The sequence below is a fragment of the Manihot esculenta genome, chromosome 13, assembly GCF_001659605.2.
Source record: "Manihot esculenta cultivar AM560-2 chromosome 13, M.esculenta_v8, whole genome shotgun sequence".
Taxonomy (NCBI): Eukaryota; Viridiplantae; Streptophyta; class Magnoliopsida; order Malpighiales; family Euphorbiaceae; genus Manihot; species Manihot esculenta.
The window spans coordinates 36,706,778-36,844,194 of record NC_035173.2 but is presented as its reverse complement, the minus strand read 5'-3'; the positions used below and the strand labels follow the sequence as shown (position 1 = coordinate 36,844,194).

Sequence of the window (137,417 nt, the reverse complement as noted above, 5' to 3'; positions counted from 1 at the left end):
AAAGTTTAGCCTGTAGGGTTTGAATGGATGTCCGCTATGCTGCGGTTGTGAATTTGTATAAGGAGATTCAGATTATATGTATATTTTTTCTCCCCCTTTTAGGAGAGTCCGACGGCAATGTCAAATGCCATGCGGGAAAAAAAATGGCGGGGAGTAGGGGGGAGGGTGGTGGGGGTGGAGAAATAGCTGTCGACGTTTTGGGGCCCCCGCAATCAGCAGCGGATAGCACAATTCATCCCTGGAAGAAAGCTGGCATGATGCAGAGGTAGATGGGTTAATTCCCTCCATCATCCATTCTTTTAGTGGGGTTGATGCGCGTAAGAGGATGTCATCCCTGAAAAAGGAGAACACAGGATTTTGGGGCATGGTTGCTACTTCTAAATTCAAACAAACGCACTGGTATTCGGTGTACGAGGAGATGGAAGGTGCTATTTCCCAAAATGAAGTGTCAGCGTTGCGAAAATTTAAAAGGGCAACGAGAGAAGTTCTTGTGCCAGCAATTGATCCTATCCTTCCCCTGTCAGCTGCACAAAAACCCACTTCCATCCGGGACGATACAAAACCTGGCAGAGGAAAAGGACAGCAAAAGAAAGCAGCAACTCTAACGGATGGCTATTAAGTTGGTTGGTTGGTTAGTTGGTTGTTGCAAAGAGACGTTGCACCTAAAGAAGAGGCGCTTTAGTAGATTTATTGGTGGGTATTAATGAATGAAATGCTGTTTTGTGAGCGTAAGCATGATGAAAGCAAAGTGCTCTTAACATTAATTGATGATTAAGATGAGGGAGTGAGTTAATTTAATTAGTCACTAATTCTTTTTTTTTTTAATAAATTTGTAACTAGTTCTATCTCACTAAAATAATCATAATACGCTATATATATAAGGCGTGTATGTAAACGTATTACACTATAGATATAATATGAAAATTTATTGATTATTTCTTAATTGCTTTAATAGTATTTCAAAGGTGGGCTAAGATTGCAAGCTTAAATAGCGTCTATTTTTGCAATGTTCTAATTATACTGTCCGACATATTATTAAGTAATTTTGAAAAATAAAATTTTTCTTTTACAATACCGTAATTCATTATTTTACGTTAAAAAATGAAAATATTTGTTTTTGTTACTTCTATAACATTTTATACATTTCATAATTCTTTCCCATATGGTCCGAAAATGAAACCATGGAACTCTTTTTTGCATTCTCTTTGGTTTTTATCTTTAAGGCACATGTCCTCTTCTTTTTGCCAAAATTTTCACCGTGGCTCTCTTCACCCTTGCTCGAAAGTGGATTTCACTTTCTCCAGAATACGGTTGTAAATATTTTTTTGATTTTTGTTTTGGCAGGTTGAGTTTTCTTGTGAGTAAGATGTATTTGGTCCTACTGTCATGTTTGTTTATGATTTTTCGTGGTTATGGTTCTTTTTCTTATGAAAGTATTTTCAGGTGGGCCAACACGGTTTTCTCAGTGAAAGGAGGGCCGCGTTCATTGCTGCCATAGAAGTGTGTTCATTTCCCTCCTTCGCTGACTTTGTTTTTTGTAGAAATTACTTTCTCCGGTTACGATGGTGGTGACAAAAAGAGATGTGGAAGTCCTCACTTCCCTTTCGCATTAGAATATGGTTTTTCATCTGTTGCAACAGAGACAATGATGCATGTCCTTTTCTCCACCGATCCCGTTCTTCTGTATTTTTAGAAGTTTCTGGTTCTCCTTGAATGGTCGATGTTTTGCTCCTTTACACCTCAGTCAGTTGGCATGACTTCTAGCTACTGTTTTGGGAGGTTTCTCTTGGTAGGTGGCTGTCAGAGATGGGCACGATTGTTAAAGATGAGGTTGACACTTCTAAAGCATTACACAGTATCTGGTGAAGTGGGTCATCATTCAAGTCTCTAGGATTGTACTCCTTTGGGCTGGTTTACTTATTGGGCCTTAGAAATTCTATTTTAGACTATGTTGGGTTTTTTTTAGGCTATGGACTTATATTTGTAGTTTGCGTTATAACGCATTTATCCCATGAATATATTATCTTTGAAAAAAAAATGAAACCATGAATCACATCACTACGAGGGGTACAATTCTTTCATTGTGGAGTCTTACTGACTATTGTTTTTCATGGTAATATAATTTCCAGGGGAAAAAGAGCCCTATTTCAACTTGCATTCTGAGTTCTCACCATCGCTTGGCATGGGAAAAATAAAAATCTCATTATTTCTTCTTTTATCTTTTTCACAAGCTACTGACGGGAGTTGTGTTGATAAAACACAACATTTAACTAGCTAGCAGGCAAATAATAATAATAATAATAATATAATTATCTCCCATACTTAAAATCTAAGAGGTTTGGACCAGTACAGTTAAAATCCATCGATCAAAAGATCTTAATATTAATTTTAATTGCATAATTATTGATAATCGTACAAACCTAGCGATGGATATGCAATCTATTTTGCCATTTCAAATTTTCAAGAGCAACCACATAAATGACTAACAACAAAATCCCTGACCTGGGAGAACAACTGAGACGACTCTGGCAATTCGGGGAAGATGTAAAAAGCATGAATCATATTTGGATATTCCACCAGAGTGGCCTCTTTTCCAGATCTTTTTAGCCATTCATAATACCTCCTTTGCCAATCCTGTAAAGGGTCCCACCCTCCTACAAACACCAACGTTCTTGGATAATCCAGACCTGAAATATCCTCTGCATTAGGTCCGCTCACGTTCACTGCATAATGGTCCCGATTCTCCCCTTTCGGCAGGAACACCTTCCAACACCAATCTGTTCGTGGAACCGAAACCAATAGCGAACCAGTAAGTCGGATCTCCGATTCAGTTCTCTCCTCTCCTCCAAAAAACGGCTGTATAGATATTAATCCAACAACCTTAGCGACCTGAAAACGTGTCCGGCATGCTTTAACCGCCACGTGATGTGCCACGTTTGCTCCAGCACTGTCTCCGGCAAGGAAACATTTGGATAAATCCGCATTGGCTGGCAACGCAGTGGCGTTTTTCTCATCGAGGAATTTGAGGACGTCAAAACCGTCATCATATTGACAAGGGAAGCAGTGTTCAGGGGTCAGACGGTAGTCGACGGAGACAACGATGGCAGGGATTCTCCGCGCGAATCTGCGGCAAACCATGTCGTATGATCTGCTTGCGGCGCTAAGAAACGAAAATCCTCCTCCGTGGAAGAAAATCATCACGGGAAGAGTATTATTGCTGGTGTTATAGTTAGGCAAGGAATCGCCGTTGAGCCCTTTCGCATAACAACCTGGTGCTGTCTCTGCTGTACTTCCGGTTGGGACGTAGAGGCGAAACCATAAGTTGCGGGTGCTGTCAACAGTGGTATCGGAGGAGATCACGGAACAGATTGGTTTGGTGGGGGAAGGAGGTGACTTGAGGTCGAAGAAGTTGAAGAGGCGGCGGTTTATGGTGCCGTCCGAACGGCGGGTGACATCCGAAATATTTGAAATGAGTGAGACGACGAGACGTGTTTTCCACGGAAGATCTGGTTTTGGTGGTGTTGTTTTGCTGGCCATTGCAGGCTCTCTCTCTCTCTCTCTCTGTCTTTCTTTCTTTCTTTCTTTCTTTCTTTCTTTCAGGTCGCTACCACCTAAAGGAGCAAGTAACTGTGAAGGATAAAAAGAAAGGGAGACTGCTCAGCGGAGACTTGTGAGTGTTTGACTAGCTTAGCTTAGCTGTTCCCCTCTCCCGTCCTACCCTTGGCTGTTTGATGTTTTTTGTTTCCATGATATAAGGTGGAGAAGTTATTGGTGACGAATATTTTATTCTTATAGCATGATATACGGTGGAGAATTCGTGGTGACGAATATCAAATATTAGGATGACATATCGACACGTGTATTAAGTGAAAGTAATAATATTTTGTTTTTTCAACTTACCATTATCTCTCTATAACTACACTTCAACCCAAAAAAGAAAAGTTTTTTACTTAATCTACCTGTTGAAATTAATATTATCATAGAATTGCTATTTCAACTAGAAAATCTAATTGATATCATGGAGTAATTAAATTATGTTGATTAAAAATTAACTTTTCAAATTAAATTTAAATGCATTGAAATGATTTTTAAAAATTTTGAGCTAAGCAACATTATATACTAGCATATGGTTTAATAATATAGTATATAAATATATACAATTAGAAAAAAATTCAAAAGATTATTTGAATATTACTATATTTTAAACTAAATGTATAGAAAATTTAAAAAAATACAAATAAAATTAGATTCAAATACAATTATAAAAATTTCTTATTATAATATTAAATAACTGCATATTAATTTGGTATTGAAATTGTTATAATATTGTATTATATATGAAAATTATATTTTAGGGCTTTCCATAGTTTTGATTTATAGTTTTATTTGTATTATATGTTATTTGCATTGGACATAAATACTATAGTAAATGCAAATGATAAAAAGATTATAAAGTAATACTTCCCATAAACAATCGGTAATACTGTTTATTTTTTTAATAGAGATTTTAAAATTAAAAAAGTAAAACTTGAAATTTTTCAGATTTATTCAAATAGACGTATGATCAAATTAAGTTTTTGAGTCCAATAATACTATTTACTTATAAATTACTTATTATTTTATATATTATATATTAAAATAAAAGTGACCATTCATTGAAAATTAATTAATTAATCTCTTAATAATTACTATTTTCTATCATTCTCACTTAAATAATGAAGTAAGAGAGTGCTATTGGGTGTAGAGTTTTTTTTTATATTATAAAAATTTATATCAGAGAGAAAACTTTGTTGAGATTACTGATTATTAAAAAATGTTTGACTTAAATTTTATATTTATACTTTTTGCATCCCTTCCTTAATACTCTGTACAACATCTCAATTTACAATTTTAAAATACTTTTATTAGAAATTGAAAATCAATTAATTTTATAAAAACTAACATTTTACTGTCTTAATGTTTATTAAATCTGAGGTGGAAATTTATTATAATGATTATGATGCAAAAGTATGCTTGGGTTTTTATACATATTATGTATAATTAATTAATAATTGAGATAATTTTAATTTTCATTAATGAGTTTATTAATTTGTATTTAATTTTTAAATTTTATATATTAATATTATAATTTTTTAATTTTAATATTTAATGAATTAATCTGTATATATATAAGTATCACGATTAGATTTGCAATTGATTAAGGTAGGTGAGAGATAGGTGAACCACTTGTCCGGCACCAACATTTCATTTATTGGGAAAGCATCTGGGCGGAACCAAGGAGGAGGGCTCAGGGTTACAGTTTTTTTTATTAATAACAAATATGTTTTTATATTTTTAAAAATCTATTGAAACGTCATTAATTTACCTTTTATTCTTTAAATATTATCATCATTAATAAATTAATTTTTATATTTTTAAAAATCTATTAAAACGTCATTAATTTTTTTTCGTCAACGAAATAATTATTCTATTATATTTTTCATTTAAAATAGATAAAAGATGAAAAAAAAAATTTTAAATTTAATTTTATTTTTAAATAAAACTCTTTATTTAGTCTTTAGATATTATTATTATTAATAAGTCAGTCTCTATATTTTTAAAAATTTATGAAAATATCGTTATTATTTTTTTTCATCAATAAAATAGTATCTTCCTTCTCTTTAGAAAAAAAAAAACAGAAGTAAAAAATGATGATGAAGAAGAATAAAAAGAAGAAAAAAAGAAAAAAAAAAAGAAGAAGGAAAAAAAGAAAGAGAAGAAAAAGAAGAGGATGATGATGAAGAAAAAACTAATTCTCCTTTCCCTTAAAGAATAAGAATAAAAAAAAAATTAAAGAAGAATAATAAAATGAATAATCAATGAAAAAAAAGCAGGAGGATGAGAAAAATAAATGGGATAATGTAGTCTTTTGTTATATTTTTTAACGGTAAAAATAAATAAAATGATTATTTTATTGACGAAAAAAAATATATAAAAATATTTTAATAAATTTTTAAAAATAAAGGGACTAATTTATTAATAATGATAATATTTAAAAATTAAATTATAAATTTTTCTATATATAAAATATAAAAAAAGTATTTATAATTTTATTTATTTACACTTTAAAATATATAATTTAATTTATATCAAAATAATATATATAATATTTTTAATTAATAGAGGTAATTTTTTAATATTGTTAAAAAAATATTAATGTGATAATTAAAATATAATTATTAATTAAAAGTAAAAATATAAGAAAATATATTATAATTTTATTTATTTTTTATTTCAAAATATATTATTTAATTTTTATTAAATTATTATATGATAATATGCTTTTTATATTAACATTTATAACTGCATTTAAAAATTAATAATTTTTATTAACAGTATAATAATATAAATATTATTTTAATATAAATTAAATTATAAACTCTAAAATAAAAAATCAGTAAAATTACACAAACATTTTTACTTTTCTTATGTAATTTCTCAAAACGATCTATAATTTTCTGTATTTATTTTTAATTTTTTTAGCAGTAACGGGTAATACCCTACTTCTATTCTCTATTTTCTATTTTTTCAATATTATTAAAATTTAAAAGTTTTAAATTATTTAATTTAGAAAAACAAAAACAATTTTTTTAAAAAAATAAGTTTCTTGGTAATGACTAGATCATTTAAAATTAGGAAAAATATGGGTGTCATGGATAATTGATAAGATTATTTAAATTTAAGAAACACAAAGTTTAAATATAGAAAAAATATAGAGTAGATTAGACTATTTAAATTTAGAAAAAAAAATAAATTTAAAATATATAAAAAATATGAGTTTTTGATAATGAATTAAAGTATTTAAATAAAAAAATAAATTATTAAAAAAAAACTTATCTTACGATTTTTTTTTATATCTATAATTTAATAGATAGTTCTTAATTATTATTATTATTATATCTATAAGTTTTTAAAAAAACTTATCTTACGATTTTTTAATATCTTATTATTTAAATATTTTATTATTTAAATGATTTAATTGCTTCCTTAATCGCACTATAAAAACGTAAATAAGTGAGTTTTTTTAATAAAATATAATTGTTTATATACAAACGTATTTTATCATATAAACATTATAACTTATTTAATTATTTGAAATATATTTATACTTATTAATTTTTATAATTATAAATAATTTATTGGTATTTAAAATTAATTTAGAAATAAAAATTTTATATTTAATTTATAATATATATAAATGTGAAAAGGAGATGGAATGACTGGGATTTTCTATATTATTTATTATTTTTATTTAATTTAATATAAAATAAAAAATAAATATTTAATATATTTAATATCCTATTTAATTTAATAAAAATAAATACTAAAAAAATTCTGTGATCCAGCATTTCCTAAATAACAAATTAACCATATCTAAAAATTACTTAAATTTTTAAATTTTAAATATATAATTTTTTTTAAAAAAAAATTCTCCTAAATTTAAACTTTATAAGAAATGTATGGATCTATTGGCCCAAAAAGATCCAACTTTATGAGTTATCATTTCTAATCTAAATTTTTAATTTTAGATTAAAAAGTCTCAATTTTTAAATGTATTATAATTATAACTTTTTAAATTAATTTTAACATCATTATTTTTATTATATAGATAATTTAATTAATTTAAATTAAACAAATTTTAGATGTCTAATTATTTGAAATTTTCAATTAATATTCTTATTTAAATATAGGAGAATTAATTATTTCAGTTATATAATTTAGAAATTTTATATAATTAAGAGTTTAGAATATTAATTAAAATTTATTTTAATTAATTAAATTACTTATATAATAAAAATAATAATATATATACAGTGTAAGTTAATTTAAATTTGATTAAAATTAAATTAAAAAATTACTATAATTATAATAAATTTAAAAATTGATATTTTTTGTTCAAAATTAAAATTTTAGACTATAAATATAAAAAAATGCAAATGAATTATCTTTTTGAACCAATTGGCCAAATATTATGATACCGATTGAACATTTTCTAAAAATTGTAAAATTTTTTCTAAATAATGGTGAAATATATTTTATGTGTGTATTTTTTTGCTATTTATTGTCTAAAATAAATATCAAAAGATATTTGTTGCCTAAAATAAATATTAAAAATATTTTATATTTATGAATTTTTCATATTTATTTTCTAAAATAAATTTATAATATATATAAATGTGGGAGGAATGGAATTCTCTATATTATTTTTTTATTTTTATATTATTTATTATTTATATTTAATTTAATATAATATAAAAAATAAATATTAAATTTATTTAAAATCCTATTTAATTTAATATAGAAAGAAAAAAAATAAATATTAAAAAAAAATTCTTAAACATGATGATAGAACATTTTCTAAATAATGAATGAATCACATTTAAAAATTTCTTATTTTAAAAAATAAAAATAAAAAATGTACAAATAAATTTTTTTTATATTTACATTTTAAGTATTAGGCAATAAATATTTAAAAAATTTACACCTAAAACGTGATTCAGTATTATTTAAAAAATTTTCACTATATCTAGAAAATGTTCAATTTGTGATAATATTTATGGTAAAGTTTAAATTTATAAAAAATTTTAAAAAGAAATATATTATATATTTAAAGTTTAAAATTTTAGAAAAATGTTCAATCGGTGTGATAATATTTATGGTAAAGTTTAAATTTATAAAAAAATTTAAAAAGAAAAATATTATATATTTAAAGTTTAAAAATTTAGATAATATTTATGGTAAAGTTTAAATTTATAAAAAAATTAAAAAGAAAAATATTATATATTTAAAGTTCAAAAATTTAGAAAAATGTTCAATCGGTGTGATAATATTTATGGTAAAGTTTAAATTTATAAAAAAAATTTAAAAAGAAAAATATTATATATTTAAAGTTTAAAACTTTAAAAAATTGTTAGATGTGGTTGATTCGTTATTTAGCAAATATTTTATCACCGTGTTTAAGAAATTTTTTTAATATTTTTTATACTAAATAAAATATTAAATAAATTTAATATTTATTTTTATTTTTTATATTAAATTAAATAAAAATTATAAATAATGTAAAAAAAATAATATAGAAAATCTCATTATTCTCCTGACCCTTCCCACATTTACATATATTACAAATTATAGAAATATTAATTTAATATTACTTTTAAAAAATATAATATAATAGTATATTCTCACATAACAAACAATAATCAGTAAATTCAATTTTATAGTCAATAAATTGATCCATTAATAAATAAAGTTTTTCAACAAATCATAATTTTAAAATATATATAATAATATAGTTATTTTTAAATTTATTTATTATTTAAAAATATTACTTTTAATAAAATAATTTAATAAAAAATATTTTATTAAATACGATAAACTAATATATAATTTTAAAATCAGCAAAATAAAAATAATATTAAAAATTAAAAATAATTTTATAATATTATAAAAATATATTAAAATTTTTAAAAATAGTACGTTATTAATAAGTTAAGATAATGTGCAACACACCTCAATTAATGCTAATAAATATTTAAAAAAAATTCATCTGATAAAAACTGTAATTTTTAAATAGTTTACTAAATAAATAAATTATTTATTTAGAAATTTATTGGTCATTGGTTGCCAATAAATCAAACACTCCTTAAATATTCTTAATTTGATTTGTTGACCACATAAATGGTTATATTTTATATTTAAGTCCAAATAAATAATAAATATCATTATTTTTAGTTACAATAATATTATTTTCTATGGACTTTAACTTTTAAGTATTAAAACTTATTTACTGTTGTTATTCTTGAATTTATGTATTTCAATTTTTCTTCCAATAATACATATAATTTTAATATAAAATTACAGAAAAAATATTGTGTTATCACTCATTAGATTTAAAATAATTTTTGCAGTTTTATTTAGCAAAAAAAAAACAAGGATCAAATTGAGCTTATTAAATACTGATAAAAAAAATTGAGGGGTTTATTTGAATTTACATTTTTTTATTATAAGTTAACTTTTTCTTATTCTATTAAATCTTTATTTTTTTTTAATCAAAACTAATTATACTAAAAAACAGTAAAGTGATTAATCGCTTCATATACCAAATTAGAATTTATAACAAACATGTCTTGCACATTAAACTCATCCAATTACTTTTATTTTTATCAAAATCATTTATACCGGTAATTTTTGGAGCACATAATAATTACTAAGAGATATTTATTATTTTTAATTTTTTAAAAAATAAAAAAACTTCATTAATTCAAAGAGATTAGAAAAACAATACAAGGAGAAGAGGCATCAATCCAATTTTCGCAGATTTATAAATAAAAATACACTTTACTTTCTCATAATTAGATAAAAACAATTTATAATTTTGAATTAAAAGGCCAAAAAACGATAAATCATCTAACAAAATATAATTAACTGACATCAAAGATATTTGAACATTCAATTCAAAAAATATTCGATTACATCCACACTTTTTAATCAAACTCAATATTTCTTGAAATGACATAATTTTAACACACTTTACATCAATCTGACTATAAAAAGAGCATATTCTAGCAGACACAAAACTCTCATCATTATTTCGGAATACACAATCAAAACCTACTAAACATCATTACAAGCTTAAAAAGGTGTCAATATTCGCCTTATCCAACCGTAATTCTGCACTTTATTTTTATTTATTATATGGTTCACTGGTTTAAAAATAGTATTTTAGTTATTTAAATCAATTACATTATCATACAATTATATAAAACTTGCCTCCATTATTTGTTTGATAAATATATATAATAAGTATTTTCAGGATAAGTAGTTAATTAAATTTAAAGAACTAATTATATAGAATTAATTAATATGTAAAAATGAAAAAAAGTAAAATATGACATAACATATTTTAGAGTTGAGTTTTAATTGTGAAAAAAAGAGAGGTTTTGATGTAAAATTAAAAGTTTTATTTATAGTTGTTACTAAAAGTAAAATTTTAGAATATTAAATAAATTATATGTAATAATTTAAAATTGAAAGTTTTGATGACGATAGTAATTAAACGTAAAATTTTATCTTTTATATCTAGTGGCTTAATATTACAAAGCGAAGGGACAGACTGTTAATAATGACAAATTTGTTGGACTAAATTGTAATTATACCTTATTTATTTATTTTTTACTATTGGATTCGCGAGAAGAAAAGAAGCCCTTCGTCTATAATTTTCTTGATGTAATGACGAGTGCTTGTCCATCTCGATATCCTTCATCTCTAATTCCTACTAGAACTTATTGAAATAATTTTATACGTAAAGATAAAGAAAAAGCAAAGAGTATGGCTTTGAGCTTTGAAGAATCGAATGTGATGCACGCATTACTAACGTCGGAGCAACGGCCAATGAATGAACTCGTGGGGGAATTCAGCTCCAAATTTGGCCGCCCTCGCTTTTTCGCTGTCTGCAATTCTCTCGTACTTCTCTTAGAGGCAAGCAACCGCTTCTCTCCATATGTGTTAGTCGACAGTAGTTTTTCTTTAATTTTGTTATCACCCAGTGAAAATGTCTGAATGTTTAGGGTTTTAGGGGTTTGGCGTTGGATGGTATTACAATCTTGATTTGGGGTTATGGTTTTTTGAAATCACCGGATAGGTTGCATATTTATTTCTATTACTTCGATTTCAACAATTTTGCACACAACATTCACTAAACCAGTTATTGACAAATATACATTTACTTGCCGGCAAAAAGGAACGTAATTCTAACTTGAAAGTTTATGATTCACCGTCTCCATCAAGGATGTCCAACTTCATGTCTGCGCAGTAACTACAAAATTGTTGTAGCTTGTTCTTTATTGTACAAAGAAAAAACGGAGCTGAAGTTGTTTGCTGGATTTGTGATCAAGAATCCGTAACTGTTTGACCAGGAGAAACTAGCATCTTGTCGGGCGCTTTAAAAAAAACAAAAAATCTTACAATTCTGAACTTCAGGAACTTCAGAGGACTCCTCTTCTCTGGCTAGTCAATCTTTTTCTTAACGTTTTCTTAAGATTGTGCTTCATATTTGCTTGTTACATTGATAGAGTTACTAGATCCCTGGGATTCGGGATAGTCTCCATTATGAAGTTGTGGGATGAGAGATGCAAATAGTAAACAACTTATTATTGTAATTGGATCAATGACTCCAGTATTTTAACAACCAAGATGACTGGTATCTCGAGTCATATTTAAGTGTACTTTAGTTTTAAGTCTTAACCTGAAATCCTCACAAGTGTAGAAGTAATAAGTCTTAGTAAGTCTATTAACCAGTAACTGAAGTTTTCAGGTTAGGATTCAGGAAAGCTTTCGAGGCATGTAGGTTTCTTTTGTAGGTTTAAATTTTGTAATGCTCATGTAATCATTCCTGTTGATTCTTTAGCATTATTTTGCTGTTGATCGAATCAAAAACAAATTTGGATTGCAAGATGGTTTTTTCCTTATACTGTATTTTTTTTTTCTTTTTCTCTTTGCTTGGTTCTGGATCATCATGAAAGTCATATGTATAGTTATTCTATTGGGATGTTAAATGACTATTTACCAGGTGATACCTCATGTTCTTTGAGTCCTTAGGCATTGTTCTTTAAGTGAAGGATCCTACATATGGTAATTCAACCATATGCCAGCAATTTATGCTTTGTATAATAGTGTATATTATCAATTACTGATGAGCTGTAGGTTATGTCATTGCAGGATAGAAGAATGCTCAAGTCTACTGAACGTTTAATTGCATTTGCTATTCTTCATCAGACTTATTCTTCCCAGCCAACTTCTGTGAACCCATTTATATCTTATATTGTTAATGTAAGCATTTAATATTTATGGAGCAGCGTATGTATGGAGTTTTGCATCATTATTTTTAACATAGAGGTCCATTTTAAATAGATTCTTATCTTTGTTTGTGTGTCACATCCAATAGGAGCTGTTTATTTGCAGAGATTTCAACTTCCTGTATATGCTAATCTCAAGAATTGATAGTTTTCCAGCATACATTGTTGATGAGTCGCACATGCTGCTGTTTTAGTGCACAGTTGACGCTTAGACATGAAATAAGCTATAAATTCATCAATTTTGGTGTTTGGTTGAAATTGGTGTCTTGGTACATTTAGTTCCCAACTTCTACCAATGTCTTCAGATTGAATATTGATTCTGGTGATCTTCTGTTTATACACATGCTTAACAACCTGGACGAATGGAACTTAGTAAACCTTTTCAAACAGATCTTGTTGTGAGTTGTTTGCAAATAGTACTAAAATTTGTTAGATTTTCTTAAATTTTATTATTTCCTTGCCACTCTATTTTTGTATGGCCAATTGCATAGTTTCATTTGACTCATGGTGCTCATATGTATGGGATTGCACTTGAGCCCCTTCTTTTAAAAAAGTAACATATCAAGATGATAGCCTGATAGGTTTGGTATACCATCCATTGTTGGCTGAACTGTTAATGCTTGTGTTTGATTATAATTGTAATAATATCATCAAGATATGAAGTATTGAAAGAAGCCCCTTTCTTTTAAGTGTAAAATTAGGCTTGATATACAAAAATCTTATTCTTACTGGTAGATTGATAGCATGTCTTGCTGTTGATCTGCATTTGAGAGGGACTGTATCACCTTTCATGTATGTGTATTCCATCTTCCTTTCCTCTGGGGTTTATATAAGTGTTTTCTTCAGTTGTATGGACAGCTCTCAGGTCCTTTATACTGCATAACGTGTACTCCATAATGGGATGGGACTCTTTGCTTGGGAGCAGGAGTCATGTTTGATGTGTAATTGGAACAGTAAATACCTATGCTTGTAATGCATTAATTTTCAGATTTAGTGTGAATAAAACCTTAGCTATTCATGCCTTATGTTTTTGAGTTCTCCTGGTAGGACTACATGCTTCTAGTAGGTTGTTCAAACTCTTGTTCAGCCCAGTTTTTGTTGGGTCATAACGTGAACCAAGTTTGAGCAATTTTAAATTTTAACACATACATTATACATCATTAAAATTATCAAATCCAGGCTGGTTTTGGTTTGCACTGAATGGGTTGTGTGAAAGATGAAGAAAAATACAAATAATTGTTTTCCTGAAAATAGCTTCCTTAAGTTCTTGTCGACCAAACAAAAGTTAATCTCTTTTCCATATTCATGAATGAAACACAAGAGTAAAAGCAAAATCATGCATGTATCTGAAATAACAGGAGAGGAAAAAAGAAATTTGTTTAAAGTTTCAAAGGGAACTGATGAGCAGAAACGCATTAATTTTTTTTTTAATAAACTCAGAAATCAGCAACCTATTATTCCATTAATCATGGCACCTGTCATCAATGGAAAATGGGGAAATATATTGATTACCCAAACTGTGGAGACAGGTGGAAATTAGAGGAGCCGTGGAGGGGAATTGGCAAAAAATGGGATGTGCTAAAGAATATTGGAGGAATGAATAAATGAATGGTGAGTGGGGGGATGGTGGCTGATGATACAAATGGCAACAGGTGAAGGGGATTCGTAGAGCTGTTGAGGAGTGATGAGATTGATGGTATCAACTGCTACCAGTGATGGAGATTGATAAAGCTGTAGAGGGGAGATCAGATGAATTTTAGGAAGGAATTAGAGAGTGGCTTGGGTTTGTATCCATCTCCTGATCTCCCATAAAATAATACATCAAAATCTGTTGGTTGGTTTTGTTAAATTCACCGAGTAACCTAATTCAAATATCCAATGGCTATTTAAATCTTAAATTGTACAGTGGTGCAGACCAATCTGACCTGACTGCAACTGCTTGAAACCGAAATTTTGGCTTGGGTTGGTCGGGAAATCTTTGAGCTTGCTTGTTCAACACCCCTACTTGTGTGTGCAAGCCTAGTAGTTTATGTAGTTTGTTTAACTGTTCTTTGTTTTCTGAAGAAATTCAGATCTTCCAGCTTAATCGGGAATTTGTTCAGCCTGCTTCTTGAACACCCCTTCATGCATGTGCCAGTCTAGTAGTTTATTTTGTTTGTTTAGCTGTTCTTTTGTTTCCTGAAGAAATTCACATCTGCCAGGTTACTCTAAAGTCCAAATTCTTGAGGTCTAGAAATCCTAAACTCTAAAAATAAAGTTGTTCATATTGTAAATCATGCAGTGTTATGCATCTTATTTTCTTGGTATAATACCTTTCCTCCGTAATGATTATGCTTTCTAAATAGTGATCTTTGTGACTTCACAAGATCCTTTTTTTTTTTCCGTCATCCAATTGCTTAAATTTCATGTTTTTAAGCTCTCTATATAAAAGTTTGAGTTGCCTATCACAGAGTAATTTGACTTTACGGTTCACCAAATCAACTATGCATTTTTCTTTCAGCTCGATAAGTGTGATAGAAATGAGAATGCGCATCTTATTGCATCCGAATTTTGAAAGCAGAATAGGTATGCATTTGAGAAGTCATCATATTTGATGTCTTGGTTGACCACATTGATTATGCTTTTTCGTTTAGCTGGAATGCTGAATGTACATGTTAGAAATTGGAATAAGCATCTGATTGCATGTGAAAGAATATAGGTATGCATAATTTAGGAGCTTGATGTCTAAAATTCTTATTTACCTTTTGATTTAATTTGGTACTTTGTGAATTAAAAGCTCTTTTCCCCTTCTTAAGCAAGTCTTCCCTTTGTATCAAATTATAATTGATCTCTTATTGGTAAAGATGACGCAATGACCTTATCATGTGTCCGATTGCTGTTCTCCTCTGCAATGTTCAGGCAGCATGTGATGATGAGGCTGAAAAATGTGAGAGGGCATTTATTCTCCAGTTGCTGGGCTCTGGAGGCTCTAATGGTGGCAAAGAGGTGTTTCTTTATTTTTTTTAAAGCCTTTTTGTATTTATATGATCTTGTTGTATTTTTCAGTTCTAAACTGCTCTGTTATATATGACAATAAAGTTTGGAAAACTCTTTTGATTTTTCAAGTATGGTTATTAAGAGTGCATGTTTATATTAATGTTTAATGATCTCTTACACTTAGTATAATTTTGTTGAGAATGTGGGTCATACTTAGAGAAGGCACTGCATGTTAAAGCATGCATGCTATGTCTCATGATTAATCTTCCTTTGTTTGCATCTGTTGCCATTCTGTTCTCTCAAACATTTTTTTGACTGTTTTTACTTTCAAATGCTTCTCATTTAAGATATAGTTTCATTTATGTTTTGCCAGTTTCTTGAACAGTCTGCTGCAAATTACATCAAAGTCTTTGATTCTTCAGCTCATGTAAGTTATATACACATATATTCTCACAATATGTTAATGCAAACGTGTTTTCAAAATGAGTCTGTTCAGTACCTATCTTCTGTTGGTGATACATCATACAACTAAATGGTATGGACTGAATGTCTCTTTATTTCCTCGTAGCTTTTCTGTATTCTTTTATGTTGACAAATTTATCTGGTTGTTGTTAGGCTTTTCCGCAGTATGAGCAGTTGCAGCAACAATACTGTGATAAGGTCCATTCCGAACAGTATAATTCCTTTTTTAAAAATGCTGCAGTGAAAAATGTAGTGCCAGATCCTGATTTACCCCAAAGCTGTGATGCAAATTCGCAAGAGTATGTCCCTTAGGGATCGATAACCATTTTGGAAGACATTTTCTTTCTTCGCTATACTTTTCACTTCAAGCTTTCTGTTAGAGTATATTATTTTGCTTCAGTTTATGTCATTGTCACAAGTGTTTGATTACAGGTTTGATTTGCAACCTGGTGCCAAACCTAAAATTGGATCTGGAGATCGAGATGAGACTCTCACCGAGTTGTTGCAGCACTTATCTCTGGAGGGATTAGGTCCTCAGTGGATCAGGCCTCGTCCGCCAATGTTGCCAATACAAGATGGTGAGGTAAGGGCAGGCATGGTGTGTGTTAATTATTTGATCAGTTTACTCTACTTGCTTACATGTCTAAAGCTTTATCCAGCTAGTATGGATCAACCCTGACAACAATCATGAGCTCTTGTGGGATCATGGTATGTGTGCGGATACTAGCAGGGGTGCAGCTGTTAGGGACTTGATTACAAAGGCTTTGAAGGGACCACTGGCTCCTGCACAGCAAGAGGTTTTACACACACACATATATATTGCATGTTAGTTATGTAGAGACTATTAATAAGACAATCACTGGATTTGTTCTTTACTAGATATTGCTCAAATATCTCTGAAAGTTTATGGAAAGGGAAAAATGGCATAGGATAATATGGTGTTTTAAAAATGTAAATATGTCATTTTGTATCAGATTCTCTACTATTTAATCTCACAGTGTTCCCACCGCTCTTGCAAAACAGCTACCTTCCTTACATACAAAGCTGTCTTTCTTCAAGCTCCTTCTCTCCTGTACATTGCTGTATCTGCAGGGTTCTATCCTGTTACATGTCGTGTAATTACCTTTTTTCTTTAATGTATGACTATTTATTGAAGACTTTATAAATTAATTTCATACATTCATTTTTGGCATGCCAAACTGCTTGTGTATATTTCATGTCATAATGTGGATTTTCATTTTCTAATCTAGTGCATTTAAATGAGATACTAAAGTTGTTTGGTTGAATTTGATATTGGATTTTTTGAGATTTACTTGCTACATCTACAATTTCTTCTCTTCTTTTGCTTGTTTTCTCTTATCTCTATATCTAGGCAGTCACTTTTGGTGGAGGAGAATGTCCATCTATCTTTTTGGGTTGTGAACGGGGGACGGGTTCTTCTATCCTTTTTTTCTGTCCATGCATCTTATTGTTAAAAAAAATTATATGTTGATATGAGGTTTGCATGAAAAATTGACATGTTAGCCATTCACATAGCTGATGCTTGCAGCTTTTGGGGGGGATGTCCATATTTTGCTAGCTATGATGACATATATGATATGGTGCTTTTTAGAAAAATCCTGATGGTTGACTTGCTTCTTACTTCTGCACTCTTTTGTACAAGAAGCCTTTATAATTTATTAATTGGAAATTTAAACACATGACTGTTAGCTTGTCCTTTTGTTCAGCAAGTCGTGGTGGAGTTGTCAAAAGACCCAAAGCTTGTGTATCACTGTGGATTGACACCAAGGAAGTTACCTGTATGTAATTTAATAATCCCAAAATTTTGTCGCTGTTAATGAGTCTTCATTGCCTTGGAATTGAAAGGGATTTTTATCTTGCTGTCAGGAACTTGTGGAGAACAATCCCTTAATTGCGGTTGAAGTTCTTACTAAGTTGATAAATTCTCCTGAAATTGCTGAGTATGTTTATGGTGAATGGATACAATTCTCCCCATCCCACTTCTCTCTCTCTCTCTCTCTCTCTCTCACCACAGCGATTGATTTTTTTTCTTTTTTGCCAAATATGCGTTCAGCTATTTTACTGTACTTGTCAATATGGAGATGAGTCTGCATTCAATGGAAGTTGTTAACAGGCTTACAACAGCAGTTGAACTTCCAAAGGAATTTGTACGCATGTACATAACAAATTGTATTTCATCCTGTGAAAATATTAAGGTATCCACTGCGCACTGTAGTTGCTTTACACCTTTTTAATTGTGTCATAATTGAAGGACTCAAGGATAGCAAAATTCTACAAAAACAGCTTACTGTGCAGGACTAGATCATCTTATGGGTATAGGATAAGAGGTAATAGGAAGAGGATTAGATTTTGAGAAAGCAAACTGTTGTGGGCTAAAGAGAGTATAGCTAGAAAGTTAGGGAAGAGGAAAGTAAGCAGAATTTGAAGGAAGATTTCCAGGATTCTTCTCTCTTTCCAAAGACGCTTCAAATTGCATATGTAGTTATGACAGGATGGTTCTTGGTTGATGGCTTCCGATTATTTCCTATAGGTTTGTGATTGTGTACCTTCTGGATAATGTTGAATTTATGATCGAGATGGGGGAGGGAATGGTCATGTAACCTAGAGTTTAACTAATTTAGTTGACTTATTTTTAGTTTAAGATTATACCTGCAAATGAAAACTCTCTCTGCAATATGAAATGCTCCCTAAAATTTTTCATTGACTTCATTCTGAAATAAGAGTTTCCTTCTATCTAGTTTTGCCTATCAATTATCAAACCATTTTGTAGTTGAGTAGAAATATTTTGGATATATGGCATTTTTAAACTTTTAATCCTACTTTGCTGTATCGACCAGAGGTCTTTTTTAATCATACATTACGGTATTGACCGGGTCTTTTTAATTCATATTAACTTAATCAATGGATTAATAGTGATAAACTCTTAGCTATTATCAACATTAGATGATAAATATTTGGCAGTAGTTTTGAAATTACATAATTTTATTTGTTGATCATAAATAGATCATGATGTAGCATCTTAACCTCTCCTCTATTTTACAGGATAAATACATGCAGAACAGGCTTGTGAGACTTGTTTGTGTTTTCCTGCAGAGTTTGATTCGGAATAGAATTATTGATGGTCAGTATATCTTTCTACTTGTGTGTAGAACTTTTATACAAGTCAGCTAAATACACTAGTCCATATTCATAAATAGGGGACATTGGTCTTTGAGTCCATGTTCACTAATGGGTAACTTTTTTTTCTTTGCATGACCTATAATAATAGTTGCAAAAGATTTAATGCCATGATAAAGTAAATAAAATTTCTTGGTAGTTTGGATTCACTAAATAAGTAAAATGAAAATGGAAAAACGGAGAGTAATAATTACTGGAATAAATGTTATGCGCCCCAGCAGGGACGGGAAAGTACAGTGTGAAATATGGATTAGAAATTCAGCCTTTGAGGCATCTTTGAAATGTGTTATTATAAGAGAGTATAATGAACCCAATGTGTAGTATTGAGGTTGTTTGTCTAGTGTTTTTTATGCTGAGAACACGTGGAAAAGAAAGCAGTATCTTGGAATTCCACAGCAATTGGTCTTGCAAATGGCTTTTCGATGATTTCTTTGGCTTTCTTTTGCTCAAACATAGAGAAATTAAAAAGAGAATGAAACTTGTTTTTGATTTAAAACATGGGGAAATCTTATTGGGAAAAGTCGAAGCAGTTTATAGAATGGGTTGGTGGCTATGGGGCATTGTGGTGATTCAATTCACCATTTCATGAATATTCAGTTAACACCCTAATGTATAGACATGCATATTTGGCACAACAAGATGGCAACAAGTTTTATATGTTATAACTTTGCCACTTGATTTGATTGAACTATGTAATTCTTTTAGGTGTTGAAAAAACTATGAATGCTACGTGAACTTGTCGTAGATTAAGTTGGAAGTTCGTTTACTAATTATTCTTGCATTATCTCTTTTTGACAGCTTATTTATTCATCTTTTGCTTTGCAGTTAAGGATCTTTTCATTGAAGTCCAAGCTTTCTGTATCGAGTTTTCCCGAATTAGGGAAGCAGCTGGCTTATTTAGGCTTCTGAAAACCTTGGAGTGAATGGTCCAAGTCCAACCTATTCTTGTTCCCCCCCACTCCTTTGGTTCCCTTGCACCAGGCAGTTGTTTTTCTTTCTTTTCATTTTAGACCACCTAATTTTCTTTTACCTTGTCAGATTATGAGTCATTTGGACCTTTTCCTGTCCCTGTTTGGAAAGAAACGGAAGGAGAAAAATATATAATAGAAAGTTGTACCTTAGCTGTCTTATTTTAATCAGTAATTATTTCTTCTTTGAAAAAATTGAGGTGGGCTTGGTAGATTTGGATAAATTGAACATTAAAGTGCTCAAGTAAATCTGAAGGGATCTGATAAAAGGCAAAGGTAGGCAACGTCCACCCAAGCCTGTGAACTGGAGGATCAATTGTGGTAGAAATTGCTGTGCGGCTTGCCAGTCGAGAGTATTGAATTGGAATTTAATCATATAATGTCCACTGATGGATTTATTATTCAGTAAATAAATGGATAGTTTAGTATATGTTGTAAGCAAATAATTAAAAGAAACTTATTTATTTGTACTTTTTTATAAAAATTATTCATAGCCCAATAAAATTAGAGAGTTGATTGTTGAGATAATTTAAATTACAGTTTAATTTTTTTAAAATTTACTTTAAAAATTATTTTATTGTACTAAGTGATCCCCTTCTAGTAACTGAGATAATTAATTCCTCTGTTTACCACTTATTTATACATCTTCTGATTACAAGAAAAATCTATAGAAAAAGACAAAAAGCGGCAGCAGAAAAAAAAAAGGGAAATGAGTAAGTTGGTCTGTTAATCTTGCTGTATATGACCATTGATACATAGAGGCAGAAAAAAGATTAATTATCTGCATTTTACAATCCAAAGGGGAGATGTAAGAGGGCTGTGGATCAAATTCCCCGTGTGTCCAAACCTTGAGCCTTTATACATTGTTTATTAAGATATTGCAAAAAGAAGAAATCTCCGCAGGATAGAGCATTGATAAACGTGGCGTACTGGAGACAACCTAAGAAAATGCAGGAGTTGGGTGCAAGACATATGGAGGATCTTTCGTATGACCACTGTTTACAAAAACTAAATCTTAGGTACATCAACCCTTTCATTTCCATGGCTGCCTTAGACATCCACTTTCACTACATTGTTTATTAGATGCACAAATTTCTGAGGCAAAGAGGTTGCCCTCATTCGCTTAATCAATCCTACACAAATTATAAAGCAGTACTCTTGAAATAAGTTGATTACTAAAAACAAAAATCTAAAATCAATTTCAAGATACCAAAACTGTTTAATTCCTGTATTAAGATTGTTTAATTAGATGCAAATCCTTTTAATTTTTCGACCAAAATATCTTAGATACATAATATTATTTTAATCCTTAAATAATGTCAAACTGAACGCTTTATGTCTATTAATTTCTTAAAAATAAATAATTTAATTAATATTTTTAACCTCCATCAAATTGAAGACTATATTTTTTATGAAAAGACTTTTAGTTTAATGGAATTAAAATATAGAGACTCAAAAAATTAAAGTTTTAAGAATATTAATTTTAATATACTTCTAGAAGATAAAAGTAATTAAAAAAAAAAAGAAAAACTCCTGGAACATCCCATCGCCTTTCGTTTATGAGTTGTAAATGAACCAAACCGTTCGTAAACTACTCGAGATTCGGTTCGATAAAAACTCAACCGAGCTTGACTCGATTTATAAATGAGTCAAGTTCAAACTTAATTTTTAGGCTCGTTTAGTAAATGAGCCAACCTTGAGTTCCATAGTATTCGACTCGTTAAGATTCGTGAATTCGGCTCGTTTCTGAGTTTATGAGCAGACTCACGAATAGATTCGTGAACAGTCTTGTTAAGTAAGTTGAAATTATTATCATAAGAGAAATAAACGCAAACCCTACATATATTTTCATAAATTTTTTAAAATTCAGCTCTATATAGTTTAGTTACTCTTAAACTTGCATATATTTAGATGATTAAAATTTAAAAGCTCATCTTTATAAATTTACGAGCTAATTTATATATATACTTATTTAAACTTATTAGTTTTAAACTAAAACTCATTATATATGTAAATAAATTGAATTAATCATAAATTATTCATAAATTATTTGAGACTAAACTTGATAAAATCTCGACACTTAACTCGATAAAAGCTAGACTCATCTAAGTTTGTTTGCCAAACAAGTCAAGTTTGAACTTCTTAATACGGCTCGAGTTCAAAACGAATAGAACTCGAATTCGGCTTGAACTCAAAAAAATTTTAACGAACCAAGCTTGAACTCTTCAAAACTCGATTCGACTCGATTCGTTTACACCCTACTCGTTTATTTTGCTGTGAAGAATTCAGTGAGGTGATGCAATGTTGGATGTAAAACGCTTGGGCTATCCTCAGAAAAATGTAATGTACAGAAGCTAGCTCCCATGATTTAAGATTTAAATAATTATATATTCAGTTATGTACTAAAAATTAGTAACTCAAAATCACAAGGTACAAATTTGAATCCAAGTGGGTCCATCTTAGTCAGTACGTGGTAATTCCATGCTAAACCACGATATACAAGACAGCTCATAATCATAATCATGGATCATACAAATTATTATGTCCATTTCCAGGGAATTCAGAGGACCATCCTTCCTTTTTCCTTTTCTTTCTCCCACGAACCATCGACCAATATCTCGATGACAGTGTCAGGATGCTTGACGCCTGCAACCACTTGTCTCACCAAATAGAGATTATTGAAGAGTATGTCAAGTCATTAAGGGTAGCGGCTCACATGCTGGAGGGCAAATTCGAGCCTAGTTCCATTGCTTTAGGTGGCGCAGGAGACGTGTTGAATGCATGTCATGAGGTTATCCAAACAAAGTACTGCAAATATGGTTCGAGCTTGAGCAAATTACTAAGCCTGAGGTTTCTAATCTATGGTGCACCCAGCTTGGGAGAGCTAGGTGAAGCCTTAAATGGGTCCAAGGTCGTGGCATTTATGGCATGTGGAGTTCTTGGAATGGCTCTGTCTTTAAAATCAAAATTCAAGTTAGCACCAGTTCAAGAAGCTGGCTGCTCCACCATGCTATTGGAGTTGGAAGAGACAATGGTGGGCAGGTGGTGGAAGAATTGAAGAGAAGTGGGAAATAGGTTTAATAGTTTTTTATTTATTAGTTTTATAAAAAAAATACAATTTATTAATTTCAAGAATAATTTAATAACAGATATTGTTTAACTTTTGACAGAGTAATATGGGTATATTAACAAAAACAAAATAAAATTTGCTAGTTCATAACAATATTAACTATATATTTTTATAATTTATATGAAAATATTACTAAAAACATATATTATTAGAGGTTATAGTAGTATTACTAGTTGCAAATGCAAAATACTTTCTGAGAGGTTTAGCAAAATGCTTTCTGAGATGTTGGACAAAAATTAAAGGTATGCCCTTATATTTGAAACTTGTAACCATTTAGATCTTCAAGAGTTAAATTAGATAAAAACCTTTAATAGTGTTCAGTAATAACCTTATTAGTTAATTTCGTAAATAATAATTTAGTATAATTAAGATTTAATAAAATAGTAATAGTGATCCTACGGCACCAATGGCTTGCATGGATGAAGAAGCTTTTCTTCGGGCTCTGGACATGATATTGGATGGACACAACAAGCTTCAGTTGGGGATACCCTCTAAGTTCTGGCTGTCGCAAGAGGAGTCGGAAGGCTACTGGTGATGCTATGCTTGAAATTGCAGCTGCTTCCAAAATGAGGGCCGCTGCAATAATGAAGATTGAGGACTGCTTTTCCATAAGCAGATGCATTAAAGTCTTGGATGAGTTGCAAGGTGTCAATCAACGGATTTACTTTTTTGCCTTAGCTTTATTTGAGAACCCCAATTCCAGGGAGACCATCATCTCTCTCAAGAAAGAGAGAAGATTACCATGGTTGCAGGGAAAGTGCAGTGCTCCCTCTAGATGAACAGTTAGTTCATATTATGGTATGCTCTGTATGGTCATAGCACACTTGAGGAATTCATAATTTTTGTAACAAGTTTTACTTTAGAAAAGGTGGCTGTTTCATCAACTGTAATTTAACAACTTGCATTTGTGTTATATATTCTGCATTTTAATTCAATTCCTACAGATAGCATGGACGACTTTGACTTGATGGAATTAGTTGCAGCAGCCGCAGGCTACTACTATTATAATAGTATAAACAGGCAGCATCCTAGCAGTTCCTCATCCAGCTGCGGTAGTGGCTTCATGATTGTAAGTGCTGGACGACCATGATGATTACGTTGGGAAATGTTTCGGATGGATAAACATGTTCTTCACAAGTTATGCAACCATCTTCAGTACGATAGAGGAACAGCTAGCAACTTTCTTAAACTTCATTGGTGTTAGGATTTCAGCTTCAGCTTGCCTTTTATTGGGCTTCCTCTTTCTTTTTTTCTTTTCTGGTTAAGCTTTCTCGCATAGACATCTTGTGTGATGCTTACTGGGATGGAGAGATGGTAGTCCATGGTGCTCTCCCGTTTTTCATACATGCTTGACCAAAGATGGTTTCCAGCGCAAGTTGGGGCGTTTTAGCGATAAAGCCTAAGCTAAGGATTTCTTGGGTTGGGGCTCTATGTTTTAAGATAAGTTTAGTCCTCTTAACCATGGGCTGTGTTGTCCTTGAATTGCTGGATCCGTCAATTTTAAGGGGTCTTACATCCTCCTGCTCTATCAATGGACCTTCATGTTTATAGACAGAGGGGGAGAACACCCACACAAAAACTGAAAGACACAAAAAAGAAAAAAAACTAGTCCTACAACATCTAATGCAATGTCTTCGTAGTCCTCTTAGGTCTTGGCTGAAAGGTATAAACTGATGTAGCATGATTGGAAATTTGAAAAGAACAATAAACTTGACAATTAAATTATTTAAACCAATTTTTTTATCCATACATTAAATCAGTACAAGTAGTTGTTACATACATAAGAAACAGGATACAGCTAATTCGGGGACAGAAAATGCACCCTTGCAAGGGTGTATTCCTTTCCAGCAATCCAAACGCCAGTTTGTGACCATTGCACATCTTCCCAGTCGAGATTTTCCTCCAGCACCTGTCCAAGCACGACAATGCGCCGGTGAGCAGAGGAAGGAGATTATTGCTTGTAATATATGACCTGTCGCTATTCCACAGTCTCAACTACCCCCTCAAAAAATAAACATGGCAATTAAGCTAATTAGAATATTAAATCCCTATCTCTACTATATGAATTCGTAGAAAACCAGTATTAACAAATTGTTAGTCTCGTATCATTTTCCGTTGACAGTGTCTCAAAGCACTTCTGGAAAGGCAGTGCAAAATCATATTTGCAATGGATAGCATAGACTAACCAAGTAAATATTGATTCTCCCACCCCATCCCACTATTGAAGTTTGCACCATCAAACTCCAATGCTCAAAAGCAACATTTTCACATAACGTCATAGTTGCAGCACTAGCAGAAAATGGCAACCCACTGAACCATGCTTCTCATGCTCAAAATGCCAAAAGGGCAATTTGAATCAGTGCTTATACAGCATACTGGATATATTATAAATTTAAGAAGTCACATAAGCTGAAGCAACCCCGAAAATTATATCAGAAAAATGGTAAGACGTGCAAGTGGAGTTCAGTATTCATCCAGACAAAGACCATAACAAACATGATGCAGTATTGGAAGAGGAATCAACTTAAGAATTGTATTAATTATGGAATTAGAAAGTGTAGAGGTCTAGGAATTCCATTATTGTCATTTAGAAATTCTAATTGGTATATTTTTTTCCTAATTGATTTGCTTTGACTATTCCTAATTAGTAGTTTGAGTTTGTATGTTTAGTATTCCTAATTAATTACTATAGGATTTAGGGTTCCTATAGCAATTACATTTTCATCTTCTCTAATGACAAATGTGACAAAGAAAAAGTTAAAAAGTTAACACTATTGATTAGACTCCTAAGTATGAAAGGAAACTACTGATAAGGGAAATTATTAATGCAAGTACCTCAACGTATTCAAGGGGCAGTGGGATCCCAACTGAATGCATGACCTTCTGCGGGAGGGGTTTCTTACACCGAGACCACCGAAATACATCAATTAAAATGTTATCAGAGTCATTTCTTTCACCGTTTGAGGAGTGTGAGTGGTGACTATGAGATTTTTCCGTCTCCTCATGTCCATAAACCGATGATGTAGCTTTTGTCATCTTCTCTCCAGTAAAACAAAGCTCATACCTACAGATGGTTGCTCAAAAAATTCGAATTAGAACATTGCCAGTAAATCTTTGCATCAATTCACATATAATAATAACAATAATAATAACAGATCTTTGTTTTCAAAAAATAAAATAAAATAAAAAGAAGAAAACATGTGAAAAACCATAACCAACAATATCCAGAAGGAAAAAAGTGCAACCAGATAAGTATTATGAGAAAGAAACAAATAAGGAACATACAAAAAATATAGAAAAAAGCTAAAAGCAAATCACTGAAGAAGAAGAAAACAAAAAAAAAAAAAAAAAGAAAGAAAGGAACGAAAGAAGAAAAATCACACTCCAATGTCCCAGATGGAGCCATTATCATGCTAGGTAAAGCACTACGCCACTAACTTGGTACCTGCATGAATGTGTCTCTAAATACAGAACTTCCCCTTTCTTCAAACGTGCAGAAGTATAAAGGGGTTTTTTCAGACCCTTGTCAGCTACAATACTAATGCTGTACTTTATCCTGAAAACATTTGCAAGCATGGAAATAGGTGAGAAAAAAAAAAGTAAACAGAAGCACTGACAAAATGACAAATTTAATGGTCTAGGTCCAGATTGGAATTCTATTTGTTAGATAAAGTAAGAATGTATGTCGTGGTGAACATGATAATCATAGTAACATCACCTCTCAGTAAAGCTGAAAACTGAAACCACATATGATATTAGTGCATGTCACTGAATCCCATATTTGATACACAAAAGAAACTACACATAAATATGGAAAGAGAAAAAATATATATACATGCAAAGAGGGGCTGATGGTTCAAATGAAATTAGCAGTAACCATCCACAAAAGATGTGAATGTCCTTGCTAGACAATTTCTTTTAAAGGGAGGAGGATTAGCAACAAGGAGAAAATTCAGGAAAATATGCAGCATATATCTATGCATTTCATCACCATCTACAACAAGGAGGTTGCAAGCTTTAATAATAATCTAAAAACTAGACATTTCAATTCAGTTAACATGGACACAAAGATCAGAATTCAGAGTTCTTATGAAGGGATAAAAATTCAAAATAATATTTTTCCTTTTTCTTTTATTTTGTTCTACAGTGAGAGAAACTGGGTCAAACTGCAAATCCTCCCCTCCCCCCCCCCCCCAAAAAAAAAAAAAAATAAAGAACCTGCACATTAATCATCCTGTGCCAAACACTTGTTTTGGCTAATGGAGAGATCTATAGGCTTCCAAGTCTCAATACATGGAATGGCATGCACATACACATGCAAGCTAAATTATGTGGATGTTAAGGTTAATTGGAAAGAAGACTTCTCCAACAGAAAATCCTCCTTCCTCCAAACCTTTTAGCACAATGAAATGAATTACCACTTCCACAAATATATTATATTCCCCAGATAACATGTAGAATACAGATCTTTAAACAACGAGCTGCAGCTATCACAAAGTATGATGTTTACCATGGCTCATTGCAAAGATTGTACTGTATTGTAACTTCACGCACAAATCTCTGTTGCCGCAATGCATTCTGGAAAAGGAAAGTTATAAGCCAATTAAATTTGAAGAAAAAGAGGAAGCATTTACAAACAACCATTTTTACTGGTAATTAGAATATATCAATCACAAACATATCCAACATTCATCATAAATTAGTGATTGCACTATTAATTACAAGGTAAAACAAATATGTCTACTTCTAGATCCTATTGCTCTCTTAATTCTTAGCTGCACCCCAATTCCACCAAGATGCTTTAGGTGTCTATTCAATAAGACACAAGCATTACATGATGAACGGTTACATCCTCTTTTGTATTTTTTTTTCTAATAATAAAAAATCTACTTTTCTTCTTACTACATTTTTAAGGTAATACATAGAATCTACAACAATTTTCCAATGCAAAATATATTTTACCACATATTTGTTTATGCCAATAGAACGCAGAAATTATTAATTGAATGGAATCACATTTTTGCACCTGAACTTTGAGCAATGTGTAATTTTGCCCAAATTTAAGTATTTGGCCAATTTCACCGAACCTTTTGATTTAAGATGAAATACTAAAAAATATTAAAATATAATGTAGTAATTAAAAAATATTTTAAAATATTATTATTAAAGTAATAATATTAAAAAATAAAATATTAATATTTTGTTTTTCATATTTTAATTATAATAATAAATTATTAACAAAAGTAAAAAATTTAATATTATTATAAAATAATTTTATAGTAAAAATATAAAATTAACATTTCATTATTAAAAATTTGATAACTATTATTATTATTATTACTATTACTATTATTGCAAAAGATGTGCCAATTTGATCCTAAATCAAAAAGCTTGGATAAATTTTCCAAAAACATAATCTTAGGTAAAATAGGATATTTGCCCAAAATCAGTAATATAGTTGAGATTTATTCCATTGCCTCCCCCATAGAGTACTTGAAACTTACAGTTAAACTTGTGAATAAGACAAACTAAGGCATTATTTTAGTGGTTTCACAAATATTTAGTTATTTACCACATTTTGTAAAGTATCAATGGGTAAACATGCGATATACAGTGAAGTCAAGTCTCACAAGCAGTACTTGAAATTCTTCAATAAAAAAAAGACAGGAATTACCGAAGCTGCAGCCCTTGTAGTCATCGTCCGCTCAACAGCCACAGGAGCAAGGGTGGGTTCTACTGCTGATGTGTGTGTAAGACAAGGCTCGAGATCAATTGTTCCACCTCCTTTCTGAAAATAACAACATATTATATCCTACTCTTTCCATACATGAAGCTGTTCAAAGCTTTCAAAAGTACTTCATAAAAAATGAATTGCAAAATTAACAAGGACTATTTTGCCACCTTGACAATGCAACAGCGCTCAACGCGGTAACTACAACCAATTCCAGCTCCCCAGGCACGGGAACGAACATTATTCCTCAGCATAGAAGTGTAACCTGATGCATATCCTAAGTGACAATGTTATAATTGCAAAAGAGCATGATTGATAGTTAAAGATCAACAAGAAAAGCAATAACAACACAAAGTTAATAACACACTGGCTACTGGGGGAACATTGTGATTTACCATCTTAAGTAATAAGATAAGAAATAAGCTAGCAATTATTTGTGATGGACAAATCTCCCTCTGTTCTCTTTAATTGTGAACTTCATGCAAGACTTTATCATTACTCTTTCATGTTTTGTTAATGTAGATTCACGTGTTAGGTTCAGGTGTCAATATTAGTGACTCTTTAGTCTGCACTTGAGAAGGGTGTTATCTCATCTGGTTTACATTTATGCATCCAAGCAAAATTTTTTTTGGGCTACATGCCATAATAGTGTCCAAAATTTCTGAAATGAAAACTAATTAACAACAATGATCAAACATTTGTAGTGTAGTATATTAAGTCCACTTTAAACATTATTAGAAATACATATGAAAACAGCAGCTGACAACAAAAAACGAAAGGTTAAAACCTCCCAACTCCAACCCTATGCTTCTAAACATTTTACACGCGTGTAGAACTATATTTACTTTAACAGCAAACCTGAGCTACAAAAAAAAAGGACACCGAGAAACAGGTTTAGTGCTTGACCCTTCTTGGTGATCTCCTCGTGTAGAAAAGGTATCACAGACTATATTGACATATGAGATCCCTTATTATGTTCTTACTCTCTCCTTTTATGTAAATGTGTTAATGTTTTAGCTCTTTATTATGCTTAATCGTCTTTATTTTCATTGTTATTCAACAATGATCTTATGATGCTTCCTATCATATGCTTGGACACAAACAATAGCACATTTCATCTTGAGATTCCATTAAATTATTAAAATATAATTTTTCTGAACAATCATCATACAGCATAAACAATGCAGCAGCTTTATCCAAAAACGACGACTCTCCAACCAGCAACCATGTCCAAAGATCAATATCTTGAAAAGCATGTTTTGATTGACTTTATATCCAAACAGATAGTTACAGCAGCATTTGCATTCAGTGGCACAAAAGGATGTAACCTTGCATGTATAGCTCAACATTCGTAATAAAGCTATTATCCATCTATTAGCACACAAAAAAACAGAAATTATAAGGGCTTACTATCTTGAGGAGGCAACACTCGGATGGTAGCACACAACTCTTGGATGGCAGGTGGAGGAGGAGAGGCCGTGGGGCGGCAGTAACCTGTATGCATGAGAACTGCAGCAAGTTGCAACATAACATCAAATATTCAGACTATAAAAACACAAGCTGCAAACACTCCACAGCATCATCACATACCTGCAACAAGATCGGAATCATCTGTGTATATATCCGTCCCCCATAGCTGGCCACCTCTTACCTGCAGAAGGTGAGATTGAAGAGCTTGGAAGGATGCATAAGCACGAGTATAAGATTTAAAAAGCAAAAAAGAAAGAGAAAGAATCAGCAACATCGAACAATGACAAACAAGTGCAACCCCAAAATCATCAATGCTACACATCAGCTGTTAGAACAAACGAACTCATAAACGTAAAGACGATGAATTGGGAGAAAATGAAACTGACAAGTTATCATCAGTCTTCTACTTGGTAAATAATATAATTGTACCTCCTTGCAAAGGAGGGTTCCTGAATACACAAGTGTAACAACCATAATGTAGCTACATAAAGACATTAATTACTAATTTTATCTTCAGCGAGCAGCCCAAGCACCTTTTTTTTTTCAATTTTCTTCTTATTCTAAGCTGAAATTCACCAGTTCATTTCTAACAGGATTTATGTAATATATGAACCAGCAACAAGACGTAAAAGCTTAGATTTAAGCTTTTAAATCTAAAACACCTCTCACACAAAAACTAAAGAATTACAACCCACTCTCTTATCCATCATTAGGATACTTGTACTTATGGATCATTGTTGTTTTTTAGGGTCAAGGGAAAAAGGCATGCTCCTAAAATAATCATAACAAAAGTTTCAACAATGCAACATACACATGAAGTGTCAGGCTCTTACTTGCCGATTTGTAGCAGTAACATGCTCTGCTGGTATCCTAATCTCAAGAGTGGGACCGTTATGAGTGCTCTCACCATTTTTTTCAGTCTGAGATGACTCATACTCCTTCCACAACTTTATCAAGTCTTGCATGCATTCACCAACTTTATAAACAACAGAAGATACCTCTGATTTTCCTGAAGTAACAACAGCTTTAGACTTTAACATGCAGAGGAAACTAAATAACTAATAGAACTGTGATGTCATTGCTGTTCTCCTTTTTCCCCATCCATCATCAAGTGCCAAATGATCAATATTTAACTATTTACCACACAGAATCGTAAAGAACAGTAAACAACATGTGTTTCAATAAAAACATCCAAGAACTAGCAAACAATGAATTATTTTGAATTAAGGAAGAAATTAGTATATGGACATGTCTAATCCTAATAAGCCATTTTGAGGACTCTGAATAAGGTCTTCTAAAACCAAAATAGAAATCAACTAAGAGAAACCACATAAGAAAAGGGCAACCACTCATGCACCTACACAAGGTAACACCTAAATTCAGCATATTCAACAAAATAGGTAAGAAGAAAAATTAAACAACTGATCAAGCGTCCACCACCTAATGGCAAATGGCCCCAAACCTTTTATTATAACATATATCCAAACAAATTCTAATGCCAATATCAGAAAGTATACTACTTCCCCTATCCCATAAATATAGGCTTGCTTTCCTTTTTCATTCATCCTACTACTTCCCCTATCCCATAAATATAGGCTTGCTTTCCTTTTTCATTCATCCCAAATGACATGCTACTTTGCTTTTTAATATGCTAATTTATTTATTAGCTTTCAAATATACCCCTATTTAATATGCACTAAAAAAGTAAAATTTATTAGTTTCAAGAATAATTTAGTGATTGAACAATATGAGTGGAGGGCATCTTAGGAAAGACAATATAGAATTTACTACTTTAACTATATTAATTACATTTTCTTAACACATGTGAAATTAACTATAGGCTTATTTTTATGGGACTGAGGGGGCATTAACACTATTGTAAAGAACTTAAGTTGCAATAGAGGCAAACTAGAGCTGTAAGAAAGAAGTAATTTATTTTGAAACCAGTGCTCGGATATCAAGTCACAAACTCCTGTTCACCATGGCATGCAAATAAAGTCTGGTCCAATAAAATGAATACCACGCTCACCTTGAGATCTGCAATAAAAAGTTGAAAAGAGTTAGAATGCATTTAACCAATTTAGAGGAAAAGAAAGGAAGAAGAAGAAGAGAGGAGGGAAAGGTTGCTTGTGGGGAGAGAGAGAGCATTCCATCAAGCTTAAAAATCTGTTTCAAGCATATGTTCCCCGATGTAAGTACATGAACTGGAATTGGTTTCAAACAGTATTCAAAAAAATAAGTACATGGTCTCAAGTACAAGTATTGGAGTTTTCGTACTTTAGTTGAATTTCCTAGCATTTCCAAACGTATTGAGCCTGAAGGCCAAAGGCTCTATTGGCAACTGGAATAGTAATTCGCCATACCTCATAAACTCCAATATTTTCTTCTTATTAAGAGCCAAATATCACCAATTACATGACTTCTAGGATTCTTTTTAACTTTAATCTTCCATCACATTTCACTGGCTCTTCTAAGTAAGACTCTGATGTAGCATTATTACCAGCTTATGCTTTTCCTATCACTACCTCATTAGTCTAAGGAAGCTAAGGCATCTGGATACATATAGAAGGGGGAAAATCAGCAAATAGAAGATCAATGCATGGTTAAATTTTTGGAATTGCCTTGCTCTTACTTTTCTCATTAATGGATGTCTCAAGACTTAAATGCAAACCACATAATAAGCACTATAGTGCCAGGCATCTTAATAACTAGAAACAAGACAAATAACCTCTTTTCCATAAGATTTTGCCAATACTAAATGGTTGGATCATTAAATGTAATATTATCTTCACTTACTAGCATGGTAGCAACATGCAAAATAAAGGTACCTGATACTGAAAAATTAGAATTGATAGTAACAGTTACTGCATGCACACCACATATTCTAAAGCATAGTTCGACTTCCACATGATATGCCATAAATAATAATAATAAAAATAATAATAAAAAATAAAGAATTAAAGATCATCCAGCTAAAAATGCTTCCAAATAAAATCAACAATCAAGAAAGCAAGACAAACCCTTCATTGTCCTGGGTACGAGACCTAAAACGGGGCTCGCGATTCGCCACTTGAGGGCTTCCCCTAGGTCGAAGCATCCTCTTACGTTGCTGAACTCCATAGTTAAAAACTTCCCTTTCCCTTTCTGCAGCTCCTTCACCATCTGCACATCCATCATCCGATTCTTTGTCATACAACCTGCTGCGCTTCTCAGGTCTATCCCCTTCCATGTCAGTGTCTCTTTCTTTCCTCCTGTCTCTAGCTTCTCTGTCAACATTTTTCCAGCTATCAAAATCTTTCTGTTTTTTTGGCTCCAAAACTGAATTTTCTTGTTCTGTCACTCTAACAGATCCATCCCCTAACTCTTTCTCACAGTGCAAACCCTCTTTCTCAACTCCATTCCACAATTCTCTCTTGGTATGATCTTTTTCTCTCTCCCTCTGCCTTTCTCTGTCCTTGGAAAGATCTTTCCTCTCCCTATCCCACCTCTCTGTTTCTCTCTCTTCCTTTGCTGATTCTTTTCCCTCACCACTGTTACTACCAACTTGAATATTGCTCCTCCGATCAATTCTTTCTCTGTCTCTGTCTCCCCCCCATTCCCGATGTTTTACATCTTTCCTTTTCCTGTCCTTATCTTTAAACCTATCCTCAGCTTTTATATCAACTCTGTTCTCACCAACAGCCTCATGTGTTTCTGCATAATCCTTTTCTTCAATGGTTGGACCTTCCTTTCCAATCTCAGCTGGACCTTGGGGGTTACCACGGGATATATGCCAAGGGTCCATATGTCCACCAGGGGAATCAGAATATCTCTTTCCCCTATGGTATTCTTTTGATTCCTTCCAATTCAACTGACTAGTTGCTACACTAAAACCATCCTTTTCCATCTTCATGTCATTCTTTGGATCATTGTAGGTGTCCTTGTCATATTTTATGTCTTTATTATCATCTGTTCTACTCTCAAACCTCGACTCCTTATCACTTTTTGTACTTAAGGAATCCCTCTTTGGCTCAATATGCATGTCTCTTGCTTCAGTTCTCAAATCTCGGGTCTCAACCCTGTAGTCTCTGCTGTCTTTTGATTCCCTTGATTCTAGCCTGATTTCAGAAGCAACAGAATGAGTATCGATATGCAAATCATTGGAGGACGATGGCACTCTATATATTGAGTGTAAAGGTGATCTTCTATCTCCATCACGAGACTCATTACGGGGAATTTTTGTAATTCGGGCATCTGGAGCAAGCTCATAGGAAGAAGGATGGTACTCGCTTGAAACCCCAGGTGCCAACTTAGGGTATGCACCCGTTTCTTCATGTGGGTATTTTGAAGAAGAAGATGAGTGACCACCCTCTTCATGGGATCTTTTAGGAGCACTACTCATTTCTATTTGTATTCTCAGAAACGGAACATTCCTAGCTGCCAATTCCATACATATACATAATATTATTATCCCCCCGAAAGGAAATTATAAATTAAGCTTTGAATATATACAAATTCACAGATCTTACCACTTTTGATAAGGAAATTAGTTTGAGAAAAATCAAATTTGGAGAAACAAATTGAAATGAAAGGAAAACATAAGTGCAAGATTAAAAAAAAAAGCTTTCATTACCTTCTCCGACGCTCTCTCCACCAAATCCTACGCCCTTTCTATTTCTCCCTCACACACAGACAGAGAGAGTTGGGGAGTGTGTGCTTTTTCCCTTGGCTCTGTGTTCTTATTATTAGGGCGATTATCAGCGTTTGCTTTTTTTTTTTAATTTGTTTTTCTTTGGGCTGTGAAGCATTCTCCGGCAGTAGGCCATTTTCGTGGGCCGTAAATAGGTTCGGGTCCACAACCCAATCGGATTAAACTCACTGAATACTCGAATTTAAAATATTAATACTGAACCATTGAAGAAATAAAAAAATCAACATATAATTCAACTGAATTTGATTTTCTTTTTTTCATATTTGAATCTACTCTTTTAAATAGTTTATAAACTAATTATTTTTCCGATTATAAAAAAAATTAACTACCAGCCATTGTAATTTCAATTTAAAACGTAATTATATTTTTTAATTTTAAATTATGAATATTGTCAGAGTATAAATTTTAAATTTGAAATCATAATTTAAAGTTGAGGTCATATAAATTTTTGTATAATGAGTAGGATTTTTATTATAAGTTTATTGATTATTAATAATAAATTTATGTAATAATTAAGTCATATAGATATATGTCATTATATTTGTCGTCTATAGTATTTTATATTAGAATTATAAAAATATATTAATTACACTTTTAAATAATTTATTTCAAAGTTTTAGATGTCTTAAATTTTTAAAAATAATATTATTATGTAAAGAACATTTTATATAAAATTTACTAGATATAAATATTTATTATAAGGGATTAAAGTGCTGAATTTAGATATTATAGTAAATTAGTATTTAATTTGTTTATTATAAGGTTTTATGTGGCAAAGATACTAAATATCATAAAAAATAATGGGTGGGTTGCAATTAAATTAGATGACAGAATTTTTTTTTTTAAAGAAAAAAAACTATGAAACTATGAAATATTTTAATACCCAAAATACTCTTGCTAGTTACAGGGTTTTGCAGTATCTTTTGGAGGCTTGTTGAAGCAAAAGTGGGAATAATGTTTAAAGTTGTATCACCCATCCAACGTTTAATTAAAAAAAAAAATCTGGTGAATCAAAATTTCCACCATTACATGATTACAATCACAACCATTTCAAGATTATACAATCGAATAATATAATCACAAATAAATCTAATAATCAAGCTAATAGCAAAAATTTGAACAAAAATCACCTAATGCCTGTTGGATTAGAAAGATTTTATCGCCTAACAACAGGTAACAACTTAATCATGGTGACTCAATTGAGAAGAGAAACATACTATTAAGATGAGAGAGAATAGATTTTTATTTTCTAAGCAGAGAACATATGATAATAACATAATATGATAATCACATTTATTTGATAATACTTATTGTTATATATGGTTCCCTTCCTCCCTATATAAGTGAGACTTTTTTTATTTGCAGGATAAATCTATTGATAAGACTGAACATTCGGTCGGTTTAGTTTTGCAAAATAAATCAAAAATTAAAATTTTATTATTTGTGAAAATTGAACCAAACTGATTTTGAACAGAAATCAATTTGAATCGAATTCGTCTGGTTTAATTGAATTTGATCGGTTACACTTTTTATTTATTTTTAATATTTTAAAATTCAATTAAAATATTTTAATCTTAATTATAGTTTAATTTCTCTATATTATCAAAAATAATATAATATTAAAAAAAATCTTAATATAAGTTGATTATTGATCAGCAATTATATAATTTTTATCGATAAAAATATCCTCCAAGTTACATCACCCAAAATTTATCAAATTGGATACTGATCCATTTGAACTTATAATTTTGAGACAACTCAAATGAGATTATTTCTCACTGTTCAATGTGTAGCTCTAAATTCATCAGTGAGAAGTTCCGACAATTATACATGATTTAATATTATCTCTTACATTCATATACTTTAAGAATACACATGCGGTATGGATGATTCAACAAATTAGTTAGATTTTGAAGAGTTTCTCACTAGAAGAAGATAGAGAATATTCTCAGGTGTAACAGTTTTATCAAAACCAACTTCATAGGATATTATAACAATTGTCGATGAAAGGTCTACTCAATTTTATAGAACCTTTTAATAATTGTCGATGGAAGGTTTATTCAATCTCAATAAAATTATATTGGTCTCTCAATTCTTAGAATATAAACCATTATATATTTGTATATCAAAACTGATGTTTCAAATTTTTTTTACTGTATATTTATAAAAGGAAACCATAAATGATTTCATTTCTCCTAAAATTTAAATATATCCACAGTATTCTTGATCAGTCCACTGTATCCTTCTTTATTAATAAGAATAAATTTGGTCTGATTTTTAATTTAGAAAAAGTAAACTGAAGGTTTTTTATCTTTTTATCTAGAGATTTAAAGGCGGTGCTACACCATCAAAGCAAAAATTGTCTCCACTCAATCATTATGAATAACGATGGAGGGTGGAGAGAGTTGAGAGGTTTTCAGAATAAATTTTATCTAATAGTTCTTTTTTATTAAAGGATAATTCAATTACTTTGATTTATGTTAACAGCCGTTTAACTTCTAATTTAATTTAATAAAAAAATTAATTAATTATATTATTTTTAAATAATAGATTAAATTATTACAGTGGGAGACTATCCGTGCGTCTCGTTAAATTACCGCTGCAGACCCAAAAACCCGACCCACATGAAAGTCACCCTATCGTATCAGTACCGCAGCTGAAAAGAAGAGAGCTCAGGCTGACGATTTCATGGCCCCCTCCTCCAGGTAGTTTCATTTCTCAACTAGCCGTTGTTTTGTTTATTCTCCTTGGCTGTTAATTTCCCTAACATTTTCTCCATATTAAGAAACAGCCGGCGATTAAGGGCATTCAAGCGGTGGATGAACTCCCAAGGCATCCGGTGGAGCAGCGATGCCCTTTGTTTCGTCGACACTCCCGAACAAGGCATCTCTGTGAAAGCACTGAGGGATGTGAAAGAAGGAGAGGTGGTTGCTACCATTCCAAAGGCCGCCTGCCTCACCATTAAGACCAGTGGAGGACGCGACTTCATCCAAGCTGCTCGCCTTGACGGTTGTTTGGGACTTGCTGTGGCACTTATGTATGAGAGAAGCTTAGGCAATAACTCTCCCTGGGCTGCCTATCTTCAGCTATTGCCCGATAGAGAGTGCATACCTTTGGTTTGGACTCTTGATGAAGTTGATCACCTTCTTCCGGGCACTGAGCTTCACAGGGTATAAAACCCACAAGAAAATTACAACTTCCCGTGTTGTTCTTTTGACAGTAGTTTAGTCTTTTATTCTTGTAGCCAGATTGTCAAAGAAGACAAAGCTCTTATGTATGATGATTGGAAAGAGAACATAATGCCTCTTGTGGATGCCCTAGATCTTGTTCCAGAGTCTTTTGGTGCTGAGCAATATTTTGCTGCAAGGAGTCTTGTTGCTTCTCGTTCATTTCAGATAGATGATTATCATGGGTCTGGAATGGTTCCTTTGGCAGACCTGTAAGTATGCTTACGACAACTTGAAGATGTTAGTTCTTGAGATGCACCGAGTCTTATTATTAGAAGTGTAGCGTGTTATCTAGTTTATATCCTGAAAGCAAACTTTCACTAATCTCACTTGTATGTTAAATATAATACAGCTTTAATCACAAGACCCAAGCTGAGGATGTCCACTTCACTTGTGGGGCTTTTGATTCTAAGTCTGATGATGAAGATGAAGGTGAAGAAAGCAGTAATAATGATTCTTATACTGAAAATGCTATTGATGAGGAACCATCAAGTGCATTGGACTGCAGTTCAGATGATTCCAAAGTGTTGGAAATGATAATGGTGAAAGATGTCAAAACTGGAGCTGAGGTACTGGTTTGAATAATTTGAAGGATTTGAAATTGAAATAAACCTTGATTGATTAGAGAGTTGAGACATTTATACTTCGCTGGATCCTTTAATTTTTTTTTTTCTTTCAAGCCAACATATGACCTTTTCAACTAGTTTAGTGTAGTTGTATCTGTCGTGATCTCAAGTTAGAGAGGTGGTTGTGCTTGCAACATCGCAGTTGTTGGAATTCAATTCACTGGATTTGCTGTTGGTTCTGTGGCTGGCGTCATCATTTTGCACTTTGCAGGACTTTGTGAAGTACACTTGATTCAAATCAACACTTTAATTTAGGCCAAAAAGCAAACCAAATTAATGACCTTTATCCATACAGTATGGTAAACATTAGCATGGGCCTCTATATCTAATTTTGGCCTCATATTTTCTTGGTGGTACTGGAGCTAGTGCAAATTGTAAGTTGACCTAATATTCAATTCTAGTTCTATCAATTGGATTGACAGAACATGAGCACTTAAATTTCTCACCTTTATCAAGCTAATTAGACACTGCTTTGGATTAATAATTTTATGGTATTTAATGATTAGGGTTGAGTTCCTCCTTTCAGTACGTAGTTCACATTTGATAAAATGGAGTGATGAACAAGTCAGTCCTGTTGACTTGATGTTTATATTGATTGAGTAGGTTAGGTTCAATGATAATGGATATTGTGGATTGAAAGTTGAAGAATTGAATTTTTCTTGGATTATTTCTATCTTGAGACCTACCTGAATCAAGCTACCTAATTTTGTGTGGAATGCTTACTAGAATGGGGTGTTTTGATGGTGTTTAATTTTGTGAAGTGCAAGAACAAAAAGTGTTTTCTTTCTGCTGCTCATGATTAGTTGCATTTTGCACTGCATTAACCTAATTTATTTGATGATTTGTTCATTTTAAGTAGTTTTTAAATGTTTAATATAGCTCTACCTTGATTTTGTGTTTTATTTATTCTGTTTTCACATGTGTTGCTCATTTTTATGTTTGATTGTTTGGTATCTCCTCAGATCTTTAATACCTATGGGATCATTGGTAATGCTGCATTGCTTCATAGATATGGGTTCACCGAACCAGATAATCCATATGACATTGTCAATATCGACTTGGAGTTAGTGCTTAATTGGAGTTTGTCATTGTTCTCTGGCCGGTATAGCAGAGCAAGATTGTCCCTTTGGAGAAAACTAGATTACTCTGGATGTGTTAGCCAAAATGCTGAGTACTTTGAGATCTCGTTTAATGGGGAGCCACAAGTTGAGCTGTTGATTTTATTGTACATGATGCTGTTACCAGAGGATGAATATTGCAAATTGGATCTTGCAGTTTCAATTGCATGTAACCATAAAGAATCCATCAGCACCATTTTGTCAGAGAAATGCAATATCTCATGGGAAAATGGATCAGAAGTTAAAAAAGATTTGTTGCTGACAGAAAGTGTTTGTAGTGCTCTTTTGTGGCTCGCTGACAAGAGGGAGAGTTTGTATGGTTTAAGTTCAATGAAGGATGATATGGAAGCGCTGGAAAAGTGTAACAAGAAAGAAAGAAAGTTGTACCATTCTTTGATGTTGCGTGTGAGTGAGAGGAGGATTCTCGAGAAACTCAGAACTTATGCCACTGTTGGTGCGGAATTGTTAGAAACTACTAAGAGAGCATCTATTAGAAAGAGATTGAAGAGGACTTGAGGTAAAATTATCTCATTTCTCGATCATAGGATATCTGTTGTCCGTTGTTAATTTCCTATGCATTTGTGGAGGTCTTTGAGGGCAGAGCCTTGGCACAATGGTAAAGTTGCTCCTTTGTGTTAGGGAAGACATTGAGAGTAACCTTTGTAAAAAGCAAGGGAAGGGTCATATGATAGATGATTGTTCCTTGACCTCACAAAGCAAGGATTTCGTCTACCTAGCAATACCCTTTATTTTGCTCGTAAATGAGTTTTTCCCCCTAATGAATGGCGAGAGAATGTGTTGACTGGATTCTAACACGACTTTTGATTCTAGGTTGTATTTGCACCAACAACACTTGAGGAAGTCGGCCTTTATGTTAATGTGTGAGACCTGGTGGATAATGTGCCAGTTTTATGTCATGTGATCCACATTTGCCATTTTAGAGTTTATATGACATTATTGTTGAAACATTACCGTTGAAATGACACCTTCAATATATTAGTTCTAGAGGTAATGAAAATTTTAAAGTTAAATTGACGTGTTTTAATTATAAGAACTTCAAAATAATTAAACAGTTCTTCTTTTCCCCAACTGTTCTTTCAACATTTATTTATTGTTTTTTGGGGAGGGCAATGCTGCTTTCTACTAAGGCATGGCCAACTAACAATTTGCTATCTGGTTGCTAGGCCATATTTGATATCCGCTGCAATAGATTCTGTTTTCCAGTCTACATTCAGAATTTTTAGCATTCTGCTAGCACAATGACTACTACTGCTATATCTGTGATCCTTTTTACTTTGAAGATCCGAGGAGGGTGCCGTTTACAGTGAATAACATTTCTGACTGGGGAGAGGGCTTCCTACCGAAGGTAACTCCAGGAGATAGCCTTTGCGAATGTGAAAGATAATTGACAATTGTTTGGTTTCTTTTTAATCTATACGTTTTTTTGTGTTATTTTCAAGTGGATAATTTGTTTAAGAAAGAATGCTTTGCACTGCATCTTCTAGCAATTCTAATTGGTGTACAAGTGTATGCACTGATTTATTGAGAATTTCCCGATTTCATGCAAGGTAATTTACAGAAATCGGTAAGTGAATAAATGGGTCTTATAAAGTTATAACTATTTAATAATGAATTCATTAAAATAATTATTCAGCAATTTTCTTCAAATAATATCAATAGTTATGGTAATATGTTTTTCTATTTTTAATTGATTATTATTTTATGTAAGATTGTTTGTATAATCACCATAGGATATAATTTCTAATGTTTGTGATACAAAGGATTTATTGTGCAGGCATAAAAAAAAAATCTTTAGACTTTAGAAACATTTGATTAGTGGCTCATCAAAATGCAGAAATTGAGAGATCAATCTATGCATTTTCTTTTTGAACTGCAAAGCATAGCATTGCATTATGGGCATCAAAAGAAATACAGTTTATCACCTCGACAGGGGGTTAGCAATCCAATAACTATGAAGATGACCCCTTGAGACAAGGTCCTGCTACACAATCAGCCATTCTGTTTGCACTTCTCACTAAAGAGAATTGCACATCCTCGAAAGCAATACACTCGTTCGAAGCATAGGTTCCTTCTCTCAGGATATATAACATTCATTCCTTTCATTTTTTTCCCTAAAAATTTATTCTTATAAAACATACTATTTGCTTGATTTCTTAAAATGTTATTTCATCCTATAATTTTTGTTATTTTACTTTTTTATACATATTAAAAAAGATAATTTTTTATTAATGTTTTAATTATATTAATTTTAAATATATTAAATTTTTATTGAATATTAAAAAATATTTAATTAAAAAATAATAATTAATAAAAAAAATCTTAAAAACAAAATAAAATAAAATTAGAATATACAAATTAATGTAAATTTTAAAATAATTAAAATAAAAAAAATTATAGATAAAAATTATGACATCATGAATTATAAATTTTCACTCATGTACATAAATGTGGTTGGTAGTTGCAGCGCTGAAAAAACAAAGGGAGGAAAAAAAAGAAAAATCCATTATTATTTTTTGTTGAATTGCAAAATTAAGTAAATTTTAAAGTATCAATGAATACTAAATACATCTCGGTTAGGTGCAGGCGTGCAGCTGCTACCTATCATTTTATAGTAAAATTTCCAATTTATAGAAGAGAGGAGAGCTGTATCCTGTAAGATTCGCGGACAATCAAACAGATATTTGATCAACAAAGTCTGTGAGTACATTGGAAAATGGCTGTGACAGAAACCTTTTTCTTATCTCATGGATCGCCGTTGATGTCAATAGACGAGAGCATACTGGCAAGGAATTTCTTTCAATCCTGGCGACGGGATACATACAAAGACAGGCCAAAGGCCATTCTAATGATTTCTGGTCACTGGGATACTCGTGAGCCCGCCGTTAACGTCGTTGACCTCAACGACACCATCTACGACTTCTATGGCTTCCCCGACGCCATGTATAAGGTAGTCCCCCGACCTACCTACCAAAATTTCAAATTCTCTCATCTCTTTGAAAATTTTGTTTGATTGACTGATCATGTTCGGAGATTCTAGTTCCTAACATCAATTTCCCGTATTAATATTGAGCAGCTCAAGTATACGCCGCCTGGAGCTCCGGAGTTGGCGAAGAGGGTGAAACAGGTGCTCATGGCTTCTGGATTTAAGCGAGTTGATGAGGATAAAAAACGGGGGCTTGATCATGGTGCGTGGGTTCCGCTGATGTTCATGTATCCCGAGGCTGATATCCCAGTTTGCCAGCTCTCTATTCAGTCAGATAAAGATGGCACCTACCATTATAACATGGGCAGGGCACTGGCCCCTCTCAGGGAGGAAGGCGTCCTCATAATTGGCTCCGGATCCACCACTCACAACTTGAGGGCCATTCAACCTAATGGAACTCCCCCTCCTCCTTGGGCATTACGGTTTGATTCCTGGCTTAAAGACGCTCTTCTTCAAGGAAGGTAATTCTTCGATCCAGGATTGTTTTAATTCTGCATCTGTTTGCCCTTTGCTAATGTATATCATGCCTTTGATATCCTTCAAATTTATTCGGATGTCAATCGAAATTTGAGTTATTGTTTCTTGGATTAGTCAAGACCTCACACTTCTTTCGAGTGGTATTTTTTGTGTAGGAAAAATAAGAGGGCTAGCTAGTGTAGCTTTTCCATGGGCATGATTTGATCAATTTGTGGGGTTTCTGATTTATCTATCGAGTGACTTCTTTCAGTGCCTTTTCATGCCCATTTTTTTAGGACATGAAATTTTTAGACAATGAGATCTTTCAATTTTTATGGAATATTCTCTCTTTTTGCTTTCTGCGCAGATACGAAGATGTGAATCACTTTGATGTCAAGGCACCGCAAGCAAAAATGGCACATCCTTGGCCGGACCACTTTTACCCATTGCATGTGGCCATGGGTGCTGCTGGGGAGAATGCCAAGGCCAAGCTTGTGCACCACAGCTGGAGCAACGGTACCCTTTCTTATGCTTCTTATCAGTTTACAGAAGCCAAATGAATTTCATTGTACTATGTTGTGATTGCATTGTACTATGGTGTTATTGCATTGGAGTCTGTTTGATTCTCCATCCATGGAAAAATAAGGTCCAGTCAGCGAATCTTAAATGGGAAAGATTTTGTAAGTTGTATTAATGTAAATCTGTGCCTGGTATGATGATATTTTATAATTAATTGTTATTATTATTTTTTGTTGCTATTTTTTTTAAGTCATTAATGCATAAAAAGAATAGGTGAGTTTGCAGTAACGTATATGCGTGCGAAGTTAATTCAATTGTCCAACTTGACCATCTCGGCCATCTCCTAGAGATAATGTAGGGATCATTCTTCAAAATGAAAAGGTGAGTATTGGCAACCGCTATCTATATTTTTGGCTGTAGGACCACCTTGCTACCAAAAGCTATCGTACACTTCTGAGCCTCATGGCTTTGTCTCTAGTAACTGGATCATTGTACTCGGTTAAATTAGATTTTCCTTTTGGCATCTCTAATTTCACGGTCGCGGATCAGTGAATTCGACGGCCTCAATATATCAGAGGGAAAAGTGGGTCCACTCCTAAGCCGGCAGATCTTTTTCCTTTTTAATATCAAAGAGCCGGCAGAATTTTTTTTTTTTCCCCCCGAAGAGAGCAGGCAGATTAATCTTTTCGTCCATGTATTTGGCAAATGGACTTGACATTGCACGTGTTAAATACAAAACTATTGAGCATTTAATTTCTGGCTTCCATAGGGACCGGTCTCGGAGCTTTGCCAAGCCCGACTACCTTCAGCAGCAGGTGGCACAAAAACTTTTCTTTTGAGATCGGAGCAAGTAATCGCCATTTCGTGGGGAAATCTAGGGACTAACAGGCTTCATTGGACATGAGATCTCCAGCTTCTCCATTGTAGCAGCACAAGCGCTAAAAGTAAACAATACGATGATAGGAATATATCACATTTCCAAAAGACATTTTTTGTCCAGTTTGAAGTCAATGATAGCGCACAGAAGCGTGAGCGAATCAGAAAATATTGCAGCTGTTGGCGAGGCGTATGTGGAGCCTGGAGGTCTTGGGCGCATAGCAGGCTAGATGGGGCGATGCTAGTAACTGGGTGTTGAGTAAAAGAGGAGGGAATAGCAGAGATAATTGGAAATCAAGTAAAGTGAGGCGATTGCTGTGTCTTTGGAACTTTTTTACTGGCTCCAAAATGATTAAATCAAACCTCTCGATATTTCTGAGGTAGACATTACATATACTTTACCATTTCCGTATTCTATGATGTGAGAACCTTTCCGTGGGTACAGTTGCAGAGTTGAATGCAGGGATAGATATGGCCATGACCATTGACCGGGACACGTAACAAGAAGGATGTCAAGTCTCATATTTCCAATTAGGCTTCACTTTGTATTTTCTTCTCCAGTAAAAGTAGTCTTATTTTCTCACTTTCAGCTTTCAACACTAAATTGCAAGCTCCAGTTTGCCATCAAGCCAGTAACTATGTATAGGATTGGACAAACTAAGATTATAAGCTCATATAATGCACTTAACCGCACCACCGATTAAAATCTAGCATTAGCTCTGGTTCATTTCTAATTCTCTGGAGCCAGTGTTTGCGGGATCTGCCAAATGGGTTTAGAAAATGGAAACCACAGTAGAATTCGAAAATAGAAACAGACATCAGATGTTGGGACTTTTTTTTTTTTGTTGAAATGGAGATCGGGGATTTGGGAGTAGAACTCACTCAGATGCATTTACTACCAGACTAAACCTTATCCTGTAAGTGCATGTAATTATAATGTCATTGTATTACGACGCAATGCAAAATAACTTATTTTTTATATTAAAAATATGAGATTTCATTATAGAGTTTAACTTCAATAGCTATTTTCTATTAAATTTCATCTTGTAGGTAGAATCGCTGGATAGCAATACTTTTTGGGGCTAGATTAAGCTGCTGCCTGCTGGCACAGACCACAGAGTAATCTGCGTGTGGGCGTTGAGTTCCGAGACCTGGTGGAATGTTACGATTGTATTGTGTCCATATTGGAAGTCTAAGATTTCAATATGAAGCACATATGCATTTTGGGGATCAGTTCTTCTGAATTCAAATCCAGGTGCTATTCATACCATGTCTATAGTACTTGATCATCCAGTAGGCCATACTAACAGAACTGAACCTTCCAACTAGGATCTACTTTAGAGTTTGTAATCGTGACTTCAATCAATTTCTTCAGTGATAGAATCAACAATGTATGCCTTGCTTTGTCTTTTAGCTGTTTTAGTTATAACGTTGGACAACGCAGTTGTAGATTACAGTTTTCCTACCTTTTTTTTCTTTCTTTTTTAGATATTAAGGGGAAAGAAACCATGTCTAGGTATTGTATTAATTTCAAAGCTGAAAACTTTAAGTTGCATTTTAGATCAAATGTGTGTGACACGGCCTAAGTTTGATAGCTGATGATTGCAAGCAAAGCAAGTAAACCCAATATTTAATTTTGACCCTCTTCATTTTTATCTGCTTAAACTCCAGACTCCCTCTCTTTCTCTTTTTTAATAAATTAGAACCGTCGCTAGGCTTCTATTAGTTGCTTACTAGCTAAATATACCATTAAAAACTTTAATCCCTTCAACCAAACGCCATCCCTTCATTTGTTCCTTAATAATATATATTTATATAAGCTCTATTTGTTGCTTCACTTGCAAAATTAACCACTGCAATTCTATTTTCTATTGCCTTGGCTCTCTCTCTCTTCATAAAAGCAGAACGCGCGTACTATATCAGTCACTCCATTTCCTCAGAAACATTTAAGCTGAACATCTTCCAAAAAGTATCCAATGCTAGCTTTCTTCAATTTGTGTTGCCTTTGTCCATTTATAATCTTCTTCGTGGTCTCCCTTCCATTACAAAGGAATAATAAAAAGAGAAAAGTCCGCATCTAGTAAACATTTCAAGCCTTTTCGGTCGCGAATATGTATTGCCTTTGAGGGAGAATTAGGTGACTAATTGCCAAACAAGTTCACAGAAAAACTACATACAACAAAAGGAAGAGATCAGATTGTTACTATGGAGGGACAAAAAGAGAGGAACAACTCAAGCCCACCAAAGGAGGACATGTCCATCACAAGAAACGGAGGTTGTACAGCAGAGAATGGCCGCATCATCACTTCAGCAGCATCCCGACTGCCCTTCAATGGACCTACGGGTGCCCCGTCAAGCCTGCATCTGGAGGATCAAAGGCCATGCAAGAAAGTGGTTAGGTACAAGGAATGCCTCAAGAACTATGCAGCGGCAATAGGCGGGAATGCAACAGATGGATGTGGTGAGTTCATGCCTAGTGGTGAACAAGGCACCCTCGAGGCCCTCAAGTGCTCAGCCTGCAGTTGCCACAGAAACTTCCACAGGAAAGAGATAGATGGCGAGTGTGTATATGATTTTTATCACTCTTCTATAGTCGGAAATTCTGGGAGCAGAATCATTTTGGGACACCACAATGGCGTAAATGGATCACCACAAGTGCATCATATAAATCCCTTGCTTTCCTCAAAGGCTCCCCCGCCTCACCAGGTGATAGTCTCCTATAGAAGTGGTTCAGTCCCTTCAGAATCTGACGAGAAGGATGACGATGATGATGGACATGGAGTAGTGGCAATTAGGTCTGTTGGGAAGCCGAGAAAGAGGTTCAGGACCAAGTTCACAGAAGAACAGAAGCAAAAGATGCTGAGCTTTGCGGAAAAGGCTGGATGGAAAATGCAAAAGCTAGAAGAATCTGCCGTGCAGCGATTTTGCCAAGATATTGGAATTAAAAGAAGAGTTCTCAAAGTGTGGATGCACAACAACAAGCACAACTTTGCCAAGAAAAACCCATCAACTAGCTATTTAGAAGCTGAGCAGTCTCATTAGTTTTAGTTTGCGAATCTTGTTCTACATGGATGAATTTGAATTAAGCATCCTTCTCGTCGTATTGTGTTTGATCCTTTCCTCTAAGACTATGGATTTCTGGTTTGGATGTTTCAGAAACTGCAAACATCTATGATTGGTGCAGTCTAGAAAAGTTAGTTTCTTTTTTGTCATGAGAGTGGAGGCTTAAGGCTGAAATCTACCACCGCGTAGCAATATCCAATTTCCCATTGTTTATGTATATGCTGAGCAAGAAAGAAAGATCTATTGGAGTTTTTATTTGGTAAAACTGTGGACCATAACCATTGATTATAGTGGAAAACTCATTACAATTAGTGATCATCCACAAAAACTTCTTTATTTTTGGCATTTCTATAAATGGCTCACTAAATGCTTTCGATGATAAGATGTTGCAGTTGTTGAGGAATGAATAACTATACAAACAAAAATTTGGAAGCAACTCCTTCACGATTCACAAATGTTGTCAACAACCCAGTAACAAATACCAACACATCAAATCATTATAGTAGTTGGAGAGGGAGGAAATGTTCACTGGTTAAAGTTATGCTCTATTACTAAGATGTCAATTAAAAAGAAAACATTTGCAAAAGTTCAACTTCTGATATTGGAATCTTAAAAATGGATGAAAAGCTTCAAGTTAATGCGAAAAAGTTGGTCTCGTGGAGTTCTGCGTACTGTCTTGATGACCCATTTCACAATCATATAATTGTCTCATCCAACAGCATGCATGTGTGAATGGAAATGACTTTTTCTGCTGGACTAGCAAATTGGAGTGAGTAGGTTTAAGTAGGATTAATTATAATCAGATGGGTATGGCAGCAGCAGTCAAATCTTAGAAAAGATGGGAGTTTCGAAATGAATGAATAATTAAGTCATTAATCATGAGTAGGGTGCATGTGCAGAAAGAAAAACATCCTAATAATAAAGTTTTTTGAACTTGACACATATATATCTAACTTAGGATACTTGGTTTAGAAAAGGTTAAGTAGAATTAGGGGAATGATTATGATAAACATAGGCACTAATTGATGCTTCCATGTTCCTAATGTTAATACATTAATTAATGCACTCAATCCCTATAGTTTCTTTTGGCATATAATAATGGAAGGTGGATTTGCTTGATTTCTTTTCTTTGTTCTATGTCTTAATGAAATGATTCATGCCAAGACTGACCTAAAGTATTCATAATACATGCTTTAGCTTGGATAATGATTTGAGCCAACAGTAATTGGGAGGGAAAGTGAGTATAAAGAAACAAATAACAACACAAAATGCTTATCCTCTATTAATGACCTGAGAAAAAGTTGAAGGATATCGATCTCAGTATTATTGCTTCAGGGATACTGAAGACATAAAAATCAATAAATTAAAATTTTTAGTAGAACAATACGGATCAATTTATCTGAAAATTGAATTGAATGAAACTGAAATCGACTCATTTGCCACTTATGCTTAATAAGAATTAAAAATAAACTATTCAGTTTCAGTTTAATCAAATTTCTTTAACCAAGAAAATTACCAAAAAACCATATTCGCTGATTAAACTAATATAGTTAATTTTTTTTCCTAATAAATGCAATGTGAATTTGCCACAATAATCTTAACACTATGCGTTTCAACTCGTGAGCACGAGAACATTACTGCATACGCAAAATTGAATACAACAAAGTAATTCAAGTATCAAACAGCATGAAAAACGACGGTAGTAAAGCGAATTATGCAACTACGTAGAACACTGATTTGATTCCATGACTTAACATATACATTATCAAATCATGTACCAACATAACCTTTGAAATCGGTAGAGTTTGTATGCATGACCATAACCACCCATGTAGTTCAATTTGTTGGATTTTGATATGGCTGTAAAAGCATTCAATTTGTTAAATTCCAAGCACAACCCAGAAGGCCACAGATTTAAAGGACATGGATGCGTGAAATGAGAAAGCTAAATCTCACATTTGTGCAAAAGCCGATCACAGCTAAATTTTGTACATCGATACATTTGACGTGGACCTCTCTAAAATACATTTGCACAAAATTTTACACGCACATACTTGTTCAATTGTGTATTCCACCAGTTTCCTCTACTGTGGCCTAAAATTCAGTGTCAAAGCAAGCTACCATGACCTTTGAAACCATGGACCTCGCAAAGGGAATGTAGCTCAAGCTGTACCTGCAAATCATAGAACGGAAATCTTGTATTAATTACAACCACATGAGACAATATTGAGAATTTATTATCAACAGTGAGCTAGCATTCCACTTGATATCAGTGTGACCATGCGTGTACAGGTAAAATTTATCAATGGCAAAAAGCATTAGCCACACAAGCTGAAAGTATCAAAATTGGACTGGTTAGAACCAAATGAGAAACGAAAAGTATTTACTCAACCGAAAGTTATGAACAAATCGTGTAAAAATTGATACACAGCTGAAGCATACCATAAGCCTTTTAACATGAACGAAAGTTAACTAAAAATGATCTGTGAATAGAAACAAACCATAATGCACTTATTTTGTCAGATGATTTGCCATTAGGATGAAATTATCAAGTTCAAAACTTTTTATGCAAAAAAAAGATAACAAATAGAAATCATGCTTTGAAAAGACCTTATAAATTTACCCAAGAAAAGTCTGGAAGCAAATGACAATAATGAACGAAATACAGATCCTTACTTTGCTTGCATAAAATTTTGAAGCGGTCATTACTTTCTTAACACTTCATACAAGTTTAGAATCCAAAAACATAGAGGGAAGACAAATAAAAATTTTAACAACACAGTAATCAAATTTCTCTGAAAAATATTCATAACTTGGTTTTGATAGTGGTATATATTTGTCAGTTAAACTTGGTGTGATTGAAAATTATCTATATATATATATATATATATATATAACCTTCTTAGATATGAAATATAATGATAAAAAAACATTCACTTCATTCATATGGAACTTAGAAACTATAGTACAAAATGTCCTCAACAAGACAGGAGTAATATTTACATACCAAACAAGTGCACCAAATTCTAGAATGATTGCCAAAAGTGTCAAAAGCTTGTTATGAACCTGTTCAACATATGCGATGAGATCAAATGATGTGAGTCAGCTGCTGTTATATCTGAAGCAATTACCGTGTCAAATTAGGAAATAAAAAAAAAAGGCAACTTACGTATAGTGCACAGAACAAGGCAATGATGATACTTGCAAGATATAGAGCTGTCGCATATATGCGAACAGGATCAAGCATCATAGTCACTTGACGTTTTGGGCCAATTAAAAATGCTGTGCTGCCACAGAAAAAAATCTAACTTATGAAATCAAAGTAATAGATGTGGAAAATAATTGTAAAATCCAATTAAACAAATTTACTAATTAATGATTGTCGTATCATCATCCATATTATGTCAAATAGCCAAGGAATCCCACATTTTAGAGGATGAGTGTGTCTAGGGAAGCTAGCCCTGGTCCTGAAAATATGGGCCCAACCAGGGTGGATAGAAACAAAAGGATTCATATAGTTGACCTTAACTATAATGGCTTTAATTTTTTGCTTGAGTTGAGTTGAATTAAGATGAGTACCTCAAAATAAATTGAGGTTCACTTCTTCTCCCCCTTTCTATTATCTATTTATTTACATATTATCTTTTTGCAATTCTCACAGAAAATAAATCATAATCGTGCAATAGATTTAGCTTGCAGAAACAAACCTTCCAAGTGAAAGCAAATTGCCAAATGTGAATGTAATCCCAAACTTAATTGGATTGAAAAAAACCAGCATTGACTGTGACACGAGAGAAAGTAAATTAGTTCCCTTATAAGCTATGGAAGTTCTTGTCAGCACAGCTAGGAAAAGCAAACATTGCAATGTATTTCAGCAATTTTCTAACTATTAAATTCTAAGAACAAATTCTAATATGATTTTTAGAACCATCACACCATTTCTTCCAATTCACAAGTTAAAACTTTGATATTTAGGATGAATATATAATTTGGTCCCGGACATTTATACAAAAAGTTAGTTAGCACTTTGAACTTTTCGTTGTTAACACTTGACCTTTATAAAAATGTAACTATTTAGCCCCTACACACAATAGTTACTTACACTCCGCTCTAAATTTTTGGGGGTTAAATAATTATACTTTATAAAATTTAGAGTTAAATAGTTACACTTTTATAAAGGTCATATGTCAAAAGTTAACAACGAAAAGATTAGGTGCCAACTGATCTTTTTGTGTAGAGGTCAAAGGCCAAATTATGTATTTGGCATCCTATGAAAATAGAATTTATGTTTAAAAACATTACCTCCAAAAGAAAAAAAGGAAGAGAGAAATATCTCTTATACTAGGCCTAGCAATCTTATTGGTCTCTATAGTAGCCCTAGTGATCACTAAAAGGAATTAAAACATGTGCAAGCTTAAAGCCAGGACCAGCCCAATTAGAAAACATCGCAATGTTGTTAAATTACATAAAGATTTTCATCAACCAAACAAATTCTAGGTAGGCTACCTTTGACACAAACACGCGCCGTGGTATCATGTTTGATAGCCAATTGCTTCAGCAAGAAGTAGTTTTGAATTTCATCTCTTCCAATTTTAGCTTAGTTTCTAGCTTCAGAAAATTAGAGGTGCTTGCTTAATGGTAAATAAGTTCCTACACTAAATTAAACTGGTCAAACTTATAGGAAAGAAAATAGAATAAAATCGTTCACGCCTCATATTTTACATCTCTAATAACAGATGTAGCCATAAAAGTTACTAGGAGCTGCTATGCAACATTTTTGCAATACCCAGATTTTAGACACGGTTAACAGCCCGGCAATCTGATGAAAAATTATAATTCTTCTCAGAGGAAAGAAATGGCAAACAGTGGCAATATAAGGGCTGATCGATATATTCGCAAATTCAATAATAAATGTAGTTTACTCGGTAGTAAAGAATTGTTGCAATAACGATAATGGAAAAAAAGAGGGATATAACTCACCAAAAGGGTACAAGCTAAGCCAGAAACAAAGCAGATGGCAAAACCGTAAAGCCTCTGTTGATAAGGAAGAGAGAGAGAGAGAGAGAGAGAGAGAGAAATGCGTTAAATATGAATGTAAATCTAGCAATTGAACATCCAGGGCTAAATTTCATTGAGCCAATTCGAAAGGAAACGACTTTATCCAAAAATGAACAAGAAAGGGAAACCTGTTTGGTGGAAAGGGTACAATGGCGATTGAAATCGTCCATGAAAGAGAATGAATTGGCGTCCTCTGGTTCAGGGGCTTGCTCTTCGTCTTCCACTTCCATTCCGACTAGCATCTTCATCTTCTCGAATGCTTGGTTCATCTTCTCCATTTCCCTTTGCTCTGTTTTTCTGCGAACTGGATCTGTTGGGGAGGAATTTGCTTTCTTTAAGTGAGAAATTGGGTGTGATTGCTTCAATTCTAAGTTGAAATCAGTGATAAGCGAAAATTTGATTCAGACAGGAATCTCATGGGCTCTCTGGTCCTTCAAGTCTAAAATGAACTCGGCCCTTATTGGGTCCAAGGAAATGTCAATATAATTTCATTACCTTATTGGGTCCAAGGTAATTTATTTCATTACCTTAATATATAGATAATTTATTTTATTATCTTATTGGCGTCGTCTGGTTCAGGGGACGATTTCATGGATTGGAAAGGGTACAAGGACGCCAATTCATTCTCTTTCATGGACGATTTCAATCGCCATTGTACCCTTTCCACCAAACACGTTTCCAATAGATATAATTATAATAAAATTTATAATTTTAAACAATTTTAACCACTTTTAAGATTTTGGATTAAATTAAAAAATAGTAAAAAATTTTATATTTTTCGGTAAATAGCCTTTACATATATTATTTTAGTTAAAAAGAATAATTTTATATATACATATGCCTAAAATTGTAAAATGTACTCATTATATTAAAATTGAATCAATCAAACCATTAATTTAAAGTTTTGACCCAAATTAAGTAAAAATAAAAATTATTGGATCGAGTCCTCTCATTGTATAATATAAAATTGTCTTGTTTTGGAGATGAATAAAGGGATTTTTTTTAAAAAAAAAGATAATAAAATAAATTAAGGTAATGAAATTAACGATATCAAAATATTTATAATTTGGAATATTACAAAATAAAAGTTTTAAAAATTTTTCAATTGTCAAGAATTTTATGGCTTGAAGGATTATAAGATAAAATCGTGCATGAATGAAAACATTATTCGATATAATTCCTATTGAATCTCAACCACAAGCTTGTACATATACATTCATTTTAAAATAAATATATTTATCCAGTGATACAATAATCAAGAGCTGAACAGTATGACAGTACATGCAAGTTTCAGTTCTTGTCAAATTAATATTTCAGTTAATTTTGCGGCAATTTTCTCGAACTTCACCTTTGGATCCGTCCTTAACATCAAGCAAGCCCATTTTGACCATTGCCTGCTGGAAATCAAAGAAGAACATGGCTTCATTAAAAGCATAACCATTCACAATAGCTCTAGTTCTGGGACTAGTGAATAGGGTTTGGTCAGAGAAAAGAAGCCCAGATTTCCTTTGGAGAGTACTAAAGTAAAGATTGTCGAATGTGTTGCTTGTGGGGTCAAATGGTTGCTCTGCATTGTCTCCACCACGACAAGTTTTTGACAATGTCTTTGCGAACTCTGAATCCATTGTCGGATCGCTACTGCTCAATCTGTTTTTGAAGGTTGCACACCTCGCCACCCCCAGAGTATGTGCTCCTATATATATATATATATAGTCCAGAAAGAAATTAATATAATATTATTGATACGGTAACGTATCATTTTCAACTGATTGCTTGGCTGAATATATTATAATCTGGACATTAGAAATATGCATGACAGTTGTGTTTGCCAGAAAACGTAACTTGTAATACTATATAATATAATATAATATGATAGAGAAAGTATAAGATAAAAGAATTGAAAAAATTGAAAAATTAGATTAGTTGAGGATGATGACTTGCCAGACAAAGCAACCATTTCTTGGGCAGTGAAACCATGCTGCCCAAACTGCCTGATGAGCTCCGAGGCGTTGAAGGTGGGAAATGGCAAGTTGATTGTATCTTCTATTTTAGACCTTCTTCCATCCTTTCTTCCTTTTGGTATGTCATATACTGGACCACCTGCCTGCGCTCCATAATGCATATAATATTCATCTGCAAATGTGGAATAAAAATATGCACACACATGTACTCTACTTACAAAGAAAACGGCATCTCTAGCAGCCATTGCAACTATATCAGCACATGAAACTACGCCTGGGCATTGATTTTCAATTTCCTCCTTTGCCTCATCAATTACTTCATAGCCTCTCAAGCTCAGATTTGCTGGGGAATCCTTCTCTGCTGTGTTATCCTTCGTTGAATCGATGAGGATAGACGCATCACATCCCTTTTTTAATATATATACCCCAATTAATAATTTTGTAAAAGAATTAAAAAACAGAGATGGAGCTACTTACTTCTATAAAGCAGTCGTGAAAATGCATTCTAACGAGGCCAGCTGCTAGTGTAGGATCATCTTGCAAAGCTCTTGAAACTATGTTCTTCACAATTTGCTCCGCAAATGGGCAACGCATGAGGTAGTAGTCCATGCTCAGCCCATCCACTCCAAATCTAAAACCACTCACTATCATTTCCATGAATAAAAGCATACCAACAATATTAGACATGACCATCTTTGCCATATCTATAGAAGATTTCAGCAACCAAATCCAATATTGACAAGAAAAAAAAGGAAGATACTAAGTGCTTAAACTAGGTGTGCATATATAGATTGGTGGATTGAAGAGAGAGTATACACATATAAATATGAGATGATAGGAAAAGTTAAAATTGGACAATGAATTAAGAATTAGGTTGATGGTAGTGGCCCATCATTTCCTCCACCAGATGTAATGGTCAATGTGGTGATATTTCTTCTATTAATTACTTAATTAGATATAATGCATGTTAGTTGCATGTCTATTTGGTGACAGGTAACAAAGTATAAGTGTAAGTGATTGACAAATAGATATTAGCCAAGATCAATAAACTATAACAAGGGAATGGAATTGGACTTTTTACAAAATTAGGGTCGGGTGAATATAATTTTGCCGATTTGGGGTCGGTTAAAATTTATTTGCCGATTTTGTGTTCGCCTGCCACGTGGCAGGCGAAAAGAAGACCTGGCGCCTCTTTGACAGGCACCAGGCCCGACCGCTTCTCAAAGAGGCGCTTAGCGCCTCGGACCTCGGGAAGCTTGTTTTCTTTTTTTTTTAAGTGGCGTCAGGCCGCAATTTAGTTTTTTATTTTTAATTATTAATATATTATAATTAAATATTTATATTATATTAATTTAAAAATATTATATTTTTATAATAATAATTTTTTTATATAATTTTAATATTGTAATATTTAATAGATTTTATTATTAATTTTTAAATAAAAAATTACTGATATTATATAATTTTAAAGTTTAATTTTATTGTAATTAGATGTATAAAAATAATTCGATTATGATTGAATGTATAAAAATAATTTATCGTATAATATATATTTATATAGTGATAAATTTTTTTATTATTTTAATAAATTAATGTATTAATACTATGATTAAATAGTATGAATAATCTTGTATACGTTTAATCACATGATAATATTATTTAATAACTCTCCAAAGTATTAAGATAAATTAAAAATAGTTATTATATTTTATAAAAATATTTTTAATATATAAGAGTTTAATAATAAAAGACTGAACATAAAAAATATTTACAATATAATATTATTGTATACAAGATTACTTTATTAAATTTTTTATAATATACATTTATCCAATAATAAAATTTTTTATTATTTTAATAGATTAATACAGTAATTCTGTAATTAAATAGTACCGGTAATTTCATACACATTTAATATTATTTTATAACTCTACAAAGTACTAAAACTAGTTATAAATAGTTATTATATTTTATAAAAATATTTTTAATATATAAATATATTATAAACGTTAATAATAAAGAAATACACATAAAAATATTTAGAATTATAATATTAATCTGCTATTAAATTTATACAAAATTATTTAATTGAATTAATTACTTAATTTATTTATTTTTTTAATAAATTATAAACAATTTATATAAAATATTTAAAATTATTATATTATCTTGTTATTAAAATTTTTAATTAAATTTATTATTTTTGATAAATTACAAATAATTAGGTGATCACATATAACATTTAATTTTTATCATTTTAAATATTCATATTAATTAATTTATTTATTTATTTTTTATTAATTATTTAAATTACAGTATAATTTTATTTTATAATTTTAAATAAAAGTGCAATAAAAAATAAATTTAATTTTTATAATTTTAAATATTCATATTAATTAATTTTTTTATTAATTATTTAATTTAATATTCTTATATATATTTAATTATTAAATTGATATAATATAAATATTTAATTATAATATATTAATAATTAAAAATAAAAAGCTAAATTGTGGTCTAGCGCCATTTTCAGTGGCGCCAGGCCACAATTTAAAAAAAAAATAGAAAATAAGTTTTTCGAGGCGCCAGACGCCTCTTTGAGAAGCGGTCGGGCCTGGCGCCTGTCAAAGAAGCGCCAGGTCCTCTTTTCGCTGGCCACGTGGCAGGCGAACCCCAAATCAGCAAATAAATTTTAGCCGACCCTAAATCGGTAAAATTATATTCACCCAACCCTAATTTTGCAAAAAGCCCAATGGAATTGTTGCTCCTAGTTAAAATAGCAAGGTGGTAAGAGCAATAATTTATGGTCACCAATATAAGAATTTGTCCAGGACTGCATATTAGCAATCGCCAAGAATGTATGATGGATTGGAAAGCGTAACAAGATACGGAATAATTGGATAATATCGGTGTATTTTCTCTATTAGAGTAAATGTATATATATGTAACGACCCGAAAATCGGACCGCTACCGGCGTTAGGATCCAGGTCGGCTTAAGGCCGCCGGGACCCGTAGCAAGCCTAACATACATCCTGAAAACCTGTTTAATCCCATACATGATCAACAACATACATAAAAATTTAAAACTTTTCCTTCAAACATCCAACTCAACCTGAACATACATGTACATAGTCATGATCATAATCGTGATCCCTCTGTGGGATCTCATCAATGCCCCAATGGGCAATACATCATAAGATGAGTTGGTTTTCATGAACATAATAAAACATTTCTGATCATGTAATAAAAGGGATACCTCATACACAATGTCAAGCACAATATCTAATCCTCAATATCATTACATGACTGAAACTGTACCTTTACATAACATTAATACATTTATCATGTCCACACTAACTATTACATACACGCGACTTCATTACTCTTGTAAACCTCCTGGTCTACCATGTACCTGCAATCCTGGGGAAATTGGGAGAGGGGTGAGCTACTAGAGCCCAGTGAGAAGAATAATAAAACATTTAAAACATATGATAACATGGAATGCATCACATCACAGCTAATCACATCAAGGATGAACCTGTCACCAATAGCCCTCTACATGGTCCAACTGTGCCAGAACGTAGAATGGGTCCTGGTCTTTCCCTTACATATCATAACATAACAGTGTCCAACTGTGCCAGAACGTAGAATGGGTCCTGATCTTTCCCTTACATAGTGCCAGCGAACGTAGAATGGGTCCCACTGGTCTTACATTCCGTACCGTACATATCACATCGTCATATCATAGATCGAGGGCTATGGATCATTCAACATTCATCCACATCAACATTAAAATGTGCAATGCAACATATTCGTGGATTCTAATGCGAACAACCTAAAACATCACATGGCATTCATGATGCATGAACATGCTCAAACTTTGAAATTTATTTACTTTAAACGTAAAGGTTTATTCCACTCACCTCTGGATAGCTCTGACCAGACACTGGGGTAACAGACTCACTGCTGGGGTCCTCGGTTCCTCGGGTCCGAACCTACACAGGTGGACTCAAATGAGGGACCAAACATACATGAACATAACTCTAAACTATCCCCCAAAACCCCCTAAAACATCATGGAATAAACATAGAAAAACATGCAAGAAAGGGCTGGACATGGCACTTTCGGCGGCAGGTTCGGCGGCCGAAAGTCCCTCAAGAGCCGAAAGTCAGGCAGGTTCGGTGGCACCTTCGGCGGCCGAAACTCCCAGACAGAGGCGAAACTCATGCATGTTCGGCGGCACCTTCGGCGGCCGAAAGTGCCAGACAGAGATGAAAGTCTCCTTTCGGGGGCAAGCTTCGGCAGCCGAAGGCTGCCTCCACAAGCATGTTCGGCGGCCGAAAGTTCCTTCGGCTGCCGAACCTGGTTTCTCCCAGAATGGCAGAAACTCAGCTCCCCTATGCATTTGTGCCTCCAAAACTAACCATTCATGCATAAACCTATTCTACAACATTCCCAAGCATTCACAAGCAAACATACAAGTTCCTAGGGGCATCAAACCATCAAAAACCCCAACTACAACACACAAGCAACTCACATTGCTCAAAAACACACCAAACACCCATAAACATAACTATGGCCTAAACATGCATTCTACTCCATAGATCCACTTAAAACTTGCTTAAAACATGAAATGAGCTCAAGATCGGCTCTTACCTCGTGGAGATCGAGAGAGACGACCTAAACTCGGAGAGGGGAGGGGTTGAGTTCCCTTGAACCTCAAAACTCCAAAACTTTGCTCAAAGCTTGAAAATCTTCAAAACAAGATGAAAACTAGTGAAAAACTCGAAAGATCTGAAGGAAAAGACTCAAGATCGGTGAGGGGTGGCGGAGAACTCACCTTGGCCGGAAATGGGGAAAAAGCTCGCCCGTTTTCGGCTAAGGGACCCTTTTATAGTGGCTGGCCAGGCCACGTTCGGGGGCCGAACGTGCCTCCGCATGCATGCCATGTTCGGCGGCTGAACTTGAGGTTCGGCGGCCGAACCTGGACTTTTCCTCACTTATGCTTTCGGGGGCCTAAAGGCGCTCCCGAAGGCATGCATGTTCGGCGGCCGAACTTGAGGTTCGGCGGCCGAACCTGAGTTTTCCTTCAAGGTTGTTTTTATGCAAAAACTCATTTCCATTTTACTTAAAACCATGAAATACCTTAAAACATTTTATGAAAACATGATTCTACCCTACTAGAGGCTTCTGACATCCGAGATTCCACCGGACGTTAGGAATTCCGATACCGGAGTCTAGCCGGGTATTACAATATACATATTACAATTTTTCGTTAAGGCAACTCCTAAAAGTTTTCCATCAATCAATTAGCTTATAATTATGTAATCTCTTTTAATTATGTACATATTATATTTGCACTCTGAAACTCACCCTTAAATTAGAGCATAAATGTTTATCATGCTCAACCTGTTAGAAAGATATTTTATTTGAGATCCATTTAAAATTTTGGTAAGTAGATCACCCAGTTACTCTTCTGTTTTCACATAACTAGTGGAGATTAAATTTTCTTGAATATTCTCACTGATGAAATGACAATCAACTTCAATATACTTAATCCGTTTGTGGTACATTGGATTGGAAGCAATGTGAAGAGTAGTCTGATTATCACACTAAAGTTTCGTGAGTGATGCAACATCCATACCAACTTCTTTCAGCAAATGATTTATCCACAGAATTTCACAAGTAGATTGAGTCATGGCCCTGTATTCTGACTCGAAATTGGATCTAGATACTACATTTTGCTTCTTATTTTTCTGAGACACTAAGTTTCCTCCAATAAATACACAGTAGCCTGTAGTCAATCTTCTATCACTTTTGGATCTCGTCCAATCAATATCAAAAAAATACTCAAGTGCAGTATTCCCATGATCACTTTAGAGTATACCGAGTCTAGGAGTCCCCTTTAGATCACATAGAATTTGTTCTAGAGCGACTTAATGTTTCACCGTAGGTGCAAACATGAACTGACTTACAATGTTTACCACAAAAACAATATCTGGCCGAGTCATCACTATAAGGTAGTTCAGCTTTCGAACCAACCTCATGTGCCTCTTTGGATAATCATAGGGGTCTTCATCATTCTTTGTGAGACATATATTAGGAATCATTGGTATGCTATATGATTTAGCTCCTATCTTCCCAATTTCTGCAAGTAAGTCAATGATATACTTCCTTTGAGATAAGAAAATTTCCTTTTTACTTCTCAAGGCTTCAACTCCTAATAAATACTTAAACTGACCCAAGTATATAGTATGAAAACTCGCATGCAAGTAGTTTTTGAGAGAAGAGATCTTTGTACTATCATTCTCTGTAATGTCAATGTCATCAACGTACACATCAAGGAGAATAATACTAGTATCTGAATTTCTATAGAAGATTGAATAGTCACACTTATTTTTTTTCAATCCAAAATTTTGAACAACTTCAATGAACCTGCCAAACTATGCGCGGGGTCTCTACTTCAAACCATACAAAGATTACTTCAAACCATACAAAGATTTCTTCAAACGGAAGACTTTTCCATACTCTCCTTAATCAATAAACCCTGATGGTTGCTCCATATACATCTCCTCTTAGAGGTCACCATGTAAAAATGCATTCTTAATATCTAACTAGCGTAAAGGCCAATGCTGAGAAGTAGCTAAGGAGATGATCAGGCGAACCGAGGTCATTTTTGTTACAGGAGAAAAAGTATCAGAATAGTCAATGCCATAGGTTTGAGCATAACTTTTAGCAACAAGATGAGTCTTAAACCTCGCTACGAAATCATCTGGATTGAATTTGATGGTAAAAACCCATTTACAGCTCACGTCCTTCTTATAAGAGAATAAATCAACTAGTTTTCAAGTATGATTTTCATCTAGAGTCTTGATCTCTTCAAACATTGCATCACGCCATCTAGAATGGGTTAGGACCTCTTTAACTATCTTAGGCAAATAAATGAAATCTAAAGAGACAATTAAAGAGGTAGAAGAAGGAGACAGGTGGTCATAAGATAAAAAGTTAGCAACAGAATAGGTAGACTTACACTATCATTTATCTTTACAAAGACTAATGGAGAGGTTAATGTCACTTGGTGGTGGATCCGATGGCGAAAAAGATTCTGGTGCAGGATATGTATCATCAGGTACTGGTCTCCGAGAATAAACTTTAACAACTGACAGTTTAATAAGAGGCTGAGTACTAGGAGGAATGTTACCATCAGAAGGCATACTTGAAGAGTTCCTACCATCAGATATAATTCTATAGATGAGCCACTCATTGTCCTCCTCTTGATCAGTAGAGGTTTGTGCAACAAGATAAAAAGAAATTTTCTCAGAAAAGGCTACATCTGTTGAGGTCAGATATTTGTTGAGGTCTAGAGAGTAATACCGATATCCCTTGTGAATGTGAGAATATCTCAAAAAAACACACTTCAAGACTTTAGGATCAAGTTTAGTCACATGAAGTCTGACATCCTGAACATAGCAAGTGCTGCCAAAAAGTCGTGGTTCTAGAGGAAATAATAGCTTCTTAGGAAAGATGACATTATAAGGAGTATTACCGTTTAGTACTGTGGAGGGCATGCGATTAATGAGAAAGCATGCGATTAATGAGAAAGCATAAATAATGAGAAAGCATGCGATAGAGACAGCATTGGCCCAAAATTTCTTAGGAACTTGCATTTAAAATAATAGAACTCGAGCAGTCTCAAGGAGATATCGATTCTTCCATTCAGCTACTCTATTTTGAGCGGATGTATTAACGCATGACGATTGGTGAAGAATACCATGTTGAGTCATATAAGTCTGGGATAATTCTAACATATATTTTTTAGTATTATCGCTCCGTAAAATTTGCCCAAAAATATTAAATTGAGTTTTGATTTCAGCACAAAAGACAGAAAAATGAGAAAATACTTCCAAATGATGCTTCATAAAATAAATCCAAGTCATTCTAGAGTAATCATCCACAAAAGTGATAAAATATCTGAATCCAGTCTTAGATCTAACCGGACATAGACCCTAAACATCTGAATGAACTAATTCAAAAGCAGACTCAGTTCATTTATTGACTTTAGGACTGGCAATAGACCGAGGTACCTATGCATCCAAAATGTAGAGACTTCCAGATACATATCATTTACCAATAATCTACTTCATCACAAGATCCTGAATGAGACAATGAAAAAAGGAAACACAATAATTTAGATCTTTAGTAAATTTACTCACAGAGATTAAATTAAAGACAAAATTAGGTAAACTGAGCACATATGATAGGGTAATAGAAGGAGTAGGTTTAACAGTTTTAGAATCCTCAACATTATAGGTTGACCTATCAACTATAGTAATAGGAGAAGGTGCTTTATGAAAACGAAAGCTAATAAAAATATGAGGATTACCTGTCATGTGTTTCGTAAGATCAAAATCAATGACCTATTATATAAAAAGGAAATAAGATAAGTTTTACTTGTCTCAACTGCTACTGAAAATGTTGGGATTGTAATACCCGGCTAGACTCCGGTATCGGAATTCCTACCGTCCGGTGGAATCTCGGATGTCGGAGATCTCTAGAAGGGTGGATTCATGTTTTTGTAAAATGTTTTCTTGTTTTTAATGTGTTTTATGAATTTTAAGTATGAAACTAAATGAGTTTTTGCATGAAGAGTCCTTGGAGGAAAACCCAGGTTCGGCCGCCGAAAGTCAAGTTCGGCCGCCGAACATGCATGCGTTTTGGAGGCACGTTAGGCCCCCGAAAGCATGAGTTAGGGAAGTTCAGGTTCGGCCGCCGAAAGTCAAGTTCGGCCGCCGAACATTGCATGGATGCGGAGGCACATTCGGCCCCCGAACGTGGTCTGGCCAGCCACCTATAAAAGGGTCCCTTAGCCGAAAATGGGCGAGCTTTTTCTCCCCATTTCGGCCAAGGTGAGCATTTCGCCATCCTTCCCCTATCTTGAGTTTTTCCTTCCTTTTTCCATGATCTTTACAAGTTTATAACTTTGGTTTTGAAGATCTTTGAGCTTAGAACGAGTTTTGGAGCTTGGAGACCAAAAGTTGGAACTTCTCCCATCTCCAAGTTTAGATCTCCTCAACTCACGATCTTCAAGAGGTAAGAGCCGATCCTAAGCTCAATGTATGATTTAAAACAAGTTTTATGAAGTTTTAAAGGGTAGAATGCATGTTAGGTTATATGTTGAGTTTATGGGTTATGTTGATGTTATGAGCAATGTGTGTGGATTTTGTGTGTTTGAAGTGTTGTAGATGGGGTATATGCATGTTTGAGGCCCCTAGGAACTTGTATGCATGCTTTGGGTTGAAAAATATGCATGATTGGTAGGTTTGGAGGCGAGATGGGCAAAGGGAGCCAAGTTTCTGCCCTTTGGCAGAAACCAGGTTCGGCAGCCGAAGGTACTTTCGGCCGCCGAACATGGCTGGGGAGGCAGGCCTTTCGGCTGCCGAAGCTGCCCCCGAAGAGAGACTTTCGTCTCTGTCTGGCACTTTCGGCCGCCGAAGGTGCCGCCGAACCTAGCTGAGTTTCGTCTCTGTCCAGGACTTTCGGCCGCCGAAAGTGCCCTGTTCAGCCATTTCATGCATATTTTCTGTGATGTTTTCAGGATGTTTTAGGGGGTTTTTGGGGAGTATATTAGAGTTGTAATTACGTATGTTTGGTCCCTCATTTGAGTCCACCTGTGTAGGTTCGGACCCGAGGAACCGAGGACCCCAGCAGTGAGTTCAGCTGCTTCGGTGTTGTCAGAGTCAGCCAGAGGTGAGTGGAACTAAACATAATCTTTTAAATTAAATGTTTTTATCATGTTCCATGCATCATGATTATGCAATAGGATGATTTCATTAGTTTCACGAATATGCCGCATTGCATCATTTATTGTTGATGTGGGTGAATGTTGGATGACCCAATTAGTCCATGACAGGAAGACCAGGACCCCATTCTACGGCCTGGCACGGAAATGTAAGACCAGGACCCCATTCTACGGCCTGGCACGATTGTGGACTCGAAGACCAGGAGCCCAGAGGAGGCCCTGGAATAATGGTAAGAAATGTATGTATGACAGGAAGACCAGGACCCCATGCTACGGCCTGGCACTATGTTAGCTTGGACTAATTGGTGACAAGTTCACCCAACCCTTATGTGAATTGTTTGTGTTATGATGCATTCCATTTGAGCATAGTGTTAATGTGTTTTACTAGCTCTACTCACTGGGCTTCTAGCTCATCCCTCTCCCTTTACCCCCAGGCTTGCAGGTACAGTATAGTGCGGGAGTCCGGATAGAGTAAAGAAGTCATGCTTGTGTAATAGATAGCAATGGATATGATCAAATTGTAATGTAAAAGTACAGTATAGTTATGTAATGAGATTTATGGATGTTAGTGTGTGCTTGACCATAGATTGTTGTATCCCTTTTACACATGATCTTAGAGTTTTTGATGGTGTTTATGTAAACCAACTCAACAGATGATATATCACCCATTGAGGGCACAGATGAGATCCCACAGAGGGATCAAGGTTATGTTCATGTTTATGCTCAGGTTGAGTTTGGTTAATGTTTATGAAAAGAAAAGTTTTAATTTTTATGCATGTTGTTGATCATGTATGGGATTATACAGGTTCACAGGTTCTATGTCAGGCTTGCTACGGGTCCCGGCGGCCTTAAGTCGACCCGGATCCTAGCGCCGGTAGCGGTCCGATTTTCGGGGCGTTACAGAATGGTATCAGAGCCCTAGGTTCATATGGTCGGACCTAGAGTGTCGGGCTCATAGATGTCATAGAAGGTCAAGCACAATAGGAAAAGATCATGTCCACTAGGATAGGATGTGGAGTCCTGTCTTGCATGATGATGTGAAATGCCATGATAATATGCATGTGCATTAATGATATGCTATGATATGTGATGTATGTGATGCGGGTTCATGTGTGCCCACATGAACCATATGATGCTAATGTTTAGGTGATGTGTACTGTTTTTCAGAAAACAGGATGAGAGGAACTCGTCGATCAGCAAGATTGACTGGAGTACCACCTGAGGATGAGGGCATGAGCGCCCGTCCTCCAGCATTGCCTAGAGCAATGTCTAGTAGGTCTAACCGAGAAAGAGCTGCAAGAGACCCTAGAAGGTCGTTGGATCTGGGTAGAAGCAGATCAGTCAGAGGAACAGTTCAGGGAGGAGCGTCAGAGGATATGGGGGATGATATGGACGTAGAACAGAGGAGGGATGGCAGTTTGGGAGTCAATATGGCAGAAGAAGGGATGGGAGAGTCCCAAGGAGGCACTCAGGCCTCGGGATTTGTACAGCCACCTCACTACCCACATTTCTCACAACATCCCGGGTATTCGATGGGAGGTACATCGGATTACCCTAGTTTCACCCCTTATCCCACACAGATGCCATACCCACCATACTACCCACCGTACTCTCAGTACCCAATGTATCCACCTCCACCCTACTATCCAAATCCAGAAAACCCTACCTCAGAAAATGTTGCACCACCTCCACCACCTGTAGAACCAGCAGCCCCAGTTGCTCAACCTCCTAGATCTAGCTCAGCCAGTGGGAGCAAGGTCAAGATGACAGACTATATGAAGCTGGGTGCTCCCCAGTTCGAAACCGGTGATGATCCGTTCGTGTACTTGGAGCGGGTCAAGGCAATTACAGATGAGATCGGGGCTGATGACGGTAGAGCCATTCAAATGGCCGGGTTCACACTCAAGTGCAAGAAGGCACGGGAGTGGTTCAAAAATTATGTGAACCCGAGAGTGGACAGCATGACTTGGGAGGAGTTTGCTAATGAATTTGCAGGATGGGCTTTCCCTGATAGTTCAAGGGAATTGAAGATGATAGAATTCGAGCAGTTGAGGCAAACTGATGACATGAGTGTAGACGAATATACTGACAGGTTTATGGAGTTGCTGCCATTTGCTGGGCAAGACCTTAGCACAGATCAGAAGAAGTCGAGGAGGTATATCATGAAGCTCCATCCCAGGTATTCCTCCTTGGTACAGTCAGCAGATAGAGAGAGTTTTCATGCCATAGTAGACATGGCTAGGAGAATGGAGGCTAGTGCCATCGTTCAGGGGACAATTAAGCAGACAGTGGCACAAGCTTCTGGTTCCAAAACTCCGGGTGGGGGAAGGTTAGATCCCTCTACCCTGAGTGCAGCAGCTTCAGGCAGTAAGAGATGGGGTAAGCCCAAGGGTAAGAAGAATAAGTTCTGGAACAAGGTCAAGTCTAGTCTGGGATTTGGGAGTGGCTCAAGCTCTGGTGCGGATAATGCAGTCTGTGCGAGGTGCGGTAAGCCACACAGGGGAGTATGTCGGTTTGGGACGAACGCCTGTTTCAGATGTGGTCAGGAGGGGCATATGGCTCGAGATTGTCCAAGAGCAGTCCCGATGGCTCAGTCTCAGCAGACAGCTTCAGGCAGTGTAGCGCAGCCAGCAGCTCCAGCCATGACTCAGGCCAGTGGCAGAGGCAGAGGGAGAGGAGCAGCCTCTTCTTCAGCGGGTTTCAGAGGTGAAGGTCCATCAGCTCCAGCACGGATCTTCATAATGACACAGCAGGAGGCAGACGCATCCAACACCGTGGTGGCAGGTAATCTCGTCATTGGATGTTCGGATGTATATGCATTGATGGACCCTGGTGCATCTCATTCTTTTATTGCTCCGAGGGCCGTAGAGAGGTTGGGATTGATGATCTCCGAGTTAGAGTGTCCTCTCTGGGTCAGTGGACCCAAGTGTGATCCATCAGTGGCAGAGTCAGTCTGTCAGTGTAGTCCAGTTTTTGTTGAGGGGAGATGCATGTCCGCCGACCTAGTGGTTCTAGATTTGACAGATTTTGATGTCATTCTAGGGATGGACTGGTTATCTACCCATGGTGCTACCTTGGACTGCAGGGACAAGGTAGTCAGGTTCAGAGGTCAGGATGGATCAGAGGTCGTCTTCAGAGGAGACAGGAGGGGTACACCTAGAGGTATGATCTCAGCTCTTCAGGCTCGTAGGTTGCTTAGAAAAGGATGTCAGGGGTATTTGGCTCATGTGAGAGAGCTTAGTAGTCAGGTTAGAGATCCCGCCTCAGTGCCAGTGGTTAGAGAATTCTTAGATGTGTTCCCAGACGAGCTGCCAGGTTTACCACCTGCTAGGGAGATAGAGTTCGAGATAGAACTGATGCCTGGAACCCGACCGATCTCTATCCCTCCCTACAGGATGGCGCCAGCAGAATTGAAAGAGTTGAAGGAGCAGTTGCAGGAGCTGGTAGACAAGGGCTTCATCCGACCGAGTACCTCACCCTGGGGTGCTCCGGTTTTGTTTGTGAGAAAGAAGGATGGATCCCTTAGACTTTGTATCGACTACAGGCAGTTGAACAAAGTCACTACCAAGAACAAGTACCCATTGCCAAGGATCGACGATCTATTCGACCAGCTAGCAGGAGCGGGTTGTTTCTCCAAAATAGATCTGAGGTCCGGGTATCATCAGTTGAGGATCAGGGAAGAGGATGTGCCAAAGACGGCTTTCAGGACCAGATATGGGCATTTTGAGTTCCTTGTGATGCCGTTCGGGTTGACTAACGCCCCTGCAGCATTCATGGATCTCATGAACAGAGTGTTTAGCCAGTACCTGGATCACTTCGTTATTGTCTTCATAGATGATATCTTAGTGTATTCCAGGAATGCAGAGGAGCATGCCCATCATCTGCGGTTGGTTTTGCAGACCTTGAGGGAACATGGCTTGTATGCCAAGTTCTCCAAGTGTGAGTTCTGGCTAAGGAGCATTTCGTTCTTGGGGCATGTAGTGTCAGAGAATGGTATAGAGGTAGACCCCAAGAAGACAGAAACTGTGGCTAACTGGCCTCGACCCACTTCAGTGACAGAGATCAGGAGTTTCTTGGGTTTGGCAGGTTACTACAGGAGGTTCGTTCAGGACTTCTCAAAAATAGCAGCTCCTCTAACCAGACTAACCAGGAAGAATCAGAAGTTTCTGTGGACCGACCAGTGCGAGGAGAGTTTTGAAGAGCTTAAGAAGAGGTTGACTTCAGCACCAGTTTTAGCTCTGCCATCTAGTGAAGAGGACTTTACAGTCTTTTGTGATGCATCCCGTGTGGGACTGGGTTGTGTGCTTATGCAGAATGAGAGGGTGATTGCTTATGCTTCTAGGCAGCTAAAGAAGCATGAGTCGAATTACCCCACACATGACCTTGAGATGGCAGCAGTAATCTTTGCACTCAAGATGTGGAGGCACTACCTCTATGGGGTAAAATGTGAGATCTTTACAGATCATAAGAGCCTGCAGTACATCTTGAGTCAGAGGGATTTGAATTTGAGACAGAGGAGATGGGTAGAGTTGCTGAGTGACTACGATTGCAAGATTCAGTATCATCCGGGTAAGGCGAATGTTGTGGCAGACGCCCTAAGCCGGAAGTCACTAGGCAGTCTATCCCACATCACGGCAGAGAGAAGACCAGTGGTGAAGGAGTTTTACAAGCTCATTGAGGAAGGTCTACAGTTGGAGTTGTCTGGTACAGGCGCCTTAGTTGCTCAGATGAAAGTGACACCTGTGTTTCTGGAGCAAGTGGCTCAGAAACAGCATGAGGACCCAGAGTTAGTGAAGATTGCCAGGACTGTCCAGTCAGGCAAGGACAGTGAGTTCAGATTCGACAATAAGGGGATCCTCCGCTATGGGAGTCGATTGTGTGTACCAGATGACATAGGGCTAAAAGGAGACATTATGAGAGAGGCTCATAATGCAAGATACAACATTCACCCCGGAGCCACCAAGATGTACCAAGATCTGAAAAAGGTTTATTGGTGGCCAGCTATGAAGAAAGAAGTGGCACAGTTTGTGTCAGACTGCGAAGTGTGTCAGAGGGTGAAGCTGGAACATCAGAAGCCGGCTGGAATGCTTAACCCGCTACCTATTCCAGAGTGGAAATGGGAGAATATAGCTATGGACTTCGTAGTAGGGTTACCGGCGACGTCCAACAGATTGGACTCCATATGGGTGATTGTGGACAGACTCACCAAATCTGCTCACTTCATCCCTGTCAGGAGTGGCTATTCTGTGGACAAGTTGGCGCAGGTGTACGTTGATGAGATAGTCAGACTGCATGGGGTTCCTGTTTCTATTGTGTCTGATAGAGGGCCCCAGTTCACCTCCAGGTTTTGGCGGAGTCTGCAGGATGCCATGGGTACTAGGTTGGATTTCAGTACTGCCTTCCACCCCCAGACTGATGGACAGTCAGAAAGGACCATCCAGACTATCGAGGATATGCTTAGAATGTGTGTGCTGGACTTTGGCGGTTCTTGGAGGCAACATCTACCTTTGGTGGAGTTTGCCTACAATAACAGCCATCATGCTAGCATCGGGATGGCTCCATATGAAGCTTTATATGGAAGGAAGTGCAGGTCACCTGTTTGCTGGGAGGAAGTTGGAGAAAAGGCCTTGGCAGGGCTTGAACTAGTAGAGATCACCAGCAGGGTGGTACCCTTAATCAGAGCAAGAATCAAGACAGCTGCAAGCAGACAGAAGAGCTATGCAGACGTCCGCAGAAGACTAGTAGAGTTTCAGGAGGGGGATCTGGTATTGCTTAAGGTGTCTCCAATGAAAGGAGTGGTTCGGTTCGGGAAGAAAGGTAAGTTGGCTCCGCGGTACATCGGACCCTTTGAAGTCTTGCAAAAGATTGGGAATGTATCGTACAAGCTGGACTTACCTGCTTCAATGGAGAGAATCCATCCGGTTTTCCATGTTTCTATGTTGAGAAAATTCGTGTCAGATCCGGGCAAGGTTCTTAGTGAACCTGATGTGGAGATCCAAGAGGATCTCACCTATGTTGAGCAGCCAGTACGGATCCTAGACACCCAGATCAGGAAGCTGAGAAACAAGGAAATTCCGATGGTGAAAGTCCTGTGGAACCACCACAATATAGAAGAATGCACTTGGGAGACACGGGAGTCCATGCTCCGGCAATATCCTCATCTCTTTTAAGGTTAGTCTCTATGTGTTTATGTGTGTATGATATGTTGTATGCCTTGCATGTGCTAGTTGAGGAACATTCGGGGACGAATGTTCTTAAGGGGGGGAGAATGTAATACCCGGCTAGACTCCGGTATCGGAATTCCTACCGTCCGGTGGAATCTCGGATGTCGGAGATCTCTAGAAGGGTGGATTCATGTTTTTGTAAAATGTTTTCTTGTTTTTAATGTGTTTTATAAATTTTAAGTATGAAACTAAATGAGTTTTTGCATGAAGAGTCCTTGGAGGAAAACCCAGGTTCGGCCGCCGAAAGTCAAGTTCGGCCGCCGAACATGCATGCGTTTTGGAGGCACGTTAGGCCCCCGAAAGCATGAGTTAGGGAAGTTCAGGTTCGGCCGCCGAAAGTCAAGTTCGGCCGCCGAACATTGCATGGATGCGGAGGCACATTCGGCCCCCGAACGTGGTCTGGCCAGCCACCTATAAAAGGGTCCCTTAGCCGAAAATGGGCGAGCTTTTTCTCCCCATTTCGGCCAAGGTGAGCATTTCGCCATCCTTCCCCTATCTTGAGTTTTTCCTTCCTTTTTCCATGATCTTTACAAGTTTATAACTTTGGTTTTGAAGATCTTTGAGCTTAGAACGAGTTTTGGAGCTTGGAGACCAAAAGTTGGAACTTCTCCCATCTCCAAGTTTAGATCTCCTCAACTCACGATCTTCAAGAGGTAAGAGCCGATCCTAAGCTCAATGTATGATTTAAAACAAGTTTTATGAAGTTTTAAGGGGTAGAATGCATGTTAGGTTATATGTTGAGTTTATGGGTTATGTTGATGTTATGAGCAATGTGTGTGGATTTTGTGTGTTTGAAGTGTTGTAGATGGGGTATATGCATGTTTGAGGCCCCTAGGAACTTGTATGCATGCTTTGGGTTGAAAAATATGCATGATTGGTAGGTTTGGAGGCGAGATGGGCAAAGGGAGCCAAGTTTCTGCCCTTTGGCAGAAACCAGGTTCGGCAGCCGAAGGTACTTTCGGCCGCCGAACATGGCTGGGGAGGCAGGCCTTTCGGCTGCCGAAGCTGCCCCCGAAGAGAGACTTTCGTCTCTGTCTGGCACTTTCGGCCGCCGAAGGTGCCGCCGAACCTAGCTGAGTTTCGTCTCTGTCCAGGACTTTCGGCCGCCGAAAGTGCCGCCGAAAGTGCCCTGTTCAGCCATTTCATGCATATTTTCTGTGATGTTTTCAGGATGTTTTAGGGGGTTTTTGGGGAGTATATTAGAGTTGTAATTACGTATGTTTGGTCCCTCATTTGAGTCCACCTGTGTAGGTTCGGACCCGAGGACCCCAGCAGTGAGTTCAGCTACTTCGGTGTTGTCAGAGTCAGCCAGAGGTGAGTGGAACTAAACATAATCTTTTAAATTAAATGTTTTATCATGTTCCATGCATCATGATTATGCAATAGGATGATTTCATTAGTTTCACGAATATGCCGCATTGCATCATTTATTGTTGATGTGGGTGAATGTTGGATGACCCAATTAGTCCATGACAGGAAGACCAGGACCCCATTCTACGGCCTGGCACGGAAATGTAAGACCAGGACCCCATTCTACGGCCTGGCACGATTGTGGACTCGAAGACCAGGAGCCCAGAGGAGGCCCTGGAATAATGGTAAGAAATGTATGTATGACAGGAAGACCAGGACCCCATGCTACGGCCTGGCACTATGTTAGCTTGGACTAATTGGTGACAAGTTCACCCAACCCTTATGTGAATTGTTTGTGTTATGATGCATTCCATTTGAGCATAGTGTTAATGTGTTTTACTAGCTCTACTCACTGGGCTTCTAGCTCATCCCTCTCCCTTTACCCCCAGGCTTGCAGGTACAGTATAGTGCGGGAGTCCGGATAGAGTAAAGAAGTCATGCTTGTGTAATAGATAGCAATGGATATGATCAAATTGTAATGTAAAAGTACAGTATAGTTATGTAATGAGATTTATGGATGTTAGTGTGTGCTTGACCATAGATTGTTGTATCCCTTTTACACATGATCTTAGAGTTTTTGATGGTGTTTATGTAAACCAACTCAACAGATGATATATCACCCATTGAGGGCACAGATGAGATCCCACAGAGGGATCAAGGTTATGTTCATGTTTATGCTCAGGTTGAGTTTGGTTAATGTTTATGAAAAGAAAAGTTTTAATTTTTATGCATGTTGTTGATCATGTATGGGATTATACAGGTTCACAGGTTCTATGTCAGGCTTGCTACGGGTCCCGGCGGCCTTAAGTCGACCCGGATCCTAGCGCCGGTAGCGGTCCGATTTTCGGGGCGTTACAGGGATAATTTTAATAATATGGATTTTATTATCAAAAACCATTTCAACCAAAACTCTACACTCCTATATTTTCAAACAAATTAAAGGAAGATAACAGAATCTAACTTAGTGAACAGTAGGCTATCACTGAAGAACACTTTTCAATCAACGTCGGATTGTTGGAATTCCACCAGAGACATGTCAAAAATGACCGGACGACTGTTGGGGAAGAAATTAGAAGTCAGACGAACGCCACACAAGCTCCCCCACGCCGTTGCGTGAAACTGGGGCCGAAACTTAAATCAACGCGTGAGCACCACTCGCGGAAGCTCTGATCACCGTTTTCTGAGGAACGGCTGGAAATGATACTGCGCCTCTCCTTAGATTGGCGGTGAGACCAAACGAATACCCAAACTTGGTGACCCAACAAGAAAATAGACAACCAAAACTAGATTGAAGGTTCTAATACCATATAACAAGACAAGAAATAATTAAATAATTTCAATAAATTTTCTCTATTAAAATAAGTGTATATATATATTATAATATTTTGTTAAGATAATTTTTAAAAATTTTCTATCAATTAATTAACTTATATTTATTAAATCTCTTCTAATTATGTATAAATTACATCACGAAAAGGTGTGCTGTAGGTAAGGCAAATGTTAGTGGGTGGAGGCGGGAAGTGTGCATGCAGCTGGTTTCCATTTAATTATATATATTCCTACTCTAATAGTAGTGGGGAACTGGGAGTGGAGGAAGCTTTGATTGGCAACTAATTAAAGTAATGTGATGTATATGCTTTTTTTTTTTTTTAGTGGTGCGGACGCGTACAGCCAATATGCGGGCATTTGGTACTCTATACTAGTGGATATGGTTCAGCCTGCAGTCTCTCTTACTCAGTTTGTGAGTGCTTCGCACACGTTTATGCTTTTTTTGGTTGTTTATGTGCCTGTATTATATTGCATTTCACAGATTTACATGTCTTATGGTGTTTTTAGGTGTTTCTGGAAATAGGAGAGACTTCTTCTTGGGGGGTCAACCCAAGTAACGGAAACAATCACATGATTCGAATATTCGAGGCACTTCTTCTGACTTGAATAAAGTAGGTTACTTCTTGAATTAGAGTGGATTCTGCAAATTTTTATCATATGATTACTAGCTAACATCAACATTTTAATGGGATCTTCCAACAGGAACCACTCATGTGGTCAATCATGATCATCATTCCTCGGTGTGTAAGCAGACTAGAACTGATCCTTGTAGCAAAATTGTGGTTTTTAAAAGACAATATCATTTAGAGTGTAAATGAATTGAAACATATTTTTAAAATTAAATCACATTAAAATTTTATCGACTCAAGCTCAATTTATTTTCAAAATTAAGTCAAATTCAATTTTTATTTAAAATTAAATTTTAAAAAATTCAATTTATTTACTCTATTTACAATTTTAAACACAAGTTTGAAATATTATATTTAAATTTAATAAAATTATACGTTTTATTTATTTGTGATTAAAGTGATGAATATAGACAAGACTTATGAAGAGAGAACATACATGTGAATTTAAAATGATTTATAAAATAACATTATTCAATAAATTTTAAATTGCTCTTCAAAAAGTGAAATGGTACAATTTAAAATATACAATTTATTAATAATCTACGCTATAACTATATTCAAATCTTCAATTTCAAATATTTAATATGTTTGTAATGAATTTTAATATGTAATTTCTATTTTTTAAAATTTAATAAGCTTGAAATAAAATAGTTTTAATTAAACTAAACCATCTCGCAAATTTACGTACGAGTAGACTCGTGAAGATTTGAAATGAAAAAATCCACTCGGAAACTTTAACAAGCCGAATAACTCGATTTAAATCTCTTTTTATTTCCAAGTCAATCTAAACTTTTATTCAACCAATCTCCAAATTGCTCGCAACCAGCCCTTAGTTTAGTTAATTGACATTACAAGCTTATTGTAGGAAAAACGTGTTTCTTAAGAATGACACTTGCATACTTCTTGTAAATTTTTAACTTTATCATTACGCACATGAAGTAAAATGTAAAGAATATGAAAATTGGAAAGAGGGACCAACTGCATTGATGCACTTTCTAGGCTTGTTTCTTTATGTACAAATGCACTTTGGCGGAAAACTCTAAAAAGACATCAAACAAAGTTGATACGATCTTTCCAAACCAGAAGCCATTGCTACCAACAGAAGTAGTAGTGTGTTTCATCCTTCCACTACCCACTAGAGTTGGTGACTTGGCTGGAGACTCTACATCGATGGCAAACGAACTTAGCAGGCACCGACTCAGAGTCGGGAATACCAGAACACCTAGTGTGCTGCCACACTCCACAAACATCACAAGCCAACATTCTCTCTCCGTCGTCATCCTTGGCACCACAACTGCAGTCAACAGTCCATCTCTCAATTCCTCTCTCCATTCTAAATTTGCAGAGACCATTTTTCCCGAGGCATCTTCCCCGTAGTCTAACAAATTCAGTTGACCCTAGCAAGAGTTTGACCTGGGTGGAATCATCAACACCACTATAGCCAAGAAGCTCTTCAGCATGAAATTTTTTAAACATCAAGTAAACTTCTTGAAATGCCCTTGACGCTTCAAGCTTGAGGTCAGAAACAGTAGCATTTGGGGGCAAGATAATTAGTTCTGGCGGGTGATTTGGAGCATTTTCTTCTGTCTGATCTATTATTTCCACATCACACGAGAGGCATATAACAGGTGGGCTAGTAGCTGATGACACTTTCTCAGCCATGTACTCTTTCACAAACTGTTTGCAGTCAAGAAGCTTTTCAGCTGAACCAATAGCAAGATCCCTAGTTGCTTCAGTTCCATAACTCACCATGGTCCTAGGGTGTAGCAAGCATTCATAAAGAAATCTCAGGTCTTGCATGAGGTTTTCTTCAGATGGACAGGTAATTATAGAAGAACCAATGCCAATATTGACACCATTTGAAGGAGGAGGATTTCCGGGCTCGAGCCTGCAACGAATTGAAATATTAAGATGTAGAAATTAACTGACTGGAAAAATTATAATGCATAAAATTTGAAATTAAAAAAAAAAAAGGAACAAGGCCAATAGACCATAATCCCAACTACACTACCCTACTAGCACCAGAATTCAACCTAATATTTGATCCAAACATTTGGGACTGCTTTCTAAGAATTTTTTTCTCAAAGTTGCATCATCAAGTAGAATCACGTATAAAAACCAAACAAACTAAAAAATTAAAATATTTCCCCAATACTCGGCCCTGAATTCACTATGTACACTAATAATATTGACATCGATGACATAAACTAGTTGCTAACCTATATTCAAAAGCGCCTGAATCAGGATTGCATCGGGTACCAACAACCATTCCATCAGCCGCTGGTTTGCCCCCAAGTTCCTTAAGGCAGAGATCAAGGAGCTCTGGAGGAGCCACTTTGCAAACAGCACCTCTCAAAGTACGCCAACTTACCCAGGTTGACCCAGACACAGCCCGGAGAACTCTGAGCATGGCTTCTTCAACACGTTCAACATCAGTCTTACTCCACGACGGAATAATCTCTGTGCAAGAACGACGCTTCTTGCAGGTAGAATCCTCAACGCTTGGTGGAGACTTGTGAGCATTTTGGATCAAACTTATCAAATAACAGAAGAGATCCCTTGTATTTACAAGCTCATGGTCTGACAAAGATTGATAAAAAGAGATTACATCCTGCAAGCGTGTCCGTGGCTTGCGCCCTTGAGAAAGAAATATGGACAAGGGTATGCTGGAGAGAGTTTCAACAGCTGACTTATAAGCATCAACAGTCAAAGCAAAACTACCAGCACCGAATTCATAACCCCAGTCACCATACCACGGACGGCCTTTGGTTATAGCATGAAGAAGCCTGTACTCTAATCCATATTTCTTCGACACATCCATTACACTGACCTTTCTGTTCATGTATATAAAAGAAAATAGAGATGGGTTTAACTAGCAGAAAGAATTGGATGAAAGATATGATACAAATGCGATTCATACTAATGTATAGGTTACCAATATCCAAAAGGATAAATAACAAAGATTAAGAATATAAAATTTTAAATGAAATTTGATCTGCAAAAATAATTTTAGCTTTTCAAAGCCTTTGATGTCAAGAGAACAATCTGACAAAAAGTAATAATGTTGACCAATTTTTGTCAAAAATATCACAAAGACAATCTGACAAAAAATGCATGTTCAATAATCCATAATGAAAGCATCATGATACATATATTCAATGGGAAATTCTTACCTAGACTGGGTTTACTCTACATGGACCGAAAAGTACAAATACATGGAGTTTAATGATTTTTATGTGTAACCAACTATAATTTTATGCCTTGCATCCATGTAGACACAATTCTAGGCAAGTTTTTCCTATGTTTCATACTAATCATAAATAGATCTTCAACTATTCTATGCACATTACGTACTTTGAGGTTAATCTATAATCTTTATCTTCACATTCAAACACTCAATCTCTACCATGAAATGTTAACTAATTATACTCGAAGAACCACACCAACGAATTGAAGATCTATTAGCAGACTTGAGGAAAATATTTTATGCAGAAAACATCCAGAACAAGATAAACTTGTAAAGCAGTGAGAATGAAATTGAACAATTTCAGACATGTAAAGAACTCAAACTGCAATCAAGCACACGAACCTGACTCCAAGAGTCTTACACAAACGATCCCAAAAGTCCATGATATGACATCCAGAAAGGATCTTGGAGCCCCCCTCTCTGCCATTGACCCTAAGAAGATGACCATAACCATTTGCATGGACAACCCCATGTAAAAGATGAGTGGTGTCTTCTAACTGATGATATATCCAATCTTCAACATCATCCGTAGTGGTCACATGGTTGCATGTCTTACATCTGAATTGCACAGTTCACAGGATGCATCAAATACCATTTAGATAGTAAAAACAAAAACATTAAATCAGTAAGAGGTAACAAACATGCAAGACATTAGTATTATTCCTTGCATGAACAAGCTAAATGAAGTAGAACTAAAGAATAAAGACGCAAAAAGCTGCAACAAAGATATCATTCAACAACATCCAACAAAACCATAATCCAGTGCTACTTGCTCATTATAGTCTTCAATAATAATCAGCATCTTTGATCATAATTTTCTAATATTGAATTAAAATCGGTAGAAAAAGTGAAGATAAACATAACTAATGTAATAAACAATCAGGACATATATTTTTAGATGGTTGAATATAAACTTACACTCTTATAGTTACAATTAAAATATTAAACACCTAAACTAAAATTGTAACCTATTAAACACCTGGAACTTATTGAAAATTATTAAAGTAAAACACAGATTAATCGTATTATCAACCATATTATAGAAATTATCAATCATATTATCATAATTTATTGGAAAATGTAAAGATTGATCACATATGTTACTAATTATATTCTAATTTGCTAACTGTGTTCTAATTTTTTTATAAATTGACAAAGATGAGTATAGTTTTATTATTTTATGAAAATTTAGATTTCAATTAGCAAAATCTCAATTCGAACTATTCTTTTACTTTGTTTTTAATAAATCATCAATAATATGGTTAATTTATGTTTAATTGTTGCAATTTCTACAAGTTTACGTGTTCAATAGATTACAATCAAGTGTTTAATGGATTGATATGAAATAGTATAGAGGTGTAAGTATACATTTGTCTAGTCTTAGATCATACAAAATGAGCATGTGTAACTCCAAGAACAACCCCTCCAGATAAGCATGCATTACATTACATAGAAGGATCATAAGGAAACAACAGGGTTTGGCAAGTCATAAACTTATATTGCATTGTAACCGCGCTCTGACCGTAGTCCAAACACATTACATTAGTGCCCATAGTCTAAATGCAGTCACAATTAAACGATAAAATAAAGGAACAGCACTCTAGCTCCAAGCAAATTATCACTGTGAAAATAAAGAAGAAAAACAAAAACAGATGGGCTCTGAAAGGGATATGTAACCAGTCTGACCTCAATTCTGAGATATGCAAGATATCTCCACAGCAAGTACATGGTTTATGATAACCACCAATGGAACTACCATCGGCCTTAATGATAAAATGGTAACGCTTACAGCATACTGGATGCCCACTCCATCCTATAAATTAACATAAAAAAACTATAAGATTAAGAAAGAGAATAATCAAGAATTAAGAAAAGGAACGGGAATACATGCACGAGTATATATATAAAAAGAAATCATGGTACATATAACAAAAAGTTCATTGATTTCGCACATTTCCGGTGGCAATACATGCACGAGTATATATATATATAGATAGATAGATAGATAGATATAGATAGATAAGATTAACTCAACTGACCAACATAAACAACTGTTATGTGTATGTTTTGTTAGTGAAAGTGAATATTGGTACCAATGGGCCACCTTTACTGACTCCAACCCATGAAGAGGCTCAACTAAAACGCTGTGCAACACCGCAGAGCTAATATATAAAAATAATACATTAACACCTTCAAGAAAAGAACAGCAATTATTTTATTACAGAAAGACTATCCACTAATTATAGAGTTTAAAATAAATTTAAAAAAAAAAGTATAGGTGACTTGTCAAAAGTGCATTGGCTAAATAATACTAAAAAGAAACTCACGACAGCAAAGCAAAACCAAACATCATGAAAGCCCCTTTCCCACAAGATAAGGACGACGCATCTCGATCGAATTTACAAATATGCCACCGCAAAAGGACAAGGATGATAGGGGTTGCCATCAAAATAAATAATAAACAAATAACGGCAGAGCGACTGCCGCGTGTAGCCTGCCATAAATTATATGTCATTATCAGCTAGGCCCCACATTGCCCACGCCTACAAGGCTACAAGTTCCCGTATGTCAATTTGTCCCCGTTTTCTCACGATACATTTCTCGTCCTAGTTTACCCTCTCTTTTTGTTTATTTTGCCGTCTCATTCTTCGCCTTCCTACCAACATCTTTGGGTGTTTCCAAGCTTCAGCTTTTAAATAAGAAACAATAAAAAAAAAAACCATCAAACAACAAACTGTTCATTTATGACGCCAGGTCCATCTCATGATATAAACAATTCGTTTATTCGCGATAATTTAATTTTATTTTTGAGAAAGGAATTATAAAAAAAAGGACATAAGCGTTGGATTTCCCGCCTAGAGACTGGTAACCGGCGGAAAACCGGAATGAAAAAAGTTGCAATGACTCGATGTCAACTGACTCGGAACTCACCGACGACTCGGCACTGGTCGCAATACACAGATCTGGATTTAGCGACATCCTCCTCAACGATATCCAAACAGACAACCGCGGGGGCCGAATCAAGGCCTTCCTTCAGATCACCGACTCGAAAGGAGATCTGCCACGTCATTAGATGAGGAAAGAGCGAAGATGGCGGAGGGACAAGTGCATGCTCCATCAAAAAAGCCTTGATGTTGGTCCTGAAGGGCCCCCGTGGAGGTTCAAAGCCGGAAGGGAAGGTAAGAAAATCACAGAGATCGGCAGTGACTCTCCTCTTCATTCTCTTCAAAGGTCTTCCGTTGACAACCATATCAGCGGCGCGTGGATTCAGGTTGGTGGCGCGTGAGCTAGATCTGGAAGTGCAAACGTCTGGATTTGTGCGGAGCAGCTCAGAAGGTAGCAGATCTGGCGGATCTGACGGAGGAAAGTGCAGGGGAAGAGAGATAATGGGTGGATTTAAGAGTTGGGAAGAAGGAAAGGGAGAGAGTAAAAGAAGAGGAGGGAAAAGAGAACGTTCGGTTTTTTAGGGTTTTCTGTTAGTGTTTGGAAACAGGGATTGAGATTTCATCAAACATCATCATAACCATCTGTTATTATTTTTATTTTTAGATTTTGATTATAATTTTTTAGTTGAATATTTTTTTGGGAATCGCAACAAAAGCAAAGTCGGTTTAGGAGAGTAGAGCACGGAAGGGAAAAAAAAAAAGGTGTGTTGGGTAGGGGAGAAAGCTAGGACGTGTTTATAGTCAGTCTTATGGAAATCGAAATCCTGGCCGCTAAGCAAGTTTACAACTTACTAATCTTATGCGAATTACGTCAATGCCCCACCAAACAAGCAGATAGTTACACAAATACCACTGCATCAAGACGGATTAATTTTAGAAAAATTAATTAATTAATTTTTTAATTTCAAAATATATAATACATTTATATTTTTTAAAAAAATTTATTTATTAATTTTAATTATTAAATATTTTATTATTTAATTTATATAATTTAAAAATATATTAATTAATTTTTTAAATTTATAAAAAACTTATTAATTAATTTGAGAATATTTAATAATTTAAATTAATAAATAATTAATTAATATATTTTTTAAAATATTAAAATTGTTAGAATGTATTTTTGAAAAAGATGATATGAATTTTTTTATAATATAAAAATTAAATAATAATGTTTTTATTTTATTTTAACACAATTATTAATAATGAATTTGGATATTTTTGAATATCCAATCTAATTAAATTCTAATAGAATTAATTTAAATATTTATAATCAGATTTAAAAGATAATATTCGTGATAAATTTAAATTTTATTTATAGACACTTAAAATTTATTTATATAAATAATTAATTTAATATAAAAATATATAGTTTATAATAATATTTATAAAATATTTTATATATTTTTATTTAAAAATTAAAACTTAAATATTTTTAAAAATATTAAATTTTGAAAATTATTAATGAAAAATATTTTTTTTATAAATTTTTAATTAAAATATATAAAATTAACTGTTTAATTTTTATCTAATAATAATAATCAAATTTAAAATAAATTTAAATAATTTATATTAATTTTTAATTAAATTTTAAATAAATATTTTAATATAAATCGAGTTTAAATTCAAATAGTTTAATTTTTCAGATATACTATCCGTTTATATTTATATTAGTAATGTGGTTTAAATGTATATATAAGTTTTCTTAAACTTTACTTTGATCATTAATAAAATTTCAGTGATATGCTATGATCAATATACACATTAATTTTTATTTATATCCATAAACTTATATAAATGTCTGTATGATAAAAAATTTTCTAAAATCGTGAATTTAATTTATTTTTTTAAACTTTTATTAAAATATTCATAATAATTTTCATTTAAAAGTTATAGTCAACTTAAACATTAAATTTTCATTTATTTTTTTCTGTTTATTTAAAATTATAATTAGCTTAAAATTTTATAATTTGATTTTAGACTTTTTATAAAAAAAAAAATTGATACGTCTAGTGAATTTTAATTTTTATTGATTTTATTTTTTTTCTATATACATTGATATTATATATAATTCTTTTTATTTTTTATTTATATATGCTAATAATTCAATATATTCACATCTTAGTTGATTGTTAATCACATTTTATATACAAAATATTTATACATTAAATAATAGATAAGTTATCACAAGAAAATTGGTGATATTAAAATATAGGAAATTTAATGACACCCAAATTGAAGTTTTTGGAGAGATTTTCCAAATATTATGGATTAATTTGTAATTTTAACTAATCCTCGTGATGTTTTGAAATTAGTAATTTTTAGTATCTAGCTTTTATCAATAAAAGGTTGACTGTGTTGGCAGCAGTTCGTTGTTGACTCAAATTGATAAATAAATAAATAATAATTAAAAGAAAAACCAAAGCAAATTTGATTGAGAGGTTATCCATTAGACAACAATGGGTCCCATTTTTCCTTTTCCTCGACTATCTTTCATTTTGTTATACCATGACTCTTTACTCTTTGTACACAACGGCAGTAAAAAGTCTTTGATTTAAAATTAAATTAAATAAATTAAAAATTTATGAGAAATGAATTTTTTAAAAAATAATTCATTTAAACTAAATAAAATCTATAATAATATTCTTATAAAGAGTTATTTTTTATTTATTTTAACTATTTTTTTAGTTCTGAAAATAAATTAACAATATTATTTTTAATTTAATTGACTTGTAAATTAAACCAAGTGGGCTCTTAGTTAAAAATGGATAAAAAAAAATGACAAAAGAAAAGGAAAAAGAAAGATGCAGAGGAGATAAAAATAACCTGGTTTCAATCGCGGGGCTCTTATGACTCATGAGCCAAAAGATCGTCCACTGAGGTGAAGTAAATCTACTCTCCTCTTCTTTGCTCTTTCTCTGATTTTCTGTATCTGATAGCAGTTTAGCAAATTCTTCGGTTTTTTGCGGAATTCTATTTAGCTCAATATTGAGCTGAATTGATTTTAGGTGCAAGTTACTCGCACCAAAAGCATCTATTTTTTGTTTCCTGTTATTTAATTTCAATAACACACAATGTGAACTCTTTTAAGTAGTTCTGTACAATTTTTAGTTTATTAGAATTTGGGTTTGAAGAATTTATTCTTATGGTTGTAAATTTAGTATTTATTGCTGGGAATTATTGTTCTTGTTCTCTGGGCATCGAGATGAACGAGGTGCCCATTATGAGAGCAATCCTGTTAGTAATCGTCTCCTTGCTCATTTGTATGAATGATATGGTATTGCATCCACTCAAATATTGTGCCGTTGATGCTGATGTAATTTTTCTAAATCAGCATATGATGTTCTTGAATCATCAATAGCAATAAAGCGGAAATTTTGGATATTCTTTTGTATTTAGCGAGAACCAGGGGTTTGGATGTTCTAATCAGATTTACACTAAAGCAACTGCATCATATACTTAGAATGATAGTGTTTGGATATTCACTTCCAAGTTCACACAACAAATTGGAGCTGAAAGTTCCACTATTTAGGTGAGGGATGAAATTTAGCATTTGGCAGTGGTGATGAAGATGCAAAAATTTTGAATTAGAAAGACTAGTAAGACTAGAGGAGATCCCTATTTTTAGGAAGAAATGGTTTGTAAGAGGTCATTTTTAGGGTCTTCGGCATTCATTCGTCTCAAAACAAAATTGGGCTACCCTTCCTTCGCTACTGGCAATCCATATTCTGCTCGTAGATGAATCCAAAAGACAGAGCAACAGGCTGCAACTGAAAGAAGGAGGTCGATTGGGTGTTGACAGAGGTTTACTTTTCCTTTCCGTGAAGTTTTTGTTCCAGAAGTAAGAAGAATCAATCAAAGAAAGGAAGGAGCCCTAGCACTCGAAATGCAGGTTCTTCCCTTACCAATGCGACTCCAGGGGAGAAGGAAGGTAAGGCAGCAGTCCCAGTTTCTTAAGATAATATATTCAGTAATCGAGAACAATAGCCTACTTATCAAATGAAGAGAAAAAGAGCTAGAGCTTTAAGGCCTAGGGAACCCAGATTGATGCTTATCTTTTTCCGGTCATTACTCACTGTTATTTCTGCCCCCTGCAGACAACCAAAGTATATTTGACTGGCATTTTAAAGTTCCTTTGTGAACTAGCTTGGAATCCTTATCTTGCGAGTTGGTGTTGAAATTAAATTTTTGCATTACTGATAAGGGCTGAGCTCTGGGAGGTTGATCTGGCGATCCTGCAAGGTAGGATACAGTTAGAGAGGCATTGGAGCTTTTCTGATTGCCAGCTCTGATGGTAAATTTAGAAGTCTGGTTTTGAGGACAAGTAACTGGAGATATATTCAGTTACCAGTTTTAGGAGTTGGAGGTCCTTTATGTATTTGTTTGTGAGGGCCTCCATGGTTTCTCTAATGTTGTTGCTTTTGGACAGTGACGTATTGTGTCCTGATCGAATTCTTGTTTAGTGTGGCCAAACCATTATCAAATTATTTTGCATACTAGTTCAAAATCCTTATTTATCTGGTGAGTAGACAATGAAATTAAACTTTACATTATCAACGTTGGTTTTTAGTGACAAGTTATTGTGTACGTATTTTAAATCTTCTTTACTTTTGAATAAAAAGAATAAAATCTATTTCTGTTATATTTGCTCTTTCCCAGTGATAAACTGTAATCCAAGTATGCTGCATGATAAAAGTTTCAATTTTCCATTATGCTCATTTTTAGTAAAGAGTTGAGACCAGAAAAAGCAAAAGGGATAGCCAAAGTAAAGTTTTGGGAAACAGATCAGAATATTTTTTCCTCTTTTTGTAATATTTATAGTTGCATAAAATTTTTATTATAACCTGCAGGTTTTAACTTCCTTTGGCTGCAGCTAATGGCAACCATAACGACATTTCCTAATCATCCAAGAATTGCTAGGCTTCCTTATAAAGAGTGTGGTGGATCTGGAGATGTAGTTGTAAGATGCATAGCATGCTTTCATAAGGCTGCTCTTTCCTTTGACCAGAAACTCTATTCTCAATGTTCTTATCTCTATTTTGCTGAACCATATTGCGACAGAAATTTCAGGCAAGTGACCTGAGCAATTCTCTATAATGTTGATGCATTTGGTTGTTTGTTCTGCAAGGATATTAGGAACATGCAAGTAGATCCTTAGCCTGAGAATGTTATAATGAATGGGGTTGGACATTTTGAAGTGGAAGATAAATTGAAATTTGTGGAATGTAAATTTGAACATGGTTTGTTTGGTCCTGTAGTAAATTTGTGATATTTCTTTTTCTTTAACCTAATGAGTCGGTTCTCAACATCCTTGTATAAATCCTTAATTGCCTGCCCCATGTGAGTTCATGTACACACTTAGACATGCACAATGGCCATTAGGCCAATACTTGGTAAAGTTTACCCTCAAATAGTCAAATTAAGATGTATGTGTTATAGACTGAACTCATTGTTTCAAGTAAACCTTAGAATATGCAAGCGGATGTTTATTTTCTCTTATTTTCAGCAAAGCAAATAGTACTTTGAGATCTCTATGTGTTCATTCTTTAATGGAATGAGCTAAGAGTAATAAAAGGTTACTCGGACTGTATTGTTAACATTATTGCTTAATATTATTTTGATTTTTTGTCTGAATTGCACAGGAAGAGAGAGTGGCAGATTAGGAGTAGTGTAGGTAGCGGTGGATTGGATCCTTCTACATCAAATAGCACTAGTGGTGGAACACGATTGGTTAGGGCCATCCAAACTTTGCAGACCAAGATAGTTGCAAGGATTGAAGATATAAGGAAAAATCTCCCAGTAAAGTTACTCTTTTTTTTGGTGGGATTTTATTGTGCTACTGCCTTTGCCACTGTTATTGGTCAGACAGGTGATTGGGATATTCTATCTGCCGCCTTGGCTGTGGCAATAGTGGAAGGCATTGGAGCCCTTATGTACAGAGCTTCTTTTCGCATGTTCAACAATATTAGGAGCCTTATAACCATGTTTAACTACTGGAAGGCTGGGCTTTCTCTCGGACTATTCTTGGATTCATTTAAATATGAATTTGATGACATTATGAACTGCAGTAATCCTTTTTACTTTGAAATGGATATATTCACTATCTTCTTGTGAAAGTCAAATGTTTTTCTTTTTTCTTTTTTATTTTTAAATTTTAAACATAATTTGTATGTAAGCATTTTGAAGCAGCGATGAAGCTCAATATGTTAATATGTAAATATCTTTGTGAAGCAAGTTGCCTGTTGGGGCATTTGTTTTAGATGCATTTCGTTTGCTACATCCTTCTATGTTTTCAGGATTTGCCTTAAAGAGAGTTATATGTCTTTAAATGTTGAGTTTGTTCTGGGAGATCAGATAACATTATCATACCTTTTCTTGGATGCCATAATCAGTAAAAATGCTCTGTTTTTGCCACTTCATTAATATCTTGTAGGAAATTTCAGAAGAATAAAAATAACTGATGCAGTATCTTCCAAGAAGAATCTAACAGTTTGACACTTGCTTGGCATTTGGTTCGAAGCAATATCTTCCTAAAATGTTTCGTGTCCTAGACTATAATATTACTAACATTTTCTACTTTTTAGTTCATATTATGACCGAGTTTTAAATTCGAGAGATAATATCAACAGATTTGAATTAAAATTCTTAGTCGCATTTTCTCTGTCTTGCCTGAAACAACATGCGGTGAAAATTGGTTTGTAATCATGGTAATCTTATTTACTGATGCTTCTCATTGTTAATTAATGGTCAAACAGAGGTTAATTACATTGGTAAAACGGCCAAGTGAATTTCGTGACATAATGAGAGAGGACGCACAAAGTTTATCAAAGATTAGACTCTGAAAAAACACTTGTGAACTAGATGTGATTACAATACAATGTCTTTTTTCAAGTTATCAAGTTCCATTAGGCTTAGACTACACAAGGAGGGGTAGTCTTCCCTCTTCCTAATTAAATCCCACGAAACAACTCTCTTTCTCCACAAAGGAGTTGTCCTTTAATTTAAGACTTTTTGACACGCTAAATTTGAGATACAAAACTGGTGGCAAAACAGGGCCACTTATTACAAACCAAACTTCAGAATCACAAACGATTACATATGCATGTCTTTTCTTTTCTAAGAACAGAGTCTTGTGTGACAGAAGGAAATAAATATAGAAATCCAAACTTGACAAGTATGAAATATGTGTCTCTCACTAGAAATATATCCATGAGAGAGAGAGAGAGAGAGACTTGATGAATGGAGAAGGAAGCAGTAGCAAATTGGGAGTGAAAAAATCAACTCTAGCCATAACCAAGAACGGCTATGGGTTCACTGGACGAACCGAAGGATCAGACCAAAATATCTCCTCAGGTTATCTCAGCTTTAATCAGGAGGGAAGAAAAAGACACACACAAACACATGCTACGAGTGAGAATATCAAAAAAGCATGCATGCATGAGCTCTAGGTTTGAAAAAAACAACGGCTCTTGCATATCTGTCAAAATTGAGCTAGACCCCCCAATGGTTTAGCCCCAATGAATTCTTTACAACTAAAACTGATTAAGAAACAAATGCAATTAAATTAATTATGAGCAAAGAATATATCTTCCCTTTCCAAAAGAGAAGAGGAGAGGAGAGTAGAGGATATGTAAGAAGTAAGAGCAAACTGCCCTGTTGATGTTAGCAAAAACAGCCTCAAATGGGCATCCCATGCCCAGTGACTCTGCACAGGATGATTTTGATGAATGTGAGTTACAGTCCCGTACTGTTTCCCATTCTATGAACTTAGTTCTATATATCGTCTAACTAGTCTAACCCATCTCGGACAAATTGCTTCACGTGATGAAGATATTATCGAGAAGTATGGCTGATGAAATAAGGAGTCCCTAGCTATTATGGAGTTGAGAGAATATAAGAGTCCCTAGCTTATATGGAGTTGAGAGAGAAGAGAGAAACCGATCGAGATCAGTAGTCAAGGCGTTAATAATTAAGTAAGAGTATAGCTCAAACGCTGCTGATGGGGCGAAGAGAGTTTGTCTGAGAAGGATAATGGGGTGCCAAGGCAGCAACAGTTGGAGCAGCAATAGCCGTACTCACACTTGGACCTGCAATATTGAATGCAATTAGTGCCTAACTAGAATATACTAGGAAATTGGCTACGAAAGAATTTAGAGTATATATATTCACAGACCAGCGGCTGCCTGCGAGTGTGGGATGGCATTCACTGAAATTGGTGGGCTATAGTGCTGTGGGACACTGGATGTAGCAATAAACGGATACTGGAAGTGGTGTTGAGGATACTGGAAATCGAACCCTACCCCATATTGCATGTACGGGTAGAAACTTGAATTTGAATTAGCAATTGTTCCATTTGCCACTGTTCCATATACAAGATACTGGCTGCTTGTTCCTCCAAATGAACTATAGTAGCTCTGCATGCAAAAGCATCCAGAAACGCAATTACTCATTACATACACACGCTTGCCTAGCTGAGAAAATCAGCTGATAAGAGTAGGAATCAGAACAAACCATGGGGCATGTGTAGTTGGGAGCGTACCTGGAAATAATGGATTAAAGAAGGATTAACAATCAACCACCCAAAATGTTACTCACATGCGCATATAAAAGAAAACGCCATGGTGATGAATCTTTTTTTGCAGGTAAAATACTAGCTAGGTGATACATCTATTCTACTGTTTTAATCATCCGAGGCTAAACAAGAATTTTTTAGCTGTTTAGCAACTAATGGGCATGTGAGAATTTCACGTGAGCATGATGCTTGCACGTGACAATGGTCAAACTTGTAGCCAGTAATCATGATACATGCATGAAGATATCACATGAATTACTGATCAAGCATATAGATATGGTGTATTAGGGCTTAATTGTATATTTGGTGAAAAGAGAGTATATAATGAACTGGCAATGCACATGGGAGATTCATAATTAGGAGGAAAAAAGCTTACCCATATAGAGCAGTGTAGGGGATTCCTTGTTGGATGGCATAATGTGGAAGAGTTGGCGTTGAATGAAAAGGTAGACTCCCAACCCCACCTGTGTGGAAAGATTTCATCACCCTGAAGTTCCTGCCTCCTACTATAGATCATACATATTTCTCCAATGTATTAGCTTTTATTTTCATTCACATTCAAACTCCATCAAATATACTTGCATATTAATTAAGCACAAACAGTTCTCATCCATTCTCCTTATCGATCATATGGTATATAAACATATATATGATGAGTTTGTAGTGATGAATTTTTTCTTTTCTCACAAGATTTCTTTCATTCGATAATAACAAAGACCATGAACAGTGAAATTTCTTAAAAGATGAAAAAGAAAAAAGAAAAAGAAACAGAGAATAAAGCAACATGAAAGTACCATGCTGTGGGGTGGAAGGTCTAGATCTTTGAACACCCAAAGAAGCAAGGTTACAGTTTGCTCTTCTTCCATCTATCACAGGGGAAGGATCCACACAAGCTTTCCTGGCGGCTTCTGCTTCTTTAAAAGTTACCTAAGAACGGAATCAATACTTCTCATAAACTTATTCATAAACTCCTATTACTATCAGATCTATATATATGAGTTAGTTCAATACGCTTTAACTGTGTATATATAAAAAGATTCATTAGAAATAAGTATATATACTAATTTAGATGCGAATGAGAAAGGAGAAAAACTAATGAAAATTAACTTACGAATCCATATCCTTTGGATCTTCCAGTATTCTTATCAATGATAACTACAGCTTCCAAGATCTCTCCAAACTGTTGGAAGTATTTCTTCATAGTCTCCTTCTGGGTCTCCCATGCTAAGCCACCAACAAACACCTTGGTGTAAGTAGTATCTCCAAATTGACTTCCCATATTAGTTGAACTCATCTCTTCTCCTTCAAAAAACCCTCTTCTTTTGTTCTTCTTGTATATATAGTGAAGACGATCCTCCTCTTTTCTCTTAATCCTGTGATCTAATAATATCTTCAAAACAATATTGGAGATGAGTTTTTGTTACGCAGAGAGACAGAAGGTGATGCAATTATCTAATAGCTAGGTCAGGAATCGCCAAGCGAGGGAGAGAGAGAGAGAAGAAAAGTAAGGAAAAGGTGACAAAGAGATTACAGGGACGTGTAGTATATAGTAGTTAATCCCCACCACTGTATTATTATTGGCCCTCTTCACCCCTAGGCATCAATGCATGTTATTTATATATATAATTTGTAGATTCATCCATTTATTCGTATTTTGAATCACAATGAACCGGATTATAGGAGAAATTTTAATGTGAGTTGGGTGCAGAAAGTCAATTAAGATCTAAGAACTTCTTCAGCCGCCAATGTCCTCAACCGAAAGTTAACACCCTAAAAACATGACCTAGTCAACACTTGAATAGCTTTTAGTGACACATTGGGGTGAGCATTCGAAATCTCATATTTATAAAAATCAATTCAAATCGATTTTGATAAAAATAAATCGAATTAAATTAATCTAATTCAATTTGATTAATTTAAATTTTTAATAAATTTTTTATTATTTATATTTTATTTTTAATATTTTAAAATTTAATTAAAATATTTTAATTTTAATATGATTTTATCTCTGTATTATTAAAAATAATATATTATTATTATTAATTGATTTAATTTATTTTTTTATTTTTTTATTAAAAATAAATTGAATTAAAATAATTAAAATTTTTAAAATTAAAAATTAAATTAAATTAAAATAATTAAAAAATAAATTAAAATTTTAAATTAATTTAATTTAAATAATTTTATCAACTTAAACCGAATATTACCTAAATAAATTTTTATCCTAACCCTCGATATGACAACCGCTTGATTAATTTCTTTAAAAGGATGGGCCTGGCCTTTGATAGTGCTCACTACCAACCCCTTTCATCTTTTTTCATCGCATTATTTATTTATTTAATATAAAAAAAAAAGTAGCTTTGTCGTCAGACTATGAGCTCCACAATTGGCCATAACCTCAGGCCTACACCATAGCAAGTAGGCCATGCATGCATTGGATACTTTGATTTTGTTTTGCTTTCACAGAGGAAGATAATTAGTAGTTAACAGTGTTTCCTTAATCGCATGAGAACATTTTTTCAAAATCCTTTAATTTTAATTCACTAAATTAATTTATACTCTATATAAAAGTGGAAAGGGTTAAACTTTTAAATTATTTACAAATCAATTAATTTAATTATTTAAGTAGTTGATAATTTTATTATTTAAAATTTAATTTTTAAAATGGATTATAATTATATTTTAAATTAATTTTAATTAGTTAAGTAAATATTAAAAGATTTATAAAATTATAATAAGATTAAAATTCTTAAATAGGGATATATATTAGATTATAATTTTATTATTTTAAATTGATTTTGGAGTTTATTAAGAAAATCTAAAATAAAGATTTAAATGAATTTAAATACTATTAAATTAATTTTAAAATAAAAATTATTAAAATAATATGTTTAAATATTAGATAAATATTAAGAAGATTATTAAAATAATAAATTCATATTTTAAAGTATAAATTAAATAAAAAGTTAAATTTAATTAATGAATATTAAAAAATTAAAATAAAAAGTACAAATTAATAATTTAAAAATTATTTCAATTAAACATCTCTATTTTTTAAAAATTTTATAATTTATCTATATTATATGAAGGAGAATTTTTTTTATTTGTTAAATTAATTTTAAGAATTAATTAAGAAAATGATAAGAGATATAAATCTATTAATGTTTAAAAACTTTAAATTAAATAAATTATTTTTTATTTGAATTTAAAATTTATTATATTGTAAAAAAATTAATAATATATAAATTAAAATTATACTATTAGTTATAAAAATAATGTTTTACGATTAAAATTTTTTTTGATAAATTTCACATTATCATTGATTAAAAATAAAAAATAAAATTATTATTATTTAATATTTTAATTTAATTGAATTTTTATTTAAATTTAATTATAAAATATGATAAATTTATTAAAAGTAATCTTTATAATCTATTAATTAGATTAATTCTATTTTTAGACTAGAATAACTTATTTAGTTTTATTTAACGTGGATTACATGTTTTTATACTCGTTAAAATATTTTAATTTATTTTTAAAATTTTTATTATATTATAATATTATTATAAATATATTAAATTAATAAAAAATATTTAATGTAATTTAATTTATTAATTAAATTAACTATAGAGTTTATATAAATTTTAATATCTTAATTTTTATATTTGAATGCTTTAGTTATTTTTATTATAATTCAAAAGTTTTAAAAAATAATTATAATCGATAAAATTTCATAGAAAATTATTCGAAATATATTATCTTAATATTTAAAAACTTTAAATTGAATATATTGTTTTATATTTAAATTTAAAATTTATGTTATTTTTATTCAAATTTAATGTTATATATATTAAAATTATATTATTAATAGTAAAAGAGTTTATATAAGTTTAACATTGTTAATTGAATTTTGTAAAATAAATTAATAATTTTTTATTATAAATTAATTGACTCTTACGTATAAAATTATTTAAAAATAAATACTTATAATATTATTAAATTTAGCACTATTTATTTAAACTTTCACAGTTTGAATTCGGTTCAGTTCGAGTTTTAACCTGAAAAAACTAAAAGAATCGAATCAAACCGACCGATTTAATATCTCATCATTTTCCCATTTCCCTCTTTTCTATATTCTGCTTTCCCCTTTTTTTTTTTTTTCTCTTCCCGAGTTTCTCCATTGTTGTTGTTCTTCTTCTTCTTCTTTCTCAAGTCCATTTCCTCCGAATCCCGAGACTCCCGACTTGTGTATCCTTGTGCCTTCAACGGCGTCTTCTTAATGATCGATCTTCCTCCTGCATCTTCTCGTCGGCGTGAAATCATTTCCGGTGCTTGGCGATGGCTTTTTCTCAAATCACTTCCAGCGCGTGCTCTCCGGATTTAATGACTTTCTCATGCTTCTTCTCAACGGTGTGAAGTGAAGAAATGTGGGTAATATTCAATTGGGTTTCTGCTGTATTTTTTTCTCCTTTTTTGGGTTAATGTGCTGTTGATAATTGTAGAAATGTGAAAAGAAATGTGGGGATGAATGTTGAATGTCCTGTTAATACTCACATTTGTTAACCGTTGATTGTGTGGAAATTTGGTTTTGTTCTATTGATTGTGGAATATGTTGAATTTGCTGGTGAATGGACAATGTTCAGTTGATTGAGGAAATCTGGGGATGGAACCAAATTTCAGTTCGGTTCAATTAGGTCTTTAGGTCCGGTTTGATTGTCAAAATTTTTTCAGTTTTTCAGTCTCATTCATTTACTGTAGTTGTAGCCTGGCTGAGTTTCTGGGCTGGGACTTTTGCCTTAGGCTTTTGTTTGTAAAGCTTGTTGTTTATGGGCCTAATATAGCTTGCACTGGCTTGGTTTAGGCCACTTTCTAATATATTACATTTTATCTTCAGAAAAAAAAAAAAAAAAAACCCGGCTTCATCTTCCCTCCCTTGTTTCATTTACTTCACCACAGCTTCTCACTAGCTTATACATGGAAGATCCAAATAATTAAGGAATCCCCTCTTGGCCACCTTTGAGCCTTTCTTGCTTTGCAGGTCATTTGTAATTAGACTTTCTAACAACTCAGTGATCGTCTTGCGCTCGCAGTGGTCGTATTACAGATTGTATGAGCTTTCTTTGAGATATCAGGTCGCTGGATATCGGGACTATCACCATCCATCAATCTTAATTATCCCATCTCCATATGATTTGTGAGGTATTCGTACTCAAAACGTAAATAATAATAATTGATTGGATGCAAAACTATCTATATTAGTTGAAATTAAAACTGAAAGTGCGTTGAATAGTGGAGAGACAGAAGCTGCATTTGGCATTAAGTTTTCAAGGCTAACAAAGAGTTTCTTAGAAAAAAGAGGATCATTTTAAATGTGAATCATGTGATAAGTTTATTATTTTAATGTTTTTTAGACATTATTTTATTTTTGCTTTACCGTCACAAATTGGATTTTTTTTTTCCTGTAGAGACAAGTTCAGAAAGCGTTTCTGGGAGCAAGAAAGTGTGCAATTCAAGGTCTTTGGATGGTTTTTGCTTTTATTTTTTCTAGTAGGCATGAAATAGTGAAATGATAGCAGAAATAAAGGAAGGAAGACAAGCTGTTTGCCAATATGCTTGAGCCAGATTCTAGTGCCTGCTGTTATGGGAGTTTTAGGCATATACATGATCACGGAGTTATTGCCTCTATTTTTAAATCCTGCGCTGTACTCTCATCCATAAAATGGGGTAAGGCCCTTCACAGCAGCATTCTAAAAATAGGCCATCTGTCCTCCCATCAGGTGTCCAAAGCACTGCTTAATATGTATGCCAAATGTGGAGCTCTTAGTGATTGTAATAAACTATTTAGCGAAGTGGGTTATTGTGGTCATGATCCCGTCTTTTGGAATATCCTCTTATCCGGGTTTGCTGGGTCTCGGAATTATGACGCTGAGGCCTTAAGTTTGTTCAATAAAATGCATGTTGCCAATGAAGCGAAGCCTAGTTCTGTCACCGCGGCTATTATTCTTCCCGTTTGTGCTCGCATGAGAGATATATATGCTGGTAAGAGTCTGCACTGCTATATGATTAAATATGGACTGGAGACGCATACACTTGTTGGAAATGCCCTGGTGTCAATGTATGCTAAATGTGGGCTAGTTCACGATGATGCATATGCGGCTTTTGATAGCACTAGAGACAAAGATGTTGTTTCGTGGAATGCCATCATTGCTGGGTTTTCTGAGAATAAGTTGGAGGACAATGCCTTAAGTTTATTTAGTTTGATGCTGAAAAGTCAAATAAAACCAAATCATGCAACTGTCGCTAATATTCTGCCTGTTTGTGCATCTTTTGATAGGAGTATTGCCTACTGCTTTGGGAAAGAGATACACTGTTACTCCCTGCGGCACCATGTGTTGTTGGCAGATGTTTCTGTCTGTAATGCTTTGGTGAGCTTCTACTTGATAGTTGGACGAGTAAAGGAAGCACAATTGTTGTTTCAAAGGATGGAATTCAAAGATTTGATTTCTTGGAATGCTATCATTTCAGGATATGCTTTGAATGGTGAGTGGTCAAAAGCTTTGGAATTATTTGGAGAATTACTTTCTTCAGAGTTGAGTGGACCAGATTCTGTAACCCTCATCAGTATTCTTCCTGCCTGTGCGCACCTTAAAAACTTGAAGGTTGGTAGAGAGATCCATAGTTATGTTCTTCGACATCCTTACTTCTGTCAGGATACATCTATTGGGAATGCTATAGTTAGTTTTTATGCAAAATGTCACAACATAGAAGCAGCATACCATACATTTTTAATGATTTCTAATAGAGATTTAATATCATGGAATTCTATGCTTGATGCTTTTGCAGAGGGTGGACACAATATTAGGTTTTTGGAATTGTTACACTGGATGCTTAAGGAAGGGATTAGACCTGATTCCATTACCATCTTAACAGTTCTTCATTTTTGCGCTTATCTCTTAAATGTAGATAAGGTTAAAGAGACTCATTGCTATTCACTTAGGCATGGTCTTTTACTTTCTAATGTTGAACCTTCTACTGGAAATGCTATGCTTGACACATATGCCAAATGCAGTAACATTGAATATGCATTTAAGGTTTTCCAGAGTTTATCGGATAAGAAAAATTTGGTTACTTTTAATTCAATGATCTCAGGCTATGTAAATTGCGGATTATATGATGATGCATATACGATTTTCAACAAGATGACTGCCACAGATCTCACTACTTGGAATCTAATGGTTCAAGGGTATGCTGAAAATGATTGTCCTGATCAGGCTCTTGGTCTGCTCCATCAGCTTCAAGCTAGAGGAATGAAGCCTGATGCAGTTACCATTATGAGTCTCCTTCCAGCTTGTGCTCAAATTGCATCAGTACATTTGCTGAAGCAATGTCATGGGTATGTGATTAGAGCTTGTTTTGGTGATGCCCACTTAGAAGCAGCTCTTTTGGATGTATATGCTAAATGTGGCAGTATAAGTTATGCTTCTAAGCTTTTCCAATCAAACACAGGGAGAGATTTAGTTATATTCACTGCCATGGTTGGTGGGTATGCCATGCATGGTATGGGAGAGGAAGCACTTAGGATTTTCTCTCATATGCTTGAGTTGGGAATAAAGCCAGATCACATTATCGTAACAGCTGTTTTATCTGCTTGCCGTCATGCTGGCCTTGTGGATGAAGGGTTGAAGATATTCTATTCAATAGAGAAGCGACATGGAATGAGTCCGACCATGGAACACTATTCTTGTGTGGTGGATCTCCTTGCACGGGGAGGCCGAATTCATGATGCATATTCTTTTGTGACTGGAATGCCTGTTGAAGCTAATGCAAGCGTGTGGGGGACATTGTTAGGTGCCTGCAGGATGTATAATGATGTGGAATTAGGACGTGCTGTTGCAGAACGTCTATTTAAAATTGAAGCAAAGAATATTGGGAACTATGTACTTCTATCAAATCTGTTTGCAGCAGATGCAAGATGGGATGATGTCATGGAAATAAGAAAACTAATGAAAATGAGATACATAAAAAAGCCAGCTGGATGCAGTTGGATTGAAGTAGAGAGGAGAAAGAATGTCTTTGTGGCTGGAGACTCTTCTCACCCTCAGAGAAGCAAAATTTACACTATATTAGGCACCTTGGATTTACAAATCAAGGAATCATTTCAATTAAACCAATAAACCAAAGGCTAGGCTCTTATCATTCAGAATGCTGCAAGTGAAGGAAGGTTGAGTTGTTTATAAATTCTGAAAGGCAGAATTCTACCACTTTGGTGTGCACATAGACGCCTCTTGAATGACTCTAATCACTGAGATTCAACAAGAAGGTAATGTGGTATAACCTAAAGTAACAAATCCCCGTTAGAAAAAAGAAAGGGTAGCCTCAAAAAATTTGCATTAGCAACCTTTGTTATCTCTTAGTTTGCTGTGAAGGAGTTTTCGTGCATCTATACAAGAAGTGGTTTTGCTCCTAGAAGATTCTAAATGTAGCAACAATTCTTTAAGAAGAGTCACAAAACAAGTGTATTACCTACTTTAGAAGAACAATATTGCTGTGATTGACGTTTTACTTGTGTTGTTGACTCTTGTTTTTATTTATTTACTAGGAAGTTACCCGCCCAGAAAGAAAATTTACATATAATATCTATATGTTCGATGCAATGAACAAAAATTTATAAATATATTATTACTTATAATACTTATAATTATATTGATCTAATTATATTACAATTAGATCAAGTAACTTATATCGATAATTAAAGGGGAGGTCAACAGAAAAAATAAGTGATTATTTAATAATCAAAAGCCAAAAAAAATAATAAATTATCAAAAGTAATGCAATTATATATTAAAATAGTATTAGTATAATAAGATTGAAAAAGGTAAGAATAATAAGGGAAAAGAAGATGAACACATAAATAATATATTCAATAAATTTTTACATATGTTAGAATTTATTTCATAAAAAATGGAATTAATATTTAATTTAATATAATAATATTTATTACTGCAACATTCTTTTAATTAAAAAAATCAATATATTTTTTAAAGTGAAATGAGTAATTGTCTAATTTTTTTTGTCAAATTAATATTTATTTACAAATCACGTTAAAAAAGTTTAAACTAAGTAAAAGTAAATATAATTATATATTCAACAAATATCCAGTGTTAGAGCTGTTTCATTAGAAAATGAAACTATTTTTTAATTTAATGCACGGAAGTCTATTTTTTTAGACTAAAATAAAATAAGTGTTAAACCTAATTGATCTTTTATCAACAGTTTAATTAAATGATGTCTATAAATAAAATATTTATTTCACGTTTAAACACACTAATTATTTTAAAAATAAAAATGTAACTAATTTTTATTTTTATTTTTTAAATAACTGAAATTATCATCAATTTAATATAATCCTCTGTAACTGAAATAAATTTAATATATATATATATATATATATATATATATATATATATATATATATTAATGCTTCTGAACAATTCTAAAAAATATACATATTGTATCTTCTAAATCTTAAAATTCCAAGTAAAAACTCTTCTTTCAGTTCTTTAAATCTAACACATTCAGTTCTAACCTTCTTCTTTAGACCGCCACCGCGACAAACAAACCAAGCTTCTCAACAATGGTGCGTCTCTTCTCTGCTGCATCTCTCAGTTAACCATCTCACGAATTCAATGTTCCCAAAGACACCTTTACCATTTTCTTTAATCTAATACAGTAAATCTCATATGTCATAATATGGATATTTCAAGAGAGGATGTGAAAATATTTCAAAAGCAAAGAAGAAAACAGAAAAGCATTTAGGAAAATAAAAGCGTAATTAAATAAAAACAAAATCAATTGGCGAATACTGTTATGGGCTAAACCGCCCTTTATTAATATATAGATAAGTTGCGACTTTTCGCTGCCATAGATTGTAACAAAGTTGTTTGCTTAAGATACCTATGTGGATTTTCTTAAATCTTAGGTAAGGAAGTGCTGAGCTGATGTGTTCACTTGATAAAAAGGTTATTTACATACGAGTCATATACACATGTGATAGGATGTATATGAAAATTAAATTAATAATTTTAAAAAATATTTATATTAAAGAATACTCCAAATCAATTAAATTAAGCAAATGAGCCTTGATTTGTGTGAATTGATCAACAGAAAAGCCTCCAACGTTCCACTCATACACGTACTTCTTGGTGTTTGCTTGATTTCGGTGGTTGGGTCAACTGGCTTGGCTTCTCCTCTTTAAAATTTGTATAATTTATTTCAAACATAAAAGCCCAGCTTCACTTTTCCAATATTGTGCTTTTACCAATGAAATCTAAATATAGTTTTTAATTTATAAACTCTCTCCCTCCTCCTATAATGGTAAAATTATAATGATTTTTGCATGAATTAAAACAATATAATTTCTTATATCCATTCAACTTGAAATTAAACTGTAAATTATTTAAAAAATTGTATATATCGATGAAAATTGAAAGAGATATTTAATATGGTATATAGAATGGACAATGCACTCAAGGTTTAATCAATTCAAGTAGATTTGAGACTTTGATCAATCAATCTTCTTTAAATTGTTGGAAGAATACCATGTAAAATTGTGGAAGCTGCCAATGATTCCTGACTGGAGAGTCTTCCTCCAGGGAAAGAAAGGGAGTTATCAGTAACTTTCAACCTTTAAAAACCATTTATAGCTGTGCGTGTTTCTCAAGTTTTCTTTCCCCCATCAATCCGGCGATTGCTCTCATCACCCATCTCTCTTATTTACATTCTAATTCTAATTGACTTAAATCTTTTTTTTCCTTTCCAAGCAAAATACACAAGTATTCAAACTCTTTGTGGAAAAATCTATCCAATTTTTCAACTCTTTCTTTCATATATCCAACTCGTTTCATTTGTAACCAAAGCTATGGTATCAGCAGATGAATTCAGCTTCCCTAAGATCACCAACACTCTTCCTCGCATTCCAATTTCACCTTCCTTATGGCGTGTTTCTTCCATAGTTTATCCTGAGGACGAGGGAGAAGATGCCAATGAGGAGGAGAAGATGGATATGTTGTGGGAGGACTTCAACGAAGAACTTCAAAGGGTTTCTTCCTCCAGCAAGAATAAACAATCATCTGGATATACTCAGGATCTGCAACTTTGCTCTGTGCAGGCTTTAACAATGTCTAAACCTGACAGAGTGTATCAGCCTAAGAAACAAAGCGCGGTTTTGTTGATTAAGGTTTTGAAGAAGATTTTCTTGCTTCAGAAATCAGCTCAGATCAAGAACAACTGATTATACTTGTGATTAATACTAATCAATACTTTTGGCAAATCATAAGTGAGAGAGATGACTTTATTAGCACATGCAGAGCTTTGTTAGCATAATCAATAAAGTTTTGTTAATCTTTTGGAAACTTACCAAACTCTACTCCAAATGTGAAGCATTTTACTAAGTAAAATCAATAATCAACAAATCAAATCAAATCAAATAATCCCAATTAAAAAGGACACAGATAAATTTGAATAATTATTCAGAATATGTTCTAAAATGTCGGAGATTTGAGAAAAAAAAAACACATAAGAAAAAACAGAGGAAACAATAAAATTAGGAGAAAAAAATCTAGAAAGCGGAGATCGTAAGTTGAAGAATTTTTTGTACAGAGAAATAATTTTTAAAAAATAAATTTGATTTATTAAAAAAAGAATTTAATATTTTTCTTAAGTAATCCAAATTCAACACATTGGTTAAAGTTTAGGTGAAATGTGAAAGCTCTTTCGTTAATTAAACTATTATTATTTTCGCATATGCTGGTGAATTGCGAGACTGAAAGAGCAGGAGAAAAAAGAAGAAATGGATTTGGAGTCGGTGAAGAGATACCTGGAGAAAGGCGAAGATGACAAGAACCGATCAACCGTTGAAGGATTGCCTCTCAGATACTTCGAACGCTTCGTAATGCAAGGCATTCACGTCGACCTCATTGAACCAGGCCGTCTTGTATGCTCCATGAAAGTCCCTCCTCGCCTGCTGGTACTTCACTATGTCTATCCATTACCCAATTATTCTTTCTACTGTTTAATTTAATCAGCTCCTTCTTCTTCTTCTTTTTCAAAGAATGCCGGCAATTTCTTGCATGGTGGAGCCACGGCGACGCTAGTTGACTTGTTGGGTTCAGCTGTAATTTACACTGTTGGAGCTCAATTTACCGGAGTTTCGGTGGAAATCAACGTTTCATACTTGGACGCTGCTTATGTCGATGTGGGCATCTCATCCCTCTTATGTTACTTTTTTTTTCTTTTATTTTCTTCTCCGTTTGAATTGGGTATTTCCTTAAATATTTGATAGAGTGAAGGAAAAGGGGGGAAATTCGATCTTTGCTCCTCTTTAGGTTTGATTCACGTTCATGCACGGTTTTCCTTAAAGAGAAGTATCAATATCAACTCAGTTGATGGGAATTTTGATCCAGAAAGCCTGAAATTTTTAAGAAAAAGGAAAATAACAATATCAAGCTAAGACCTTGTTTTCTATGAGTAATATTTCACCTATAATATGGGCTCAATACCTTTCCATTAACCTTCTTCTAAGGCTCACTTACCTAGTGCTAAGTTCATGAAATAGCAGGAAAAGTACTCACTCTTGGGAAAACTGGAAAACAATTGATTGTAGGATTGGTAGTATAATAGTTGTCGATGGAATCACTTGTTTGGAAACTCTATTAAACAAAGCTTCAATCACAATATATTTATTCGACTGTGTCAATTCGTTTGGTCTGTTTCATTTGTAGTTCTATGGAAAGGCATAGAGTTGCTAAATCATTTTCTACTGCATCACCCCTCATCATATTAGTCTACCCCTCCGTTTCTTCTCTATTGCAGCTTCAGTGTTTTTAGATATCTGAGAGGTTCTTGATTTTATCCCAAAGAATTCACTTTCAAAATATCTACCTTCATATATATATATAGGCACTTTTCTTCTCTTTCCTCGCAGAGTTTTGTTATTGATATCAGCTGTATAATTTAATTCAGGGCTGATCTTTATTGGAAAGACCCTCTCTTTTTCCTTCAAGGCTTACGATCATCTCCCTGTTCTTTTTCCCAAGCAGTTCTGTTACTAATATTACTGCCTCTCAGTTTCACTACTTTTTGTAGGTTTTAGAAAGAACCACCTTTAGGTATGTAATAAATTATTCTGATGTTTCATGTCCATTCTCACTCTGTTGAGTTGTATCTATGGGTTAGTATTTTTTAGAGCCAGTTTTGTGTCTTTACTTGGCTATCTTGAAGATTTAGCTGGCACCTCTATTGCTCTTCGTCAAAAGAACGAAGAAGATAGGGGGGTGTGGGGGGCATAGATCCTAGTAATATGCTTCAGAAAAGACATACAGAAGTTGCTGTTTTACCAAATGTCTGTGCCATGTTTGATGCTTGTTGCATAGCTATTGCATTGAGATAGTTCCAAATGCCAGGCATACTTTCAAATGTAGTTTATTTCTATCTTTTGATTTTAGAATCCTCAGGTTTAAAAACTAGAATCAGATTTTGATGGCATGTTTTATGGTTTAGAAAAGCTATGGTCATAAGCTATCCTAGGTCCGTGTCTGGTTGTGATGTTTATAGATTTCCTGTATTTGGTGTTAACAATTGTTGTCATTGCTTTCTAGTAAATAGAAACTTTCGTTCCTATTGATTATTAACTCCAGATTTAAAATGGTAGTAAATATCTATAGTAGCAAGACTAGGAAGTCTTGAGAAAAACAGCATCTTGGTGGGAGAGGAGTTAATTAATTTGAAATCTCCTGTCAACTTACCATTTCTCCACATGAGACTCTTAAAATCAAACTGGGACTATTTGTATATATATATTTTTTTAATCACCCAGTTCTTTCCTTTTTTTCCTTCATGTTTTTCTGCTCTAGCTTTTTATTTTTACTTTCTGCACTATTATTTGTCTTAACTGGCAATGAATTCATTCTAATAACTGCTGAAGCCTGTTGTTATTTATTTATCAAGAAGTTGTTCTGCACTCCCTTTCTCTCTGTATGTGTATGTGTGCAGGTTCCCTCCATTTTTGGAACTTCTAGGGGGAACTTATTATTGCAGATTGTTTATGAACCAATTTTATTGCTCATTTGGGAGCATAGATGTGAATGCATCTTCAGTAACATATCTTCCTATAGTTTTGTGGATCTTATTTTGCCTGAAGCTTTTAACTATCCTCCAATAATTTTTTGCAAATTGTCCACAGTTATCTCTTATATTGTATAAACTTAATTTTAGATGGTTTCAGTGAAGTGCTTTGCTGACTTGAGCAAAAGAAGAGTTCCTAGAATCATGCAGCTTTTGCTCATTTATTAGGAGCTCGTATCATTGAAAGTTTTAATGCAAATTCCACAATCCCTAGTATCCTTATCTCCTTAAAATTGGAAACCAGTTTCCTAATAGGTGAAGAAAGAGTGCTGAGAACCTATAAGTTGCTAGGCATCCGTTTGTTCTTTCCTTTAGCTCTTGATAACAGGTAGCTGCGATAATTTGTTTTACAAGGATGCATGCTTGATGTATTCTCTCTCTTTGACTCTTCCTTTTCATTCATGAACTTTTTTTTGTCCTCTTTATCTTTGCTTCTTCTTTGTGATTAATCCATTAGCAAGTCCTTTATATTTCCATTTGTAAAGCCTAACACAAGTAGCGTCAATGTATTACTTTAAAACCACACTACATCATTTAGTGTAGCACAAAAGCTTTTATTTTTTTTGAAATGGCACAAAAGCTTTTATTTGTCAAGTGAAATTTCTTAATGACTTGTGGAATGCTATGCACTAAAGGCTATACGTTGGTACATACTTCATGATTAATGTTGTAACAGGCGCATAAATCTAAGGCATGCGTAGAGTTACACAATCACGGTATATGGAGAAGAAGAATGGACATAAAATTACATAGTTCAACCATAAGGTTTATTCCGTGTGTAAAACATGAGATAAAAATTCCAATATTATGAAAACCAAGATATAATCATATGCACTGTCAATCCTAACCCCATATATTTTCCAAATTTCTCCCAATATTGCCACAATAGGCAGAAAAAATAATACTATTTATATTGGTTCATATCCACAGGCCTCACCATATTTATTCCATTTGAATCGTATACTGAAACTTTTCATGCCGGATCACAATTCGGGTTCATGAAAACATATCCAAAACTCAAAGACACATATGTAGCATGATAAACAATTGGCTTTCTAATGGACATATTTATTGCAATGGATCCTCATGGTTTCTATTATTGGAAATCGATGTCCTCTTTTATATGGTACTGGCTTTTGGACTCATCCCTTTACTTCTTTTTGTTTTCTTTTTTTTTTTTAGCATTTTTTGCCTTGTAATGTCCAGATTCGTATGATGAGGAATGATACATGAAAGTTTAATGAGTGATTTCATATTCCTGCAATGCTTATTTATTAGGTAGAATGGACTGTTAAATCCACAGTGCTTGGTAGCAAGCAAAAAGGTTTGCAACTGGTTATACTCTGCTGTATTTGACGCCACATGCTATGTATTCATGATGGGAAATACCTTGTGCTAGGCATCGTATTCTGGTGTATTATGTTTAAAGTTTGTTGTTGCTTTTCATGCAGGAAGAAATTGAGATTGAGTCGAGGGTTCTTCGAGTTGGTAAAGCTGTTGGAGTCGTCAGTGTTGAGCTGAGGAAGAAAAAAAGTGGGAAAATTATTGCTCAAGGCCGACACACTAAGTACCTTGCTGTTTCTAGCAAAATGTAAATGGCCTGCTACACTGTAGCTGCCTCATAATGGAATCCTCGTATCTATGCATTTATGTAATTACTATATTGGAACCAACAATGCATTTGCAAACATATGCAAATAATATATTACATTTTATGTAATGCTGAAAAATGCGGGCGAATGCTTTAAAAATTTGTTCAGTTGGATTTTAAAAAGTTTTTACAGCTATCACGAGCGGGTAGATTTTTCTTGGCCCTTCCCTTGAATGGCAGTCTGGATTTTCCCGAGCAAATGGTTCAACTTTGTTTGATTCCATAAAACCTTTTTGACCCAAAAGGAAAAACTTAAAGGAAGAGGAGAGAGATTCTCACTTGGCATTTCTTAGAACTACTACCCTCCTCCCCCCCTGGGGCGCCACCCACCAGAAAGTTAGGCTGCCCAAAAGATGAGCAATTCACAGTCCATTTTCATGAAGAAATCTCCTATAAATTTGATTAGCCGACTAACAATGATGGGGAAACCTAGAATGCACAACTCTTAAACTACAACCTGTCAACGTGATTAGGCTGTATTATTCTCTTTTGTGAAACTTTTCACAAGCAAAATGCTTCCATTAACGCGAACGGAAAAATAAATGCAAAATTTGGCAAGGCCATTCGTGAAGATTAAAAATTAGCTGATGGTTTCTAAGTATTCATAAAAGTTTGTATAGTTAGCAGAGTTGATGTAAGCATCAATCAAACTCTTTAGAACCATTGGTTGTCAATCCTAAAGCATCACCCAAGTTGACTGTTGTTCTCATTGTTCTCCTGCCAATTCCTCCATTGCCCTTCCTCATCATTGCAGCAAATTCCCCATAATCTATCTGTCCATCCTGCACCACAAAGTTTTGCCAAGTAGATTATCATTTGGAAACGAAGATACAACTCAAGGCTTCTTAATCATAGCATCAAGAAAAACGAAGGAACAAAAAGAGCTCTTAAACTCTCTCACACCCATTACTAGGCCCCCATAAGCAGGTCCTACATGAATGTTAAGAAATACTGCACCAAGTTTTTTGAAGAAACAATGTATCATAGAATCAAATTGGATGCAAAAGCTGTCTCATTTTGTACGACAAGGTGCGATGCGCTAACTAAATGATTTGTTGGACAAAAGTTTAAAGTTTTTGAAGTTTGCTTCAGAGGGAAAAAAAAAAAAAAGTAGACGAATTGTAAAGCGAGAGAGAATAGACTTGCATTATCTTGATCGATTTCTTTTATCATTTCATCAAGGTGGAGCTCACTTAATCCGAACTCTTTACAAGCTTGTTGAAGCTCATCAATGGTTATATAACCACTGCCATCTTTGTCAAAGAAGGAGAAAGCTGAAACCAAATTTTCCTCTCTTTCCAACTTATTCAAGTGCACAGTGGCAGCAAGAAATTCACCATAGTCAATTGTACCACTGTTGTCGATATCAGCCTGTGAAATACACAAGATACTTGTTCCCTGTTAAGCTTAAAAGGACAAAATTGGAATCTAAAGCTGATAACTAATATTGTTCTTACTGCTTCCATCAAATCCTTTATCTCAGACTCCATAAGCTCAGAGCCTACTCGCTTCAAGCCTTCCTTCAATTCATCAAAAGTTATTGTTCCACTATTGTCAGTATCTATCATTTTGAAGAGCTCTTTCAATCCGCCAATCTCTTCTTCTGAAAGCCTCTCTGCTATGACCTAAAATTGAGTAACAAAATTAGTATATGCACTCCCTTGAGATCAACACAATATGTCATGTAAACCAAAGTGCTGTCAATGTGAATGAAGCCATACCTGTGTGAATATCTGCCACCTAAATTCTGAACATAGGTGATGACAGACAGGCAAAAATTCTAGCAGTTAACAATTTCTTAGTAAAAGAAAGGTGCAAGACAGTGCTTACTTTTTGAGATGCATAAAAACATTATTACATCATCTAAATTGAATCTTGATTTAAAATTTTCCTTAAAGAAATCTAATGAACCTTTAATTTAAAAACTCTAAAGTAAGTTTTAGTTAGGAAATTCTGAAGTCCTAGTAACAAACCAATATCTTATCCATAGCAACGGCATGACATTAACGAGTGATAAAATATTCAATTTTCTTATAGGTTAATGAGTTCAATCAGAAAAATAACAGCAGGGAACTGTGAAACTATGCATTCAATCAGAAAAATTACAACAAGACTTGACAGTTTTCAAGTCTCAATGCTTAAGCAGCAGCAGACTCGGTTCACCAACTACGTATAGATGCCATCAGAATTTTTCAAAATGGAATTGATAATGCAATCCACGGGGAAACTTTAGACTACCAGAACCTTACTCGCAAAGCCATCTTCTTCAGTTTGTTCATTGCAGAGAATTGTTTCAGGCGGGATAAAACAGCAGAATCAAGAGGCTTATCTGGAGCAATTGTGTCATCTACAATCCATGGATGGCCTGATAACAAAGACATTTGAGTCATAATTTTGTAAGCTCCATCAGCGACCACCATGCTATTACCTGTTTAATAAGAGACTTACATAAGACTTCATGAGCTGATAGCCTTTTCGTTGGATTCCGTTCAAGCATTTTTCTTATGAGATCCTTGGCACTTTCTGAAATGCTAGGCCATGGTTCAGACTCAAAATCTATTTTTCCTTGTAATATCTGCCGGAAGATCCCCATTTCAGTTTCTGGAGGTGACAATGACACAATAGCCATATCATCAAAGTGGTGTTCAAAAGTAATTCTGTGTAAGACACACCTATTTGTTAACATCTTCATCAATATATGAACTTGAAGGTGGTTACCTGCCCAAAAAGGTGGCACTCCAGATAATAAGATATACAAAATAATTCCTGCACTCCATACATCTGCTTCAGGTCCATAATGCTTGCGCAATACCTCTGGCGCGACATAGTATGGACTTCCAACAACATCAGAGAAGCTCTCACCTGGAAAGCAACAAATGGAAACAGGGAGTTGACATAAGCTGAAACAAAACGGGAGAAAAACTAATGATATGTAGGAGTATCATAGATGCACCAATTTTCACCATATGTCAATCACTTGTTCATTATATAATATTCTTCACTTGATAACTCTACATTGCTTTGTTCATTTAAATTTTAAATTTCTGCAAAGCCAACAATAGCTTAAAGATCCAACAGGCCACATGGATAAGCAAGCAACACCAGCATTTATTCAAGTGCAATTGTCAGTTGAAAATTGATATTCTAGCCCACAACAAATCAAGTTTCAAGTGGTAAAAAGTTCAGTTGCTCCCTTTATTTTTTTTTCTTCTTTCCTACTCAATTAACCAGTTTACCTTCATAAGCAGCTGCATCCTCAATGATGAGGTAGGGAACAATAATAGCAATCAACGAGATGATGCTTGAAAAAACCGAGATTTACTAAGTATCCATTCCAACTTTTGCCTCCAACAGAAGTTAATTATAACAAATTATCCTTGAAACGAAATCTTAACAGCAATCATATCTACTGAATTAAAGGATTAAGAAACTGAACACCCAAAACCCTAGTAAGAATTTCTCAAGATATGAAGAAAAATTAATGGGAAAACTAATGTAAGAACTTCTAAAAGCTCAAAACTAACAACTTCTAGCTAAAACATAAGAAAACACATTCCCAAATATCAATACATTTTACACATCGTAAATAAAAGTACAAGATTTCAAATAATCAAAACATTGGAAAGAACCATCTCAGGAACCATCCATTCAAAGCTCAAAGAATGAAGAAATAAGGAAAATCCATGAAACAATGGGAAGTATCATGCTGCACTGCAGAACAAAACAACTAATAGGAGTAGCAGGGAAATACCTAAGAACTGTAACCAATATACAGAATACAGCATTAATTGTTCCAAACTACAATAACCGTCCCCATTTAATCAGGAAATCTGATGAATTCGTAAATGAAACATTGTAAATATCCCATGAGCTAGCTTTGAAAAGAACGAGATCCCAAGATTAAACATTTTAATCAAGATCGTAATAAGTAGACGCTAGATAGTCCCCAGCCAGAATTCATTAATATAGACCCATACCGATAGGACCCTTGAATCTGTAAGAAAAACAAAATCCAAGAAGAACTAAACAAATTCGAAGAACTGAGATAATGAGACCTGGCTTATAAAATACAGAGAGGCCAAAATCAGTAGCCTTGAGAGCAGCGTCTTCCTCAACACTATGGAACAAGAAATTTTCAGGCTTAAGATCTCTATGCATAACGCCAAGAGAGTGACAAGCCTCCACGACGCCAACGATGGTCTTGATCAGTTTAGCAGCCTCTCTCTCACTGTAATGACCTTTCTTAACAATCCTATCAAAGAGCTCACCTCCCTCGCATAGCTCCATGACCAAGTGGACACAATAAGCATCCTCAAAAGCTCCTCTGATCCTGACCACATGAGGGTGCTCAGATAAGTGGTGCATTATCTGGATTTCTCTCCAAACATCTTCATAGTCTTCTTTGCAAAGGAGCTTCCTTTTGGGGATGGATTTGCAGGCATAGTTGAGGCCTGAGGGCTTATGGGTACAGAGATAAGTGGTACCAAACTGGCCTTGACCAAGCTTTTTGCCAATGGAGTAGTGGTCTCTGAGGTTGTCAGTGCGGTAAGGAAGAACCCATTTGGGCTTTGATGAGGTAGCATGAGAGGAGGAAGTTGTGGGAGCAGAAGAATTGTCCATTGGCGGAGAGGATGAAAGGGTTTAGTGTTGGGACTTGACCTGCCGGTGTTGATGGGGGAAAAGAGATGACTTTATTAGTTTGGAAAAGTATATCTAATAATCTATAGATTCTCTTTAAGACAGAAGCTGAGTCACAATCCTGTGGTCTGTAATAGACGAATTGGCCCCTAGTCTATCTACTTCTTCTTTTATTTTATTTTTTTTTCTTTGTATAAAAAATTACTTTAGGCTTTGTTATGGTATAAATTTGAAGGAAGTTGTTATTTTATCCTAATTTCTCTGGAATTTAAAGATATTATTTTATTTACAAAAATAACTTATTTATCTATATAAAAGATAAATTACTTTCTAGAAATAACTGTCCTTGCTTCCTTACATGAGAGTAAATTACTTTGTCTTCTTCCTTGTTTTCATGGTGATTTTGGTCCCCTTAAGGTTCTCTCTCTAAGTTCCACATAGTCAAATTTTCTCAGTTCCTTCAAGCAAGGGAGACCTTTCCCTTTAATTTGGCCATTAATTACTCCTATGGTGGAGATCGAGTTGGTTTGTAAATAATTTTATTTTTATTTATTTTAATTTTTTTTATTTAATATTTTTTAATTAATTTTATATGAAATTTTTGCTTCAAATTTATGCTGCCCATAGTAAAATCCTTAACAAGATGAGGGTGGCGATGGCTCATGAAATAGTGTCATGGAATATGCAAAAGGATGGTTGAAATAAGAGAAGCAACTTCTAAAAAAAATAAATAATATTTAGAATTAAATAATAAAAAAAATTAGTTATTTATTACAAAATCGTTGTATTTAAAGGCAATTATCCATGCACTCGCGTATTTAGTTTCTTAGAGATTCATCTAATTCAAATTTAATATCCAATCCTCCATTTGGCAAAAGAAAAAAAAAAGGGAATTATCCAGGACAAGGAAGCTTGCTATTGCTAGCATATAATTCTTGTGGATTGATCGTATAGTTTACGTAATAAATTTAATAATTTAAGATATTTTTTTTAAAAAAATCTAAGTTTGATTAATTTAATCGTGGTTAGTTTTGGTTTTGACACCGACATATAAAATGATGAATTAATATAAGGAAAAGGAGAGGATGGTTGGTTGGTGGCACAGACGTTAATGATCTCTTTTTTATCTTTTGCTTTTCATCATGTGAGTATATGCAAACCATTCTGAGTGGACCCCACTCTCCTTCATTCTATTCGTCCTTTTTTTTCAAAAACAGAAATTAATTCTTTTAAATCTTTAGAAATATATTATAACTTCTCTATAATTTTATTTTATCAATTGTATTTTTATTATTCATATCTAAAAATTTAACTGAGTCTTAGAATTTACAATTTAATTATTAAAGTATCAAAGAGGAAAGTTTCCAAGTTAACTCCAATACTTTGGCCACAGAACTGCAACACTTCAAATCGTAAAAAATCCAGTGAAGCATATCACTATAAAATATATGAGATTACAATATCAAAGGGGTTAAAACTACAAAATAAACACGGCTAAGGTCATCCAGTCAGCTCAACTAATAAAAAGCCACTTTGAACAACTTCATCCATGGCCTGAGATCACAAAACCAAATTAGCAGCTCATATGTAAGTTAAGGTTTGGGTAAGTTTCATCAAATGGCTTTCCAATAGTTTGATAAATTAAAACCAGCAGGAGCTTATATTTCAGCCTGTAAAACCTGTACAAGATCTAATCCTACTACTCTAAACGTAAACTACTTTTCTCCAAAGCTAAAGAACTAACGACCTATCCTATCCTTTTTAACTTCCATTCAAGTGCTTCAGGTAGTATATTGCTTTGATGCCTGCAAACTACTAGCAGATTTCGATATCTCCAACATCTGTTCCTCCATCTTAGCCTTCCATTTCACCAGCTCCTTGAACATTTTCTGTCCCATAAACAAAAATCATCCCAATTGAGGCTTAGTGAATTAATAATACTCATTTTGCCATATATAATATTTTCTCATAAAAATTCAATTTATTTTGGGGTAGCACCAGTAATATCACCTGAAAAAGAAGAAATGGATTGTCAAGATCAAAATTCAAATTGTTAGTAGAAGATGAATCATGGGTGACACTGGCTTGAGCATCTTCCACCCTCTTGGGTAGCAGAGCTTGCACATATCTGTTCATGCAACAAAAAGGAATAAGAATCCTTTATTGGGCTGGAAAATGGCAGATCAATCACAAAGCATCTTGGCACTTCTCTCAAGATTCTGTATCATGCTCATTACCTTTTCACTTCCGCAATTTCTTCCTTGAGCACTTCCAGCTCTCTAGCATAAATGGGCTCCCGAGAGGGACTATCACAAGGTTTTAAGCCAGGTTGTGGAGCTGAATATTCCTGCAGGGGAGCATCTTGACCAACATTAACTAGATCAGTACTCCCTAACCACGGTGCAAAATCTTCACCCTGAATATTATCCAAGGTGGTGCTCTCCAACCAATCTTCCCATCTTTCAGAAGTTGGACTGAAGATGGTGCATTGTTTTGAAGCCTGCATACTGCTCATTGAATTTGAAATTTCCATAAGCTGTTCTTCAGTTTTGGACTTCCACTTCATCAAGTCCCGAAACATGTCCTGTTAAGAAAGAAATTTCAGATGGAGACTTCATAATTCATTGAGCTAAACATGCTAACATGTCATTCACAGGAGTAAATTAAAATAGCTCAAGGAGTAAACTATTGCTTTGGTACCTGCATGCCACTCAACGAACTTGAAATCTCCATCAGACTTTGATCAGTCTTACTTCTCCATTTCATCAATTCCTTGTGCATCTCCTTTGAGAAGTTATCCAGACAATGTTTAAAAAATAATCTATCCTATCATATTATTCAATAGCAAACTGTAATTCAACACTCACCTCAACAGGATCAACTCGATTTTGCTCTTTATTCTTCAATAACAGTTCATTCATATCCCTACGAAACACTCTTATATTAACAGGGAAAATGGAACACTTACTAATTCAACTACTCTGGTTTAATTACCTCTTCAATTTTGCTAATTCCTCTTTAAGCAGTGTCACTTCTCCAGCAGAAACAGGCTCTTGAACAGCAGCACCACCAGGCTTCAACCAAGATGGAGGGATCCAATTTGGATCTGGCACCCCAGCCTCGTGCTTAATTTTAACCAGGTCAGCACTCTCCAGCCAATACTCCATCACCCCTTGAGTATTGTAACACCGGCGAAACCGCTCACTGCCACCTGGTGCCACTTTACCGTCAATGTGCTTCAGTAGGTGGTCCAAGAGTCCAGTGTCAGGAATGTGTTTACGAGCTGCCACCCTCAGTACTGGCCGGGAAATAGGTTTCTCAAAAACAGCCCCTTCAGCCTTCATGACCTCCAACATACGTTTCTCTGCCAGCTTATACCTTCAAAATGCACACTCAATTTATAAAGAAAGTATATGAAATTTCAAACCAACTGATAGCAGTACAAAAAGAAAGCGTGTATTCTGCACCTCTCTTTGGACCATCTGTCTATGAAATTCTCCTTTTTCCTGGATGTAGAATTCTCTTTTTTGCAAGGAATGGAATTCTCATGCTTAACTTGCTTAAAATTGCTAGTTTGCTTTTGCCTCAGACATCTGAAAGCTCTAGATTCTTTAAATTGGCAGAGGTTAAGGCGCCTCCTCTTCTGCAATTTGGATGGCACAATAGATGCTGCTGCCACAGCTTCCTCATCATCCTTCTGCTCTTCTTTGACAATGGAGGATGAAACTTGAAGGTTATTTTCCTCATTCTGATCAACAGAAGCAACTGGCCCACAGACACCCCACTGCACCATCCCCGTGCGTCTTAGCTCCAACAAACACAGCCCTTTTTTGGTAGTTTCGTCTTGTCTCTCACTACTTCCATATGGTTCTGAATCACCTGCATGGCAATAAAATACTATGAAACCTCAATACTGCAAACAGCTCAACATACTTGAACACATAGAAATCAGAATAATTTAATGAAAAGGTGGTTTATTCTCTCATAGAATGATCACCATATATCACTGAGTGCAGCCAGGAAATTTTTGCAGGAAAGTTCAAAGACCAAATGATCATAATATTAAAAGTAATAATAACAAGAATAATGACATTTACTTGCACAACAAGCCCACTCCTTAATATGGCTATAGATTCTTTTGGCAGTTCTCATGAGTAAAACAAACAGATATAATTATCAAACAGCTGGAACAGCAGACTACTTCACACATATTGTTCTCTGTGCTGAAAGTGGAATCTATAGAGTAACTAGTAATGAGGCAGATATAAACAATCACACAAGTCAAGAACCCACAAATAAACAAGTAAAAAATGAAATGGAAGTTTTTATCATGATAATCATGAATGCTGAAATAGCTGGTGCCTGGGGATAAAACAAAGACTCTGGGACCACGTATAATGTGAAAGAATTTAATAGCCTCTCAGATGCCAAATCTTTCATGCAAGGGTTTAGGGTTTAGGGTTTAGGGTTAGTAAAGTGCATATGTAATGATATATTATCTGCAAGATACACTTCAAACCAATAATAGACTAGATTCTGAAGAATTGTGGAAAAAATTACCACATTACTATCAAAAATCAACTCCGACATTCATAAAGAAAAAGTACACGGGAAACTTTTATTAAGTAGACTCAAACCTACTAAAAGACAAAGATGCTTCTATCTTATACTATAAGAGTGGGAGGTTTCAAATTTAAAAGTTTTGTATTATTAGAATGTTGAATGAAGTTTCTAGTCAATTGCAGTGATTTACTAGATTCACCACTGCATTACACTTGAAATGAAATAGCAGCCAGATTTTCCAGTTGTGCTGTAGCCTCTAAGGATAAATGAAGCATCACACAGGACTGACAGTGGAGGGCAAGACCCATGTCTTGTTTCTCACTCCTATTTTTAACAATTTTTTGTCCCAGTGTTCCATATTCGTGTTAATTTGTGATTTCAAAAATGTGAACAGTATTTGCTAAAGTTTGTGTTCCTGAATCTCATTATAGCAGATACTAATCTCCTAGAAAGTTAACCGTTATGGCCATGTCATTATTTCAGAATCAAGGATCTTTTGAGAGACATTACCTTTATATGACCTCGACATCAACGAGCAATTTCCATAGTCCAATAGCCAGTGCTCCAATTGTAAGAGGTTCCCTTCAAATTAACCAACACCAAAGAACAAAAGTATTATAAATAAATCTACCTTTTACACTCTTATGTTTAAATATATTGGCGATAATACAAAAGCAAAAAGTAAATAAATAATAAAAGTTGCAACTTCTGGACTTCATTTCAATTTTGTTCTTAAACTATGACTATTTTATAATCGTGCAGTGACAGGGAACATCAAGATTACTCTATTTTTATGAGAACACTTTCCATCCCAAATGACATAATTGCATGCCATTGAGGGAGGGATTGGGGATGAGAGCACAATTTTACTATTTTATTATTCTTCTTCTTCTTTGACAATGGCAGAAAGGCTTTGTTTGGTTCATGTAACAGAACATAATAGCAATGTGTTAAGAATAAAAATTTCACAATCTTTATTACACTTAAAACTTAAAAAGAACCATGTCACAATGTAGAATAAATTAACAATGAATAAATTAACAATTAGAAAGATTATCCAAACTCTTTCTGAACACAATGAGGCTCAGATTACAGCGGAAAAACTTTTTAAGTTACCCTACACGTGATACAAGATTTATTTATGATACAAATAAATTAACAATGAATATATGCAAACATTTAGAACTATGTGGGTGTGCATGTAGAAGTATGATAACTAGAAACTGAAAAGCAGCTACTGATGCCAAGCCAAAACAATATACTACTGATGCTTTTAGAAAAGAACCCAAAAGGAAGATCCCACAAAGGGTATCCAGCATCAAAGCTTAAGCAATGAAAGCGCTTAAAACATCAAAGCAAGGTCCGCTTGGATTCTTCAACTACTTAAACCTCAAAGAAGAATATCCAGAACAGCTAGGGAGACACACTTGAGGGACATAACGTAATATTCTAATGCCACCATAACAAAAAATATATATATATTTACTTTAAAATTTTCGCAAAGAGCACCAAGTCCAGCCAATTTGTACCTGCATTATATTTATAAGTGGAGGAATCACCCAATTTCCCGTCTACTTTCCCTTCTAACTCTCAGGAAACAAACAACGAGAGAACAGAGGGAACCCACGTGCGTTGAACGCAAGCTTATTTATAGTAATGTCATATATATCAGCAAACTGAGAAGCGGGGGGAAACAAAGAGAGAGGGAGTTGAGGGTTTTACCTTTGAAAAGAAAAATGCGAATCCTGAAAACAATTAAGCAATTGTAAAATCGAAAGTAGACTCAAAATTCTCCAAAAAAAAAAAAAGCAAAGGAAAGCGAAAGAAAGTTCAGAGTGAGAGAAAGAGCAGATACCTTTGTCTTTGTGAGATAATGGCAGTGAGGGGATCGTAATAGAGGGATTGTTGGGTGTTCTGGAACTTTGGGAGAATGATAAGAGCCGGGCTGACATAGAAGCCGACGTTCGCTCCCCTTCTTCTGCAGAGAGGGGAAAAAGCAGTAAAATAATATAGAATCCAAGCTAATAATAAACGTAAACCCTAACCGCCAATTTCTCTAAAACCCTTCTCTGATAAAATATTTCAAATTTTAATTATTTACTTCAAATAAAAAATTAGGTGGCCACATCCAATTCGGCACTGCCAGTAGCCCCAATGTCTTGTGACATTTAAAATTTAAAAAAAATAGTTTTATTCTTTTTATATATTATATAAATCTTAAATAATCATTTACAATGTAATTAATAAAACATAAATATCAATATAAAATAACATAAAGTTATATTCAATTTATATTTTTATAAATATTAAAAAATAATTTGTATTTTTTTTATATTATTAGTGATGGTATGAACTTTCCCTCTTTCAGATAAATATTTGAATATATCAATTACAATATTAAAAATAACAGTGTTTGTATTCAATTTTTCATAAAAAAAATAGTTATATAAATTATAAAAATAAAATATATAAAATAAAAAGTATAATAAAATACATTATTTATTTTTAAATCGATTAATATTAATTTTTTTTAAACAAACGTACTGATATTGCCATCTCTATCAGACGGTCATTTAATTTTCCCGATACATACTGATAAATCTTCGAGATAGCTAAGCATGCTCTCTTATCTCTCATCACGTCACCGAGCTAGATTCTCATATGGTGGACTCAAGCATGGATCAATTTGGTCTACTTTAGTCATGAACAGGATGGCGCGATATTAGACCGAGTAGACGCACACTAATAAATAAACCTGATGGACTCGAGCATGAGTCAGTCCGGCCTGCTTTAGTCACGAGTTGAATAGAGCAATATTAGACCGGTCTACTCAAAAATCCAATATATTTTAAATCTATATTTTTCTCTAGAATCTAGTCTGAGTTCGAGCGTTAAAAACCCAACAATTATCAAAAACTATCTTTTTTATAATTCACACTCAATAAAAGTAAAATTTATCATCCCTGTATAAGTACTTCATTATCTTAGAAAAAAATTTTTAATATCTAACAATTTAATATTCTCAAAATTATTAATTTTGGATAATTATCTTGAATATATATAAATGCCTAAAAATATTTAGATAATATTAAAATTGTTAACTTTTTTTTTTGAATCAAATTAAAATTTGTTAACTTTAAAATTATGATAATCACTTTGCCACTTTATAAATTTAAATTTTTTATCTAATAATTTAATATATTCCATAGAAATTTTGTTTTACTTTTTAAAAGTAAGTAATGAAAAAAAGATAAAATTCAACAATTTTTTAAAAATGAGAATGGAGAGAGTAGAACCTGAAAACCTTTTAAATTTATTCGAATTCACTTACCATCAAACTAAATATGTGAGTATGAAAAAAAGAGAAAATTCAACAATTGATTAGCTAAATTAAAATTGGAGTTATAAAAATAAACTCGAATTTATTGATTTTGAATACAAAAATAAAAAAAATACTTTTATTAAAGTTATTAAGTCTTTATGAAACATAATAAATATAGAAATTTAAAAAATTTTAATATTTTTATTTAATTTCATTAAATAACATTTTCTAATAATAGAAATTCATTTCGACCAGGCCCTTTGACATCCGGTGGGCACATAACAAAAGTAAGCTAGAGCTTTTTTTGCCCTTGTATTTGTTATTCTCTTCTGAAAGTGCTTTGATGAGTTTGTAGATTTGGTAAAATTTTTGATGCCGCGGTTGGCATAATTGATTGGTGAAGTGTTTGATGCTGAGGTAGTGATATTATGTGTTGAGTGTGATTTTTCACCCTTTAAAAAACAATATTGTTATCTTTCTTTTATTGTTTTCCTTCTTTCCACCTGAATATACACTCAATCCTTAGAGCTCTGTAAACGTCTTAAAATATGTCGACTCCATTGCTTTGCTTAGCCTAAATCTCCAACTATCATTAGCCACCATAATAACACAAAATAAACTTGAAAGAATTATTTTTTGAAAAAAAAAAAAAAGAGTATGGAGAAGTAGACTCGTGAGGTTGATGCAAAAATACAAGAAATTAAATCTTAAATCTAATGCTAAAATATCTATAAAATAATATGGAAATTGAAAAATAATAAAAAAAATTATGACCGGATTTTGGAGTTAAAAATATACGGATAGCCTTAAAATTGGGACGGTGAAGAAAAAATTTAGGGTGAGTAGTATTTAGTTCAAATTAGAAAAATTAATCAAACCGAATTAATTTAGTTTAATTTTCAAATCATTTGAAAAAATTTTAATTATTTCAGTTGGATTTAATTTTAATTAAAAAAAATTAAATTAAACATAATAATATATTATTTTCAATAATATAAAAAATTATATTATATTAAAATTAAAATATTTTAATTAAATTTTAAAATATTAAAAATAAAAAATAAAAAATATATTAAAAAAATAAAATCAATTAAATTAATTCAAACCGATTTAATTTAATTTAATTTTTAATTAAAATTAATTCAATTCAATTTTTATAAATAATAAAATTTCAACTTTTAAATTATTCAATTTTATTTTATTTTATTTTCAAAAAAAATTTAATTTAATTTTAAATCAAACCTGCAAAAACAAGGAGGGGAGTATCGTGATTCCAAATAAAAGAGTTAGAAGCTCGCAGACACACTGCCACACAAATTCTTTATATTTCAACATCAAAGATTCAGATTCTCTCTTTTACCTTTTCAAGTCAAAGAATCTCTCCTTTCTCCATCACATGCCTGTAAGTTAAATTCTTGCTTTTTCTTCCTTCTGTCTCTGTTTGCTTTGTCATTCTATCTCTCTCTCTCTCTCTTATTGCAAGATGATGGGAGGCATTAGTTGTAATATATTCTATCTTCTCTTTTTTGAAAATTATGTTACGGGTCTATTTAGTTTTCCCTTCTTTCCGTCGGTTACGGTGGTTCAATTCTGTACGCCGATGATGAACATGGTATTTGACTTTAGCTGCATCACTTAGATCTCATTCACACTCTAATAATTGAAAATTTTATTATATAATGCTTTCCTTCGTCTCTTTTATAGGATCCCAAATATTTTATTTTATACAAATCCCAAGAGGTGATTTGCAGAGCTAGCTTGTAATCCTCTGTAGCAGTTGTTTCAAACAAAGTGATTATGGAAGACGACGTTGTTAGAGGCATAGTTCCTGGCAACCTCGAGGTTTGTAATTAGTCCTTCAGTCACGTTCAAGTACGAACTTTAGCAGCAATATAAACAATGTGTTCCTTTAAGGAATTTAAAAATATATTGTCGTTATTACAGGGTAAGTATCCTGCTATGCTGGTTTGTTTTCTTCTTGGAAATGGGTGCCTCTTTTCATGGAATAGTATGCTCACCATAGAAGATTACTATGGTTATCTCTAAACCGGTCTTCTTCCTTGTTGCCGGAACCACGTGCCAACCGGTCCGCTCCTAAAACGAATCCTCGAAGATAGACTGAAATAAGGAAGACATCTTTCCAGTGGGGAGGGCCTCCATTTTGAACCACCAAGCAAAGGTAGTTGAAACTGCTAGCTGTCGACGAGGAGGAGTCAACTAGCGATTGCCTAGTGGAAGCCCTTAGGCACTTGATTCTAGCGTACGCTCGGGCCCGCGATAACGGAAGTGCATCCATTCCTTCGTATCGCTCCCCCTGGCTCCGGATAAATCATCATCGAAGGCTAAATGATCCGGTATGATCCATATATTGTCGTGAAGCTATTTGCCCTCGGATGACTTGATCTTTTATTTGATAATTTATATTTTTTCTTTAACCTCTGCAGCGATACCACTCCTCAAGGGTTCTTACTCTTGTGTATCAGCCATTTGCATTTGCAACACTTGCAATTCTTGCATATCATGAGGCAAAACTGAATACCAGAAAAAGGAATCTATTTGGATATGTCCTATTTTTCATGAGTTCTGTTCTTGTTTTAGTTGTGAGTATTCTTCATCTTTCAGTAGTATATCTTCCAAGTTTTTATTCACATATTTGATCAATTCATATGCGAATTAGTAATCGGATAGAATCTGTTGGTTGTGCTGTCTTAGTTGGATTTGGCTACATCGGGAGGAGGAGGCATTGGAACTTTTATTGGAATTTGTGTTGTTAGTGGTTTATTTGGAATTGCAGATGCTCATGTGCAAGGTGGAATGATTGGAGACCTCTCCTTCATGCAACCTGAATTTCTGCAGGTCAGTATATTTGTCTATTCTTCTGTAAGCAGTTCATGTGATTTCTGTTTAATGGATCTTGTTCTAAGTGTGTGCGGGTGTTTCCTTTTCCCCTCAGTCATTCCTTGCTGGTCTGGCAGCATCAGGGACTTTAACCTCTGGTTTGAGGTTAATTACAAAAGCAGCATTTCAGAATTCGAAGGATGGTCTTCGCAAGGGAGCTAGTAAGTGAAATCCTTTTCTATTTTGCTTCCTGTAAATGAGAAAGTAATCAGCGAATTCTCTATTTTGTTTGTTCAACTTCTTGTGAAATTTTATTCACTTTTGCAAGAAATTGTCTTATCAATATATTTGTATTTTATATATGTTATTTTTATAGATCACATATTTTAGTAGGACCCTAAGCTGAATTTTTGCGGCTGCCACTGAGTTCATGTTTCCTATATGTCTTATTCAAAATCCTTCTGATTCATGTCAAGACAGTTTTGAGGAGTTAATTGTGTTAGTAATGAATGGTACAATATCCACTGCTTTGCTGGTTTTCAACTTAGCTTGAGCACGCTGCATATTTATCTGGGTTATGATGATCACAGTCCTCTAATGGTTGATAAACTTGTTGTAATGTGGAACTCTGTTTTGTTAGGATGGCATTATGCTGTCTTAATACTTCTTGGTATTATTTGTTCTCGGAAAGCCTCTGCTCATTCATATAGTCTGGTTGCTAAGTTTAAGCTTCCATTCATGTCTTCATATCCCACATAGCTCTTGGTGTACTTTAACTATGAAGACTAATGTGTTCAATTTTCTACTGCAGTTCTATTTTTTGCCATCTCTGCATTTTTCGAGCTGCTTTGTGTAATTCTCTATGCTTATGCCTTCCCAAAATTACCGATTGTGAAGTACTACCGCTCAAAGGCAGCATTAGAAGGTTCAAAAACTGTTTCAGCTGATCTTGCTGCTGGTGGAATTAGAGCATTACCACAAAAACAAGTATGCCTGGTTTCCCTTTTAATGTTTATTTAACATAGTGTGTATTTTGTGCAATTTTAAGACCCGGACTTGTTGACAGGCTGAGGAGGATCCAGAACAATTAAAGCGGCTAAGCAACAAAGAGTTGTTACTAGAGAACATTGACTATGCATTTGATTTGTTTCTGATATATGTGCTCACATTGTCTATTTTCCCTGGATTCTTATCTGAAGATACTGGATCGCATAGTTTGGGTGAATGGTGAGTCATAGTTTATAATAACTTAATTGTTAGTATCTCTGTCTCTCTGTGACAGTTCTTGCCAAAAAATTCTTTTTGAGCATGTTCAATTTACCCATCTCTCCTTTGTAGCTAAGAAAATTATATGTAAAGGTACTTGGAAATATTTCTGAATGTGGTGATATTTCAGGTATGCCCTGGTTTTGATAGCAATGTATAATGTTTGGGATTTTATTGGGAGGAACATTCCACTCATGAAATCATTGAAGCTGGAGTCACGAAAAATTCTCATGTTCGCCATTCTCTCTCGTTTTTCGCTCATTCCAGCATTCTATTTCACAGCCAAGTATGCAGATCAGGGCTGGATGATTATGCTAACTTCCTTTTTAGGATTAACCAATGGCTATCTCACTGTCTGTGTCCTTACTTCTGCTCCAAAAGGTTACAAGGTTCGTTTACTATAAATGTGAAATCAGCAGTTCTATAGTAACATTTGAATAAGCTTAATTGAAATGTATTTTCTGTCTGCATAGGGACCAGAGCAAAATGCATTGGGAAATTTGCTTACCTTATTTCTTCTTGGTGGGATATTTGCTGGGGTTACCCTTGACTGGTTGTGGCTGATAGGCAAAGGATGGTGACTTTCTTAGGAAAAGAAATTTTCTGTCTATTTACAACATTGTAATTTCTGATTGAGATGGTGATAGAAAACAAAAGCCATCTATCTGAAATTGGTGGAATAATTGACGAAATGAATCTTTTTTCCTTGGGAAATTACAGAGTAGATTGTTTTCATTTAATTTTTTGTGAAATTTAGGTGAGAGAGTATGACTGCAGAAGCTTTAACAACGAAAAATGAAAAATTATCTTGTCTGAAGCATTTTAAAAATGTCTGACGGAGATGATGAGCTTGTTGTCCTCAGAGAAGGGCGTTAATTAACAATCACCTGAGCAAGGTTATAGTAAATGATTGCTTTTTTCAGCATTTTGGTGTCGGCTAACATCTCCCTGCTCCACACACTCCATGGTCCATGGGGCAGCGGGTTGGGCTGAAAAGGCCTTATTGTCTTTGTATTTTGTCTTGGGTTGTGGTAGGTTTGCCTTTCTAATGGAATATCGATATCTGAAAGAGAAAGACACATGGCTAATATTCTCTCACTCTAATAATTGAATTCACATTATAATAATAATGAACATATTGTATCTGAAATTATGCCAAAGGGACAAGACCCAGTATTACAAACACTTGTGTGAGACTAAGTTTCTCAAAACCACCAAAGGAAAAAGGCTTGATTTCATAACCTTTTTTCTGGGGTCGTGCTCACTTGGCTTATAAATCTAATCCACATAATTACATTTCATGCTTTTGCAGCGTTTTCTTGTGAGTTATAACCAGTTGTAGGAGCTGTTTGAAAGCAAGCAATCATGTCAACTTTTGATGGAAACATGGCTCCTGATAAGCTTGAGGTTTGTAATCAATCTCGTTCTTTGCTTTATTGGGTAACTTTTACGCTCTCCCTTGAGCAAATCTTATCATTACCACAGGGAAAACATGCTGCTATGTTAGTATGCTGGATTCTCGGAAGTGGGTCCCTCTTGACCTGGAACAGTATGCTCACAATTGAGGATTATTACGGCTTCCTTTTCCCAGTATTTTCCTATCTCCTATTAATGTAGAATTAGCGTCTTACAGAGAAGTTGGTGTCGTTTTATGGTTCTATACATTGCTTGGACTTCTCCATCGTTATTTCAATGGGTCCCTTTGGTTCCTGCAAATGTTGATATGAAGATTTGGGCACTCGCTGCCATGGGGACAGACTCCCTACTTTTTGTGTTCCTTTAGGGATCAATAAGTTTGGTTATGAACTAATTGTGGATTTGAGGTGTGCATATGCATTTAATGTATCTCAATGGATAGTTATCTCAAATAGGAGGCTTTACAGTTAATTTCTTTTGTTATTGCCCTTAAGACGTTTGTTAATTTGCCTGTAATGAGGCCCTGCCCTGCAATTGGCATCTAATTTTGGTTGCTGCACTGCTCCAAGATGCTTACATTGCATTGTACTTCATCTATCTGCTGCAGGACTTAACTTGATGGGCATTGTAATTGCAGCAGCTGGTACCGTTATTTTGCATATCAGCAGTATTAGTAATTTATTTTGCAATTCTTTTCATTTTCTTTATGTATATAGTCTACGCAAGAAGCTGCTTGTTTGGCCATTTTATTATGCGTATGAATAGTCCTTTGCCAGGTCTTATTTTTGTTTATTGAGCTGTGTGCTATGTCTCAGTTTCTAGTCAATTTTGTCACGTAAATGGTGAGGCTGGTTCCAAATTTCAGAAGAGAGAAGATTTGATTGTGTTGATTTTGTTCCTGGGTGTTCTTAGTAGTTTAGTTGGTTTATTGCTGATCAAAACTAAAGGGAATAAAATATTAAAAAAAAAACTAAGCTATTAATGGTGTTCCTTAAATATATAGCCTTGGGCAATGAACATATATTCATTGTTCTTATGATCCTATCTAGATGATGACTAATAGCATTCTATTCAATGGAAAATCATGTGACGGGTTGCTTTCTTCAATGCAATGCCATGGTTAAATAATATTTTTGGAATGTCTTCTATTATTAGTTCTGCATATTTTTGCATTGAAATAACATAAATGGTTCCAACATGTAGTATTCTGTCTCAGTTATTTTTCCTCTATTCCTCCATGTTTATAATCTTCTACATGTAAACCTATCTGCATCTCAATTGCTCTTGCCATCATCATTTCTGCTGCTACGCCGACACATTGGTTGACACTTTTCTTTTCTTACACAGCAATACCACCCCTCAAGGGTCCTTTCCCTTGTGTACCAGCCATTTGCAATTGGAACACTTGCAGTGCTGACATACAATGAGGCGAAAATCAATACTAGGAAAAGGAACCTCTTTGGATATGTGCTACTTTCAATTGGTTCTCTATTGGTTTTAGTTGTGAGTATATGATGTTCTCGCAACATATTTCATTCATTGTAAGATCATCAGTAACTGCTTTAATTCCTCCTGTTTATGATGCTGCCATAGCTGGATGTAGCAACCTCAGGAAAAGGAGGCCTTGGGACGTTCACTGGAATTTCTGCCATTACTGGTATGTTCGGTTTTGCAGATGCTTTTGTACAAGGTGGAATGATTGGAGACCTATCCTTCATGCAAGCTGAATTTCTTCAGGTGAGTATATTTAGTTGACTATAAACCATTTCCCCTCTTTTCTCATCTTTCACAAACATTCTGTACTTTTAATTCTGTGAATCTTTTTCCTTGTTCAAATTTGTCTAGTCCTTCCTTGCTGGTTTGGCAACATCAGGGACTCTAACCTCTGCTTTAAGGCTGATTACAAAAGCAGCATTTGAGAATTCTAGGGATGGTCTTCGCAAAGGAGCTAGTATGTTCAATTGCTTGCTAACTTGTTCTACATAAATAAGTTAAAAAAAGAAACCTCCACTTCTTCTGCAATTTTTTTGAACACTTGCTTTTACCCATTATAATGTCCCTAGAGATGAATGCTATCAATGCATCCTCAAATGCCAACAGTAATATTCCCTTTTTTATTCTATATTTGCATCTTTCATGACCCTCAAAACAGTTAGTTCCTTTTTGGTCATCAAATTTTGGGATTTCCAAATTTTCTTTATTTTGTTCTATTTGAGAGCTCTCCATGTTCATCTCAAGTCTGTCAGCTAGTCCTACTTAAATTGATATTTGTTCAGAATTGCACGCAGTTGATACGGTTCGTGATGAGTTATTTATTGACAGCACCATATGAACTGCTTTATAGATTTCAACTTAAAATTCCTTCCCTAGTTTTTGTTTTGAAAAAGTCAAGAGTTATATGAAGTAATATTGATTAAAATTCTCTTGCCATTTGAAGGAGCTATTAAGATTTTGTTTAATGCTATGAATTTATTTAGTCCCATCATGCTATTGTGTGTTTTGCACAATCTGAATCATATCTAGGAATTTTCAATTTAATAGGAAGCCTTGCTCCTTCGCATATTTGGTCACAAAGACTAGCTATTGTGCTCATAGTATATCCTAATAGTTTCTTTTAATTTATTGGTTTAGCAGAGGATTATATACGCTTCCTCTCAATTCTATCACCGTAAATAATATGCTCTCTACTTTCCACTGCAGTTCTATTTTTTGCAATTTCTGCATTTTTCGAGCTTCTTTGTGTTATTCTCTATGCATATATCTTCCCAAAAGTACCCATGGTGAAATACTATCGATCAAAGGCAGCTTTAGAAGGATCCAAAACTGTTTTAGATGATCTTGTTGCTGGCGGCATCCAAACATTACTCCCAGTAGAAGTATATCTCCTTTCCTCGTGATAACTGTATAGAACTGTATACGCTATATCATGATGCAATCTTTAAGACAATGCAGCCTTTAGCAGACAGAAGAAGATACAAAACAGCAGGACCGGCTGAGCAGCAGAGAACTTTTGATACAGAATATTGACTATGAAATTGATTTGTTTCTGGTTTATGTGCTTACCTTATCTATTTTCCCTGGATTCTTATCTGAAGATGCTGGATCACATAGTTCGGGTGGATGGTGAGTCTTAGAATAGAACACCCTTAATTTACTACATGGATGATATAAAAAAAAAAGTTCTTTTCAGATATACTCACTCCACTCTTTCATCCATTTTAAGTGACTAAAATAGTTTCTGTATGAAATTTAGCATTAGCCACCAACTCAAAACCCAAATACAGAAAATTTCATTAATCTGGTGATATTTCAGGTATAGCCTAGTTCTGATAACAATGTTTAATGTGGGAGATCTTGTTGGAAGATACATTCCACTTCTGCAATTGTTGAAGCTGGAGTCACGAAAGGGTCTCATGATAGCTGTTCTTTCTCGATTTTTACTTATCCCAGCATTCTATTTTACTGTCAAGTATGGGGACCAGGGGTGGATGATAATATTAACGTCCTTCTTGGGGTTAACCAATGGTTATCTCACTGTCTGTGTGGTTACTTCTGCTCCAGAAGGTTACAAGGTCTGTTCACTATGCAGTACATGCAAATTGATTTTCAATAGGTTGAAGCATCTGACTAAAATGAATTTAATTGGATTCTGTTGCATAGGGACCAGAGCAAAATGCCTTGGGAAATTTGCTCGTCTTTTTTCTCTTTGGTGGTATATTTGCTGGCGCTGCGCTTGACTGGCTGTGGCTGATAGGCAAAGGATGGTAAGTTTAGCCTTTTCTATTTTCTAAATTTGCGCACGAAATTGAATTCCTAGGATGAAATACAGTATCCATCTATAGAACAGAGATTAGTAATAAGATTGTAGGAACGGCGCAAAAACAGGTTTTATGATAGGATTGTTTTTCTTTACTCATGTTCATAGGTCATCTATTATATTTAGAGTCCCAGTGCAAAAATAGCATCCTCGTTTGCTTTCTAGCATTTTCAAAGTCTCTTGCTACTTAAGGAGTTCACTATAATACTGATAATGTAATGAGATATGTCTTATAAACATCTAAAATATAGGGTCTGTGCCTTGCAAATTAAAAACGGTAGATAAAAGGTCATTCATTATGTCTCCACTGTTTCCTAACATCTTAAAATACCCAGTATTTGAACTAGATAATTTCTTTTGCCAATGTGTTTCAGTTTAGCGGTATTGAAGTCATCTCCATAATTATGGGTCCTTGAGCTATAGTTTCCTAAAAATCTCTCTGGTAACATATTTCAAATTATTAGTAGTTTTCAACAAGAAGGGATGCTGAATGACAAATACTTTCTATTGTTGTTACTCCAGATGGCCTAGTTTGGTTTATGTGCTTTTGAAAAATGGTATTGGCAGGGGTGTGAAGTTGATAAAGCTGTTGCCTTATCTGGTTGTGTAGCTGATTGCTGAGCGTCGAAGTGATGTTTATTTCTGAAAGAAGGGTCAGGATATTGTACTCATAGGCATGCAACCATATATATATATTCAATTCAGTATCCGTATGTGTTCTGTGAGATTCTGCATCAGTGTGCTTAATTATAATTAAAAATCTTAATGGCCTTTTGACTCACTTGCCTGGTTTTCTTGCCTGTTATTTGCCAATATGCCTCTAAAGTAGATGCAGTCTATTTCCCCAAGGACGAGGACTTGGTCTTGGCAAGCTTGGACCAGACCAAAAGAGTAAATCCTGCTTCTCATGTTGGTTTGATGGTTGAAGGCACACTCCAAAAATCTAGAGCAGATGTGGGATTACAGATAGGCCTTCTTTTGTCATACTGGCAAACCTCTCTTATGCCTCCTAAATTAAGGCCGAATTAATTGATTTTAACTCGAAACGTGTTTCCTATACAATCAATGGAACCTTTTTGGCTTTTGGATTATGAGATTTTTTTAATAATCTCAAGGGCTTAACCCCAGTTAAATGTTTGCTTATAATTGTCATTTATTAAAACGACCAACATACTCAGTCCTTGGGAGTAGAGAGATGAGTTTAACACAATGTTTAATCAGCAGCATCATCTAAGCTGATTCCTTTTGATTTCTACTAGCTACTAATATTTTTTAATTTAATTAATCACCTCGCTGAAAGCATCAATGAACAAAACTAGTCTGAAATCCTGAAAACTAGCTGAAATTTACAGTGGGCAAAAAGACAAAAACAACCCCCAATATCAATTAGCCCTGTTTTGTCTGCTAGCTTCACGTGATCTTCTGCCCTGTATGATCCTTTTAGTACACAGAAAAAAAAAAAAAGAACTTAAAAGTTATAGGGGAAGATCAGGGAAACCAACATCATTACAGGCAAAAGAGACCACCAAGAAAGTGACGATGAACAAGACTGTGCCTTTTCGAACTGCAGCGAATCAACAGCCAATGGCATGTTTTCTTGGTCGGGGCTGCACTTGGATTCGTGGGGTGGGTGGGCACTATACATTATGGCTCGCAAAACGGCTGAAACCGTCGGTATATACGCCGTCTTGTTGCTGGCAAGCAGCCATGTAAGACCCATCAACTGGCAATCCCTATTGAACATATTTCTTGCTCTGTCATCTCTTTCCTCCTCTGTTTGGTTCTTGTTGCTGGCCTTCAGCTGCAATTAGCAACACACATTCAAGGGTGTTTTAGTTCCTAAAAAAATAACGTGTTCATATGAAAAGGGGACGATTAAAGTGGAAGAAGAAAATTGTATGCTAAAAGCTAAAGCTAAAGCAGCTCATGGGCATGGGTCGTTTTCTGTTTGGTAATGGTCTACGGCAAGAACGACTTTGGTTGTTTCAGAAAACAGCAAAAGAAAAACACCTCCTCAAGCGGACTTTCACTTTCACTTTCACATTACTCATGTCCTACTGTCAGCCAATACTTGTAATGAAAACACCATGTCTTGAATTATATCTCTTCAGTCTCCCACTAAAATTAGCTCAAGATTGTTATTTCCAGAAACCCATTTTGCCTTTTTCTTGGTTTCAAGCAAAGGAAAAAGGAAGCTACCCAACAGCAATCTGAACTATTAAATTCAATGGCTACAAAACCCAGTTTTCTAAATCTAGTAGCGTAGCATAAAATTGACACATAGATAAGTAATCCATTTAATGGAATCAAAAGGAATTCTCACAAAATCACCAACACAATAAATGCAATTCCTTTTTAAATTGAAGCCAACACCAACATAATAAATGCGGGTAAAGCCTCAAAAACTGACCTTTTGGAGGGCGCCAAGGCACTTAGTGCACCCAGCGTACGAGGAATTCTTACAATTCTTCTCCAAATTCCTCACAGCAGCAGTTGGGGTGGCATTATGGAAGCCAGAGGCAGAGCTGACATTGAAAGCCGCAGGACAACTCAGAGAGCTGATCTGGTGAAGTCTAATTCCACAAAAGCACAATATGGCATCGCAGCTCGCATTCGGTTGCGGTATCTTCACGTTCTTGCTCAACAGCGCGCTTTGCAGCGAATTCACGCATTTTTGCGAGTCATCCGGTCTCATTGGTTGGTCAGGTTCCGTCGATGCCGGGGCAGAGGCCGGAACCTGGAGAGCATACCGAGCATGAGCAGCAAAGAGCCACGCGGCTAACACAGGGCAGCACCGACTCCGGTCCAGTTCTCGGCCGCATGCATCGTTGACACCTCCAAACAGCTCCGCTGAGAGGTCCAGCCGGCAGGTCTGCGACTCGGTTTGAACGGGAAATGCGGGGACAGTATTAGGGGTGGAGTAGTCACCCGGTTTCAATGGCTGGTTAGAAACAGGTTGGCTTAGAAAACCGGCAAGACAAGTAGTACATAAGCAGGAGAAGAAGACGACTAAAACAAAAGTTAGAGTCTTTGAGATCATTGTAAGAAGATATGAAAAGGTGGGTTTGTTTAGCTTCCACTGGAATGATGGAAAGTAGGAAGCTTTGTGATTGAGATGAGGTTTGAATCTGATAAGAGTTGAAGGGTTTGCAGGAAATTATTAAAGAAGGAAAAAGGAAGGGACCCGGGAGATATTCAAAGGAAATGAGTGGGTTTGGTGACTTTTGATCTGAGATGGGTTAGAGAGAGAGGGAGAGAGACGTTGAAGTTGAAGACACAGAAGCAAAGAACAGTGAAGAAAAGAGAAAAAGGAAAGATTAGTGAAAAAAGGTGTCATTTTGGGATTGCATTTCTCTCTCTTCCTTTTTATATCTGAATATTCAATAAGAACTGGGAAATGATGGCAATGTGGATTCACCATCAGTAGCGATCATGGGCCAAAGTCTGAAGCTCTATGCAAGCTGAGTGGCAGAGTCCGTCATGAATGTATTATTATTGGAGACAAGATTGAAGAAGAAAAGAGAAAAAAGAATAGGAAAGAGATTCGTTTGTATGATGTGATAAGAAATGAGGTGAAGGATTTTGGCTGCTTGCATTTGGAAATGTGGTATCGTTTTCTTCTCATTCGTGTTGGGACATCATATTTATAAATTTCTTAGTTTATGTTATTTGTATATACGTACAGATCTCCTATCCTCTGCTTTTCCTGTGGCATATATTTTACTAAAATTTACCCATATCTTCAAATTTAGATCTCCAAATAGTGAAATATTTTTTATATGATTATAAAATAATAATAATAATAATTATTGAATCTAACATCGATTATAAAATTATAAAAAGGATAATGCGTCCCTTATATTGATCATAGACATTTATTCTATTAAGTTAGTTTTTGGAGTGAATTAAGTCTGACCGATCTAAATTTAATATATTATCGGAGCCTTCCGTCTGATGTTGAGTCTCCTATAAATGTATCATGCACCAATAAAATAAAATATTCTAGACGTGAGGAGTATGTTAGAAAGGGATAATGTGCCCCTTATAGAACATAGGCATTCCTCCCCTTTAGATAATTTTTTCTTAAAATAATTTTTGGGGTGAGTATGTGTCACGCACTAGTAAAATTATTTCGAATGTAAGAGGTGTATTAGAAAAGGGTAATGTGCATGGGATCATAGATATTTCTTTCTTTAAAATAGGTTTTTCTAGAGATAGTTTTTTAAATAAGTTGAAACCGAGAAATATAGAAAAAATAGATATAAAAAAGAGTGGGACCCTCGAAGGAAATGATGGGAATAATGAAGAAGAAGAAGCAATAATATTAGAGGAGGATGAAAAAGAAAGCAAGAGGGAAAATAACAGTTTACGAAAATCAGCAAAACAGAAACAATATGGGGACCATTTTCTCATGTATGTCTGTGAGAAAATGGATTGCCAATTAGTAGAATCAAGTGGGCTCTTTTTCAGTTGCTAATACATATGAATGAAATCACAAACAACTTATGTAAGGAATGATCTGATGAGTCATATTCACTTCATGGGGCTGCCCCTGCTCTGCCAAATCAAATCTCATCAATTTTAGGGTTTAGTAAAAGTTTTTTTTTTTTTTTTTGAATTTTAACCACTTTAAAGGAGCATTGGATTAGGAGAAGTAATGGGGCTGGAACTATACCTAAAATTTATATATTTTATAATGAGAGAAGAGGGGAATCCAGAGGACAAAACCTAAAGAGCCAATCAAGCCAAAATTATTCCATTATAAAGTCCCTTTGTGAAAAGCTTACATTCACCACTCCCCATAATATTTATGTAAATTTAGTTTTCTCTTTTATCTGTTTTTTGTTAGCTTATCTTTGGGTTCTGACACAGAGAAAGCTGGATTTTTCCTTCTTTTTTTTTCCCTTTCACTACCATAATATTATACTTTTTATTAGAGATGGAGATTGCATGGGAGATGGCAAAGTCCTTGGTAATTGAGCTTCAAAATCAAAACATCTTGTGAAAAGCTATTAATCATGGTGTTGCAAACATTTTTTCTTCCAGCTTTTTTTCAGACAACAATAAAGTTACTCATTTCTTTTCAAGTTCTTTCACTATTCTTCCAATGTCCTTTTTTTTCTAATTTTAAATGAAAAGATAGAGAAACAAATACTCAATGATGAAAATTTTAGAGAATGAAAAATAGATAGAGAAATTATTTAGAGATAATTTTAAAGATATTTTATTCTTTTTTCTTTTAAATAAAAAAAAATAACTTAAAGACTATATATTAATTCATTGTATTAAGGCAGGCAAGAAATAGCATGGGCAAGCAAGAGCTGTGAAGCATATGGGATTTCTCCCACTGAAAGCAAAAAAAGTTTTCCTCATATGAAGACAAACAGAAAAATGGAAGCACTAGGCTTACAGATCATCATCCTAAAGGCAAAATGATTCTCAAATCATCAAAAGAAAGAAATTTTTTTTTTATCTATGATGGATCTAATTATCTTTCCCAACCAAAATAATATACTTCCAAAAGCAGCTGTCTCATTTTGAACATCAACCTGCTCCCAATTCCTTTTTTTTTCCTAATATAATAGAGCAGACCCCACAAGGCCATTACCTTGGAGAAAATGACAAATTTAATGTAAGGTGGATCCTAATTAACGAAGGATTAATTAAAGTAGGAAGCACACAAAGGAATTTGCTAACTTAATTAATCATCATGAAATGAAACTTTTCAATCTGGGAATTATTCAGGAAGAAAGTAGTAAGTAAATTATTTAGGAAGAAAAGTTGGAAGTAGCTTTTTTTTTTCTTGGCCAATGAATTGAAGAGCAAACCTTGATTTGATTGATTGTGATGATCGTTGGACTTTTTATATCTGAGTAAGGTGAAACCTTAATGAGGAAGACAAGATCAAAGCCTACAGTCCACCAAACCCTTCCTGAAGTGAACCAGCTCACATTGCACGTCTCAATCCAGTTGGGAGCTGGACAGACCTCACACGCAGTCCATTCTGAAGGAAGTCCAGTCTAGTGATGTGATAAGAGAAAGAAGAGTAGGCTCAATCACTTTGCAGCTTTACCTAAATGTTCACCGGGAAAATTAAATGGCTGTCTTGTGTAGAGAGAGGTTCTGACAGATCCGTACGTACGGACCTAGTGACAGAAACAGAAGGTGGTTGGATGAAAGAGGATGAACGAATTCCTCTCTTTCTAAACTTACACAACCCCTGTAATCCTATCTAAAAATTTCGAAAATTGATTAAACTATTATTGATCGACTTGGATTCTAGATTGTAGTAATGAAGATATTATCATAATTAATAAACACCAAATAATTCAAATTAGGTTTAATGATTCGTATTGGGTCCAATGCTAGAGCAAAATCTCTAATAGTTGGGCTACTTACCCATTGATGGACAGCTTGATCTTAAATTGGTCAAATTAAAGCCCATGTGAAGATTTACATTTCTTGTAATGGAAATGGTCGGTTTCAATTTGCAACAGCCTAAGATGGGACCCAAAAAAGAGAAAAAGAGGAAGAACAAGGGCAACCCAAACACTGCCTTTTCAGGGTATGGTCCTTCATCTGATATATCCCTATTCCTATCCCTATCCCTATCCCCATGTGAGTGTTGACTCCAAAAAGGGAAAAGAGTAAACCAAGAGATGTGCATATAGGCGTACCAAGAAATATAGGATTAGCAAGTTTGTCAAATTTTGCAGGAGCAATATTTGAAATCTATCAAGATTAAGCCTTTGCATAATTACGTGCTTGGAATGATAATTTGTCCATTCATGTTTCATTTGGATTGAAGTTTAGAGGGTAATGAAGAGAGTTTTAAAGAAGTATCTTTTTAAATGTCATTAAAAAATATTCAATTATTAGAGAGTTAATGATTAACACATGGCAAAATTCATTTTTTTTTTCTAATTAATATATTTTTAAAAAGTTTTTTGCTTTTGGGTAGCAACTTTTCAACAACCATGGTTATGCAGTTATTACCAAAAATCCTGGTTCCTTGTTTGAAATCAGTCACATTACAGGAATAAAGATACATAGCTCTGGCCCATAGGTGGCATGCATGATTGTGGATCAGTTCTCACTTGTTCAATGCAGAACATGAGGCATCTGTCAATAAAGACAAGATTGCACTTTTTATGTGCTCGCTTTTCAAACTTTGAAAGCTCGTGGTTGTGAAAGTGCTTTACGAAATTGCTTTTCTTGGGCTCTCAAGGATATGAAGATTCATGATGAGGAGGAACTTGTCAGTGTCTTGGTTAGAGCAAGACCTGTGATTATTAAGAGTCTTGATGATGATAAAATGGTTTACAATTATAAACGCCTCCCTTGATTCGCAATAAATCATCGTCTACATATCGAAGCGTGTTGAAGGATATAGCATAGTTGCTCCTAGAAGACAAATTAGCCAGAATGCTTGGAGATATAATTCTCCAAGAAGATAAATTTGGAAAAAAGAAATTTTGTTGGTGATTAAGCGCACCAAGAATAAGAAAATAATGGTGAATAAGTGCACCAAAAAGAAGAAGAGCCATGATCAGAAGTGCACCAGAAAAGTAACACATCAATAGTGTAAAAGTGCACTAAAAAGAAGAACAACAGTGAGAAAGCTCACCAGAAATTAATAAAGAGTTGGAGAGACAGTGCTCCAAAATAATTAACTTAATTTAGAGTCTTCATCAAATTTATTAAGGAGTGTTGAAGCATGTGATAATTGGCTTCAAACTCCAAATTTTCGCAAATCCAAAATTTTAGTTTACAGTAGTTGATTAGATAGAAACCATGTGATGCTGAAAGTATATATGGAAGGAAAAGTATAAATTCGAACTTTGTTCCAGTAGAAATATTTTCTTAGTTCTTTTTCTCCCTTCAGATCCAATCAACTTCATTTTAATTAATAATCATATTGCAAATGCCTGATTCTGAATGGTTTTAATTTCCAAAAACACTAAAAAAGATTGATAGTAAGAAAAAGAAAAGTTCATATATATATGTATGAACATAAACTGCAAATCCAAAAACCAAGAGCACAAATATGCATGTACTCATAAAAGAAAAAAAAGAAGAAATTTTTTTAAAAAAAAATCAAAAGAAGTGAAAAATTCAGTACATTTTTCTGGTATACAAGAGGCAATATTTACAAGAAATCATCCATGTCCAAACTCTCCGGAATTTCAAACTTGAACAAGGTGCTGCAGTAGCTTTCTCTCTCATCCTCCGTGCTGCTGCTATTGACGAATGTGGATGATGAATTCAAGGGAGCTGGACTTGATAATGGCGTTGAAAGAACTGATTCAATGCTGTAATTTTGGCAGCTGTTATTTATTGGTTGAAACCCTGAGTTCCCTGCGAGCTTATCTGGAATGGAAGGATTTGTATTGCAAGAGACAAAGTTTGGCACCTGCGAAACTAAGCAATCATCCAAACTTGAAGGCACTACGTTTTGAAGGGAGTTTTGACAAGATAACCCTCCCACATCTGTCTGCATGAGTTGGGTTGGGCTTAAAAATTGAGAACTAGTAGGTTCTTGAATTGTATTCTGGAACTGATTAGCTTGTGATAGTGAGACTTGGTTTTGCACTTGCGAGCTCAGCACCTGGTTGTCCTGCAGGTGTTGCAGAAACATTTCTGGGTTTTCTTGTCTTAACGATGACAAGGTAGTGGCTAACCTTAAAACTTCTGGATTTAGGATTGTTTGAGTGCCCAACAAGCTTGACAGATTGAAAAGTGATGGATTACATAAAGCTGAACCAAGAATGGAGGAAAGATCAAGAAGATCAAGACGAGGAGCATGAGTAACAGGATCGATTCCATTTCTGAGGAGCCTTTTTCTAATGTGGGTGTTCCAGTAATTCTTGATTTCATTATCAGTTCTGCCTGGCAAGCGAGCAGCTATAGCCGACCACCTAACGTTGAAACAAAAAATATGTAAGAAACGTAATCAGGTTTCCAATTAAAAGATGTCAAACAATAATCAACAATAATAAACCTACTTGTTTCCCATAATACTGTGGAGTTGAATTATGGTCTCTTCTTCTTCGAAAGAGAACCTTCCTCTCTTAATATCAGGACGCAGATAATTTGTCCATCGAAGACGACAGCTCTTTCCACATCTTTGGAGTCCTAATCAAGAAAACAAAACAATATCATTTAAACTGAGATAAATATACTTGATATAAATTAAAAAACTGCACGTAGATGTTGGTTTATGTATATACCAGCATTCTTGGGGAGGGTACGCCAGTTGCCAGGTCCATGAAGTTGAATATAAGTTATGAGCTTGTGATCTTCCTCAGGAGTCCAAGGGCCCTTCTTGAGTCCATTTTTGTCGCAGCAAGGTGCTCTTCCCATGGTTATGGTAGTTTCTTTATCCTGGAAAAGGCAGTAGGTCACAGGAAAGCAAAGGCAAATTGATGGAGGAGGTGGGCTCTGGAAAGGAAGAAAGTGTATTAATGGATGGTAATTAATGGAGGGATGACCTCTGTATTTATAGATGAGACTAAATGAAAAGGCTGCGAAATACATCCAAGTCAAATAGATTTGTTGCCGTCCTCTAGCCACGTATCTCTTTCCACGTTGTGTTTGCCGTTGCAGATCTCTCTCTCTCTCTCTCAGCTCTTCTTCTTCTTCTTTTTGATAATTGCCGTGTGTATGCAAATCCTTCATGCGCATGACTCGAATTATTAAAAAAAAAAAGATAAATGAAAAAGCTGACACGTGCCATTAAAGTGTGACAATTAAAAAGAAAAGCCTTTTTTTTGTTTTTTTAATTTTCATCATTTTACTTTACATATATATCCGTAGTAGGCAAAAAGTTTTGTTTGAACCCAATCTAATTGGAAGTTTCTACAGGGTTTTTGACTTTTTTGCCCTCTAAATAAAAACCTTATTGATGTTAGTGTATGGTAGTTTTAGCTAATAATTTTATTTATTTTTTGAAAATGCTGATTTTTACTTTCATAAATCAAAATTCCACCTAGTTAAGCTTGCTGTACATTTGCACGTGTTTAACTACTAAAATTTGAGCTAATTAATTAGTTAAGTAATTCCCGTGTCTACAAGAAAATTAAATTTTAAGACAACAAATATATGAAAAATACATATAGTTTTCAATTAATTTTTAAATAAATAT

General features: G+C 34.4%; 19 protein-coding genes and 1 pseudogene across 39 annotated transcripts; 10 read left to right on the top strand and 10 right to left on the bottom strand.

The window, feature by feature from the left end:
• The window catches only part of LOC110629929, a 34,321-nt pseudogene extending 34,297 nt beyond the window's left edge, over positions 1-24 (top strand).
• Positions 25-2,292: 2,268 nt separating this feature from the next.
• LOC110629056 (probable carboxylesterase 18) lies at positions 2,293-3,757 on the bottom strand. The gene has a single exon (XM_021775903.2). It carries the CDS (start codon positions 3,535-3,537, stop codon positions 2,461-2,463), a length of 1,077 nt encoding a protein of 358 aa, XP_021631595.1. The 5' UTR covers positions 3,538-3,757; the 3' UTR covers positions 2,293-2,460.
• A 7,478-nt stretch (positions 3,758-11,235) lies between these two features.
• Positions 11,236-20,665, top strand: LOC110630031 (CCR4-NOT transcription complex subunit 11). Of its 3 annotated transcripts, XM_021777329.2 has the most exons (12): positions 11,236-11,517; positions 12,757-12,867; positions 15,792-15,878; positions 16,243-16,296; positions 16,485-16,630; positions 16,764-16,914; positions 16,991-17,128; positions 18,059-18,130; positions 18,219-18,292; positions 18,406-18,547; positions 19,395-19,473; positions 20,355-20,665. In XM_021777329.2, the coding sequence occupies exons 1-12, from the start codon at positions 11,368-11,370 to the stop codon at positions 20,450-20,452; spliced, it is 1,302 nt and encodes a 433-aa protein (XP_021633021.1). In that variant the 5' UTR covers positions 11,236-11,367; the 3' UTR covers positions 20,453-20,665. The 3 variants fall into 3 exon arrangements, 2 of the variants coding, with proteins under 2 accessions (XP_021633021.1, XP_043805609.1); XR_006348259.1 differs by lacking the exon at positions 18,406-18,547; XM_043949674.1 differs by lacking the exon at positions 16,991-17,128.
• A 4,653-nt stretch (positions 20,666-25,318) lies between these two features.
• LOC110629456 (zinc finger CCCH domain-containing protein 13) lies at positions 25,319-35,591 on the bottom strand. Of its 2 annotated transcripts, none has more exons than XM_021776426.2 (12): positions 35,441-35,591; positions 33,849-35,244; positions 32,858-32,865; positions 31,662-31,837; positions 30,949-31,009; positions 30,769-30,867; positions 29,529-29,635; positions 29,302-29,415; positions 28,138-28,205; positions 27,073-27,183; positions 26,463-26,691; positions 25,319-25,536 (listed from the first exon to the last, which is right to left on the bottom strand). In XM_021776426.2, exons 2-12 carry the CDS (start codon positions 35,207-35,209, stop codon positions 25,426-25,428), a joined length of 2,445 nt encoding a protein of 814 aa, XP_021632118.1. In that variant the 5' UTR covers positions 35,210-35,244; positions 35,441-35,591; the 3' UTR covers positions 25,319-25,425. The 2 variants fall into 2 exon arrangements, with proteins under 2 accessions (XP_021632118.1, XP_021632119.1); XM_021776427.2 differs by having other exon boundaries at positions 29,529-29,623.
• A 2,475-nt stretch (positions 35,592-38,066) lies between these two features.
• On the top strand, positions 38,067-42,115 carry LOC110630367 (ribosomal lysine N-methyltransferase 3). Of its 3 annotated transcripts, XR_002490378.2 has the most exons (7): positions 38,067-38,223; positions 38,310-38,688; positions 38,767-38,957; positions 39,098-39,314; positions 40,334-41,006; positions 41,321-41,497; positions 41,674-42,115. XR_002490378.2 is itself a non-coding variant. In XM_021777827.2 (6 exons), exons 1-5 carry the CDS (start codon positions 38,207-38,209, stop codon positions 41,003-41,005), a joined length of 1,476 nt encoding a protein of 491 aa, XP_021633519.1. In that variant the 5' UTR covers positions 38,068-38,206; the 3' UTR covers position 41,006; positions 41,674-42,115. The 3 variants fall into 3 exon arrangements, 1 of the variants encoding a protein (XP_021633519.1); XR_002490377.2 differs by having other exon boundaries at positions 40,334-41,497; XM_021777827.2 differs by lacking the exon at positions 41,321-41,497 and having other exon boundaries at positions 38,068-38,223.
• Positions 42,116-43,083: 968 nt separating this feature from the next.
• Positions 43,084-44,707, top strand: LOC110630336 (extradiol ring-cleavage dioxygenase). Its single transcript, XM_021777781.2, has 3 exons — positions 43,084-43,457; positions 43,584-43,954; positions 44,317-44,707. Exons 1-3 carry the CDS (start codon positions 43,224-43,226, stop codon positions 44,507-44,509), a joined length of 798 nt encoding a protein of 265 aa, XP_021633473.2. The 5' UTR covers positions 43,084-43,223; the 3' UTR covers positions 44,510-44,707.
• A 641-nt stretch (positions 44,708-45,348) lies between these two features.
• On the top strand, positions 45,349-49,631 carry LOC122721574 (zinc-finger homeodomain protein 3-like). Of its 2 annotated transcripts, XM_043949673.1 has the most exons (3): positions 45,349-46,261; positions 46,395-46,599; positions 47,509-49,631. In XM_043949673.1, exon 3 carries the CDS (start codon positions 47,550-47,552, stop codon positions 48,384-48,386), a length of 837 nt encoding a protein of 278 aa, XP_043805608.1. In that variant the 5' UTR covers positions 45,349-46,261; positions 46,395-46,599; positions 47,509-47,549; the 3' UTR covers positions 48,387-49,631. The 2 variants fall into 2 exon arrangements, with proteins under 2 accessions (XP_043805608.1, XP_043805607.1); XM_043949672.1 differs by having other exon boundaries at positions 46,395-49,631.
• Positions 49,632-50,122: 491 nt separating this feature from the next.
• On the bottom strand, positions 50,123-53,927 carry LOC110629480 (vesicle transport protein SFT2B). Its single transcript, XM_021776465.2, has 6 exons — positions 53,594-53,927; positions 53,388-53,441; positions 52,115-52,188; positions 51,577-51,694; positions 51,415-51,473; positions 50,123-50,580 (listed from the first exon to the last, which is right to left on the bottom strand). Exons 1-6 carry the CDS (start codon positions 53,741-53,743, stop codon positions 50,502-50,504), a joined length of 534 nt encoding a protein of 177 aa, XP_021632157.1. The 5' UTR covers positions 53,744-53,927; the 3' UTR covers positions 50,123-50,501.
• A 690-nt stretch (positions 53,928-54,617) lies between these two features.
• On the bottom strand, positions 54,618-56,239 carry LOC110629619 (peroxidase 47). The gene is made up of 4 exons (XM_021776674.2): positions 55,904-56,239; positions 55,645-55,833; positions 55,407-55,569; positions 54,618-55,158 (listed from the first exon to the last, which is right to left on the bottom strand). Exons 1-4 carry the CDS (start codon positions 56,126-56,128, stop codon positions 54,779-54,781), a joined length of 957 nt encoding a protein of 318 aa, XP_021632366.1. The 5' UTR covers positions 56,129-56,239; the 3' UTR covers positions 54,618-54,778.
• Positions 56,240-75,772: 19,533 nt separating this feature from the next.
• LOC110629836 (PHD finger protein At1g33420) lies at positions 75,773-81,733 on the bottom strand. 2 transcript variants are annotated; one of them, XM_021776991.2, is made up of 5 exons: positions 80,996-81,733; positions 79,751-79,877; positions 78,407-78,622; positions 77,037-77,651; positions 75,773-76,705 (listed from the first exon to the last, which is right to left on the bottom strand). In XM_021776991.2, exons 1-5 carry the CDS (start codon positions 81,312-81,314, stop codon positions 75,946-75,948), a joined length of 2,037 nt encoding a protein of 678 aa, XP_021632683.1. In that variant the 5' UTR covers positions 81,315-81,733; the 3' UTR covers positions 75,773-75,945. The 2 variants fall into 2 exon arrangements, with proteins under 2 accessions (XP_021632683.1, XP_043805556.1); XM_043949621.1 differs by lacking the exon at positions 80,996-81,733 and adding an exon at positions 80,100-80,124.
• Positions 81,734-83,766: 2,033 nt separating this feature from the next.
• LOC110629434 lies at positions 83,767-87,268 on the top strand. 3 transcript variants are annotated; one of them, XM_021776403.2, is made up of 3 exons: positions 83,767-83,890; positions 85,860-86,079; positions 86,652-87,268. In XM_021776403.2, exons 2-3 carry the CDS (start codon positions 85,886-85,888, stop codon positions 87,121-87,123), a joined length of 666 nt encoding a protein of 221 aa, XP_021632095.1. In that variant the 5' UTR covers positions 83,767-83,890; positions 85,860-85,885; the 3' UTR covers positions 87,124-87,268. The 3 variants fall into 3 exon arrangements, with proteins under 3 accessions (XP_021632095.1, XP_021632096.1, XP_043805704.1); XM_021776404.2 differs by having other exon boundaries at positions 83,768-83,890; positions 85,883-86,079; XM_043949769.1 differs by lacking the exon at positions 83,767-83,890 and adding an exon at positions 83,920-84,017.
• Positions 87,269-87,840: 572 nt separating this feature from the next.
• On the bottom strand, positions 87,841-91,178 carry LOC110629469 (RNA-binding protein 24-B). 3 transcript variants are annotated; one of them, XM_021776454.2, is made up of 6 exons: positions 90,693-91,178; positions 90,376-90,508; positions 89,958-90,045; positions 89,521-89,548; positions 89,183-89,423; positions 87,841-89,096 (listed from the first exon to the last, which is right to left on the bottom strand). In XM_021776454.2, exons 1-6 carry the CDS (start codon positions 90,873-90,875, stop codon positions 88,996-88,998), a joined length of 774 nt encoding a protein of 257 aa, XP_021632146.1. In that variant the 5' UTR covers positions 90,876-91,178; the 3' UTR covers positions 87,841-88,995. The 3 variants fall into 3 exon arrangements, with proteins under 3 accessions (XP_021632146.1, XP_021632144.1, XP_021632145.1); XM_021776452.2 differs by having other exon boundaries at positions 89,958-90,087; positions 90,693-91,177; XM_021776453.2 differs by having other exon boundaries at positions 89,958-90,084; positions 90,693-91,177.
• Positions 91,179-93,657: 2,479 nt separating this feature from the next.
• Positions 93,658-98,156, top strand: LOC110630579 (putative pentatricopeptide repeat-containing protein At5g08490). 5 transcript variants are annotated; one of them, XM_043949886.1, is made up of 3 exons: positions 93,658-94,008; positions 94,672-94,780; positions 95,047-98,156. In XM_043949886.1, exon 3 carries the CDS (start codon positions 95,191-95,193, stop codon positions 97,753-97,755), a length of 2,565 nt encoding a protein of 854 aa, XP_043805821.1. In that variant the 5' UTR covers positions 93,658-94,008; positions 94,672-94,780; positions 95,047-95,190; the 3' UTR covers positions 97,756-98,156. The 5 variants fall into 5 exon arrangements, with proteins under 5 accessions (XP_043805821.1, XP_043805822.1, XP_021633814.1 ...); XM_043949887.1 differs by having other exon boundaries at positions 93,658-94,012; XM_021778122.2 differs by lacking the exon at positions 94,672-94,780.
• A 3,194-nt stretch (positions 98,157-101,350) lies between these two features.
• Positions 101,351-105,482, top strand: LOC110629779 (acyl-coenzyme A thioesterase 13). Its single transcript, XM_021776888.2, has 3 exons — positions 101,351-101,606; positions 101,691-101,834; positions 105,214-105,482. Exons 1-3 carry the CDS (start codon positions 101,430-101,432, stop codon positions 105,355-105,357), a joined length of 465 nt encoding a protein of 154 aa, XP_021632580.1. The 5' UTR covers positions 101,351-101,429; the 3' UTR covers positions 105,358-105,482.
• Positions 105,483-105,980: 498 nt separating this feature from the next.
• Positions 105,981-110,129, bottom strand: LOC110629778 (calcium-dependent protein kinase SK5). Of its 2 annotated transcripts, XM_021776887.2 has the most exons (7): positions 109,469-110,129; positions 108,132-108,275; positions 107,862-108,014; positions 107,663-107,778; positions 106,871-107,038; positions 106,560-106,784; positions 105,981-106,195 (listed from the first exon to the last, which is right to left on the bottom strand). In XM_021776887.2, the coding sequence occupies exons 1-7, from the start codon at positions 110,031-110,033 to the stop codon at positions 106,055-106,057; spliced, it is 1,512 nt and encodes a 503-aa protein (XP_021632579.1). In that variant the 5' UTR covers positions 110,034-110,129; the 3' UTR covers positions 105,981-106,054. The 2 variants fall into 2 exon arrangements, with proteins under 2 accessions (XP_021632579.1, XP_021632578.1); XM_021776886.2 differs by having other exon boundaries at positions 107,862-108,275.
• A 1,332-nt stretch (positions 110,130-111,461) lies between these two features.
• LOC110629039 (protein DYAD) lies at positions 111,462-116,606 on the bottom strand. Its single transcript, XM_021775877.2, has 10 exons — positions 116,470-116,606; positions 116,337-116,359; positions 115,125-115,196; positions 113,519-113,930; positions 113,046-113,429; positions 112,919-112,976; positions 112,752-112,835; positions 112,289-112,635; positions 112,062-112,179; positions 111,462-111,940 (listed from the first exon to the last, which is right to left on the bottom strand). The coding sequence occupies exons 3-10, from the start codon at positions 115,141-115,143 to the stop codon at positions 111,833-111,835; spliced, it is 1,530 nt and encodes a 509-aa protein (XP_021631569.1). The 5' UTR covers positions 115,144-115,196; positions 116,337-116,359; positions 116,470-116,606; the 3' UTR covers positions 111,462-111,832.
• Positions 116,607-119,640: 3,034 nt separating this feature from the next.
• Positions 119,641-122,774, top strand: LOC110629582 (equilibrative nucleotide transporter 3). Its single transcript, XM_043949388.1, has 9 exons — positions 119,641-119,778; positions 119,881-119,979; positions 120,381-120,536; positions 120,649-120,792; positions 120,890-120,995; positions 121,586-121,761; positions 121,841-122,001; positions 122,171-122,429; positions 122,514-122,774. Exons 1-9 carry the CDS (start codon positions 119,734-119,736, stop codon positions 122,619-122,621), a joined length of 1,254 nt encoding a protein of 417 aa, XP_043805323.1. The 5' UTR covers positions 119,641-119,733; the 3' UTR covers positions 122,622-122,774.
• A 360-nt stretch (positions 122,775-123,134) lies between these two features.
• LOC110629581 (equilibrative nucleotide transporter 3) lies at positions 123,135-128,364 on the top strand. 5 transcript variants are annotated; one of them, XR_002490237.2, is made up of 11 exons: positions 123,140-123,447; positions 123,526-123,630; positions 124,804-124,959; positions 125,050-125,193; positions 125,302-125,407; positions 126,157-126,332; positions 126,419-126,579; positions 126,770-127,028; positions 127,117-127,220; positions 127,841-127,983; positions 128,103-128,364. XR_002490237.2 is itself a non-coding variant. In XM_021776616.2 (10 exons), exons 1-10 carry the CDS (start codon positions 123,406-123,408, stop codon positions 127,881-127,883), a joined length of 1,224 nt encoding a protein of 407 aa, XP_021632308.1. In that variant the 5' UTR covers positions 123,140-123,405; the 3' UTR covers positions 127,884-128,364. The 5 variants fall into 5 exon arrangements, 3 of the variants coding, with proteins under 3 accessions (XP_043805464.1, XP_021632308.1, XP_021632305.1); XR_002490236.2 differs by having other exon boundaries at positions 123,141-123,447; positions 128,100-128,364; XM_021776616.2 differs by having other exon boundaries at positions 126,229-126,332; positions 127,841-128,364.
• A 215-nt stretch (positions 128,365-128,579) lies between these two features.
• LOC110629583 (uncharacterized GPI-anchored protein At4g28100) lies at positions 128,580-130,774 on the bottom strand. The gene is made up of 2 exons (XM_021776618.2): positions 129,684-130,774; positions 128,580-129,074 (listed from the first exon to the last, which is right to left on the bottom strand). Exons 1-2 carry the CDS (start codon positions 130,311-130,313, stop codon positions 128,742-128,744), a joined length of 963 nt encoding a protein of 320 aa, XP_021632310.1. The 5' UTR covers positions 130,314-130,774; the 3' UTR covers positions 128,580-128,741.
• A 4,522-nt stretch (positions 130,775-135,296) lies between these two features.
• On the bottom strand, positions 135,297-136,790 carry LOC110629321 (transcription factor MYB102). Its single transcript, XM_021776228.2, has 3 exons — positions 136,504-136,790; positions 136,279-136,408; positions 135,297-136,191 (listed from the first exon to the last, which is right to left on the bottom strand). The coding sequence occupies exons 1-3, from the start codon at positions 136,634-136,636 to the stop codon at positions 135,423-135,425; spliced, it is 1,032 nt and encodes a 343-aa protein (XP_021631920.2). The 5' UTR covers positions 136,637-136,790; the 3' UTR covers positions 135,297-135,422.
• Positions 136,791-137,417: the final 627 nt, after the last annotated feature.

What these genes read in the sequence shown, in the direction of transcription:
- LOC110630336 (XM_021777781.2), top strand. Translation starts at nt 43,224, where the DNA reads ATGGCTGTGACAGAAACCTTTTTCTTATCTCATGGATCGCCGTTGATG. An exon ending in TCCCCGACGCCATGTATAAG is followed by an intron (nt 43,458 to 43,583) that starts GTAGTCCCCCGA and finishes AATATTGAGCAG; the next exon opens with CTCAAGTATACGCCGCCTGG. An exon ending in GACGCTCTTCTTCAAGGAAG is followed by an intron (nt 43,955 to 44,316) that starts GTAATTCTTCGA and finishes CTTTCTGCGCAG; the next exon opens with ATACGAAGATGTGAATCACT.
- LOC110630031 (XM_021777329.2), top strand. Translation starts at nt 11,368, where the DNA reads ATGGCTTTGAGCTTTGAAGAATCGAATGTGATGCACGCATTACTAACG. An exon ending in TTATATCTTATATTGTTAAT is followed by an intron (nt 12,868 to 15,791) that starts GTAAGCATTTAA and finishes TGCAATGTTCAG; the next exon opens with GCAGCATGTGATGATGAGGC. An exon ending in TCGGAATAGAATTATTGATG is followed by an intron (nt 19,474 to 20,354) that starts GTCAGTATATCT and finishes TTTGCTTTGCAG; the next exon opens with TTAAGGATCTTTTCATTGAA.
- LOC122721574 (XM_043949673.1), top strand. Translation starts at nt 47,550, where the DNA reads ATGGAGGGACAAAAAGAGAGGAACAACTCAAGCCCACCAAAGGAGGAC.
- LOC110629056 (XM_021775903.2), bottom strand. Translation starts at nt 3,537, where the DNA reads ATGGCCAGCAAAACAACACCACCAAAACCAGATCTTCCGTGGAAAACA.
- LOC110629583 (XM_021776618.2), bottom strand. Translation starts at nt 130,313, where the DNA reads ATGATCTCAAAGACTCTAACTTTTGTTTTAGTCGTCTTCTTCTCCTGC. An exon ending in GCCTTGGCGCCCTCCAAAAG is followed by an intron (nt 129,075 to 129,683) that starts GTCAGTTTTTGA and finishes TGCTAATTGCAG; the next exon opens with CTGAAGGCCAGCAACAAGAA.
- LOC110630579 (XM_021778122.2), top strand. Translation starts at nt 95,191, where the DNA reads ATGCTTGAGCCAGATTCTAGTGCCTGCTGTTATGGGAGTTTTAGGCAT.
- LOC110629779 (XM_021776888.2), top strand. Translation starts at nt 101,430, where the DNA reads ATGGATTTGGAGTCGGTGAAGAGATACCTGGAGAAAGGCGAAGATGAC. An exon ending in AAGTCCCTCCTCGCCTGCTG is followed by an intron (nt 101,607 to 101,690) that starts GTACTTCACTAT and finishes TCTTTTTCAAAG; the next exon opens with AATGCCGGCAATTTCTTGCA. An exon ending in TGGACGCTGCTTATGTCGAT is followed by an intron (nt 101,835 to 105,213) that starts GTGGGCATCTCA and finishes CTTTTCATGCAG; the next exon opens with GAAGAAATTGAGATTGAGTC.
- LOC110629039 (XM_021775877.2), bottom strand. An exon ending in GACAGATGGTCCAAAGAGAG is followed by an intron (nt 113,430 to 113,518) that starts GTGCAGAATACA and finishes TGCATTTTGAAG; the next exon opens with GTATAAGCTGGCAGAGAAAC. An exon ending in GTTCGTTGAGTGGCATGCAG is followed by an intron (nt 112,636 to 112,751) that starts GTACCAAAGCAA and finishes CTTTCTTAACAG; the next exon opens with GACATGTTTCGGGACTTGAT.
- LOC110629480 (XM_021776465.2), bottom strand. Translation starts at nt 53,743, where the DNA reads ATGGAGAAGATGAACCAAGCATTCGAGAAGATGAAGATGCTAGTCGGA. An exon ending in AATTTGCTTTCACTTGGAAG is followed by an intron (nt 51,695 to 52,114) that starts GTTTGTTTCTGC and finishes TTTCTGTGGCAG; the next exon opens with CACAGCATTTTTAATTGGCC. An exon ending in CCTTGTTCTGTGCACTATAC is followed by an intron (nt 51,474 to 51,576) that starts GTAAGTTGCCTT and finishes TATGTTGAACAG; the next exon opens with GTTCATAACAAGCTTTTGAC.
- LOC110630367 (XM_021777827.2), top strand. An exon ending in CGGGCACTGAGCTTCACAGG is followed by an intron (nt 38,689 to 38,766) that starts GTATAAAACCCA and finishes TCTTGTAGCCAG; the next exon opens with ATTGTCAAAGAAGACAAAGC. An exon ending in ATGGTTCCTTTGGCAGACCT is followed by an intron (nt 38,958 to 39,097) that starts GTAAGTATGCTT and finishes AATATAATACAG; the next exon opens with CTTTAATCACAAGACCCAAG.
- LOC110629619 (XM_021776674.2), bottom strand. Translation starts at nt 56,128, where the DNA reads ATGGCAAAGATGGTCATGTCTAATATTGTTGGTATGCTTTTATTCATG. An exon ending in TTCACGACTGCTTTATAGAA is followed by an intron (nt 55,834 to 55,903) that starts GTAAGTAGCTCC and finishes ATATTAAAAAAG; the next exon opens with GGATGTGATGCGTCTATCCT. An exon ending in AGAAATGGTTGCTTTGTCTG is followed by an intron (nt 55,159 to 55,406) that starts GCAAGTCATCAT and finishes ATATATATATAG; the next exon opens with GAGCACATACTCTGGGGGTG.
- LOC110629456 (XM_021776426.2), bottom strand. Translation starts at nt 35,209, where the DNA reads ATGAGTAGTGCTCCTAAAAGATCCCATGAAGAGGGTGGTCACTCATCT. An exon ending in AGCGCTGTTGCATTGTCAAG is followed by an intron (nt 29,416 to 29,528) that starts GTGGCAAAATAG and finishes TGTTATTTTCAG; the next exon opens with AAAGGAGGTGGAACAATTGA. An exon ending in AATCTTTGCAATGAGCCATG is followed by an intron (nt 27,184 to 28,137) that starts GTAAACATCATA and finishes AAATGTTTTCAG; the next exon opens with GATAAAGTACAGCATTAGTA.
- LOC110629469 (XM_021776452.2), bottom strand. Translation starts at nt 90,875, where the DNA reads ATGAGTTCAACTAATATGGGAAGTCAATTTGGAGATACTACTTACACC. An exon ending in GATCCAAAGGATATGGATTC is followed by an intron (nt 90,509 to 90,692) that starts GTAAGTTAATTT and finishes TTCCGTTCTTAG; the next exon opens with GTAACTTTTAAAGAAGCAGA. An exon ending in ACCTTCCACCCCACAGCATG is followed by an intron (nt 90,088 to 90,375) that starts GTACTTTCATGT and finishes TATGATCTATAG; the next exon opens with TAGGAGGCAGGAACTTCAGG.
- LOC110629434 (XM_021776403.2), top strand. Translation starts at nt 85,886, where the DNA reads ATGGCAACCATAACGACATTTCCTAATCATCCAAGAATTGCTAGGCTT. An exon ending in TATTGCGACAGAAATTTCAG is followed by an intron (nt 86,080 to 86,651) that starts GCAAGTGACCTG and finishes TGAATTGCACAG; the next exon opens with GAAGAGAGAGTGGCAGATTA.
- LOC110629836 (XM_021776991.2), bottom strand. Translation starts at nt 81,314, where the DNA reads ATGGTTGTCAACGGAAGACCTTTGAAGAGAATGAAGAGGAGAGTCACT. An exon ending in TTGCATATCTCAGAATTGAG is followed by an intron (nt 78,623 to 79,750) that starts GTCAGACTGGTT and finishes TGTGCAATTCAG; the next exon opens with ATGTAAGACATGCAACCATG. An exon ending in TGTAAGACTCTTGGAGTCAG is followed by an intron (nt 77,652 to 78,406) that starts GTTCGTGTGCTT and finishes ATACATGAACAG; the next exon opens with AAAGGTCAGTGTAATGGATG.
- LOC110629582 (XM_043949388.1), top strand. Translation starts at nt 119,734, where the DNA reads ATGGAAGACGACGTTGTTAGAGGCATAGTTCCTGGCAACCTCGAG. An exon ending in TCGCATAGTTTGGGTGAATG is followed by an intron (nt 122,002 to 122,170) that starts GTGAGTCATAGT and finishes GTGATATTTCAG; the next exon opens with GTATGCCCTGGTTTTGATAG. An exon ending in CTGCTCCAAAAGGTTACAAG is followed by an intron (nt 122,430 to 122,513) that starts GTTCGTTTACTA and finishes CTGTCTGCATAG; the next exon opens with GGACCAGAGCAAAATGCATT.
- LOC110629581 (XM_021776613.2), top strand. Translation starts at nt 123,406, where the DNA reads ATGTCAACTTTTGATGGAAACATGGCTCCTGATAAGCTTGAG. An exon ending in TGGCTCCTGATAAGCTTGAG is followed by an intron (nt 123,448 to 123,525) that starts GTTTGTAATCAA and finishes TCATTACCACAG; the next exon opens with GGAAAACATGCTGCTATGTT. An exon ending in TCACATAGTTCGGGTGGATG is followed by an intron (nt 126,580 to 126,769) that starts GTGAGTCTTAGA and finishes GTGATATTTCAG; the next exon opens with GTATAGCCTAGTTCTGATAA.
- LOC110629778 (XM_021776886.2), bottom strand. Translation starts at nt 110,033, where the DNA reads ATGGACAATTCTTCTGCTCCCACAACTTCCTCCTCTCATGCTACCTCA. An exon ending in ATCAGCTCATGAAGTCTTAT is followed by an intron (nt 107,779 to 107,861) that starts GTAAGTCTCTTA and finishes CTTTGTTATCAG; the next exon opens with GCCATCCATGGATTGTAGAT. An exon ending in AAGAAATCGATCAAGATAAT is followed by an intron (nt 106,196 to 106,559) that starts GCAAGTCTATTC and finishes TTTGTGGTGCAG; the next exon opens with GATGGACAGATAGATTATGG.
- LOC110629321 (XM_021776228.2), bottom strand. Translation starts at nt 136,636, where the DNA reads ATGGGAAGAGCACCTTGCTGCGACAAAAATGGACTCAAGAAGGGCCCT. An exon ending in TACCCTCCCCAAGAATGCTG is followed by an intron (nt 136,409 to 136,503) that starts GTATATACATAA and finishes TTTCTTGATTAG; the next exon opens with GACTCCAAAGATGTGGAAAG. An exon ending in CACAGTATTATGGGAAACAA is followed by an intron (nt 136,192 to 136,278) that starts GTAGGTTTATTA and finishes TTTCAACGTTAG; the next exon opens with GTGGTCGGCTATAGCTGCTC.